The sequence below is a fragment of the Pseudophryne corroboree genome, chromosome 1, assembly GCF_028390025.1.
Source record: "Pseudophryne corroboree isolate aPseCor3 chromosome 1, aPseCor3.hap2, whole genome shotgun sequence".
Classification (NCBI taxonomy): Eukaryota; Metazoa; Chordata; class Amphibia; order Anura; family Myobatrachidae; genus Pseudophryne; species Pseudophryne corroboree.
Genome location: NC_086444.1, coordinates 64,191,421 through 64,335,599, shown reverse-complemented (window position 1 = coordinate 64,335,599; position 144,179 = coordinate 64,191,421). Strand labels below are relative to the sequence as shown.

The window sequence follows — 144,179 nt, the reverse complement described above, 5'->3', positions numbered from 1 at the left end:
GATATAAGGTCTATGCCGACCGTAAAAGACGTGCGGTTCCCCATTTGAAACCGGGGGACAGGGTTTGGTTATCAACCCGCAACCTTCGTCTCAGGGTTCCATCCATGAAGTTCGCACCACGCTTCATTGGTCCTTACCCTATTGAGAGTGTCATCAACCCAGTGGCTTACAAGTTGAAATTACCACCTTCACTTCGTGTTCCTAATGCCTTTCACATTTCTCTCCTCAGACCTCTAGTCCTAAACCGCTTTCAGAATACTCTTCCAGCAGGTCCCAAGGTTCGAACTCAGCGGGGCGTGGAATTTGAGATCAACAAGATTCTGGACTCTCGTTGCCGGTATGGACGTCTCCAGTACCTGGTCGATTGGTTCGGTTATGGTCCAGAGGAGAGAAGCTGGGTGAATTCATCTGATGTCCATGCTCCTAGGTTGGTCCGTGTTTTCCACAGCACTCATCCCTCCAAACCACGTGGGTGTTCGGTGTCCACCCCTAAAGGAGGGGGTACTGTCAGGAATCGTCTTACCAGACTGGCATCCGTCCGCCGCTGCGGACTCCGTCCTGGCTCCCTGCGGTCACCTGTCACCTATGCCCCTGCCATGGGACATCATCTGGATCCTGGGGGCACTCCTGAACCAGCGGGCGTGTGCGCGCCGCGTCCCCGCTAGGCCGCGGCGTGGGCGCCGCCATGACAGTCTCCAAACAGCTAGTATGCTGCGGCCAATCCGGTGCGTGGCCGCACCCACTTTCCTTTTCTCCATCCAATCCCTGCACACCATGGGGTATATAGGAGGCACAGTTTCACCTCACAGGCATCCTGGACTTTGTGTCATTCTGACTACCTGCATGAAAGGATCAGCTCCTGTCTCTCCTGAGTTCCTGCTAAGAACTTATACTCCTGGTGATTCTGCTTGCTCCCGTGGAACTTCAAGGCTCAGCAATACCGGCAACCTGCATTGGGCTTCACACTCATCACAACCTTGTGTGCTTCAGCCTGCAGTTGAAGACTAAACTCCAGGTGTGTTCATTCCTCCACCTGTGACACAGCTTGCTGCTGCCAGTGCCTGATCACCTGCACTGTGAGTTGGTCTCCTGCTAATGCTCAGGTTTGCAATTTCCATCAACTGCCTTAGTTCTTGTTTTAAAACCCTGCTCTGGTTTCTAAACCAGTATCATTTCATTGACATTCATTCTGCTGTTTTATTTTCCGGATATGATTTCTCAAGTCACCTATCATTCATTGCCATAGACTATTTGTTACCATTTCAAGTATTTTCCATCTGCTATTATTTCTGCTGCATTTCTGTTATTATTTATCTGCTGAATAAATACCATTGCGCTCATGCGCAAGAACGTGATACAACCTCCTCGTCTCTTTCCTCCTACCTCCACTGACCCACTAGCGCCCCCTCCGGGGACACAGACCAAACACAATCTGACAGGGTGAATTTTAGGTTTTACTCTAAAAGTCTTATAGTCTTGAAACGATATTAAATTCACCTGCGTGCCAGTATCAAGCTTAAAGGGAATGACAATCTCATTCACAGTTAAAGGGACAATCCATTCTTTCTTATCTGCACTGCAAAGTTCAATGCAATCCACAAAGAATTCCTCTGTTTGTTTAACAGCATGCACATTGGTTGTTTCACTTTTCATTTTACAGCATTTGGCAAAGTGATTAAGTCTACCACATTTAATGCAGGTTTTACCATAAGCCGGGCACATTTTAGGATTGTGAGCATTTCCACATCTACTACACATTTCCTTATTAGACTGTGGCTTAGACTGCTTCATTCTTGAGAATGGAGGTTTGCTTGGCTCTGTTTTCTGCACTACATAGACAGCACCATCAGCGTCCTTGTGTAACTTTTTGGCTTGAAATCTAGTTATTTCTGCAGATCTACACATAGTCACTACCTTGTCTAGTGTTAGGTCTTGCCCTCTCAGCAGTCTCTCTCTGAGTCCATTATCAGATATTCCACAGACAATACGATCTCTAATCAGTGAATCCTTTAAATCAACAAACTCACAGGTTTTACTGAGTGATTGCAGCTCTGTAACATACTGATCAAATCCATCTACAGACTTCTGATCACATGTGAAAAACTTATATCTTTCATATGTCACATTTTTCCTTGGCACAAAGTAATCTTCAAACTTTTGCATTATAGAAGATAGCACCATATTCTGCCCCTCAGCAAACTGAAAACTATTATAAATGTCCAGCACATCCTCTCCTATCACATGGAGGAAAATGGATGCCTTCGTTTTGTCAGCCTCTGTATCAGCTCCACATGCAGCAAGATATATATTAAATCTTTGCTTAAATCTTTACCAGTTTTCAGACAAGTTACCAGACATCAGCATGCCGGTTGGAGGAGCCAGTTTATCCATGGTTACTCACTGTTTGAAGAGAGGAGCACACGGCAGGCTTTGCAGACACTGAGTATCACAGCCTTACAGACTTCTGCAAGATTCTTTCACACCCTGAGAGCACTAGCAGTCCAAGTTAAACTTCTTCTGACACCATGTTTTGTTCATATGTTTGTAAATCCAGTCATAAGGACACAGAGACATGTGAGTTCACTGCTGTGCTATTTTATTCCATCACCAACACTGCACACTGGACCACCCACTTCCCAGCATCCCCCTGGCCCCAGGGACCATCACTGAAGATTCAGGCTTACACATATTAGTAAGGGAATGTCTACAAATATTAAGCATTATAATACACTAACATCACAAGAATCCTGGAGTAACAGGTACTGGGCAGAGTATTTCTTATTGGAAGCTGCATTGAATTAAATAATTGTCCATCTGAGCACAGCTTTCGCTGACATCCAAAATAAAGACGGGTCCAACTGAATATGCTCAGAGTTAAGCATGCAATAATCATCACAAGCAACATCCAAGAAGGATTTAAATGTAGAGGAACGACACAGTCTGAAGGGGAATTTCCACAACTTGAATGAGCCCTGTTTATTGGGGAAATGAATAGTAGAGGAAACCAATGCGTGGTCAGAGAGAGAGAGAGATAGGGGCAATATTACAATCAGTGACTTGGGGGAACAGGGCTTGAGAGACAAAAAGGTAATCTATGCGGGAGAGACAGGTATAATCCCTATCAGTTGGGGGTTTAAAGCATGCCATAAAGCTACAACTTTTAGCGTTTTGGAAAAAAGGGGAATACCCACCTTGAGGAGGGAGGGAGGAGTTCCACGTATCATTGATTTATCTAATAACGGAGAAGAAACCAAATTGAGATCTCCCCCAATAATAAGGTTATCCACCATAGAAGGGGGTCAAAAGAGTAATCTGTTGTTGAAAAAAGGACCTAGAGTAAGGAGGGGGTGCATATTTATTAGCCAGTGTGAACCTCTTGCCCAGCATATCCACAGAAGCCACCACAAATCTACCAAGGTTGTCAGCATTCATGTGTAAAATTTGAAAAGGAAGGGGGCGTCTAACCAGAATGACTACGCCATGGGCTCTGGAATTGTAGGAAGAGGAAGCCAACACAGACCACCCAAACATCCCCAGCTTTGCCGTCTCAGGAATAGTTAAGTGTGTTTCCTGGAGAAATGCCACATCCATGCCGCTTTTCTGCAAATAGAGCAGAAGTTTCCTCCTCTGTGTCGGGGAATTGATTCCACCGACGTTCCACGTAGCGTAGTGTAGATCAGGCATTAATCAAGGAATTAGGAGAGAGAATAAAAAGGCTGCCGGTACATAAACCCAGTATAATATGTCATCCATCTAATATGCCTGTAAAGCAAAAAGTAGAGCATAAGGGGAGAAGAAGGGGTGGTGGGAGAATAGGAAAACAACAAGGGGGAAGTGGGAAACGGAGAGAGACACAGGTATGAAAGGGCAAACAAATACAAGCGTTTGATGCAAGACTTCCTAAGTACAAAAAGAGAAATAACAGAGCGATAATTACACGGGACAAGGGAATGCTAAAACATAGAAAATACATTTCATAATAACCAAAAGAATCAAGACATCAAGAAGGTAAACCACCAGGGGCGTGTGAGCAAAGAAGAATGCACAAAATGCGCCATAAACAATCACAGTCAGCAATGTAAGAAAGGCATTAGTAAATCAGTAAACCAGGAAAATATGCTGTATGGGGCAAGAGGTATCACTCTGCTGAGTCGGAGATGTCAGTGTCTTTGGCTTGGGAGAGCTCCTGGAGATAGGCCATGGCATCAGGTGGGTTGGAGAAATCTTTGAAGGAGGTTCCATCATATGTACGGAGCCTGGCGGGATACAGTAATCCAAATTTACGACCCTCAGCCATGAGACGGGAGCAAACAGGGGAAAAGGACTTCCTAGCCCTTGACAGCTCAGCGGAGTAGTCCTGAAAAATATACAGCTTGTGACCTTCCCATGATAAGGTTTTAGCCTTGCGAGAAGCCGACCAGATTTCCATTTTATGCAGATAGTTCAAGCAGCGGAACAGAGTAACATGTGGTCTCGGTCTGTTAGGAGTTGTTGTTGGACCCACCCTATGAACCCTCTCAATAACCATGTCTTGGCAAATTGCCCCTATGCCTAAGAGTGAGGGGAGGGTGTTGCGGACAAAATAGGCCAAAGCTGTCCCCTTGATAGATTCAGGCAGACCAACCAGCCTAATGCTATTGAGACGCAATTTATTCTCTAACTCGTCGATCTTGTTCCAAAGCTGATAATTTTCAGTAGTGAGGCGTTTTACAGAGTGCTGCAGATCACCAATATCATGGGAGACTACACCAAGCTGTTGTTCATTAACAGAGACCCGGTGACTCAATTGCTGCAACCGACCTGTGATGTCAGCTACGGCTTTAGAAAGGAGAGGGGACATAGTGGCTGTAATGGCTTCTACCACCTCTCTATAAGTGACAGGGGCGACAGAGCCAAGACTCACATGCCCTCCAGGAGATGATCCCTCAGCCGCAGGCTTCTTGTACAGAGGGAGAGCGCTCTCAGCAGTGCGCTTCTTCTCCTGGCGTGGAGGCTGCTGCGGCTGCTGGGCTGGTGGTGTGTGCGGCGTCTGGGGGACCAAAAAACGGTCAATCAGCGGTGCCAGTGGTGCCAGGGGCGTTGTGGAGGGATCCGAAGCTGAAAAGAGGCTGTTAAGCCTTGTAAAAGGTGAGTGCTGGGGAGCAGGGAACGGAGCTCAGAAACGGCGCTCCTCACTCCATCAAACCGGAACCGAAAGTCTATCCATCATTATTTAAGCATGCAGTTAGTACTTATATTCTGAAAAAGCTAAATAATTATTAAAACACTCTTTGAAATTACCATCCCAACTCTAGCTCTTTTTCCTGTACATTATATGTACTTAATATAATGCCCAGTATTCACATTATACTGCACATAGGGTGACATGTACTAAGCAGTGATAAAAGTGGAGAAGCGAGCCAGTGGAGAAGTTGTCTATGGCAACCAATCAGCATTGACATAACATTTAGAATTTGCATTCTACAAAAGTATACAGAGCAGCTGATTGGTTGTCAAGGGCAACTTCTCCATTGGCTCACTTCTCCACTTTTATCACTGCTTAGTACTTGTCCCCCATAGTTCTAAAAAAGTTAAATGACACACATTAGTGCCCCAATTCATATTATGCCATGCAGTAGTGCCCCCAATTCACATTGAGACATTTAGAAATGGTGCGTTCAATAAACGACATACTGTAGATAGCCAATGTGACTTTAGCAAAAACATGTCCTAGTACATTGCATGTTTTCTATATATCCTATTAACAGAATAGACTTTTATATTGTAGTCCTAATGTGATGGCTTCTTGGCGGGCTCAAGACGGCCCATCTCTCCTTAGCATACACCATGGGTGGTAGGGTGACAGGGGTGGTTGTAAGTCTGTGTGGTTCCTGCTGCCCAGCTTGTGTGGTGGGCTGGTGGTGGCATTGAGTGGAAGCCCCTCTGTCCTCCCTCCTATATGTGATTGGTGTGCACCTCCTAGGGCCATGAGTGCTAGGTGTGAGGCTTATCATGCCCACCATGTGGGGTCTGCTAATTATAAAAGTATTATGTTTTCCTTTTTATTGGGGGGAAGGGGAGGGGAGGAAGGCACACAGGACCTTCTATAGATCTATATGAATGTAATATTTACTTGGTACTTCAAGTGGTGGGATTACCCTAACTTGCCCATTCTTCTAGTAGTGTGTGGGCCTTTAAATGAAATGTTAGAGCACCTTTTTGATTATTACCTACTTGTCCAAATGGTCGACAAGTATCAGGTAGACAGTTGGTAAGGCCAACAGGTTCAAAGGTCAACATCACAATGGGCGACACACAAATGGTCGACACAGGTTTCTATTCCCAATCATTGTCCACATGGATAGTAAATCAAGCAAATGTTGGGAAAACGTGTAAAAAAACAAAACAAAAAAAGTGTCAACCTTTTCATTGTTGACCGTCGTCCCACTGACCTTTTGAACCTGTTGACCTTTTCACCTGTCGACCTTAAGCAGTGTCGACCTTTCATATATCAGCCTTTTGTACCTGTTGACCTTTTGTTCCTCTCGGTCTGAAGACCTGGCACAGAGCGAGTCCTCAGTTGACAGCAGCATTGAGTAGAAGCAGCAGTGTCCTCTCTCCCCATGTTTGATCGGTGTGCAGCTCCAGGGGATTGGGTTGGGGTCGGGCATCCAGCCCTTTGTTTCTCACATTGCTTTATTCTCCATGGTGGCTCCCCAGTATGTCATCCTCTGGAGAAGTGCAGGGCACAGTCTAGCATGCCAAAAATGGACATGGTGCTACTCATCAATTATAAATCGGGCTAACCAATTACATCCCCTCTTACATAACTTTACATATGTTCTCTTTCTTCCCTTTCTCATAATCCTAACCCTTGGCCAGTATTCCTCTGTGGATCATACAACCCACCTTGAACCTCTGCAATCTGGCTGGACTATTATGCAATAGGTAGCATTTATCCTTGTGTATCTATGCAGATTGCCCTATAGATTGTAAGCTTTCTAATGACTGTTTTGTTCCCAATTGTAAAGCAGAATATGCTGGCGCTGCATAAGTAAATGTTAATAAATCAATCAAATAAAATGAACAAATATATACCTGTACAATATCACAGTGGTTAGTATTGCAGCCTCTCAGCATTTGGGTCATGAGTTCCATTCTCATGTTTGTATGTTCTCCACATGTCTGTGTGGGCTTCCTTCCAGGGCTCTGGTTTCCTGCCACACTCCCCAAAAAATCCCAGCAGAGTAATAATAACAATGATGGACAGATAAATAGATAGATCATAGATGAATGGGGGTAGTGTTTTTCATAAGTTCTTTTTTCCAAAAATTTTTAGTAGCTTTCATGCTCTGAAATAGGGTGCAGATGTTTATTTTATTAATTTTTGAAATAATTTTACTGGTTTATAGTTTTAAGTATTAAAAATTAGACAAAAAGAAAGGATAGCCGGTGATTTGGAGTCTGAGCCACTCCCTGAGTACAGCCACAATGAAAGCAGTGAATGTGAGGCACTGTAGATGGAAGGACAATACATAGATATGAGATTGATATCTTAGAATGGGAGAGCGCTACTGCGCCTATTCCAAAATGGCTCCTCCAGGGATGCTTCATTCCCTAACCAAGATGACCGCCGGCGTTACTATTGCGCATACGTGGTGCCATCTTGTTACTGTGTAGAGTGGCTCCAAGAGACTTGCTGATTTACCCCACATTACCCCTGTGCCAGCATCCTGCACCACTACCTATGTCCAGAAGACAGTCACCAGCTGGTGAATTGTCGCAACCCCGCACCGCTTCATGCCTGAACCAGTGTAATCACTGTGAGTATAGTTGTACCTTTACTTCTCAATAAACACCAAGGGCCGGATTAAAATCTTCTCCCCTGCTCCCTCCCGCAATCGGGCCTGCACGCAGCTATTCTAATGTTGCTGCGGACAAGCGCGTCAAGTTCATTACAGCTCGCTTCCCCCGGAGGTATCGAGTTGCGTGTAAAGACACCCGTTTGGCCAACCCAAACGGGTCTTTTCATAATCGTACCCACCAGTTTAGTGAGGTATGGTTTAGGTGTTTGCGCGCCTAAATCCGACTGTACTGGGCGCAATACGGGTGATAACGGGGACCATTTGAATATCACACCTCTATCTCTTATCACTTTAGACGGGAGATGGGGCTGCGTCAAGATTTGAATTCCCCCCTAAGAATACTGATAGTCAAAATCATTAAACTTTAATAAACTCTGCAAATTACCATGGAGTATACTGTAATTGAAGTCCTTAGCCCATGTTTTTCCATGAACGTGGGCCCATCCACCACGCCAAGGTGAACTTCAGCAGATGGATCCCTAATGCTAACACATTATAGCAATTTATCAAAATCTTACCTATAATAGAATCCATTTCAGTGAAAGAAATGCAAAGGTAGGGAGCAGGATGGGCATACCTATACTGGGTGGACACGGGCCCAGCAGTACCCACATTGCACACCCTTCACCCATGTTTAATACTCACCTCTTTGGAGTGCCACGCCGGCACTGCACAAATCACTGAGAAAATGGCACTGTACCAAATTTCCTGGCGATTTGCGCACAGTACAAAAATTACCATTAACTTGACGAGACCAGATCAAGTGCAGTAGACTCTGGCACAATGCCACCTGCAGTAGACTCTGGCACAATGCCACCCCTACTCACCCTGTGCTGCCTGCTAGAGAGGTGGGGGCCCACACACGGAGACTGCACACCACCCCTCTCCTCTCTTAATATGCTCTTTAGGGGACGGCACAATTGTTACCCCAATTCCACTGGTTTGCCGCTTGTGGGGTACCCAACGATGCATTCCGTTATATAGAAAGGCACATAACACTCCAGGTGCCCAGTTTCCTGCTCCTTATGCTTACACTGTGACATTATGTCTTGTCCACTAGGGGGAGACTGGAGGGTGCTCATTTCTAAGCATGGAACCGTTTAGAGCTATACACGAAGCAGAATAACAAAATAACAGTTCTGGGCAGTAGTCTCTTGTCCATCAAAGATTTAAAATATTTCTAAGAAAACCCTCATTTAGCTCTCCGCTCTGCTTAATTAGTACATTTTGCGTTAAAAAACGAAGATTAATTTGGATTATGTTAATTGGCATCTCAGCAATTAAAAATATCTGCCTCTTAAGGTAATCTCACCTGCATTCCCTGTGTTTGTTTTTACTGAAAGAGACGGAAGAAAGAGGTCGACTTACGTTACTTGTGCTTTATTTACCCAAATGATTATATTGAATGAAAAGTTTGAAAATTTTAATTCACAATAACAGATAGAAGTTTCTCAGCAGTTGGTGTCTTAATGTTTGTGGGAGTATTTTGGACACCAGAGAAATTAAAAGAATAATTTCTATTTTTTTACTGCTCATTATACAAGTGCACCAGCGTGGCGAAATAAAGCAGATGTTTCCATGGAGCCTGCGAATGACATGTGTAATGTAACATATTGCTTGTTTAGAGAAACACTTGTTAGCTGAAAACTGCCTGCTTTAAGCTATCCATGGATGCAGCCATTTTGTTGGATACATCGATATGTGTATGAGCTACATGCAGCTATTTCTGCCAAGAAACCTATCCGTCCTAACACTTAAGGATATCACTTTTGGAACCCATAGGTAGGTATATTTCAGAAAGTGATGGAGGTAATTTTTTGGTTTTCATGACAGAAAAATTCTTTCAGATTGTCACCTTGAGTCTGGTATCCAGTGTACAGCCTTGTAAATAGTCCAACATCATTTTTTAGAGAGTGTATTTGGTTTTTTTTTTTTTTTCAAAAACGTACAAAAAAAGTTGGAGGTTGGAGATGTAGGGAGCAGTGGAATTAGAGATGGCCTTGTATGTGAGGGTGAGGAGTTTGAAGAGGATTCTGTAGGGGAATGGGAGCCAGTGTAGATTTTGTTGAAGGGGAGTGGCAGATGTGGAGCGGCGGGAGAGGAAGATAAGCCTAGCTGCGGAGTTCAGGACAGATTGGAGGGGAGCAAGAGTGGAGCAAGCGAGGCCAGTGAGGAGAACATTGCAGTAGTCAGTCGTGAGATGACCAGTGAGTGGATGATAAGTTTAGTTGCACTCTGGGAGAGAAATGGCCTGATGCGAGCAATGTTGCGTAGCTGGAACTGACAGCTTGGATGTGGGGTGCAAAGGAGAGGGAAGAGTCAAGAGTGACGCCCAAGCAGCAGAGTTGGGGAACGAGGGAAATGATGGTGTTGTTAACATTGATGGAGATATTGGTAGGGGGGTTGCTCTGGATGGGGGAAAGATGATGAGTTCAGTTTAGTCCATGTTGAGCTTCAGAGAGCGCTTAGACATCCAGGAGGAGATTGCGGAGGGGCAGCTGGAAAACTGAGAGAGGACAGAGGGGGACAGATCAGGAGAGGAGAGGTAGAGTTGTGTGTCATCAGCATAGAGGTGGTATTGAAGGCCAAAGGAGTTAATGAGCGCTCCCAGGGAAGAGGTGTACAGGGAGAACAGAAGGGGGCCTAGGACAGAACCCTGAGGGACACCAACAGGAAGGTTGGAAGGGTGTGAGGTGGTGCCGGAGGCAGACACAGAGAAGGAGCGGTTAGTGAGGTAAGAGGAAAACCAGTCAAGGACAGTGCTAGAGAGGCCAACATTTTGGAGTTTGCGGAGGAGGAGAGGATGATCCATGGTGTCAGCAGAGAGGTCCAGAAGGATGAACAGAGAGAAGTGGCCCCTGGATTTGGCCGAAAGCAGGTTATTGGTGACTTTCACCAGGGCAGTCTCAGTGGAGTGGAGTGGGCGAAAGCCAGATTGTAGTATATCAAGGATGGAGTTGTCAGAGAGGTAGCTTGTGAGACAGCTGTAGACCAGTTGTTCAAGTAGTTTGGAGGCGAAAGGGAGAAGAGAGATGAGGCGGCAGCTAGTGAATGATGAAGGGTCGAGGTTAGTTTTTTTGAGAATAGGTGAGACCAGAGAATGTTTGAATGGTGAGGAGAAGATGTCGGTAGAGAGCGATAGGTTAAAGAGGTGAGCAAGGTGGGAGCAGGCAGTGGGTGAGAGGAAGCAGAGAATACGGGAGGGAAGGGGGTCCAGGGGGTAGGTGGAGGGGGGGATAGGAATACAGCAGAGTACAGTACAGCATACAGCAGTGTGCCTCCTATACACTGACTTTATACAGAGCACAGCCACTTGTAAGTCTGGCATCTGACACAGCACAACCAATACAGCAGAGCACAGCATACAGCAGCGTACCCCATATACACTGACTATATACAGAGCACAGCCACTTGTAAGTCTGGAATCTAACAAAGCACAGCCAATACAGCAGAGTACAGTGCAGCATACAGCAGCGTGCCCCCTATACACTGACTATATACAGAGCACAGTCACTTGATAGTCGGGAGTCTGGACAGTGGACACAGCACAGCCAATACAGCAGAGTACCATGCAGCATACATCAGCGTGCCTGAGAGTGAAATGGCATGAGTCCCGGCAGTGGCGCCTTATATAGAATCCAAAACCCCCAAGAATCTAACGCCAGGAGGATGACATTTTGCCTCTAAATGGAATCCGAGTCTGGCAGGAAAACCCGAGCCGCGGCTCGGGAAGACTCGGATCCCGGAAGTTCGAAGGAATCCGAACTGCTCGTCTCTTAGCTATAACATATCAAAAACACTTTTACAGCTTCATGTCGCCATTAAACACTAAAGTAGTTCATCTCACATGCGGCAATGATTTTCTCCTAGCTTTACAGCCAAGAAACTCACATGCACGAAACGTGAAATGATATATGTAAAATATTTTCAAATGAATGTTTATATTTCTATTATAATAGTTTTATGCGCAGTGTGATTTCTTTTCTTGTTTGCCGGTACAAAAAAATTAAATCAACAGCAAGTCCCAACTCTACTGAAGGATCCTTTCCCTGCTGTTGAAATCTAATTTCTTGTAATCTCAAGGGAAGGTCCTGTGTCATTGTAGATGTCCTTGAGAGCCTGATTCTACAGGTTTTGGAAAACATGAAAGTCTGTTTATCATTCCCCAATGTTAGCTGTTTTCCATCTCTACGCTGTTAATGAGCCTGTATAAGATACCTGTCTAATCCCCCACAAAACAGAAAATGTACAAAGGCTCTGAAGTTAGTTTTATTCATTAACTTTTTCTTGTAAAGTAAAGGTAATTTACCCATGTAAGAAACAACCTGTATTACAGTCATTTTCATACATTTCATGCAAATAGGGGCACACTTCTGTTACTCTTTACCTGCCTACAAAAGATTGTGGGGCTCAGTTGAATGTAAATTGGCGTCACATTTCGCGCATGGCTAAGTGCTATATTCCCATTGGGCACTAATAGTATGTATAGAAATCAGTATCAGATGGATAAATATAACTAAAAGAATAATGAATATGACATTATTATTTTTTAATACGCAAAATGTTTAAATCATATAAATTTAGATATATATCCAGGTCTTGACCATAAAAAATAACCTTACTCCATTATTATATGACAGCATGCTGATCATATGGTTATTATGTAATAAAATAAAATCTGGATAAAATTGACACTTACAGTATCTGTATTTTACTCTTTATCACAATCTGCATTTCAGACACGGATGTGCTGTGATAAATTCACCAGCGTTTGCATTATGATCTTTGAAAATATTGCACAAATGTGTTAAAAATCAAATACAGGGACAGAGCTTTTGAGACAGTCCTGTTGCAGCAACTCCCCACCCACCTCCTCCGCTGCCTCCCCTGCGCCAGGGATGTTTGTAGACAAGTTGGCTCCCGATGCAGCCACTAAAAAAATATGTCCCACCATAAACATTCTAAAATTGCCCCCCCCCCCCCTCCCCCCCACCATAGACATAAAAAAACAATGTTGTGCAGGCTGAAGGCACGTGCGCTCCCATCGAGGATGAGGGGCCTTGCTAAAATGGGTGTGGCCTCACAAAATGGGCGTGGCCTCACAGGAAAAGACTATCTTACACTACAGCTTTTGACCCTGCACCACAGGAAAGAAAAAAAATCCACCACATTAAGCCTCACACAGTAATGTCCCTTGCACTATGTTATGCCTCCTGCACCATATTATGACACACACCACAATGCCCGTGATACATTATGCCCTACAGTAAGGCTTTTAATTACTTTTAAATTACCTGCTTGTTGCCAGGGGATTTATGTTCTGGGTTCCATGCTCGTTGCCAGGGGTTTAATGCTCTGGGTTCCATGCTTGTTGCCAGGGGTTTCATGCTCTGGCTCTGGGTGTCATGCTCATTGCTCATTACCAGGGTGTATCCTTGTTGGTGCCAGGCCACCAGCAGTGCTATTCTGCTCCCCCTCCTCCCGCCCATAGTACTGCGCTCGGGGGGAGTAGTTTCATGAAATTACGTGGTTGCGTTGTGATGTCACGACACAAACGCGTAATTTTACGAAACTCTGCCCCCCATGCAGAGTACTATGGGAGAAAGGAGGAGCAGTATGGCTGGCAGCAGGTGTTGCTGCGGCGCCCCATGTGACTGCATGGCTCCCCCGCTGCTAGAAACGGGTCTGCCCTGTACCCCCTATTCCTGCTGTGCTCCTGGCCCCCTATAGCTGCCTGCACAGGTTAAGTGATTGCTGACCTCCTCTGTGATCTGGTCAGCTGATCTGTACAGTCAGGTGAAAGTGCCTGCAGGGACCTCAGCTGAACACACAGATCAGCCGAATGGGTCACAGAGGAGCTCACTAGTCATGGATTCCTGATTGGAGGTAAGATTATAATTTATTTTCCTTTATTAAAAATGTTATCTGTGATCAGTCTGTGGTCTATAGACACACAGGGTAAGCCTACTACGGGCTCTGCTCTATCTGTCAGCATGCAAGGAGAGCAGAGCAGGTGTATGGGAAATGGGGTACAGTCTGCATAATGACATCTAAAGACAGCATTATTATTGCAAGGCTCCTTTTTTTTTTTTTACAATTTACTTTTAATAAATCTGAAACAGATCACATTTCCCATTACAAGTATGAAAACTGCAATATGCTTACTAAAATAATGTGAATTTAAGACTTGGCTGGGTTTTTTTTTAACGAAAACTCCTCCAAAAGCCCTTTTCATACATTTAGATGATACTAAAATAATGTGAAAAGGGTGCGAAAACACCTGTTTTCACATAAGTTTAGTAAAAAGATAATAATGATAAATATACTTCCTGATATTAAAGAATGCTTACAATGCATTGCTATGTATTTAAAGCAAATAGAACTGTTTCTGGTAAAAAATAAGAATCTAACCAGTTGTTTATACCCAACCTCCTACTGTATGTCAGAGTGCAGAAGAGGTTAAAACCAGGCTTTGGGCGATGACGTCGCTAGTCTCCATTGAAGAACATTAACACAACCTTCACTATTAATTATGGGTCTTAATTTTACTGCTGCCTCATAATCAAATCTGCTTGATATATTTATAGATCTAAATAAGTATATTAGAACTATGTGTAGGAAAAGTTTTTTGCAATTAAAGGAATTAAAATACAGAAATTGCAATCTCTACCTACATTGCTTGACATCCATGATAATGAGAATTTAATGAGCCGATGTTAACTTGGGGAACAAAATGAATCTATTACCTAAAAAGAGAGATGATAATGTTCTGTTGCATGATATAAATGCATCCCTTGGCCAATAGGTAAATACACAAATTAATGTACAGCAAAGGGAAAACCCATATACACACCAGGGACGTGCGGTGAGGTAAATGACTGAGGAGGCACTGGCTAGTACCAGAGCCATATTTACACACAATATATGAGCCCAAGGGTACATGTGGGCATTATACACAAGTGCAGCAGTATATACTGCTGGAAATTTGGTGAGTTTTTATCAGAGATGTGCGGACACAGTAGGTTGCCATAGACTTTTTTCCTCCAGAGTTTTGACTATAAAATTGATTAGCATAATTCAAAAAAGTTATTTCTAATATATTCTTTGTATTTTTCATATACTGTATATAGTCAATACTCTGCTGCATACATTAATACCATACAGTAATATCACCTTACCACACACATCACCACCACCACCATTACCACGAGGACCGGCGGCTAAATATAATAGCTCTGAGTTCCAGAGGTGCTGGAATTTTGTGTGAGTGTGCCCAATTTCTTAAAGCAGCAATCATTTACAATGCAAAACCCGGTTGGTCCCTGGCCTCCATTGATGGCCGACTTACTTTGACACAAACAACATTCTCATCATCAACATCCTCATTAGCATCAGATCCGCCTTATCTTGTTGCACTTCCATACTGGCATCCTCAATTAATATGTCCCCATCTTTACAAGTACTACTCATTCCCACATTTGCAGAGGATGCAGAAATGGTGGAAGGAGCCTTCTCTACAAGTAAGATGTCAGAAATGTCAGACTCACACATAGCTAGCAATGACACTCCTAGAGTCTCCACAGGGATTTGTGAAGACACAGTTTGTTCTTCAGCCTTAGTGTTCTTCTTTTTTGGAGGGCCCTGATTTGTCTGTTTTAAAGGTGGCCCTCTACTAGACTCAGAGCGAGAAGGTGTTGCATCATCATATGAGGTTACAGAAGAAGATGCCTGACTGTGCCCAACTTCTGCAATAGGTATTCTTCTAGTGTATGAAATAACTGTAGCACTAGTAGAACCACCACTCACAAACAAAGGCCATGGCCTGGGCCTTTCATTGCCACTGTGTGTGGTATATGGCATGTTGGCAATTTTATGTTTTTTATCAGTAAACTTTCCCTTTATTATTAGAGGTGATGTTTTCTACAACATATTGTGAAATATTGTTTAGATTTCAGGTGACCTTTCTTAAACTTTGTGTCTCTTGGACCACTTATAGTAGATGGTGAAGTACTATCATGACTGGCAGCAACTGCAGCACTAGTACTGGGTTGCTGCTCCTTCTCTTTTATCTACTGATCCCTCTCCATGGTGGTAATTCAGAGTTGACCGCAGCAGCAAATTTGTTAGCAGTTGAGCAAAACCATGGCCCTCATTCCGAGTTGATCGCTAGCTGCTTTCGATCGCAGCGCTGCAATTAGGTGAAAAAGCGGCATTTCTGCGCATGCGTACGGCCCACAGTACGCACGTGCAAAGTATTTTCACACAAAACTATGCTTTTCTGTCGCTGTGTTGATCGGTGAGTGATTGACAGGAAGTGGGTGTTTCTGGGTGGTAACTGGCCGTTTTCAGGGAGTGTGCTAAAAAACGCAGGTGTGACAGGTAAAAATGCAGGCGTGCCTGGGGAAATGGGGGAGTGGCTGGCTGAACGCAGGGCGTGTTTGTGACGTCAAAGCAGGAACTTAACTGACTGAAGTGATCGCAAGGTAAGAGTAGGTTTTGAGCTGCTCAGAAACTGCATGAAAATTTTTTACGAGCAATTCTGTTAACCTTTCGTTCGCACTTCTGCTAAGCTAACATACACTCCCAGAGGGCGGCGGCCTAGCGTGTGCACTGCTGCTAAAAGCAGCTAGCGAGCGATCAACTCAGAATGAGGTCCCATGTGCACTGCAGGTGTGGCAGATATAACATTTGCAGAGAGAGTTAGATTTGGGTGGGTTATATTGTTTCTGTGCACAGTAAATACTGGCTGCTTTATTTTTACACTGCAATTTAGATTTCAGTTTGAACACACCCCACCCAAATTCAACTCTCTCTGCACATATTACATCTGCCCCCCCTGCGGTGCACATGGTTTTGCCTAGTGATGAGCGGGTTCGGTTCCTCGGAATCCGAACCCCCCTGAACTTCACCCATTTTACATGGTTCCGAGGCAGACTCGGATCCTCCCGCCTTGCTCGGTTAACCCGAGCGCGCCCGAACGTCATCATCCCGCTGTCGGATTCTCGCGAGATTAATATTCTATATAAGGAGCCGCGCGTCGCCGCCATTTTCACTCGTGCATTGGAGATGATAGGGAGAGGACGTGCAGCATTCTCTCAGTTGTCTTCAGTGTGCTGCAAATATCTGTGCTCAGTGTGCTGCAAATATCTGTGCTCAGTGTGCTTGCAAATATCTGTGCTCAGTGTGCTGAAAATATCTACGTTCTCTGCCTGAAAAATGCTCCATATCTGTGCTGCATTGTAGTATATAGTAGGAGGACAGTGCAGAATTTTGCTGACCAGTGACCACCAGTATTATATCAGTACGGTACAGTAGTTCACTGCTCTACCTACCTCTGTGTCGTCAAGTATACTATCCATCCATACCTGTGGTGCATTTTAGTTGTGCGCAGTATATATAGTAGGAGGACAGTGCATAATTTTGCTGACCACCAGTATATAATATAGAGCAGTACGGTACAGTAGTCCACTGCTCTACCTACCTCTGTGTCGTCAAGTATACTATCCATCCATACCTGTGGAGCATTTAAGTTGTGCGCAGTATATATAGTAGGAGGCAGTGCATAATTTTGCTGACCACCAGTATATAATATATAGCAGTACGGTACAGTAGTCCACTGCTCTACCTACATCTGTGTCATCAAGTATACTATCCATCCATACCTGTGGTGCATTTAAGTTGTGCGCAGTATATATAGTAGGAGGACAGTGCATAATTTTTCTGACCACCAGTTTATAATATATAGCAGTACGGTATAGTAGTCCACTGCTCTACCTACCTCCGTGTCGTCAAGTATACTATCCATCCATACCTGTGGTGCATTTAAGTTGTGCGCAGTATATATAGTAGGAGGACAGTGCATAATTGTGCTGACCACCAGTATATAATATATAGCAGTACGGTACAGTATTCCACTGCTCTACCTACCTCTGTGTCGTCAAGTATACTATCCATCCATACCTGTGGTGCATTTAAGTTGTGCGCAGTATATATAGTAGGTGGACAGTGCAGAATTTTGCTGACCACCAGTATATAATATATAGCAGTACGGTACAGTAGTCCACTGCTCTACCTACCTCTGTGTCGTCAAGTATACTATCCATCCATACCTGTGGTGCATTTAAGTTGTGCGCAGTATATATAGTAGGAGGACAGTGCATAATTGTGCTGACCACCAGTATATAATATATAGCAGTACGGTACAGTAGGCCATTGCTATTGATATATTACTGGCATATAATTCCACACATTAAAAAATGGAGAACAAAAATGTGGAGGATAAAATAGGGAAAGATCAAGATCCACTTCCACCTCGTCAAGTCAAGCGGAACGTGACCCGTCAACAGCTCCTCCTTCACATTCTCCCGCAACTGGGGCTGCGAGGAAAAGGCTAAGAATTCAGAGCCCACCCGCTGGCGGTGATGCAGGGCAGTCTGGAGCGAGTGCTGATATCTGGTCCGGACTGAAGGACCTGCCAACGATTACTGACATGTCGTCTACTGTCACTGCATATGATTCTGTCACCATTGAAAGAATGGTGGAGGATTATATGAGTGACTGCATCCAAGTAGGCACGTCAGACAGTCTGTACGTATACTGGCAGGAAAAAGAGGCAATTTGGAGGCCCTTGCACAAACTGGCTTTATTTTACCTAAGTTGCCCCCCCTCCAGTGTGTACTCCGAAAGAGTGTTTAGTGCAGCCTCTCACCTTGTCAGCAATTGGCGTATGAGGTTATTTCCAGAAAATGTGGAGAAGATGATGTTCATCAAAATGAATTATAATCAATTCCTCCGTGGAGACATTCACCAGCAATTGCCTCCAGAAAGTACACAGGGACCTGAGATGGTGGATTCCAGTGGGGACGAATTAATCATCTGTGAGGAGGGGGATGTACACAGTGAAAGGGGTGAGGAATCGGAGGATGAGCTGGAGGTGGACATCTTGCCTCTGTAGATCCAGTTTGTGCAAGGAGAGATTGATTGCTTCTTTTTTGGTGGGGGCCCAAACCAACCAGTCATTTCAGTCACAGTCGTGTGGCAGACCCTGTCGCTGAAATGATGGGTTTGTTAAAGTGTGCATGTCCTGTTTATACAACATAAGGGTGGGTGGAAGGGCCCAAGGACAACTCCATTTTGCACCTCTTTTTTCTTTCATTTTTCTTTGAATCATGTGCTGTTTGGGGACTATTTTTTGAAGTGCCATCCTGTCTGACACTGCAGTGCCACTCCTAGATGGGCCAGGTGTTTGTGTCGGCCACTTGGGTCGCTTAGCTTAGCCATCCAGCGACCTTGGTGCGCCTCTTTTTTTCTTTGCATCATGTGCTGTTTGGGGACTATTTTTTGAAGTGCCATCCTGTCTGACACTGCAGTGCCACTCCTAGATGGGCCAGGTGTATTTGTTGGCCACTTGGGTCGCTTAGCTTAGCCATCCAGCGACCTTGGTGCACCTCTTTTTTTCTTTGCATCATGTGCTGTTTGGGGACTATTTTTTAAATCTGCCATCCTGTCTGACATTGCAGTGCCACTCCTAGATGGGCCAGGTGTTTGTGTCGGCCACTTGGGTCGCTTAGCTTAGTCATCCAGCGACCTCGGTGCAAATTTTAGGACTAAAAATAATATTGTGAGGTGTTCAGAATAGACTGGAAATGAGTGGAAATTATGGTTATTGAGGTTAATAATACTATGGGATCAAAATGTCCCCCAAATTCTATGATTTAAGCTGTTTTTGAGGGTTTTTTGTAAAAAGCCCCCGAATCAAAAAAAAACCCCGAATCCAACAAAAAATTTTCAGGGAGGTTTTGCCAAAAGGCGTCCGAATCCAAAACACGGCCGCGGAACCGAATCCAAAACCAAAACACAAAACCCGAAAAATGTCCGGTGCACATAACTAGTTTTGCCCAACTGTTAACAAATTTGCTGCTGCGCTCAACTCTGAATTAGGCCCCATAATCCTTTTTTTTTTTTACACACTGCCACTTACAGCACTAGTAATGGTGACCCAGTGCCCATTTAAGTTATAATACATAGCTCCTTTGGTGTTTTTAATTTTATTTTTTTATGAGTGACACAGCGCTATTTCACTGCCTTAAGACAGCGCTCCTGTTCCAGTCCTGACTCCTAACTTTAATTATTTGAATTCCAGTATATGCCTCCCCTCCTCCATTTTATCAGTACTGACATATAAATAAATATAAAGTTTGAGTTTTTCTTTTGTAAACCAGACTTACTGCAGTCTACAGGTCCACACACACCTTAACGCTACGGTTTCCTGCAGCCCACAGCCCCATACACACCCTAACCCTTTGATGTCCTCAGTGAAATGGTGCCCAAATCACTGTGGGAGGGACTTTATGCAATTCAAAGCACGCAATATCAGATGTTGGGAGGATGAAGTTTTGCCTTGTATTAGGATCCGGGCCTGGTGCGGAAAACCGGAGCAGGATCTCGGATTCACTTAGGAACAGGAAGCTCAGGTAGGTTCAGTTTTCAGAAAACCGACCCACAACTGTATTGTTGGCTTCATTTAAAAAATATTTCATTAATAATTAGGACTATTGACTGTTTTTTTTTTTTTTGTACAAACCATGACCACAAACCTAGAATGCAAAGGCAGACAGTAACCTGCAAATGAAAGCCACATATTTAAATCCACGCCTGTAAATCTAAGTCTGTTGACGATTGTACAACAAATATGTTCATGACCATTGTACTGGTGAAAGTCAATCATATTTCAAACTGGTTTTACATTTTCGAGCATCTTTAGCTATCGGAATGCTTGCTTGTCATATCCTGTATTTCCCAGCCTGTATTTGTTGTTTGGTGCTAGACTCGACTTCATGGACAGTCGGTCACTAGTCAGCTGGCTGTGTCAGGTATCCTCCTAGAATAATGATTCAAAACACATTTCGGTGCTTTGTGCTAATAGGAAAGCTCTGCACCAACATAATGGCTTTAGCATTGGATGATGAAACACAGGTTTCTGTGATGGTCAGAAGATTAAGAGATTTACTGATAAACAGATCATGAATGAGACTAATTTGTTTCCCACTGAGCAGGTTGTTAAGCTTCCTATAAGGGAAAGAGAGAGAAGAGGGAAGGGAGGGTGAGGAGTTTATGATTGAGCGGAAAATAGCAGAGTGAGAATAAGACAGTGGGATGAGGTAGAGAAGTACAGTGGAGAATAGGTTGAAATCTTTGTAGGACGACTGTAGATGAATAAGATGGTAGTGATTTTAACAAGGAAAAAAAAGAAGATGCCCCTACCCCATCCCCACCCCCAGGATCATCACTGGCTACGTCAGTCTTTGGTGCAACTGTTGCTTGGGCCCCAAAGTTCTCCCCCTTGGAACATTAAATACCTCTAGGAGCATGGAGTCATTTCCCACAGCAATCCAGCTTAGCTGTGGTGGTAGGTAGGTTGAGGGTGTGTTGGCCCATCTACCTCCACCATTCTTATCACTTCCAGACCCACAAATCAATTCTGTCCTGGTAACTTTGAAAGATGAAACACATCAGTATAAGCATTCTATATCTTACATTGGCGTGTTGGTGGGAATTTACTTCATTCTGTTAAATTCTTGCCCCTTTAATAGCCTCAAGCCAGAGCAAGCCAACCTTCGCCCACCCCTCTCTTCCTTGCCAAAGGCCCGTGTGCAATTTCAGGATTATTGTTCTCCCTCTGCATTCCCATCCTTCTACGCCTATTATTATTAGTTTGTCAGTATATGCTTTTACATGTAAAGGTTTAACTTGAGATGGATACGCAAGTGAGCACAAAGTAAATCTCCTGATAACATTCTTATTCAATGCCTTCAGGCAGGTGAGTGCTAATTAAGCAGCTGATTGAAGGCACATAGTGTCTAGGTTTGTGGACAAATGTACAGCATTAAAGTTATCTTGCTTGGGCTGTGTTTAGTGTGCAGTGGTAAGCTGGGTACACACCAAGGGTATAACAGGCAAATGTAGGCGTAATAGACTGAGGTGTCTCTCCGACACAGTAGGACGGCTGATGGGACAAAAGAGGAAGTAATCCTGACACTTCCTGCCTCGGATCTTTCCAGCCTCATTCATCTGTATTTGTGCAGCTCCAGCCCCCCAGTGTCTCTCCACCCAGCCCCCTTCTGTCTCTAGAGCCCCTCTTCTGCCAGCAACCCTTTGTTTCAACAGCCAGCCATCCCCTCATGTCTCGCCATCCAGTCAGCCCCCTTTCTGTCTCAACAGCCTGCCTCCCCCCCCCCCCCCCCCCGGGCTCACCAGCCAGCCATCCCTTCTTCTGTCTCAACAGCCAGCCCCCTCTGTCTCACCAGCCAGCCCCCCTTCTGTTTCAACAGACAACCAGCTCTCTCATGTCTTGCCATCTAGCTAGCCCCCTTTCTGTCTTGCCAACCAGACAGCCCGCTTTCTATCTCGCCTGCCATCCACCCCTTCTCTGTCTCACCGGCCGACTCCCCCTTATGTTTCACCAGCCAGCAACCCCCCCCTTCTGTCTCACCAGCAAGTGACATCAGCTGCTCAGAAGCCACATATAGATCTATCTATAAGAAGTGGTTAAAGATAGATCTTTCCTTGCCCCTCTAACAGCTGGCGCCCTGTAGCCAATGCTTTCATGACCTCCTGGAGTTCCGTCACTGGTACACACTATATGATATATCATTCGTACAGCCGATGAACCATATATTGCTAAGTGCATTTGTCTGTGTGTACAGCCCTGAAGCATGACCAATGCCGAAATATCATGTAGATATTGGTACATTTGCCTTTATGTACGAGCATCCAACCGACTGCAATATATAGTGGCTGCAGAATCCATTGACTATGACATCACATGTGGGCTGGCATATTCAAATGGATATGAAAGTCAGCCATATCTGACTGATAAACCTTACCAATCACTAGATAGTTTGACAGGTCAGCAAATCGGCCAAGGGTGTACTCAGCTTTAGGCTATAGCTGATTGGCTGCCGTGCTTTCTTCAATATTAATTTTTATTATTTTGTAGTTGAACAAAAGTAAATGGGAATGGAGTACTGAATAGAAAAGGGGGGGGGGGGGGAAGGGGTGGGGGGTACACAAACAATTCAACAAGTACATAATTGTGTAGAGAATATTAAGAAAATCAACAAACAATAAGACCATGTGGAGCTGAATCCATCCAACAGCAGTTATGTGTCAGTTTGTCAAGCTAAGTTTCTATGTGTCGTGTATGACATCTGGCGGACGGCTATGTCAGTAGTTAGTCCACGAAAGCCAGCGAAGAAGAGGGCAAGATGAAGTGGAAGAATAAACAACCCCTGCGGTTTCAAATTCACAATGAGACCGTATAGCCTTTTCTATCGCAGTTATATGGGGGACCACGGGGGAACGCCACTGACGGGCAATTAGAAGTTTGGTGGTGATAAGTATGTGACCCAAGACATATCGATCGCCCAGCGATAAGTCGCCATAATAGAGGTGGAGAAGAGCTAGTCGTAGGTGTGGAGTTAAATGATGACCCAACACCAAACCTATAAGGTGAAAAACAGAGTTCCAAAGCTGGGCAAGCGCTGGGCATTCCCAGAAAATATGTAATAAAGTTCCGACATTACTACAGTTGCGCCAACAGAGATTAGATGTGGAAGGTTGCATCGCATGTATGCGGGAGGGGGTGAAATACAAACGATGGAGGAGTTTATAAAATAATGCCATATGTGAAATACATTTAGATATTTTAAAGCAAGTTTGAAAGATCGTCTCCCATTTCTCCTCCGAGATGGAGCATCTAAGGTCCGTCTCCCATTTCAATTGAAAAGGGGCTTTCTGTTAAGGGCTGGGGGTTGATAATATAGTTATACCATTTAGTGATGCCTCCCCTGCCCTCCCCAGTATCAAGGAAGTTCTGGATAAGCTTAGGCAATGGGAATATGGTGTGGGGGGAGCATGAAGCCCCGTGAAGCCAGTGTCTAAGTTGCAAATATTTATAAAATTCCTTCTGTGGCAATGAGAATCTTTCTTGTATTTGAGCAAAAGAAAACAGGGTGTTGTCTACCATTACATCATGTAGGGACAGGATTCCCCTGGATATCCTGGCATCAAATCTCAGATCGGGAATCAGGGAGGCTATGCCTGTCAGAGAGAGGGCAGAGGAGGGGAGGGTTATACCGTTCCCTCTAAGCACCACCTCCAACCAAGCCTTCCGAGTAGATTGGACGGTGAGAGATCTAGCGGTTAATAGTTTGCCTTCACTCGTTGGGAGCAGCAAAATATCTGTCAGGGGAAGTGGGGAAACAAGCCCTTGTTTGAGGTGAACCCATGTTTTATGTGCAGAGTGTGAGTACCAAGCTCCTATGTGGGCAAGTCGACACGCTAGTTGATAGGAGTGTATATCTGGGTAGGCCAAGCCCCCCTCTCGTTTGGGCCGGATCATCATTTTCCTGTCTAGTCTTGGTTTCCTACCTTTCCATACATAGGAGCTAAATATAGCATTAAATTTAGACAGAATATAGTTAGGTAGGAGAATGGGGATGTCTCGAAAGAGATACATAAGCCTGGGGAGAACCGTCATCTTCAGTGCAGCTATTCGCCCTAACCATGAAACATGTTGCATCATCCAGTCGGAGACCAGATTAGTAAATTTACGTAATAGTGGGGAATAGTTTGCAGAGATCAGATCGTCCATCTTCTGGGTAATATGTATCCTTAGATATTTGAGGCTTCTATCCTGCCAGGAATACAAATAAGCAGCTTTCAACGCGGATAAAAGGGGAGGTGGAAAGTTAATGGGGAGCGCTTCCGTTTTGGTATTATTAAGTTTATAATAAGATACCGCAGAATATTCATTCAAGAGTGTGTGTAAAGCTTGCAGGGAGATAGCGGGATCAGTAAGTGTCAAGAGGACATCGTCCGCGAAGAGACATATCTTATGTCATTGTCCTAAATAGTCTATGCCTTTAATCAAGGTCGTAGATCTGATTTTCTCAGCTAGAGGCTCTATTGCCAGAGCGAACACTAGCGGGGACAGGGGGCACCCTTGGCGCGTGCCATTCGTGATCCAAAAGGAAGGAGAGAGGAGTCCATTTACACACACTCTTGCCGAGGGATTAGAGTATAGGGCTAAAATGGAGGTGAGTACTCTGCCATTAAGTCCAAACTTACGTAGCACTGCCTGAAGATATCCCCAATGCAGGCGATCAAACGCCTTCTCCGCGTCCAGCGAAAGCAACAATAAGGGAGCATCTGAAGCAGTGAAGGCGTCCATCACTTTTATTACTCGTCTAGTGTTATCGGGGGATTGTCTACCGGGGACAAATCCCACCTGATCACGATGGACGAGGGAGGGGAGAAGAGGGTTGAGTCTGTTGGCTACTAGTTTTGCATACATTTTTAAATCAGTATTTAGTAGAGCTATGGGGCGATAGTTAGGCATCAGAGCGGGGTTCTTCCCTGGCTTGGGAAAGGCAACTACACGAGCCTCCAACATTTCTACCGGAAAGCTCCCGACAGATGAAGCATGGTTATAGACTGAGTCTAGAATAGGGGTGAGGGAGTCTTTGAAACATTTATAAAATGTATTAATGAACCCGTCAGGGCCTGGCGCTTTATCCAACGGGAGTGAGTCAATCACTTGATTAATTTCTGTACGGGACCAGGGCTGGTTTAGAGTTTGTAGGGTGTCGGGGTCAAGTGAGGGGAAATGTATATCTTTCAAAAAGGCCGCAATATTAGCTGGTGTGGGTTGTGGGATAGATGAGTCTTCTTTCAAGTTGTAGAGGGTGGAGTAGTATGTGGCAAAGGCGTCAGCAATGGCAGACGGGTCTGTTAATTTAATGTTATTTAAATCGATAATAGATTTCACCCTCTCCTTAGCGGTCTTCCCCCTCAGCTTGTGGGCAAGCATTCTACCAGCCCTATCCCCCTGCATGTAGAACTTTTGTCGCAATCAGAAAAGATTTTTGTGGACTTCAGTTAGGGCCAATTTATTTATCTCATCTCTGATACGAATTAGGTCACGATATATTTTCTTATTAGACAGGTTCTCCTTAAGTTGGTTTTCTAAATCTTTAAGGCGGGCTTCGAGCTCTATCTGTTGTTCACGGGAAGTTCTACGAATATAAGCAGCTGCTTGAATTGCAGCTCCCCTAACCACCGCTTTGAGGGCACACCAGTGCGTAAATATGGACGTGTCAGCTGGGATATTAGTTTCAATATATAGGGAGAGGGCCTGTGTTATAGATCGTTTAGCTTCCGCATTCGTGAGGAGATAGTCTCTGAGACGCCAGGGTAGGTGAAGTCCTAGTGCGTCGAAGGTTCCAATGGATAGAGAGGGCAGAATGATCAGACCATGATACTGGCTGGATAGAAGCCTTTGATACCTGTTGAAGGGTCCATTTTTCTGATACTGCTAGGTCGATCCTAGAGAAAGAACCATGTACCGGGGAGAAAAACGAGCAGTCCCTACAGGCCGGATTTTTGGCCCTCCATACATCGTAGAGGTCATACTCGTGTAAAATATTCCAGAAGGAGTGGGAATTATCTCGAAGCGGGCTTGCACTGGAGACAGAACGGGTCGAGGACCTATTCACCGTGGGGTCAGGGACCACGTTAAAATCCCCCAACAATAACAAAGCACCCGATTGGTGCATCTGAAGGGTCTTAAAGAATTTCCTAAAGAAGGGTATTTGTTTGGTGTTAGGTACATACAGTGTAGCTAAGGTGACTGGCTTGTCCTCCAGTTTACCAGTCAGGATGAGGTATCTACCTTCCTGGTCCGAAATTTGATGTTCTAGAGAAAAATCGCATGTATTAGAAAATAGAAAAGCTACTCCCGCTTTTTTCTTAGAACCGTTGGACATATAGCAGGTGGGGAATTTTTTGTCCATAAGGGAAGGTGGAGATATAGACATGAAGTGAGTCTCCTGTAGAGCCACTATGTGTGCCTTACATTTTGCAAAGTGGTTTAGGGCCAGTCGCGGCTTGTTGGGTGAATTCAGACCTTTCACGTTCAAGGAGAGAACTTTAACCATTAGGCATCTTAGGTGATAATGCTATATTCAATCTACAAACATGAACTGTATGACGAGATAAACGAGAATACATGTGTACCAAAACTTGGAAAGACAGGGAGAAGGGGAGAAATAGTAAAGGTAGAAAACATAGTAGGCACCACATGGATGCCAAACGGGGTTGCCTAAATAGGCAACGCATGGGGTCGAGGCGTGGGGAGATACCCTCCCTCACTCCTATAACAATCAGCATATAACAGCAATATCAAAGAGATATAAAATAAATGCAAATTCCCGGACAATGCATGGAGTCATCGTAGGGGTAAGTGAGCCCCGCACGCACCACCAGAAGACTGGGATCGCGCGCAAGACGCACCCACGACTAATAGCGGTGATAGTGTCAGAAGAGACAAGGATAAAAATACATGGACTTAGCTATCATGGGTGAGAGAACAAAAAATAAAAATTTACGAATCGTGAGTAGCGGCAGTACATACACCGGCGGCCCAACCCCCGAAGGGGGGGAACCGAGAGCGCAAGCCATCCACCGGTAGTAGAGTGCACCACATATAGAAAGTAAACGTGGGTAGGAAAAAAGGCAAGAACAGCCCGTAGGAGGTTGAGAGTAGAAGGTTAAAGGCATACACGGGTCAGTATGGTCATGGAAAAGTTAACACAGTGTGCACATCCTTAACAAAACTTATATCTCATGTATATATGTGGGAATACCTTGCTCAGTAACTACCAAAAGCATTGACCGGGAGAATAGAATAACAGCCTACAACAATGTAGATATGGATAAGTAAATCAAGTCCATCAAAGACATACGACCTGGTTGTAGCAGCGGTTCTTCAGGTTGAGCTACCGGCAATTGACCACTCTTGAGCCAATTTGAGGGTTTTAGGAGCCTCCGGTGTAGTTATTACATTTGTAGCGCCGTTAATTCTGACAAGTAGTTTGCCCGGGAATCCTCAGCGATAGGGAATATCAGCTCTCCTTAATGCCGCGGTCACCGGATAGAATTAGCGTCGCATAGCCAGAGTAGCAGCTGATAGGTCTCCGTATACTTGTAGATCTCCCAAGGTTGAGGCCGGCAGATCCGGTCGCATAGCTGCACGTAGGATTTGTATGGAAATAATGCATCATCATCAAAGTGTCTCTTGGAGCGTTCTTTGGGGCATTTTTTGCCTTCGGGAGACGGTGGATGCGATCAATGAGGAAATCATCGATGGAGTTGGTAGGGAGGAGGTTCATAAAGAGATCCGTCGCAAATTGTTTGAGGTCCGAGTTGGAGACCGTTTCTGGGATGCTGCGGAGTTTTATGTTGTTACGCCGTGACCTATCCTCAAGGTCACAGGTCTTCCGTCGTAGGTCCGCGACCTCAGACTGTAACTCTTCAAGTTGAGTAATCACCTCATTGTGGGATCTCACCACCTCCTCACACTTATTCTCGAGGTGATCTGTGCACTGGTCTATGGCATTGACTGTTTGTTGGCAGCACTGCAGCGCCGTCTTAACTTCCATCGTTATATCATCCTTGAAGGTAGCCAGAAGTTGCCGCATAGAGCCGAGTGTGAGAGGTGCATCGTCATCCAGTTGTGAGATTTTCGTCGGACCTACACGGGGAGTCGCAGACGGGTCATCACGCTCCGGGGAGTGCTTGGAGTGGGAGTCTGATATGTTAGACCCTTTCGGACTCTGGGATGCAGGAGATTGTTTGAAGAAAGCTACCGGGCGAACCGGGGTCTGGTCTTTCTGGTGTTTAGGCAGCATAATACTGGAAGGTATATCCAACCGAAGTAGGTGTTGACGAGACAAATTGGCAATAGGAGGACAGACACAATTATGCCGGCTTGATAATTGCTAGGAGTTGTATCACAGCATCAGGAGCAAGGGAGGGGTCGGAACATCACGAAGATGGTTACATCATCTCGGCCCGTAAAGGGGAGGGTCTCCCTGCGTCCCCCGCGCTCCTTCCAGTTGCATCGGTGGCAGTCACGGCAGTCACGGGTCCCCCCCGCACTGTATGTCAGCGGAGAATGGGGGACGGATGGAGAAGGCAGTGCCCGCCGCGGCCAGCCCAGAGGACACAGCCGTGCACTCTCCCGCTTCACGGAGCCACACAGCGGGCGCCGTGGCTAGCGGGTGGAATGCCACACAGGGCAGCCAGGCAAGAGACAGGTGAGGGAGCTTCAGGGGAGGCAGGAGAAGGCCCGCCGCTGTCCGCGGTCACGATCAAGGCCCCACCGCGTCACTTCCGGTCCGGGACAGCACCCGGCGCAAGTCCCCGGCTCCAACCAGGCAGGCAGGCCGCAACCCGCCAGGGTTGCACAGGGGGCACCCGCCGGCTCCGCAAACCTACCCACCTAGTGCAGGGGAGCCTTAGCAGTCGACTGGTGGGTCCCAATTAGTAGGTGGAAGGACTGGTGAGTGTTATATAACAGGTCTCATGCAGGAGTTCGGGCCCAGCACGTCTATCTCCTCTCACAGATAAGCCACGCCCTCCAGAAGCAGGGGACTTCCAATGGGGCTGCACAGCTAATCCAGGCCGCGGTTCCCGGTTCCAGGATAGGCCTCAAACTACAGGGGCGCCCAGGGAGGCAGCAAACCCCTCTATTCCTCCGCAGAGGGGGGCGGCTACGAGGTAGGAGGGCTCCGGGTAGCAGCCAGCATTCGTGTGAGCGGGATGCTGCGGCTGATGGGCAGGCCGGGTGGAGCAAGATGGCCGCTGCCGGGGGAGATGCAGGAGCTGGGAGGCCACAGCCGCGGCTCCGGAGGGCAGAGTATAAGAGCCCGATCCCCGCCGCCATTGCCGAGGGTCTAGAGCGGGCAAGGGGTGAGGAGAGAGCCGGCTCGGAGGTAAGGGGGAGCCGCCAGGGGTCCCGGCGCGGTCACAATCCGGTCCCGGAGCCCACGTCCGAGCAGGCCCCGAACTTTAGGTCCTGGCCGCAGAACGGGACGTAGGCCTCAATATGGAAAAAGCGGTGAAGGGCCCCTCACCAGCCTCACCGGGTCCCAGATTAGGCAGACAGCCGCTGGTAGCAAGAAGTAGAGAGGGATCCCGGAGGTATTATTTTTTTAAAAGCAGGTTCAGTAGGAGCTCACTGAAAGTACGTCTCTACAGCTCACTGGCTAGGCCACGCCCCCGGCTGCCGTGCTTTCTTGTCCATGCAGTACTTTGGGCTATAGGAGTCATTCCGAGTTGATCACTCGCTAGCAGTTTTTATCAGCCATGCAAACGCTATGCCGCCGCCAACTGGGAGTGTACTTTAGCTTAGCAGAAGTGTGAACGTTTTTATCGCAGAGCGCCTGCAAACATTTTTTGTGTAGTTTCAGAGTAGCTCAAAACCTACTCAGCACTTGCGATCACTTCAGACTATTCAGTTCCGGATTTGACGTCACACACCCACCCAGCGTTCGCCCAGCCACGCCTGCATTTTCCCTGGCATGCCTGCGTTTTTCCGAACATTCCCTGAAAATGGTCAGTTGCCACCCAGAAACGCCCACTTCATGTCAATCACTCTGCTGCAACCAGTGCGACTGAAATGCATTGCTAGACCCTGTGCAAAACTGCATCGCTTATTATGCCCATACGTCGCGCGTGTGCATTGCGCCACATACGCATACACAGAACTGCCATTTTTTTAGCCTGATCGCTGCGCTGCGAACAAATGCAGCTAGCGATCAACTCAGAATGACCCCCATAGTTTTTCAATAAATAAACCTATACCACCAAATACAGATGTGTCTGCTTACACTGTGGTTTCTGTGTCTTCTTCGCTGAAAATGTGCATAAAATGTGTGACACTTCATCTGTGTGTGAATGAGTCTGTATCTGTATACAAAGTGCTGCAATGCAGCAGCTGTACAAGTTCTGTTGTGCTTCTTCTGTGACTTTGTGTGCAGACAACTAATTCCTGTGCGATCAAAGTTGGAGCCCCGCATATGTTGTACACTGTGGGTGATGTTTCGCTGCCTCTGCGATGCATATAAAATGCCACATTTAAAGAAAAAGATGGTTCGCTACAGCTCTCGGAGCGTCTCAGTCACATGGACAAATCTGTACACTGAGCAATTCATTTAGCGGGAGAGAGGGACAGTGGGGATATGTTATGTGAAACAGTATAATGCTTGTTTGAGCCCATCAAGCAATGATTAATTCCTGGGTGCTAGAATGTAGGCATTGCTAAACGCTGGTCTCACAACACCAGTGATCACAAATGCCTGAAGCCATTGTGTGAGGACAGGAACACAAGTTGGCCTCTTTACCATGGTGGTCAAAACATCTCCTGCCACCTCTCAGTGTGCCTCACGAAAGGCTGATATGCTTTTATAACCGTTCTATCGGCAGATGTAAGATTGTACCCAAATGCAAGAATCACCTAATATGCTAACTGTGTCTATAATAATGACACAAACAACTATGCTATTTAAATCCAATCAAAAAATGATATGCGTATGGTGTCAGAAAGATAGAGCGGCCAGGGAATCAGTGACCAAACGTCTCATGTTAACAGATGACTAACAATTGCCCTTCTCAGCGGCATCTATTACCAGGACCCATCTCCCTGACCAATACACGAAAACAATACCCGCAAGGCAGCCATTGTTGGAATTAACTAATTTATCTGAACGACCATTTACAGTGTTTTGGAACAAATGGTCGATTGTTATTTGCTGTCATATACAGTAGTATATTACCAAATTTTCACTCCAACCAGCCAGATTGGGCAGATTAATGTAAAGTGTATGGTCAGTTTAACAGACAGTTTCTAATTTACATTTGTCTGTCATAGTGACATCAAGCAAAACCATGTGCAGTGCAGGTGGGGCAGATGTAACATGTGCAGAGAGAGTTAGATTTGGGTGGGGTGTGTTCAAACTGAAATCTAAATTGCAGTGTAAAAATAAAGCATCCAGTATTTACCCTGCACAGAAACAAAATAACCCACCCAAATATAACTCTCTCTGCACATGTTACATCTGCCCCACCTGCAGTGCACATGGGCCCTCATTCCGAGTTGGTCGCTGAGATTCATCGCATCGCAAATGTACGAAAACTAAGTGTCTGCGCATGCGCAAAAGCGTAAATACGCATGCGCGAGTACATACGTACGACATTAGTGCAAAAATGCCAAATTTAAACCAACACGTAACTGGCAAACGAAAACGAGGAGTGGCGGAGGCGTGGCGGAGGCGAGACTTCGCAATGTTCCGACATGGGCGTGAAAGTGGGCGTACAGTGTGGGAGTATGCAACTCGCAATGGGCGTGTTTTTCGCAATTATACCTTGTCGCTGTTAAATCTAACATAGGAAACCGTAGCAACCTTCACGCAGCAGCCGAGTAGGTCTGCAGTTACTCTACATTTGCGAAGTACTGTTACCAAGTGTGTATGCAGTAATTAGCTGTTAATTGGAGAGCACATTCATCTGATGGCCAATTACTAGCTAATTACTGCGCAGATGAAAGTTAGCAAATAGCAATTGTCTGAACCAACATTACATGTTTATTCTACTCACATATAAATCACACACACTGCCAAATAAGGTTGTTTTTAGTGTTAAAGTTGGTGTGTAAACATTTTTAATTTTTTCTTAATGTTTGTAAGAATAACAAATACAAACAAGTGAAATAAACATTTAAATTTAAAGCTGCAACATTTTTGCTAAAGAAACCGACACCCACATAATGCAGCATACACTTTCATTTTGTCAGAAATGTAACATTAATTTTTGTTTATAATATTTGACAATGTTTTAAATGATGTCCTGTTGATCAATAGATAAATCTAAAAAGTGTTGTGTCAGTTTACTTAATATGGACATTAAAGTGTGGTGCAAAGCATACCTGTATTTGTTGGATGATGCAATTTTGTGGGAGAAATTGCAGATTGGTCCACAAGTGTCTATATGCTGACCTAATTTTTCTGGAACTAAGATTTACCTAATGCATTACCTTGAATAAATTGCACAATTTTTTTTTTTTTTTTTTTATTACTGTAGTAAGATTTCACAACATGAAAACAACATGGCTAAACGTGAGTCTCACAGGCAGAGATGGACCAAGCAGCAAGCATATGGCACTGACACAAATGATATAGCAGAACTTAGTACTCTGCAAAATTCAGCTTCTGACTAAATTATAATTTGTAATCAAAAATAATACATATTACACACCCTGCCACACAAAAATTTTGCCACAACTGAGAAAGAATTAGGATCCACCACACAAACACAACAATACATAGCACACTAGTAAGAGGAAGATGGCTCTGTGTTTATACCCAAAAACTCACAGGCTACAATACCTCCAAACATAAATAATACATTTCACTAAGAGGGAGTTATCCATTCTGGCCACACAAGCCAACTCCAAAATAACATAGAGGCAACATGAAAAACATGGGTGCTGCCCATCTGGAGAGACATCACTTTCTTTTTTTTCTCCCCGCCTGAGGCTGTTCTTCTTGGCTTGGTCTGCGGAGCGACCTTCGTTGGGCCTGCCCAGTGGGCTGTTCTTCCTGGGCAGGGGCAGGGGAGGGAGCCGATGTGGATGAGGAGGCAAGTTGTTCTTGGCCCTGCCTGATCTCTGCCAGACCTTGGCAGAGTTGAGCAACACCTTGCTCAACACTGGTTCGGTGCTCAGTGAGCCGGACAGCTATCTGGCTTACCTCCCGGAGGATCCCGTCTTGAAACGCATTTAGGCTCTCACCATACCTAGCGATTTCAAGCAGGATCTCCGGGATAGCAGAGGGTTGGGTGGGGGGGCCAGTAGGAACCTGCAGAGGTGGGATTTGTGGCCCCACACTGGCAGACCCACTAGGTCCCTCCACCTCAGCCTCAGCCACATAACCCTCCTGTGACTCAAACTGATCATCCCCCTGTGCTGTGTTTTGTGGCAAGCAAATAGAAGAATGTGTGGGAAAAGAGTACAATAAAAAATTAGATTTAATTTTATAAATACAGTTTAAATTGCAGACAAATACATGTGTAAACTTACCTGGCAAGTCATGTCCCGTCAGGATCTCAGGCAGGTCCGTGTCCATATTTGACACCCCTTGGGCCTCCTCATAACTGATACAGGGCATCGCCATCTCCTCCAAGTCTGTAAACTCCACAGCGACAGATGGTCCTCCCCCTGTAGCCCTTGAGGCATTCCACTCCGCAGACCTCTTTGACTTCAGGCGGGATTTGAAGTCGGCCCACCTACATATGTATTGTGAAAGAGGGGCAAAGTAGAGTCTTATTATTTGTGTATGTAAATATCTAGGACACATGTTCTGCTTCTGTTTGCTATACATAACATCACATGTCACTACATTTTTAAGTCAACTTAGCACAGAAAAAGGACTGGCAAGATGCACTTACCGTCGTCTAACTTCCTGCGATGTTCTGACGACAGAGCCAACTTCATTCACAGAATGTGTGATGTCCCTCCAGATGCGATCTTTTGTAGCAGCACCCATGTTTTTGGGGCCTCTATGTACTTTGGACATGGCCTGCGTGACCAAGACACGCAACTCCCTCTTAGTGAATGCTGGCTGTCTTTTCTTACGTCTGGAGGTAGCCTGTGAGGTTTCTTCCTGCTGCTCCTCACCATCTTCCTCCTCACTAGCAGCTTCTGTCTGTTGTGTTTGTGTGGCTAATGCTGATTCCTCCTCAGTTTGTCCAGTATGTGTGTGTGGCAGGGTATCCCCACTCAATTGTTGGGGCTCAGAAGCTGACATTTGCAGAGTACTAGGTCCTGCCTGTTCAGAATCCGCAGAGGCGTATTCCAACATCCGTTTCAGGCACTCTAGGCGTTTTTTCGCCAATGCCATCTGCTGCTGTGCAATGCGGTCCATCTCTGCTGTTAATTCCTCACGAGAAGCCATGTTGGAGATGACGTGTGTACGCCCAGGTGTGTGCCTATTTATACCTACGTGCGACGCATTCAGTCACACAGGTGTACAGTATGGTAATCTTGCTATTGATTGCACTGCTTATTTAAGGGCCTACTTTGCACGCTGTGAGTGTTGGTAGTTTGGAGTTTGTCGTAGTTGCAGTTTGGATTGTTGGCCCGTGCGTGAAGGTGCTAAAGTACTTTTCTGAGTGAGTAATTGTCAAGCATACCTTTGTCCGTTTGTTCGCGTTTAGCATATAGACAGTATTGCATACTTTTTGCGAAATTCCGTTTGTGAGTATTCGTGCATTCGTCTTGTTCAATTTTCCTTTTTTTTTGCTTTTGGATTATTAAATGTTTAATTTTGTAAATCTATATTTTGATTGTACATTTTTAACACTAAACCTGTGCTTCAGTGTTGCTGTTGTGTGGACTAATGTTAAAATGTTGTTCTTACTGTCATTTTTGGTCTCTTGTAGGTGTCTTATTTGTGGTGACTTAAACCCGTTTTCTTTTAGTTCATTAGTGTGACCTCGAACACTAATTGGCATTTATTTTCTTTCTTTGGAGCAGGTAAGTCCCCTTTGCCTGTGTTGGTGCCTGTTTGTGTTAATGGTCTCTATGTTGTTCTTACTGTCATTTTTGGTCTCTTGTAGGTGTCTTATTTGTGGTGACTTAAACCCGTTTTCTTTTAGTTCATTAGTGTGACCTCGAACACTAATTGGCATTTATTTTCTTTCTTTGGAGCAGGTAAGTCCCCTTTGCCTGTGTTGGTGCCTGTTTGTGTTAATGGTCTCTATGTTGTTCTTAATGTCATTTTTGGTCTCTTGTAGGTGTCTTATTTGTGGTGACTTAAACCCATTTTCTTTTAGTTCATTAGTGTGACCTCGAACACTAATTGGCATTTATTTTCTTTCTTTGGAGCAGGTAAGTCCCCTTTGCCTGTGTTGGTGCCTGTTTGTGTTAATGGTCTCTATGTTGTTCTTACTGTCATTTTTGGTCTCTTGTAGGTGTCTTATTTGTGGTGACTTAAACCCGTTTTCTTTTAGTTCATTAGTGTGACCTCGAACACTAATTGGCATTTATTTTCTTTCTTTGGAGCAGGTAAGTCCCCTTTGCCTGTGTTGGTGCCTGTTTGTGTTAATGGTCTCTATGTTGTTCTTACTGTCATTTTTGGTCTCTTGTAGGTGTCTTATTTGTGGTGACTTAAACCCGTTTTCTTTTAGTTCATTAGTGTGACCTCGAACACTAATTGGCATTTATTTTCTTTCTTTGGAGCAGGTAAGTCCCCTTTGCCTGTGTTGGTGCCTGTTTGTGTTAATGGTCTCTATGTTGTTCTTACTGTCATTTTTGGTCTCTTGTAGGTGTCTTATTTGTGGTGACTTAAACCCGTTTTCTTTTAGTTCATTAGTGTGATCTCGAACACTAATTGGCATTTATTTTCTTTCTTTGGAGCAGGTAAGTCCCCTTTGCCTGTGTTGGTGCCTGTTTGTGTTAATGGTCTCTATGTTGTTCTTACTGTCATTTTTGGTCTCTTGTAGGTGTCTTATTTGTGGTGACTTAAACCCGTTTTCTTTTAGTTCATTAGTGTGACCTCGAACACTAATTGGCATTTATTTTCTTTCTTTGGAGCAGGTAAGTCCCCTTTGCCTGTGTTGGTGCCTGTTTGTGTTAATGGTCTCTATGTTGTTCTTACTGTCATTTTTGGTCTCTTGTAGGTGTCTTATTTGTGGTGACTTAAACCTGTTTTCTTTTAGTTCATTAGTGTGACCTCGAACACTAATTGGCATTTATTTTCTTTCTTTGGAGCAGGTAAGTCCCATTTGCCTGTGTTGGTGCCTGTTTGTGTTTGTTCAAAGTGTTTTGCTTATGTTTGTCAGCCATCTTTATAATAATTAATCATATTTTTCCCAGGATTGTTCTGCAAAGTAGTGCTGTTCTTGCCTGTACTAGCTACTAAAGGGCTAACTTTGTTTTTTAATTTTTTAGAGATGTCTAACCGATTTTTGTAAATTTATACTTAGGTGTTTGTGATGTCTTTGATGGTCTTATTATGTTTTTTTTTATTTTATTTTTTTATAAAAACAATATGTAGGTTTCACACTTTTAATTTGTGTTTATCCTTTTTTGTCTCAATTTCACATTTTCCCGGAATTGAACCCAGAAAAAATGTCTTATGCTCCTGCAGTAAGTTGACACCCCGTTTTATTTTTTAATTTTAAAAATTTAGTTTTTTGGCTTTGCATTTGTCTTATTCAACATATGTGTTAATCTTTTTTAAAGTGTGTGATGTCAGTGTTTGTGGCAGCAGAAGCCCTCCCACCCCAACCCACGGCAGCACTCCCACCCCAACCGCCAGCCCCACAACCACAACCGGCTCCTTATCAACCAAGGCAACGGAGGCGTGCTAGGCCACCAATTTTCCGAACCCGTGTCCTACTTTTTGGGATGCCAGATGATGTTGTTGTGCGTAGATACAGGCTGCCACCACATCTAATCCTAGACACTCTCTCCATAATAGAGAGTGATCTGGAGTCTTCAATTCGGTATCCTACAGCAATACCACCATTGACACAATTCCTTGCTGTGTTACATTTTTTGGCTACAGGGTCTTTTCAGCATGTAGTTGGAGACCTGGTTGGCATGTCACAGGGCCAGTTCAGTAAGGTCCTGCGGCGTGTCAGCCAGGCTTTCCTAAAGCGGGTTAAGCAATTTATTGCTATGCCTTTGGATGTTGGTGCCCTAGATGTGGTGAAGCGGCAATTTGAGGAAGGTGGTAGTCGCTTCCCACATGTTATTGGGGTTGTGGATGGCACACATGTAGCTATTCAGCCACCAAGACATAATGAAGAAATTTTTAGAAACAGGAAACTGTTTCATTCTCTGAATGTAATGGTTGTTTGTGGGCCATCCCTCCAGATCCTTTCCCTGAATGCCAAGTTTCCCGGAAACTCACATGATGCGTATGTCATTAGACAAACAGGGATATGGCACAGATTAAGATCAAGTCAACGAGCAGACATGTGGTTATTGGGTGAGTTGGCCAACATAATTTCCTGTCATTTTTACCAAATTATCGGAATATACTATTTCTAATTTTTACTTCTCATCAAACAGGAGACCGTGGATATCCTTGCACCCCCTGGCTCATGACTCCTTACCGTAATCCCAGGCCAGGACCACAGATGGCATTTAACTCCGCGCTTACTGCCACTAGACAGCTGGTGGAGCGCACAATTGGGGTCCTTAAAGGGCGGTTTCGTGTGCTCCACCGCACTGGTGGCGACATCATGTATTCGCCGGAGATGGCAAGTAAACTAGTGGTCCTGTGCGCTATACTACATAACATCGCGGTAAGGAGTAGCGTAGAGCTTCCTCAGACAGAGGAATTGCCTGATGAGGAGCCAGGGGTTGTCCGTCACTTCGGTGGGGGGAGTGTTACACGGAGGGGAAGCCAAGTCAGGGCAAGCATTGTTGCAGAATATTTCAGGTATAGTGTTTTTTTATTTACTTTTACAAAATATTAAAAACCACAGTATGCTTATGTTCATTTTGTAATGCTGAAATTTTGCTTACTATTGTAAGGTCATTGTGTAATGATTTGGGTGTGTGGGAATCTCTAATTATTTTTTTCAAAAATATCCGTCAACAGGTTAAGCTTACAATGTGTTCTTTGCAAATCTAATAATGTGATGTTGCTAAATAGTGTCCTTATTTGTTTTCTTTAATAAAATCCTGCTTTTTTAAAAAAACACACAAACAAATGAAACTGAATGTTGACCACTTTGTGACTGTCCAGCTGAATTATCACACAAACTGTGGTGAGTACACAGATATGTTTAGAAATTTTAACAAAAGTGTGTCTGTGTCTGTGTCTGTGTTTGTGTTGGTGTTTTAGTTGGTTGTGTTTTTATTTCTATTCCGCGACTGCGTATTTCCGCTCGTGCGAAATTACCACTCTGCTCTTCACAGCATTGCAAAGATCAATAAAGTTATTTGAAATGACAGCATAGATTTAGGACCAATCACATGCTAACACACACTATAAATATATGCCCAAATAAGGAAAACTCCATTGCCATGATGCGTGCTGCACCTTTCACCAGGCGGGAGCTCAGCGTCCTGGTTGCGGTGATGGACCGCCGCGTAGGCCGCGTTGGGCGCTTCATCCCAAATCGTGTTAAGCGCGAGGCCTACGCGGAGGTCCGCCACCTACTGCGGTCTCGCGTCCGAAGCAGGCGGACCATCATCCAACTGGAGAGGAGATGGAGTGATCTCCGCAGGAGGACTCCAGAACTGTTGGCGGAGATCCGCCAGCAAATCAGGGAACTGCGTGCACGCAGTAAGTTACATTACATAACAGAGATTTTTAGCATAAATTTTGCTAATTTACACTAAGTGGTAGTCTGTAATTGCAACACTGAGTGAACAAATTTAATAAATATGACAGTGTGTGTGGTTAGGGCAAACAGTACTGACTGTAGCAAAGTGTAACCAAACAAGTGCATGTTGTACAGAATTAATACCCAGGCTGGAAACTGTACCAAAATACTTGATCAGTGGTGTCTATATAATAAGGTGGCTTGAATAGTGATCTGGTGATGTTGCCTATACCAATCAATATGACTCAATGGAATAGATTCAGTAATGAGCATCCAAAAAATTTAGTGGAATCATTTTGGTTGCTGTGGCCAACATGAAGAGCTTTTAAAAATGATTTTTTTAAACAAAAAACAAGCCCTGTGTCTTTTACATGGGACAGAACAGTGTAATTGACAAATGTTTTTTAAGTAATTTAACATGCAAACTAAATTATAACACATATATCATTATAGGACGACCACAACGGCAACCACATGCAGGGAGGCCACATCAGGCACCTTCTCAGCCCCCCTCCCCTTCTCACTCCCCCTCCCCTTCTCGCTCCCCCTCCCCTTCCCAGTCCCCCTCCCCTTCCCACTCCCCCTCCCCTTCTCACTCCCCCTCCCCTTCCCAGTCCCGCTCCCCTTCCCAGTCCCCCTCAGCTTCCCAGTCCCCCTCAGCTTCCCAGTCCCCCTCAGCTTCCCAGTCCCCCTCAGCTTCCCAGGCCCACTCCCCTTTCCACTCCCCTTCTCAGCCCACCTCTCCTTCTCTTTCTGTGACCCCTTCTCCTCCTTCCCAGTCCCCTTCTCCTTCTACTTCCAACTCCCCTTCTCAGCCCCCCTCACCCTCTATTGGACTAACATTCTCTCCGCCCCCCTCGCCCTCTCAATCAGACCCACCCTCAGAAATTACATTCCCAATCCCTCCTCCTTCCCCCATCTCTCCTCCTTCCCCAAACCCTCCTCCTTCACCCATCCAGCCTCCTTCCCCCATCCCTCCTCCTTCCCCAATCCCTCCTCCTTCCCCCATCCAGCTGCCTTCACCACCCACAGAATGGGCAGAAGAAGCCCCTGATGGTGTCAGTGGTGACCATAATGTTGCTGAGGAAAGTAAGTGTTTTTACATTTCATTTAAAAATATGACCTACTTACACTTACAATGTAAAAACATGCACTGTTGTACTGTTGAAAATCAGCTAGCAAGGTAAACATTTTCAGTTATTATTGATGGTGTTCATGTTGCATTGTAATTTTTGTGAGTATCATTATATGTAGTGTTTATGTGTGCAATGTTTTGTGTGTCCACTCTAGGTCAACACTAATTAGTTTGACAGGGTTGCCAGGACTACATGGTTTAATATGTGCTCATTTTTCAGCCAAACATTTCTACCTGAGTGGAGTTTAGTATGTTGTTAGTCTTTTACACTTGTGCCTCTCTATTCATAATGTTTGCACTTTCAAATCACATGCTTCACTTTGTTAGCCAGCAGAACAACACAATGATTTGTGGTGTGAAAGTTACACTCACAAAATGCTAATTTTATTTTTCAAAACCTCTTTGACCTTATTTAGTAAACTGGTTTTTCATGGATTGTGGGCATGCTAGGATATGTAGTCCTTCTGAAGATGTTGATATGCAGTGTGATGATGCAGGACCAAACCTCCTTAAATTTAATTCTCTTCAGTACAGATGTGAATGAATGCCAACATGGTGTTACATTTACTAAGATGGTAGTTATCTTTAACATGGGATGTTGACCATAGCAACCAATAAGATTATAAATTAAATTGTTATGCCCACTTTTACAAGATAACATGTTTAATTTGATTGGTTGCTATGGTCTACTTCCCATCTTAAATTGAACTCCCGTAGTAGTAAATGTACCACATGGTGTGGTTCACTTTCTTGTTAAAAAAACAAAACATTGCTGAGCAGGCTTGTGTGTTATGCTACTGATTTAGCCTTAAAGCAGCCATGATGTAGTCACTTAGGCATTAAAGCAGGCCTGTCCAAACTGCGGCCCTCATGCTGGTGAAAAAATACACATCCCAGCATGCCCTGACACAGCTTTGGCATTCTCTGACCACAAAACTGTGAAAAGGCATGCTGGTATATGTAGTTTCACAACAGCTGCAGGCCAGCAGTTTTGACATGCCTGCATTTAAGTGTGCTTTGTGCCTTGCTTGGATAATAAGTAATGTAATTAAGTTATTAATGTTTCTGTTGCATCTTAATTTCAGATGTTGCAGTTGGAGATCCCACAAGTTTTGGTGGGATTATTGACACAATGCGCCAACACCTGCATGGATTAATGACTTGTCTCGATCAATTGCAAAAATTTGCATGAATTTGTTTATTTATAAAAAAAAGTAATGTTTTCTAAATGTTAAAAAATAAAAAAAAGTTGTTTCAAGTTAACCGGGTGTTGTGCTTATTAATGCAAAAAAGGATCAGCAGATTGGCAGGCAGAAATTGTTTTACTAAAACATTACTCACATGTAACGTAAGTTTTTAAAAAAAAAAAACAGTTAGGAGATTATAGTGTTAATAAACATGTAAACACCTTCATTCACAAACAACATCTTTAAAAAATAAAAAAAAACAATAAAAAAAAAAAAACAATTTTATTTTACACTTTTACATGTTGATGGCCAATTATGGCAACAAAGTGTTAATCTGTTTTTTTTGGCTGACTTAATTGTTTTGGAACATTATCAATCATTACACTAATTGGATTCGTAATTGACAAGGGCTTGTGGACTTTAAAATGAAAGGGCTAATTTCACTTAATCACAAAAAAAAACATTTTTGAGCGGTTTACCTTAAAAGTGTGCACTTTTATGGAAAAATTAGTAAATCTACTACAACTTAGTATTTTTACGATGAAGTATGTGTTTTTGCGAAGGTTTCGCAATGCTGCGATGGTTTCGCATTACTGCGAGGTCATTTGGCGTACGCCAACTTTGTGTAATACTGCGTACGAATGTGCAAAAACACGTTGGGGGCGGATGTTCGCAAATTTACTACACTAACGCAACTTTGCGAATATGTTGTGCGAACGAAAAACTTAGCGACCAACTCGGAATGAGGGCCATGGTTTTGCCCATTAGAGAAAGATTTTGCTTTTGCGATCAGGTCTGAATTAGGCCCAATATACGTTCCTAGATGTATTCTTTTCTTATTTGTTTTTCAACATTCTTGTACTCTAAAGCTTATTTGTGAGGTAGTACGGGGCAAAACAGACAAACGGGTATCTGGTCTATAGGTCGACACTAAAAAAGTCATCAGGCAATAGGTCGACCACTAATGATCGACATGCATTAGGTCGACATGTCAAAATATCGACATAGTCATTAGGGCAGCCTGTAGAAGGTTGACAGTGCTTACGGTCGACAGGTTCAAATGGTCGACATGGCAATGATTGACACATAACTTTTAAAGGTTTTTTTGCATTTTTTTTTCAACATTTTCATACTTTGCCATCCACGTGGACTACCACTGGGAATTGTAACCTGTGCAGGGCACAGCGATTGTAGAGCGAAACACCTTGCCTGCAGCTTGGCGAGTAAAGTGAGCCTTGCAATGGGACGTGGTACACTAATTGGGGTTCCCTATGCGTTGACAGCGAAAGCGACACAAACAAAACATAAAAAAGTTGCGTCAACCATTTTTGGGTCGACCATTTTCCAAGTTGACCTTATTATGTGTCGAACATTTGTACCGGTCAACATTTTCCATTGTATACCTTTTACTTGACGACATAATGACCCAGTCGACCTTGTCCACGTCGACCATATTATTGACTGTCAACCTAACTAGGATCGATCTAATGTAGCTATGTAATTATAACTTCATTTATATAACACCTGTGTGTAATGTGGATTCAATGTCCTAGCGTTCCCTATATCATTTCTAAAAGTAGGTTTGTCAACCAATACGCCACCTCAATTTTATAAACTGGTTTGGCTGAATAATTTACATAATCTGCTCTGAGGTTAGTTGAATCCAATTAGAAATGTGTAGATGAGAGGCTGGACAGTTTCATACAGAATGACGGTGTTCACATGAAAGATGCACAGTGTGTCAGTAGACATCTTATTTCTGAGACGGCAAGAATACATTTACTCCATAGCCTGGAGGTACATGTAATTATTTGATAGGAAGAAATGTTTTCTTGTAAATCTTTGTGTTGTATAATTTGTGATTTCTTTATGAAATGCAATTATGTTATTCTCCAGTCAATTCTGTGCCTTTCAATTTTTAAGTAATCAGTCTCACGGATAATAATATGCTAAATTGATGCGAGTAATGAATGTTGCAGATTAAATATATAAAAACCCCCAATCCCATTGATCCACGCACTAACTGCGTGCTAGCTATATATATGTAGCCTGCCCAAACAACGAACAACTCATTACAGTAATGTTAAGATTTGCAATATCGACTGTGATAATGCTGAGACCACAATGCCGACATGATGTTGAAATGTCGACATTGACCATGTCAGCACTTGCAGAATGTTGAAATGTTTACAGTGTTGACATGTGAGGGTTAGGTATGGCTGCAGGAGAGGAGGTTAAGGTTAGGCACTAGGAGGAGGGCTAGAGCTTAGCCATACTTTACCCCAAAAGTTGTGCAGGATCCGCTGGAAGTCATCAGGACATCACCGCTGGACGCAATGAATGCCAACAAAATATACCACACCCCTCTGAACATACTATGCTACCCCTACTATTGGAAGCGGAGTGCGCTACATCGCAAACGCCAGTCTTCCTGCCTTCCAGAGAGGTTCATGCCCTTTACCAAGATGGCCACTGAGATCTCTACTGAGCATGTGCAGAGGTCTTCTCTTACTGTGTGAGAGAGCATCACAGTGAAAGACACATGTCTCCAGAGAGACCTGAGAGTACATGTAATACACAATGATTGCAGTGTTCCTCCACCACTATTCAGTACCTACAAACACTCACTGGCTGGTGATATGTATAACACTCCACTGCGCTTAAGCTATGCTGCATCACCAGTGTACATGTAACAGTGAGTACGGCTGTAGCTGCTATCTATCAATAAAACCAACACTATTGGTTAGGTAACTGGGCTGTTCATAGTTCATAGTTTGAGTCACCTGCTGGTGTGTGTCTATATAACTCTGCAATATCAACACCTGCACACTCATCATTTCCATCAGGATATTGGCCAAAGTACACAAAGTTTAAGAACACAAGCCACTAGGCACCAAGAGCAGCATACAGATGCCATCTTATGCACATGTGTGATAGGCCCTACACACTGGGCGATATTACTGAAAGATATGAACGATCTCGTTCGTTAATGAAGGAGATACCGTTCATATCTTTCAGTGTGGAGGCACCAGCGATGAACGATGCACGGCCCCGCGCTCGTTCATCATTGGTGCCCCGTCGCTTGTGCATGCAAGTCAATATGGACGATCTCGTCCATATTTGCCTGCACTGCTATGGAGCCGGGTGATGGGGGGAGTGAAAAAACTTCACTCCCCCATCACTGCTCCCCCACCGCCGGGTTGCCCGTCGGCCGTATCCGTCGTCGGCAGCTCGGCGGCGGATAGCATAGTGTGTAGGGCCCTTAATACACACTGCTGTAGAGCAGGGAGTGAAGACAGCACAGAGAGTTTCCAGCGCAGTGTGTAAGCACTAGAGATGTGCGCCAACCCCTGTGCTTTGGTTTTGATTCTAATTCATCATCAGGTTTTGGTTTTGTCAAAACTGCCCATGTGTGTTGGTTTTAATTTTGGATTGATAAAATATTGTCCGAAGGCTACAGCGAGCTGGCTGGTTACTAAGCAACAGAGCAGTTTATAGCAGATCTATGGAACATTGGGGGTAATTCCAAGTTGATCGCAGCAGGAAATTTTTTAGCAGTTGGGCAAAACCATGTGCACTGCAGGGGGGGGGGGGGGCAGATATAACATGTGCAGAGAGAGATAGATTTGGGTGTGGTGAGTTCAATCTGCAATCTAAATTGCAGTGTAAAAATAAAGCAGCCAGTATTTACCCTGCACAGAAACAAAATACCCCACCCAAATCTAACTCTCTCTGCAAATGTTATATCTGCCCCCCCCCCCCCTGCAGTGCACATGGTTTTGCCCAACTGCTAAAAAATGTCCTGCTGCGATCAACTTGGAATTACCCCCATTGCCACAATGTTTATAGCACATCTATGAAACAGTGCCAGAAAAGACAAGTGGTGTAAGATGGAGTTGTCATCTGCCCCCCCCCCCCCCCACACTACCTTATGTTGAATATTAAAAAGGACATGCACAGTTTAACAAACCAAGCACTTCAGCAACAGAGACTGCCACTTTTGTGCTTAATTCAGGTCCCGCCTACGTTGTCTACATTGTATTGTGTCCTGAATCTTCTTCATTGCTGTCCACATCCACATGCTGCATACACCTAAACAGTACAGGAGCTTCTAGCGCGCACACTTTTGTATTGGGCCAAACTGTAAGCGTGAACCACACCCCCAGGATGATGTAACAAGGACCTTTTTTGGGGAAGTGACTGGATTTGGAGGTATCAAGGGGCTCAGAGACAAAATTCCATCTACCACAATCAATCAGAGATCACACATAGGGCCTGATTCAGAAATAGACACAGTAAGCACAGCAGCTGCGTCTACAGATGCAGCTGCTGTGCAAAAATATTCTAATATTTCAGGAGGTGTCTAGTGTTAATAGACGAGGTGTGAACATGCTTGTGTGAACATTGGCCATCAGAGCAACCCTTAGGATACTCAGGATGGCCGGGGAGTTCAGACTTCAGAGTCCAGTAAATCTGCCTCGGCACTCCCACAAAAATGTAGGAAACATGCCTCCATCTTGGGAATGCTTCCTGTGCCACCTCCCTACCCATCGATAAACAGTCGCAGCCTGTTAATCACGATCCAGTTTAAGAGGCAACGCATCTGATGACGCAGGACCCATTCAGCACATGTGCTGAATGGGTCCTGTGTAAGCGCAATACAGAAACCATCGGAGTTGTACGTAAACCATCGGCTAGCTTACATCTCTGAATCAGGCCAATAGACCATTTTCTGGGAACAAGATAATCTATATTTATATAAAAATGGATGTACAGTATGTGTGTATGTATGTTCCAGCATAACTCTTTTACACCAAAATTGGTACACATATGACTTACAATCTGGAGAAAAATACTGTGCTGGTGAGACACCCATAGCACCCCTAGGTGTGGGGGTGGGAAGGGGGTGACATTTAAAAATCCACAGTTGTCTGTGTAGCTGAGATAAATAGTGATACTCCCCATGCCGTTTCAGTCCAAGTTTAGCCCCCCATCAGCAAGGGGTGAAAAATAAAATGTCCCAGTGACCTTAAGGGTTGTGCAAAAATCTTTTACCTTTTTACCTCAAAGGAGGAGCCATAAGGAGAGCGAGAAGCTAAGCAAGGAGACCTTACATATTTTACATACAGCGGGCGGAGCTTGGCCTGTCGTTCTAGCATTTACAGAACTGAGCAGGGCAGCATCAGAGGCGGGACGGGGAAGAGAAGGAGGCGGATTATTCTCCTCAGTGCCAGCCTTTTGACAGATTGGCAGTGGCGGTCGGAGCATGTCCTGTTTAAGTCTAATTGCTGATCCTCTGTGATAAACTAACCAGTTAACTTTAGGTATATACCTTTGTGAAAATGAGACACAGAGACTACAGATTTTCTTACAATAAAATCTTTGTGATTAAACTTGAAATTCCGTAGCGAAGCACGGGTATTCAGCTAATAATAATAATAATAATAATAATAAAAAAAAAATAAGATAGTATAAACATTAATTTATTAAATGATCCTATGTATGGAAGCTTGCTATCATCAGTAAATGTCAGTCACATTTGCAATGGGGGTAAGCATATAATGACATTGTCTAAAACAATTAGCACTTATATTAGCATTACATTGTTAAAATGACAGTTACAGATAAAGGTGGTCATTCCGAGTTGTTCGCTCGCTAGCAGTTTTTAGCAGCCATGCAAACGCTATGCCGCCGCCCACTGGGAGTGTATCTTAGCTTAGCAGAAGTGCGAAGGGATCGCAGAACGGCTACAAAATAATTTTGTGCAGACCTACGCAGCGCTTGCGATCACTTCAGACCATTCAGTTCCTGATTTGACGTCACAAACATGCCCTGCGTTCGCCCAGCCATGCCTGCGTTTTTCCTGACATGCCTGCGTTTTTCCTGGCACGCCTGCGTTTTTCTGAACACTCCCTGAAAACAGTCAGTTGCCACCCAGAAACACCCTCTTCCTGTCAATCACTCTGCGGCTGCCTGTGTGACTGTAAAGCATCGCTAGACCCTGTGTAAAACTACATTGTTCATTGTAATAATACGCCGCGCGTGCGCATTGCGCCGCATGCGCAGAAGTGCCTTTTTTTGCCTCATCGCTGCACAGCGAACGAAATCTGCTAGCGATCAACTCGGAATGACCCCCAAATACTGTTTTTCAAACATAAATATTTTCTCAGAAAAGCAATGAATGATTTCTGTCTCGCTATCTAAGTAATAAAACAAAAATGGTCAATCAATAGATTCACGCTGGGCTGTTATACTACCAGCACTGAATTGTCTAATACGAGTGTATTGTATTTGGCAATATTCGATTTCCTGTTGCTGAAATTCTTTCCACTTTTTAGTGATTCCTCACATCGTCATTAAAACGCTGCGGCATATGCTTCAGTGATAGAATGAGCCAACCACCACTCAGGATTCAGTCCTATGGTCAGCGCACTTGTTGGGGTTATGCCTGATTCTGAGATAGATGGAATGCCAATGTTGGATGCATGTGCTGCAATGGTCCCACATCAGCGGTCACAGAGAGGATTTATGCATAGTGATTGACAGCCAGCATTTTATTTACACAGGGCTGTTTTTTTAACCCACTATTTGATGACACAGTTGTATTAACCCTGACCAGTGGTGCTGGGAGAGGGGGCAGCAGGTACTAATTACCCAGGCCAGCCTATTAATTACCCCCTGTCCCCTTCTTACCCGTTATCTGGCAGCAGTTGCTGTGTGCTGTGCCCAGGGAGGCTGTTACAGCTGAATGCAGCAGTCTCCTCTGCCTGCAGCGGGGAAGGGGGCGGGAGTAAATGCACTAATTGTGCCTCTGAATCTGTGCCGGGCTGAGAGGAGCGAGGCACCCTCCTGTGCTGGTCACAGCATCACTTTTTCATGTTTAGGCCACGCCTCCCTATATACCCAGGGCCCAGATGAGCTCTCTATAGACCTGACCCTGACCCAAACAAAGCTTCCTCCTTGTTCCATAACTCCTATGGAGGAGTTTCAGTTCTCAGGAGCATGCATGGGAGGGGATACAATTAAAATGCCGGCTGTCGGGATCCCGGAATTCAGGAGACCAACGCCGGAATCCCAACAGCCGGCATTTTACAGACGGATGGCAGGCCGACACCCACCTGGTATTTCCACGAGGTTGGGGGAATTCGGAACCAACCGAGTGGAAACAGAGCCTGTGGCGAACGAAGCGAGGGGACTCGCTGCCTCGATTCCGGCAGAGGGGATGTTGTTGTCACCTTTCTCTTTCTACCTTCTCACTTTTCTCTTTTCCCAGCACTTTCTCCCCACATTTCTTGTCTACTTCTTCACTGTCTCTTTTCAATAATTGCCCTTCGTTCTCTCCTGTGCATACCAACTGTCATAACATTCCAATGTGATGACATCATTTTTATCAGCAGTTGATTTTATTGTATAGATTATCTACAAATATTTAACCAAATTATTGCTTTCAGAATCGGAGGGTCACCATATAACCCTTCCTATTGTTTTTTTGGGGGTTCCTGAACTGTATTACTACCCTCCATGGGAGTCTTCTTGGAGTATGACACATCCATATTTAAGACTTAATGGAAACAATAACCAGTTAATGATAAATTCGGTCTATAAGGAAAGATTTGTTAAATCGCTCTGAAAAAATAGAATGGACATTGTGTGTAATCCAGAGGATTTGTTCTTCACAATCTTTTTCAATAGCTGAATGGGAACATTCCTTGCAGCAGAAACATGTAAGGATTATACCTGCTTCCTACCATGCCGTGATTGCAAATTTAATTGCATTATAAAAAATTAACCGTTATAGCAATATAATGAGAAATTATTTCTACAAGTTCTGGAGGATTTTAGTTGTTTCAACTGATTCTTTAATTTTTCTGTACTGAATCCATTTGAATAATTTATTACTCAGGCTTTTAAATACTTTAAAGAGAAACTCTCTTTGTTTCTATTTGCTTTTGTAATTAATAATGTTGACTTTTACAATTAATTAATTATAATTTTTTTTTAAAGTACAGACTTTCAATTGTCCTTACTAATTTTGTTGTTAAAACAAAGTAAAAAATAATAATAATCCAAGTGTGTTATAAAGAAAACATTAAATATAACTTAAAAAATGAATGATTTCTAATTAATTCAGTTGGAAGCATATTTAAAATTAAAATGACAACACAGTAAATGTGGGTTCTTATGTGTATGTAAATGAATCCTGACAAATAAAAGCAAACAAACAAATAATGTACATGATACATCATTACGGATTGTAGCTACTATATTGCATGGTAGAATCCTTAGCTCTGGTGCCACCTGAAAGGATGGCACTTGCCAAGATGTCAAACTGACCACAGGAGAATGGTGAGATTAAAGGGCAAATCTGGCTGAAGCCTACGGGCAATAATTACTAAGTGGTGGGTTTACTGGGGTTTTTTTACGGATTGATGGCAGATACTAATCCCAAAATTTAACATAAACAAATCAATGGTTTAACCTCCTACAAAGAGTCTGTTGATCTCCACTGGTTTCTGAAACCCTAACCAGATGCAAATTTTCTGCCAACACACTGCAAACCCTGATGCTTAGTAAATTTGCTCCCAAAATGTCATATTGAAGGTAAATGATGGAAGCCGGAACATGTAGCTTCCTCTGAAGCAGCCCGTACACTTACTGTGGCCATGTTGATGACTGTTCCTCCTTTTCCAATGGCCACTCTTTTGAGAATACAAGGTGGGCCCTTACCTATCCTGTTATCCCTGTTTGGGGCTTTCAGTTCCACTGTGAGATAAGAGAAAGCCACTACCGGTTCTATAAGAGTTGCTCAAAATTCAGGAGAAAGGATGGGTAGGGATTGGTACTGGGGTGTGATAAGATAAAGAAGAAGAACAAAAATATGATATTTTCAAGAATTCAAACTGTCCTCATTGCCTACATAGATTAGAGGCGACTGTCCTGTGGGTTCCATCACTTATATTATTATGATGTTGTGATTTGCGCACATACTCCTAAATTAGCATACTGTGTATAGTATTACCTTTTTTCTTTTCATTTTTACTATTGTGCTTTTTGAGATGTCTTTGGTTTTTTTTAATCCTCTACAGGAGATTTTTTTTTTTTTTTTTGTATGTGGCTTGGGCATCCCTGTGTACCTTTTCCTTTCTTCTATACTGCTGTACATTTTTGGTTGTGGATAATTGGGGCAGTATGGATGGTGTAATGCTTAGCATTACTGCCTCAGGTCACTAAGGTCATGGGTTTTATTCCCACCATAACCATATGTGGAGTTTGTGTAGTCTCCTCGAACTTTGGTGGGTTTCATCTGGGTATTCCAGTTTCCTCCCACAATCCAAAAATATACTTTTAGGTCAGTTGGCTCCCAACAAAAAATTAAGCCTAGTGTGTAAGTGTGTGCATGTACATGTGTTTAGAGCAGACTAGATGGGCCAAGTGGTTCAATTTCTATGTAATGTTGTGATGCGAGAGGGTGATTATCAGAAGTGTGTGTGCGGTCATCATGAGGTGGTGTTTGTTGAGTAAGTATGGGAAATAACATAAGTGTTTGCAGACTGTAGATGTTTTATGCTGGATCTCTGTAAAAGTGAAACAATTTATATAGGTGGGACGAATCAGAATTCATACCAACAGATATAACATGTGCAGAGAGAGTTAGATTTGGGTGGGGTGTGTTCAAACTGAAATCTAAATTGCAGTGTAAAAATAAAGCATCCAGTATTTACCCTGCATAGAAAAAATATAACCCACTCAAATCTAACTCTCTCTGCAAATGTTATATCTGCCTCATCTGCAGTGCACATGGTTTTGCCCATTAGCTAACAAATTTGCTGCTGCGATCAGATCTGAATTACCTCCCTTATGCCATTCCTCTGTACATAACAGCATCAACTCTGTTACATTGTTCAGTTTCCTTCCATGAACTGCTTGCTTCAGGTCTTTCCACAACATTTTGATTGAATTAAGGTCAGAACTTTGGCTTGGCCATTCCAAAACTTTACATTTATTCTTCTTTAATCATTCTTTGGTTGAATGATTTGTGTGCTTTAGGTTGTTGTCTTGCTGCAGAACCCACACTTTCTTGAGATACAGCTCATGGGCTGATGTCCTGGAATATCTGCTACAATTCAGAATTCATTGTCCCATCAATGATGGCAAGTCATCCTGGGCCACATGCAGCAAAACAGTCCCAAACCATGATACCCAAGGGCATAGCTACCATAGGTGCAGGCAGTGCAGCTGCTATGGGGCCCAGAGCTGAGAGGGGCCCGCCTTCCCTGTCAAAATTACATATATTGTACAGTATACATTTTTCACTATTGGTAGATGCATAGGGGCACTTACAAACTTTTACCTTGCTACAATATATCTAGTTATGGCCCTAGACCTGCTCTTTGTAATGTGGTATAAAATGAACTGGAGGGCATTATACTGTTACATCATATAAACTAAAGCACTGTAATGTGACACAATATAAAGTGGAGGCACTATAGTGTGGCATAATATGAACTGTATCATAATGTGATTTGTGGATATTGTGTTGCATAACATTAACTAAGTCACTACTATGGTTCAGAAAATGAACTAGGGCACTATTATGGGGCATAAAATTAACAACTTCTGTGGACAGGTATCTCTCTTGAAGCAGTGTGACAGGGGCCCTTCAAAATGTTGCTATGGGGCCCATTAGGTCCTGGCTACGCCCCTGATGATACCACCTAACCACCACCACCATATTTCACAGATGGTATGAGGTTTTTATGCTGGAATGCAGTGTTCACCTCCTTTCTCCAAACATAACACTTATGTTAAACCATTTAAACAAAAAATCTCTATTTTGGACTCATCTGTCCACAAAACATTGTTATAAAAGCCTTCTGGCTTGTCCAGGTGATTTTTTTTAGCAAACTGCAGACGGGCAGCAATGTTCTGCAAAGCAGCGGCTTTCTCCTTGCAATCCTGCCATGTACACCATTGTTGTTCAGTGGACTCATGAACATTAATATTAGCTAATGTGAGAAAGGCCTTCAGTTGCTTAGATGTTACCTTGGGTTCCTTTGTGGCCTTGATAACTATTAGATGTCTTGCTCTAATGGTCTGGAATTTCCTCCATTTGTACGCAATTTGTCTGACTGTTGATTGGTGGAGTTCAAACTCTTTAGAGATGGTTTTGTAACCTATTCTAGCCTGATGAGCAACTCTTCTTCTGAGGTCCTCAGAAATCTCCTATGTTTGTGGCATGATACACTTCCACAAACATGTATTGTGAACATCAGACTTTGATAGATCCCTGTTCTTTGAAAAACACAGGTTATCTACACAAAAAGACAGGATGTCCAGACATACCTGATTGTTATCCCATTAATTGAAAATACTTTCAAAATGTCTGCTAAGCCTAAAGGTGCACATACTTTGGCCACTCACAGAAATGTGATATTGGATAATTTTCCACAATAAAAAAAGAGCATGTCTAATTTTTGGTCTCATTTGTTTGACTTGGTTCTCTATCAACTTTTAGGACTTGTGTGAAAATCTGAGGTAGTTGTAGGCCAATTTTCAGCAGAAATATAGAACTTCTGGAGGGTTTAGAAACTTTCAAGCACCACTGTATTTGTGGATGTTATTAATTGCTTTTTCTATATAAGGCAGCCTGTATCTCATATGTAGTGTTTTAACATATATTTTTTTATAATGTGTGAGACTCACAGGTGTCAGAGCACTTCCAAAGTGCAAATGATTGCTCTGTTCTGTATACTGTTCAACATATGTATCTATCATCATAACCATCACCATCATAGCTATCATTATCACTGCCATAATTATCACCACCACCACCACCACCACCATATCCACCATCATCACTGCCATATACATCATCATAATCCTCATCATGACCATCACTTCCATCACCATTATAACCATCATTATCACTGCCGTAGTCATCATCACCACCATAACCACCATCATTACTGCCATATACTTCATCATTATCATAATCTTCATCATGACCACCACCTCCATCACCATCAGAACCATCATTATCATCATCATTATCATCATCATCATCATCATCATCCCCTCAGTCATTATCATCATCACCTCAATCATCTTCATTACTACCATCACCTCATAACCATCATTATCACTAACATAATAATTATTATCACCATTATTATCATCACCTCTATCATCATCACTATTATCATCAACTCTAATATCATCATCATCATCATCATCATCACTTCCACAACCTCCTCCTCCATCATCATCATCATCATCATCATCATCATCATCACCACTACTACCATCACCTATATCATTATTATCACAGCCATAACCATCATCATCAATAGTATTATCATCACCTCCACCACCACCATCATTGCCAGCATCACCTTCATCAGCATCATCACTAACATCATCATCACTACCATTATCATCATCATTACTATTATCATTGTCATCATTGCCATCATCACTACGTCACCTCCATCATCATCATCATCATCATCATCACTACCATCACATTCATCATCATCATCATCATCATCATCATACCATCACCTCCATCATTATCATCTTTATCATCGTCATCACCTCCATCATCATCATTAGCATCATCATCATTACTACATCATCCCCACCATTGTCTTCACCACCACCTCCACCATCATTACAGTCATCTCCACCACCATCATCATTACAATCATCTCCACAGACGCCATCACTACCACATCACCATCATCATTACCATCATCTCCACCATCACCACCCTATCATCATAATCATTACCATCATCATCTTCACCACCACCATCACTGTCATCATCATTACCATCATTTCCACCACCACCACCATCATCATCATTAACATTATCATCATCAGCCCCTTCATGTAAGGCATCACAAAATGCAGCTCTGCACAGTTGGTATAACAAATTATACACAATATATGTCATACATAAAAGCAGAACACGTACTCACAAGGTGCAAACTTGAGTCAGATGGTAGAAAGGGCCATAGCCATGAGAGCTCACAATCTAACAAACCTCTACTGGAAACGAAAGGTTACTGCTGTGGCAGGTATTGTAGCTCTTCATATACAGAGGTATTTTCTGTAAGGAAGGACAGAGCAGTAGAACAAATGGCTGGATTTAAGAGATAACTATAATTATGCTAAAAGAGAGCTGTGAGCCAGGCCTTGATTTGTAACAAGCCGGTGGAGCAAGCTGAGAAACACATTCAAATAGAGAAATGCAATGAGTAAAAACCTAACAATTTGGATGGATAAAGTGACACTGTGATTTGGAACACTTTAGCTTATTTGATGAAATCCGTTTACTTTTTACTGATTCTGTCGACACAAATTTAAGTGCCCTTAAGGGATATGCTACAAATTCAACAAATAGAAGAGTTGCGGGCTCTTAAATTAAAGGTAAAGAACAATTTTCTGTCAGGAAAGCCATGGTTATTTAATGCAATTGCTTTCTCCAGTGAAATAACATGCCTGGGGCCGGGGAAGTAGAAGCTCAAACTGTTTGTTTTAAGACTTGGAATCCAAAGGTTACTTTGTTATTTTGTCACTTTAAAATTATTACAGAAACAAATAGACCAACCCAAAGTCTGCCGTTACTGACCAACCACTGACCTTCAATGCGCAGGCTTAAATTAAGCACAAAACAAAATACATAAGAAAAATTAAAACAATCAAATTTTCATTTTGTCTAATTGAAACATTTTTGGCCATATTTTGCTTACTTTGTGGTACAATTTTTTGAGGTCTTCCTATTTGTGTATAAAGGAGAGGATTATGTTACTTGATGAAATGTTGACTGACATAAAATAAGGAGGGGGGTGGGTGGGATTCAACTACAGGTAATGTCCGCCAAGGGTCATCGTAATTCCGTCCCCACAAATATCAGTGATGAGATACCCCCATTGTCAGGGATATAGCAGCACATTCCAGAAAAATATCCTTATAACAGAAGCAGCAGCTGACTTGGGCAAAGGGCTGTGCATGTGGCTCATGCAATAAATGTTCTCAGCAATGGAATGGAATAATGAATGCTCATTTTAGCAGGTAATATAACGGTAATGCCTTTGCATTTCTTTAGCTGTTAAATACAGTTTATTTGTGGCTGTTTTCATAAAGAGAATGATCAAATGTGGTGGTCACTTACTGCAGCTGCAGGCTGATGTCATAGAGGACAATGGGCATCACTAGGTGCAAGCAAGGCTGTTGAGATCTCTGACGGGCCCGGGTACTGGGGGCGTGACCAAATGCCCCCTCATCCCCAAAAAATAACCAAATAAACAGGGGTGGGTCCAGAATGTTAGGGAACTACAGCACTATGTTGAGACCGCTAGAGCCAGTGAGAGGGTCTTCTGCCAATAACAGTTCCCTTAGAGCTGTATGCGCTCACCGGTACTTAAGATGCTGCCTGGACTTTACCCCTAGCAGTAGGGGCAAACAGAACAGGCTGCAGACCACAATGTAATAACCTGGAGTGTAGCAGCAGGATGACTCAGCAACACTGGGGTTAACAGCGAACAGACTTAGGCTAGGTAATGCAAACTAAGCTGATGTGACTAAAGACAGCAGGACTTGATGATAACTGGATACACGGCAAAAGAGGGGTTAATTGCAGGCAGACTTAGCAGGATATGCAGATTGAAGACTGCTGAACTAGAAGTGTACAGGATTCACAACAAGACAATGGTCACTGGAGGTGTAAGGAGTTATTTGCAGGTGAACAAAGCGATGGTTAACTGCTGGAAAAAACAGTTGATGGGTGTGTACTGTGATTGAAAGCATAGTGCTGACAGCATGAACCTAGTTGCAGAGAGAATAGCTGAATGAATAGTGTGACTAGGCTGCAGTCTGCAATAACAGACATGATGCAAACTTTGTGGCTAAACTGTGACTGGAATACAGGTTCAGATGTTTTGGAGATACAGTATTTTGCTGAAGACTTGTGACCATAGGCATGGCTGGAGTGGATCTACTCTGAACCAGAGCTGTCAAGATATAATCACAGGGGCTTGGCAGGAGCCTGGACTTGGATCAGGACCAAACACGAGAGTAACTGAAGGGCCATGGCAAGACAGTAACACAGAGCGGGTAAGGACACAGGTTGGAAGGGACAGACAGTCATTAGGTCAACACCATATGGTCGACAGTCAAAAGTCTGACAGGGTCAAAAGTCCATCAACAAAAGGTCTACAGAGGCAAAAGGTCAACACTGAAAAAATATTTTTTTGTGTTATTTTGTGTTTTTAAACATTTTTTTCCAAAATTGTTGTAAGTCGTCCCCTCGTGGGCTCACTTCACTCGCCATGCTTTGGACTCAGTGGCTCGCTCCGCTCTGCTTTGCTCACCACAAGGTTACTAGAGATAATAGTTTGTGACATGGATAATAAAAGAAAGTTGTAAAAGCATGAAAAAAAAACTAAAAAACATGTGTCGACCTTTTGACCATATAGGACTTTTGACTCTGTTGAACATTTGACCCTGTTGACCTTTTGACTGTTGACCTTTTGACCCTGTCTGACTTTTGACTGTCGACCGTATGGTGTCGACCTAATGACTGTCTATCTTTTAAATGTCTATCTATACAGGAGTCTGTATATTCTCCCTGTACTTGCATGGGTTTACTCCTGGTACTCCGTTTTCTTCAAACATTCTAAAAATATGCTGGTAGGTTATTTGGCTCCCAACAATAAAAAATAAGAACATGCGTGTACATGTGGTAGGGAACATAGATTGTAAGCTCTACTTGGGTAGAGACTGATTGGGCAAATATTCTCTGTAAAGTGCAGCGGAATATGTGTGCACTATATAAATAACTGAATAAAATAAAAAAATAAATCTATCAACTGCCTCCCCAACAGGTCATAGGTACAGGACTGGCATGGATAGCAAACAGAACACTGAGGTAGGATACAGGAATGCAGGTACACAAAGGCCAGGACACAGTAAAACAGACTGGGAATGTACAGTGTACAGCGACTGTTTGATGAGCTCACTAGATGCAGGAACTGGGGAATATCACTAGCAACAAGAACTGGCCAGAATCCCTAATGAAAGGGAGCCAGACCAATCAGAAGAGGGCCCACCAAGGTGCAAAAAAATGCATGAAATGCAAAAATTCAAAAATCCAACCCTGCAAAAATGTATAACAAGGCTCTGTCTGGAATACAAACTAGTTAGCAATTTATTAATACATTCAAAGAAGCTCATCAGCTCCCTTAATTACAATATTATAAAATAATATAAAGTATACATACTATCAGAGCCGGCCCTAACCAATATGATGCCCTAGGCAAGATTTTGGCTGGTGCCCCCTAGCACCACCGCTGGTTCCGCCTCTGACCTTGCACCTCTTTCCCAGCACCATCACTCTCACCCATAGCAGTCCTTATTTTGGTGTTTGTACCCCCTATAGTTTAATTAGGAACAGTTCGCACATTTGGCGCACAGCCCAAAAAGGGGTGTGTTTGCTGGTAAGGGGCATGGCCACACAATAGTAAACCCAATTCCAATTACGCCACACAGTACTGCAACTTTATTCACATTTGATCATGCGATAGTGTCCTTAATTCATATTACATCCCACAGCAGTATCACTTTACCTTATAAACATTACTCCTCACAGTAGAGCCCCTTATTCACATTACATCATACTGAATTGCTCCTTATTTATATTAGACGACACAGTAATGCCCTTTCTATACGCAACGCCACATAGTAGAGCACCTTATACACATAATGCCACACATTAGTAATGCATTTATACACATAATTCCACACAGTAATGCCCCTTACACATTATTAATGTCCTTATAAACATAATGCGCCTTACACATTATGACAACCTTTATTAATGCCCTTTTACACATAATGTCCCTTACATATATGCTGCACATTATTAATGCCCTTATACACATAACGACACACATAGTGCCCCTTACACATATGTTGCACATTATTAATGCATTTTTACATGACACATATAATGCTCCTTACTCATATTCCAAACTCTACTGCACAACCAACCCACTCACATGCACACAGCACTCACACTGCCACTATCACTGTGACCTCTGCCTCTGCTTGGATACAGATGTATCCTCATAAAGCTTGCCTCAATGCTAACGTCGGGGCACCTTTTTATGAAAATGCATCTTATTTGCATTGCTATGTGGCTAGGATGCACAAGCAGCTTCTGCTGATTAAAATGATATGCATGCAGCATGCCTATATTCTGTGTGAGACTGTGGCTGTATCTGCATAAGAAATGCTACACACAGAATATAGACATGCCGCATATCATTTTAACCAGCAGAAGTTGCTGATGCCCCTAGGCATGTCAAATGCCCTAGGCAATTGCCTAGTTTGCCTATGCCTATGGCCGGCTCTGCATACTATCAGCATAACAATTGGAGTTAATATAATTAAGAGTGAGGGGGGGCAAGTTACCATGTAGCATTATGGAAACACCACCAACAGCCTTCTCATCCCAGGCTCGTGGATGTTTGTAGACAGCCCTATGGGACTGCTAACAAAAACCTGCAATCCCGCCTGTACCGTAAATTAAGCAGCCAGTACTTATCCTGCACAGAAACAATGCATCCCACCCAAATCTAACTTTCTCTGCACATGTTACATCTGCCCCACCGGCAGTGCAACATGGTTTTGCCAAATTGCTAACTTTTCTGGTTTGCTAACAAACCTGAATAGCCCCCAATATCAGCTGTTCGTTTCATCACATGCCAGCTGGTGGTTGAAGGCAAAATAGCACTTGCAGCAATTTGAGTGACATGCGAAGATTATCTCCTTAAACTAATGTTTCTGAAATCCACTCCTGTTGCCAAAGTATTACTGTATGCTTAATATTAGTCACTAATATGCATCAGCTGGTGCATAAAAGTATTTGCACTTATAGCAGTGTTAGTCCTCTCAATGGTCTCCTCCTTGTGCCAGCATGTTACTGCAGTCCACTCCCCACTGCAGGAGCGTACCTGCAAGCAGGGCCGTAATTAGGGTAGTGCTGAGGGTACCTCATACACAGCGCAGGTGCCCTGTGGGCGTCACCAGCCTCTGCCGTGATCTGCAATTGCCCTGTTCTTTCTCTGCACTCCAGAGCTCCGGACACAGTGTCATATTGTGTGATGCCGTGTGGGGGTAGTGTCGGGTGTGTAGTTGCACTCCAGAGCCCCGGGGCACAGTGTCATATAGTAGTTGTGTATGTGTGTGTATTGCCGAGTGTGTGTGTTACTAATAGAACAGACAAGTGTACGGCATATTATTATTATTACAGTTTATTTATAAGGCGCCACAAGTGTTTCGCAGCGCCATACAAAGGACAGTACAGGGAGACAAAACTTAGCATTACAGTAAATAAATAACATAAATAGAGTACAGGTAACAAAGAGCAGCACAATTCTCAACACATAATGCAGCTAAGATGTAAGTAGCGATGGAGTAATCATCGTACTACTTGGGGCTGGCGGCCATAGATAGAGATGAGCCTTTACCAGCAGGAGAAAAAGCGGGTAAAGATGGTCGCTGAGTAGGAGAGAGCTGCGAGTGAAATATGTCGAGAAGAGGGCTTTGACAACAAGAGGAAAGAGGGACCTGCTCTGAAGAGTTAACAATCTAGTGGGAAGGGGCAACAGACAGATGACATGAGGTCCAAGCAAGCGGGAGGCAGCCTTATGGCAGTATGTAAGCAAAGCAGAGATGTTCAAGGCATGAGGCAGGGGGATGGAGGAGCAGCCTCAGGACTGGGTTATGCATCGGGAGGGTACGCTTTGATAAATAGGTGGGTTTTCAGTGCCCGTTTGAAGCTTTGCAAGGTCGGGGAGAGTCTAATGGAGCAGGGGAGTGCATTACACTGCATACTGCATTATTCTATTATGTATATATATATATATATATATATATACATACGTACATACAGTATACTGTATATATAGATAATGTGTTGTTTACATTGTAGAAATATCGATCCTTGCTTTTTCTGTGATGTTGCAGCTCATCATTGCTATTATCTTTCCTTTCTAGAAGCTCTCACTTTTTGAACATGTAAATGGAGACTTTGACTTTAATGTCAGCCCTAATTATTAAGAGAATTTGCTTTTCTTTTTACCTTTGTGGTTCTACAAGGGTTCTTTGCGTTACCTGGATTCATTAATGTGCATCTAGTCTTCATACAGCCAGCTAACATATTTAAGAAAAAAGTGTACAGGGATTTATAGGCCTGTAATCATAATCAGTTGTGTGGCACAATGCCAATAAGCGGCTCTACTGTACTACGTAATGTGAATAAGGGACACTATTGTGCGGTATAACAGAAATAAGGTTGCAGCACTGTGTGGCATGATTTGAATTGGGGCTACTATTGTGTGGCTACGCCCCTTCCCTGCAAGATAACCCCCCCTTTTTTAGCTGCTCGCTATCCCTATTTAACATATGTGGGTGAGGTGAGGAGGGGGGTGGGCACCAATGCTCTTTCTGGCATAGGGGGGCAGATGTATTAAGCCTGGAGAAGTCATAAAGAAGTGATAAAGCGGTGATAAGTGCAAGGTGATAACACACCAGCCAATCAGCTCATAACTGTCAATTTACATATTGGAGCTGATTTGCTAGTGCATTATCACCTTGCACTTATCACCGCTTTATCACTTCTTTATGCCTTCTCTAATCTTAATACATCTGCCCCAGGGCATCAAAATGTCTAGTTACGGCTAGTTGCGTTCTGCCTAGTATGCCCTGCTCCCCTGTGCACTATGGCAATGAGACCAGACGTCACCCCATGACATCACCACGTCTTATTCCTGGCCTGCCATAGGATGGCAGAGGTGGGCCATGTCACTGTAGCGCCACCCACCTGCCACATATATTGATATAGGTGGCGTGGTGCACAGCCGGTAAGCAGCTTGCTACATCACCAGGCAGCCTCATGAGTGCTGCTCTGTACTGGTAAGCAACCTGCTGTTGTGCAATCTGCGGCAAGGTGGGCCTATCGGAAGCTTCCAACTGCAACTGACGGAACGCAGTTCCACCCAGTTCCGGCCCACTTTAACACCTGTATATATTTGCATGGTGTGTGCGGGTGTAAAGTTACTTGCCTTTTTGCTTTCCCAACTCAGAGTCAGAATCAATCCTTTTATTTACTGGGTTATGACGCAGACCGGGCTGGCTGTTAGTTTATGTGATTGGATGGGCCCCATGATGTGAGTAGTATCACTTTAATCAGTCCTGTCAGGTTAGGGTTTGGAGCCATACGCTACTGTATGTGCTTAATAAATTGTTTGTTTGCTTGTTTATAAATAGAATAAAAATATATGACGTCTTTCTGTTAGTGAGATTCCCAGACACCCTGTGGATATAGCGGCTTATTATGCTCTGTAAGACATAATGTATTGTACCTGGTCTGAGAGCTAAAATAATTTGGCTGAACCATTTGTGAAATGGATGGGAAAGCAGCACAATGCAGTCATATTACACAGCAAAGTGCATCTGTTAAGCTGAATTGGAGATATATATATGTTTCCTGTGACAAGAGAGAAGTGAATTGCAGAGGCTGTGAGAAAAACACAATGTTGTGGTAAAGCAGCCGCAGTCATAATTATTATTATTGTTGTTGATGTGTGCGATGTCACAGCGCTCTGAGGAAACTAAACATATATAAATAAGACTTGGTTGAACAACAATACATTCAGCTGTAAAACGAAGGGGAGAGATAGGGAACCAACAGGTCTAAATGTGGCCTTCTATTTACATATACAGTACTGCATACTAGAGATGAGCGCCTGAAATTTTTCGGGTTTTGTGTTTTGGTTTTGGGTTCGGTTCCGCGGCCGTGTTTTGGGTTCGAACGCGTTTTGGCAAAACCTCACCGAATTTTTTTTGTCGGATTCGGGTGTGTTTTGGATTCGGGTGTTTTTTTCAAAAAACACTAAAAAACAGCTTAAATCATAGAATTTGGGGGTCATTTTGATCCCAAAGTATTATTAACCTCAAAAACCATAATTTACACTCATTTTCAGTCTATTCTGAATACCTCACACCTCACAATATTATTTTTAGTCCTAAAATTTGCACCGAGGTCGCTGTGTGAGTAAGATAAGCGACCCTAGTGGCCGACACAAACACCGGGCCCATCTAGGAGTGGCACTGCAGTGTCACGCAGGATGTCCCTTCCAAAAAACCCTCCCCAAACAGCACATGACGCAAAGAAAAAAAGAGGCGCAATGAGGTAGCTGTGTGAGTAAGATTAGCGACCCTAGTGGCCGACACAAACACCGGGCCCATCTAGGAGTGGCACTGCAGTGTCACGCAGGATGGCCCTTCCAAAGAATGCACAGTTCTTTGCTGTGCTGCTTTTGCCAGCTTGAGTCTTTTCATTTTTCTAGCGAGAGGCTGAGTGCTTCCATCCTCATGTGAAGCTGAACCACTAGCCATGAACATAGGCCAGGGCCTCAGCCGTTCCTTGCCACTCTGTGTCGTAAATGGCATATTGGCAAGTTTACGCTTCTCCTCCGACAATTTTATTTTAGGTTTTGGAGTCCTTTTTTTTCTGATATTTGGTGTTTTGGATTTGACATGCTCTGTACTATGACATTGGGCATCGGCCTTGGCAGACGACGTTGCTGGCATTTCATCGTCTCGGCCATGACTAGTGGCAGCAGCTTCAGCACGAGGTGGAAGTGGATCTTGATCTTTCCCTAATTTTGGAACCTCAACATTTTTGTTCTCCATATTTTAATAGGCACAACTAAAAGGCACCTCAGGTAAACAATGGAGATGGATACTAGTATACAATTATGGACTGCCTGCCGAGTGCAGACACAGAGGTAGCCACAGCCGTGAACTACCGTACTGTACTGTGTCTGCTGCTAATATAGACTGGTTGATAAAGAGATGTCGTAGTAGTATGTATGTATAAAGAAGAAAAAAAAACCACGGTTAGGTGGTATACAATTATGGACGGACTGCCTGCCGAGTGCAGACACAGAGGTAGCCACAGCCGTGAACTACCGTACTGTGTCTGCTGCGACTGGATGATAAATGATATAAAAAATATATATATATCACTACTGCAGCCGGACAGGTATATATTATATATTATATAATGACGGACCTGCTGGACACTGTCTGTCAGCAGAATGAGTTTTATTTTTATAGAATAAAAAAAACAACAACACACAAGTGAAGTCACACGACGAGTGTTTAACTTTTTCAGGCAATCACAATATAAGTATACTACTAACTATACTGGTGGTCAGTGTGGTCAGGTCACTGGTCAGTCACACTGGCAGTGGCACTCCTGCAGCAAAAGTGTGCACTGTTTAATTTTAATATAATATTATGTACTCCTGGCTCCTGCTATAACCTATAACTGGCACTGCAGTGCTCCCCAGTCTCCCCCACAATTATAAGCTGTGTGAGCTGAGCAGTCAGACAGATATATAATATATATAGATGATGCAGCACACTGGGCTGAGCCTGAGCAGTGCACACAGATATGGTATGTGACTGAGTCACTGTGTGTATCGCTTTTTTCAGGCAGAGAACGGATATATTAAATAAACTGCACTGTCTGGTGGTCACTCACTATATAATATTATGTACTCCTGGCTCCTGCTATAACCTATAACTGGCACTGCAGTGCTCCCCAGTCTCCCCCACAATTATAAGCTGTGTGAGCTGAGCAGTCAGACAGATATATAATATATATAGATGATGCAGCACACTGGGCTGAGCCTGAGCAGTGCACACAGATATGGTATGTGACTGAGTCACTGTGTGTATCGCTTTTTTCAGGCAGAGAACGGATATATTAAATAAACTGCACTGTCTGGTGGTCACTCACTAGTAAACTCTCTGCACTCTCTACACTTCTACAGTACTCCTCCTAGTCCTAAGCTCCAGTAAATCTCTCTCTCTTATAATCTAAATGGAGAGGACGCCAGCCACGTCCTCTCCCTATCAATCTCAATGCACGTGTGAAAATGGCGGCGACGCGCGGCTCCTTATATAGAATCCGAGTCTCGCGAGAATCCGACAGCGTCATGATGACATTCGGGCGCGCTCGGGTTAACCGAGCAAGGCGGGAGGATCCGAGTCTGCTCGGACCCGTGAAAAAAACCATGAAGTTCGGGCGGGTTCGGATTCAGAGAAACCGAACCCGCTCATCTCTACTGCATACCTTCCGACTGTCCCGATTTTGGCAGGACAGTCCCGTTTTTTTAACAGTCTGTCCCACCCGCGGGTCGCAGTGTCCCGCGGCGGGGGGTGGGCAGTTGGGAGATCCCCCCCCTGTCACTCGCTGCTCTGAGTAGAGCAGCGGTGAATAGATGCTGTGCGCATGCGCACAGCGTCTATTCACGGCAGAGAGGGACAGGGGGCATGACCAGCAGATCTCTGAGTGCTGTTCATGCCCCCATAATGATGAAAATGGGGCGTGGCTTGTGATCGGGGCACTTGTTGTGAGGCCACGCCCCCTTTTTGATAGGTCACGCCCCCAATATCGGGTACACGCCTTCAGCGTGCGATAATGTCCCTCACTTGCCCGGACCAAAGTTGGGAGGTATGGTACTGCAATAAAACTCTAAGGGGCATATTCACTTAAACCAGCAGCTAATTATTTACGTTAATTGATCCAATCAGCGGGTTTACCCTGTGTGTTAGGGATCCGGTCTGAAGATCGACACTGTCTAGGTCAACCACTATAGGTCTACAGTCACTAGGTCAACAGGGTTGGAAGGTCGACAGGGTTTCTAGGTCGACATGTGTTAGGTCGACAGGTCAAAAGGTCGACATGAGTTTTTTTTTCTTTTTTTGAACTTTTTCATACTTAACGATCCACGTGGACTACGATTGGAACGGTAATCTGTGCTGATTGAAGTGGTAGTGGAGCGAGGCACCTTGCCCAAAGCATGGCGAGCAAAGCGAGCCTTGCGAGCGTACACGGCGCACTAATTAGGGTTCCCCGTCACAAAAAATTTAAATAATCATGTCGACCTTTTGACCCCTAGCACATGTCGACCTAGAAACCCTGTCGACCCTCCAACCGTGTTGACCTAGTGACTGTCGACCTATAGTGGTCGACCTAAACATTGTCGACCTAGACACTATTGATCTAATGATCCACACCCATGTGTTAAGCCCCAGCGTGTGTACTTTTCCTTGCAGCCTCAGGAGTCACAAGGTAAAGACCGGGTTTAAATCCACCCACTTGGATGTAATGTATCTGGAAACCCATACATTCCGCATTTGACGCAGAATGTAAGACTGCGTAAGGAATATAATATGACAGCAGCAGCATAAACACACCGTCCGTGCTTGCAGAGCGCTGCTCGGTGCATCACTTTGGCCTGCAAGGGGTTAATGTTTTTGTAGTGGGAGGAACGTAGAGGGAGGAACCAGGAGGCCATTGGCCGGAGTGTGGATAGGGGCTGTACAGCCTGGATATAGGTGGCTAATCCACCATTTCCTGCCTCTTTCAGTGTCTTCACGTGAGGCAGTGCAAGTATTATCCAGTCATTCAGTAATTTATACTTTTATTTTCCTTCTCTTTTTCCATATCTTATCTTTCCTGTCTTTCTACTTCTGCATTCATTCCTATTGCTAACTCTTTTATTCCTACTGTTTCTCCTCCTCTCTTAGAGGTTATATATCTCTTATTCTGCGAGTGACTCCTCAGCCCCCCCCCCCCCCCCTCTCCCTGGACCATGTCTCGTCCTGCACGCAGCGCTGGCCTCCCCGCCCGGCTTTTAGATTCCCCATATGTTCCGCCGGGTCGGGGAAGCCCTGCTGCTGCGGCTGCTGTTAGGGAGACGAGGGCTGTGCGCGGCCGAGCTCGGCCGCCCACCCGCGCTCCCCCACGTGCGTCCTCCCCGTCTCCTTCCCCGCTGCAGTCAGCGCCGGGGGACGGAGCGCCGGGGAGCATGAGAAGCCTCAGGCGGCTTGCCAGGGACGGTGTTTTGCCGTCCCTGGCCCCGCCGCTTCTTACAGCGGGTGGCCGCGCGGGTCACGTGGGGTGGGGGCGGAGCTCCCGCCCGGCGGCTCTCACCAGTCCCCAACACGGCTGCCTCTTTTAGTGGGCGGGTGGGGGGTCGCGCGGCAGCCGGACTGCTGCCTGCGCGTGCTGCAAACATGCCACACAGCAGGGGGCCCATATGAGGCTTACCCCCTCTGTGCCACTACCCCCTTACCTGTGCGGTCAGCGCCCTCCCGCGTTGGGGTGGGGCGTCGCCCCCGCACCGCGCCAGCGGGGGGGGCATTATCTGTTGCAGACAGTGCGGGGCCTGTCGTGCGGGGGCCTGCCCGCCCGACCGACCTCCCCTTTCGTGGTGGGGCCCGGGGCGTCGGGCCCTTCCAGGACGCCCGCCTTGGCGAGTAGTTCGGCCGCCGCTCGTGGCCGCGCGCCTCCTGGCAGACAGCGGCCGGGGTCGCGCCTGCCGGCTAATCACCCCACTAGGGGGCGGCGTGCGCAGGCGGCTCACGAACCAGCACCCCCTCCCCGCATCCAATTTTCTCCTGCCGACGCTTCTGCGGTCGGCTCTCAGTCCGACGTCGCGCTCCCCCCTTCTAGTGGTGACGACTCTCCGACTTCTCCTCCTGTGGCCGACGCTCGGGTCGGTAGACGGTCGAGGGGTCGGCGGTCTATACGCGGTCTGGCGCAGCCAGACGGTTGTGCCATGATTCCCGACAGTGAGGGATCCTCCGGATCCTTGCTCCCGACGGGAGGTTTGCGTACCTCACGTCGGGCGCGTGACTCGCGGAGGGGGTCCGTTCTTACTTCACTTACCCCTGCGGCTGCACCCTTGGTGGACGCCACCGTCTTGTCCGCCATTTGTGCCGCTGTGGTGTCAGCGGTGGCTCCCTTGTTATCCTCCGTACCCGGGGGACTGGGGCGGCCCACCGCTTCCTTGGCGGATAGCATCGCGCAATACCTTATCCCACTTCTGTCTCCTGGCGCGACTACCCCCCCTTCTGCCCCGCTCCCGGTGGCTGCGGGACCGGTGGTGGAGCAGGGGAACAATGTCTCTTTTGTCTCCCCAGCCACGGTAGTCGGGTCGGCAATGGAGTCCGCCGGTGTATCCACGAGTCGTTCGGTGGCCGGAGGCGCGGACGGTGTTCCCTCTCGAGCAGGTGAGTCTTCCTCGGACCCTGACTGGTCCAAGGGGAGCGCGGTGTCACACCATAGCGGCTTGGGTTCGGGTACTCGCTCCAGCGCCTCTAGCATAGGTAGCAGCGCGGGTAGGATTTCTGGCAAGCGCAGTAGGCGCAGGCGTCGGGGCACAGATTCCTCCCTTGCCTCTACTTCCTCGGAGGGTCTGTCCTCCTCAGATGGTGGCTTGCACAGGGTGAAGCGTCGCAGACGACGCGAGCGTCGGTATTCCACCTCGTCCGCGTCCCAAGTATCGGTGGAATCGGACACCGCGCACTGCGCCAATACGGCGGTACAACGTGGACTCAGGCCCCGGGTCCGGGACCGTATCCGTAAGGGCCAATATGTGAACATTTTTGCCCTTACCAGCGACGATCGCAAAGCCTTGCTTTCGGCTAAGAAAAAGGGGCAGGGTAGCGAGGACGCTTTGCGGTCCTACCAGAATTGGGTCCGCTGCATGTTGATCTTTGCGGCGTGTTACCTGGAGACGCGCCCGGATGAACATATGAACGTGGTGCGCTATCAATTTCTCATACACGTTCTGTACCATAAGTACAAAGGGTCTGCCTGGCGGCGCTACGACTAGGATTTCCGACGCAAACAACACGGCCGGCAGATCTATAACTTTGGTAAAAAAGACGTGGAACTGTGCTCTGAACTGACACAGGGTTCGGCCGCCACTGACGACGGCGGCACGGCAAGACGATGGGCAAAAAAACCTGCCTCTCGTTCTGCCGGCTTTCGCGGAGGCGCAGGGCGCGCGGGGCATGGGAAATGCTTAGCTTTTAATAATGCACAATGCGACTTGGGGGGGCGATGTCGTTTTCGCCACTCCTGTATCAGATGTGGCGGGGGCCACGGGATTAAGGATTGCCCCAGTCCTGGGACCGGGAGCGCTTTTGGCTCGCAGCCCCGACAGAGTCGCGCTCCCGCGGCCACCGGCGCTAGCCACAGCTCCCACCCCAATTAGACTTCGCGCGCTCATTCCCTGGCTGCGACGATACCCGCGGGCGGGGGACGCCCAATTTTTACACTTGGGTTTCGCGTCGGGTTTCCCCTTGCCTATACATGGACGGGTGGGTCCTGGGGCGGGTACTAACCTGCATTCGGCTCGGGAGTTTCCGGACATGCTCCGGCACAAGGTAGAGGCAGAGGTGGCCTTAGGGAGGATGATAGGCCCTTTCCGGGAACCCCCTTTGCCAGATTTGGTCTTGTCCTCCGTAGGCGTAGTGCCCAAAAAGACAGCGGGCAAATTTCGCCTCATCCAACACCTTTCCTGTCCTGTGGGGTCCTCGGTTAATGATGCTATCCCTGCTGACCAGTGTAGGGTCGTTTACCTGTCCTTTGATTCGGCCATTGACACCGTACGGTCTTTTGGCCCAGGGGCAGTTATGTGTAAGTTGGACATCCAGTCTGCGTTTCGTCTCCTTCCGCTGCACCCTTCCGCCTTCAGGTTTATGGGTTTTAAGCTGGACGATGGCTACTACATAGATCGGTGCCTCCCTATGGGTTGTTCTATCTCTTGCGCCTACTTTGAGAGATTCAGTTCCTTCCTCCACTGGTGTCTCCAGCAGGCAACGGGTGAACGGGGAATTTCCCACTACTTGGACGATTTTCTGTTTATCGGCCCCTCAGACTCCCCTCGCTGCGTCAACTTGCTGCAGGGGGCTCTGGCCCTCTTTGCACGCTTCGGGGTTCCGGTTGCACCAGAAAAGACGGAGGGACCCTCCGCCTCCTTGGTTTACCTCGGGATCCAGATTGATACGGTCGGTGGTCTCTGTAGGCTTCCTTCGGACAAGGTGTTGTGTTTATGTGACGGTATCATATATGCGCTGTCCGCGGGCAAGCTCACTCTCAAACAGGCCCAATCCCTATTGGGCCTGTTTAACTTTGCTTGCAAAGTGATCCCCATGGGCAGGGTTTTCTGTAGAAAATTGGAACGGGCTACCGTGGGGGTTAGACGCCCACATCATTTCCTCAGGTTGTCCCTCGAAATCCGTCGGGATCTAAGCATTTGGGACGAATTTCTTGTTCGTTTCAACGGCATCTGTATTTGGCAGGAGGCGATCGTGTCTAGCCCGACCCTGGAGCTTTTCACGGACGCCTCCGGTGCTTTCGGGTTCGGCGCTTACTTTGCGGGTCGTTGGGGTGCCTCTCCTTGGCCGCATGCCTGGCTTCGCAGGGGCCTCACTACGAACATGCTGTTGCTGGAAATTTTTCCTATTCTGGTCGCTTTGGAATTATGGCGCGATGCCCTGCGTAATAAACATGTTGTCTTCTGGTGCGACAATCTGGGCGTGGTTTTTGCCATCAACCGCCAAAAATCCACGTCCTTGCCGGTATTTCGGGTCATTGCGCAGATAGTCTTGTTATGTTTGGTCAACAACATTACGTTGCGAGCCAAACATGTCCCTGGCGTGCGTAACGAAATTGCAGATGCCCTGTCACGCGGCGATTTGCGGCGATTTAGGCGCTTGGCTCCTGCAGCTCTCCTCCATGGGGAATTATGTCCTGCTTCTGTGTGGCAGGTCATCCACCCGGATTGGAGGCGTTAGCCCACAGGTCATTGGCCCCTGCAACTTTTGCGGCCTATCGGGCCGCCTGGGAGCGGTGGTGTCGCTTCCTCCTGGAGAGAGGCCAGTGTGGTAAGACCTCTCATGATTTACTTTTAGATTACATCTGGGTTATGTACTCCGACGGGATTTCGCGGGCGTCTGTTAACAGGGTTCTGGCAGGTATATCTTACTTTCTGCAGCTGCGGGGGGAAGCGGATTTTACGAAGTCCTTTTTCCTCCGGCGGGTGTTGAAAGGTTGGGCTCGGGCCACCCCGCCCCTCCCGGATACTCGCCAGCCGATCACCGGTGCTTTGCTGAGGCGGATTTTGGGATCCCTACAGAGCATTTGCTTTTCGGGATACGAGGTTCGCCTCTTCCGGGCGGCCTTTACTATGGCCTTACACGGTGCGTTCAGGGTGGGTGAGCTGGTGTCCGTCTCTCGGGCTTCGGTCTCGCCCATGCTGGAGGCCCACGTCGTCATCCGCCCCGACGGTTTATGGTGCAGGATTCAGCGCTCCAAGACTGACGTAGCCGGCAGGGGGCAGTGGGTTCGAATGGGTCCGGCTCGTGCGCGGGGCATTTGTCCAGTTTCCGCGGCCCGGCCATATTCGTCCATACGGCCTCCAACGCCCACCGGGTGGCTCGTCCATAGTGACGGCTCCCCGTTGACCAGATATCAATTCCGGTCGGTTTTGGGGCGTTGTATTTTGTACCTGGGTCTATCTCCGGCCGACTATGGGACTCACTCTTTCCGCATCGGCGCTGCTTCAGCTGCCGCTGCGGCGGGTTGGTCCGAGGTCGAAGTCCGGGCACTGGGTAGGTGGAGGTCTGGTGCAGTCAGACGCTATATCAGGCCTTTTCCTCCCAGTGCGCCCCTTTGAGGACTAGCCGCTCGTCGCAGTTGCACTTTGTGATTGCGGGGGCCTTGAGGAATTTTTGTTTTATCGTTGGTTTTGATTTTGGCTTTTGCCGGCTAACGAAGTTTTGTTTTTGCCTCAAGTCAAATTGGGCGGCCCCCCCCCCACTCCCTCCCCGTTAGGGATGCAGTCAGGTTTCTCATTTACATACCTTATTTATTTCATTCCTAACCTTCGTCACACCTTCTTTTGTAGGGCGGCGGTTAGATCCGCACTTTCTATGGTTTGTCGGCCATTCCTACATCTATTGGCTATCCGTGTCGGCTCTGGCCTGCGACACCGCCCGGTTTCCGGAGCTGCAGGCTGTGCGCTGGTTGGGGCGTAGAGGCCTCCGCTGGGATGGCCTGCGGGACTGGCTTCGGGCGGCAGTTGGCCGATTTGGGTACCCCCTGATTTTGGTCTTGCATCTGGGGGGCAATGATCTGGTACGCCGCACTGGGCTCGACATTCGCATCGAGATCAGGCGCCAGCTACTGGAACTCATGGCTGACTGGCCGTTTTGCCTCATCCTCTGGTCGGACATCGTTCCCCGGCGGTCTTGGCGTGGACCCTTTAACCCCGGGGCGATTGACCTGGTTCGGAGGAGGGTCAATTCGGTCGTTGGTCGTGCTGTCCTCCAGCATGGCGGGCTGGTTGTGCCGCACGGTGGTATTTCCTACCGTGATCCGACACAATACCGGTCTGACGGGGTGCATTTGTCCCCGGCTGGCATGCTGATCTTCCTGGAGGACATTATTCACATTCTTAGGTCCCTTTAGATAGTTCTTTCCTTTAGATAGTTCATTTGGGTTTCTTTTGTGCTTTCTTAGGTCTCTCTAGTTAGTTTTTCTGTTTTTGTTGTGTGGGCTTTTTTTTTTTTTAGTTCGGTGGCGGTGGCAGGTTGGTAACCTTGCAGTTGGCCGGTTTTCTGAACGGTTACTTAAATTTAATGATGAGTTCACAGTTAGTCAGTTTGGGTGTATTTATAGGTAATTTATATCTTTTAGAATTAGTTTACGGGCATCATTTTGACAAGTGGGTCCATATAATTAGTATAAAACATATGTGGATGTCAGGGCCGGTGGCCCAACTTTTATCCCGTAGGGGCGGAGCGTACCTCCGTCCCTGCAACCGTTGGGGGACAGGGGTAGTGGCAGAAGGTCGACCCCTGTCCTTGGATTTTTGATTTTCCCGGAACATCTGGGGCAGGAGGCTCCCTCACACATATGTTTTTTACTGCTTGTTTTTATGTATTATAATGTTGATCACCCATGTTACATTTATTATGTTTAACCGTTCTTCTCCTCGCCACCTTTAGTTAGAGAGGGAAGTCTGCATTTTAGTTTTAGTATTTAATAGGCCTCCCTCTCAGTCAGAAAATAAAAGCTGACCCCTTTCACGCCAACTACAGTTGTGGTGTCTTTATTTCATAAGATAAGTGTGCTTGAGTGGCGCGTGGAAGCATCTGACAGTTGAGGTTTATGGGTTACCCCAGGGTTTACCGCTTGGGGAAAATAGCTGGGTATGAACCCCGGTGATTTTTCCTGCGCCTGATTGGCTATGCCCCTAACTAGGGCCGGACTAAGTCTTCTGTAGACCCCACCTCTCCAGCCCTCTCCTGGTGTCAGCACCACCCCCCACTAGTCACTTGGCCCACCACCATTTGTCAACCGGCACACACCTACTCATCATCTGAACTGCCCCCACTCATTGGGCCTAATTCAGAGTTGATCGCAGCATCAAATTTGTTAGCAGTTGGGCAAAACCATGGGGGTCATTCTGAGTTGATCGCTCGCTAGCAATTTTTAGCAGCCGTGCAAACACTATGCCGCCTCCCACTGGGAGTGTATTTTAGCTTAGCAGAAGTGCAAACGGTTGTATCGCAGAGCGCCTGCAAAAAATATTTGTGTAGTTTCAGAGTAGCTCAAAACCTACTCAGCGCTTGTGATCACTTCAGACCATTCAGTTCAGGATTTGACGTCACCCACCCACCCAGCGTTCGCCCAGCCACGCCTGCGTTTTCCCTGGCACGCCTGCATTTTTCCGAACACTCCCTGAAACCGGTCAGTTGCCACCCAGAAACGCCCTCTTCATGTCAATCACTCTGCGGCCAGCAGTGCGACTGAAATGCATCGCTAGGCCCTGTGCAAAACTGCATCGTTTGTTGTGCCCGTACGCCGCGCGTGCACATTGCGCCGCATACGCAGAATTGGCGATTTTTAGCCTGACCACCCATGTGCACTGCAGAGGGGACAGATATAACATGTGCAGAGAGAGGTAGATATGGGTGAGGTGTGTTCAAACTGAAATCTAACTTGCAGTGTAAAAATAAAGCAGCCAGTATTTACCCTGCACAGAAACAATATAACCAACCCAAATCTAACTCTCTCTGCATATGTTATATCTGCCCCCCCTACAGTGTACATAGGGGTAATTCAGACCTGATCGCTCGACAGGTTTTTTTTTGCAGTCCTGCGTTCACATAGTCGCCGCCCATAGGGAGTGTATTTTAGCTGTGCAAGTGTGTGATCGCATGTGCAACCGAGCGGTACAAAAAGATTTTGTGCAGTTTCTGAATAGCCCAGTACTTACTCAGCTGCAGTGGCGTAACTACTGCCCCCGCAGTCCTTGCGGTGGCTTGGGGGCGAGGGGCTGCGGGGGCGCCACTGACTTTGCACAGATTGACATGCGGACGAGCGTCCGCATGTCAATCTGCGGTCTCCCTCCCTGCTGTAAGGACTTGGAGGGACACGGAGCGCATAGCGCGTCTCTCCTGTGTCCCTCCTGGCTCTCCCCCGGCCGGTCTAAGTGCCGTTCGTGAGCTCTGATTGGCTCACGAACCGGCACTTCCTTTATTAGACTTGCCGGGGGGAGAGCCAGGAGGGACACAGGAGAGACGCGCTATGCGCTCATTGTCCCTCCAACACAAAGGTGCGGGGGGGGGGGGGGGGAGAGGAGAGCAGGCACTGGGCGCATATACCTGGCACTGGGGGCATATACCTGGCACTGTGGGGGAAGATCTGGCACTGGGGGGCATATACCTGGCACTGGGGGCATATACCTGGCACTGTGGGGGTAGATCTGGCACTGGGGGCATATACCTGGCACTGTTGGGGAAGATCTGGCACTGGGGGCATATACCTGGCACTGGGGGCATATACCTGACACTGTGGGGGTAGATCTGGCACTGGGGGCATATACCTGGCACTGGGGGCATATACCTGGCACTGTGGGGGAAGATCTTGCACTGGGGGCATATACCTGGCACTGGGGGAATATACCTGGCACTGTGGGGGAAGATCTGGCACTGGGGGCATATACCTGGCACTGGGGGCATATACCTGGCACTGTGGGGGTAGATCTGGCACTGGGGGCATATACCTGGCACTGTGGGCATATACTTGGCACTGTGGGCATATACCTGGCACTGTGGGGGAAGATCTGGCACTTGGGGCATATACCTGGCACTGGGGGCATATACCTGGCACTGTGGGGGTAGATCTGGCACTGGGGGCATATACCTGGCACTGGGGGCATATACCTGGCACTGTGGGGGAAGATCTGGCACTGGGGGCATATACCTGGCACTGTGGGGGTAGATCTGGCACTGGGGGCATATACCTGGCACTGGGGGCATATACCTGGCACTGTGGGGGAAGATCTGGCACTGGGGGCATATACCTGGCACTGGGGGCATATACCTGGCACTGTGGGGGAAGATCTGGCACTGGGGGCATATACCTGGCACTGGGGGCATATACCTGGCACTGTGGGGGTAGATCTGGCACTGGGGGCATATACCTGGCACTGGGGGCATATACCTGGCACTGTGGGCATATACCTGGCACTGGGGGCATATACCTGGCACTGTGGGGGAAGATCTGGCACTGGGGGCATATACCTGGCACTGGGGGCATATACCTGGCACTGTGGGGGAAGATCTGGCACTGGGGGCATATACCTGGCACTGTGGGGGAATATCTGGCACTGGGGGCATATACTTGGCACTGCGGGGGAATATCTGGCACTGGGGGCATATACCTGGCACTGTGGGGGAATATTTGGCACTGGGGGGAGCAGGCACTGAGGGGGCATATGTGGCACTGTGGGGGAAGATCTGGCACTGGGGGCATATACCTGGCACTGGGGGCATATACCTGGCACTGTGGGGGAAGATCTGGCACTGGGGGCATATACCTGGCACTGGGGGCATATACCTGGCACTGTGGGGGAAGATCTGGCACTGGGGGCATATACCTGGCACTGTGGGGGAGCAGGCACTGAGGGGGCATATGTGGCACTGTGGAGGAATATTTGGCACTGGGGGTAGCAGGCACTGAGCGGGCATATGTGGCACTGGGGGAGGGGTATATTTGGCACTGGGGGCATGTACCTGGCACTGGGGGCATATACCTGGCACTGTGGGCATATACCTGGCACTGGGGGCATATACCTGGCACTGTGGGGGAAGATCTGGCACTGGGGGCATATACCTGGCACTGGGGGAATATACCTGGCACTGTGGGGGAAGATCTGGCACTGGGGGCATATACCTGGCACTGTGGGGGAATATCTGGCACTGGGGGCATATACTTGGCACTGTGGGGGAATATCTGGCACTGGGGGCATATACCTGGCACTGTGGGGGAATATTTGGCACTGGGGGGAGCAGGCACTGAGGGGGCATATGTGGCACTGTGGGGGAAGATCTGGCACTGGGGGCATATACCTGGCACTGGGGGCATATACCTGGCACTGTGGGGGAAGATCTGGCACTGGGGGCATATACCTGGCACTGTGGGGGAAGATCTGGCACTGGGGGCATATACCTGGCACTGTGGGGGAGCAGGCACTGAGGGGGCATATGTGGCACTGTGGAGGAATATTTGGCACTGGGGGTAGCAGGCACTGAGGGGGCATATGTGGCACTGGGGGAGGGGTATATTTGGCACTGGGGGCATGTACCTGGCACTGGGGGCATATACCTGGCACTGTGGGGGAATATCTGGCACTGGGGGCATATGTGGCACTGGGAGCACGGCACTAGCAACAAGCACTACCCCCTAGCAACGAGCATGACACCCAGTGCATGAAACCCCTGGCAACGAGCATGACACCCAGTGCATGAAACCCCTGGCAACGAGCATGACACCCTGAGCATGAAAACCCCTGGCACCATGCATGGAACCAAGAGCATGAAACCCCTGGCAACGAGCAGGTAATTTAAAAGTAATTAGAAGCCTTACTGTAGAACTTAATGTGTAATGGGCATTACGGTGTGTGGCATAATGTATCACGGACATTGCGGTGTGTGTCATAACGTGTCGGGCATTACGGTGTGTTGTATACTATATCACGGGCATTGTGGTATGTGGTATAATGTCTCAGGATCATTGTGGTGTGTGTCATACTGTGTCACAGACATTGTATGTGCTATAATGTATCAGGGGCATTGCAGTGTGTAGCATAATGTATAATGGGCATTGCGATTCCTGTCATAATGTGTCACAGGCATTACGGTGTGTGGCATAATGTGTCGTGGGCATTACAGTGTGTGCATATTGTGTCATGTGCATTGTTGTGTGTGGCATAATGTCTAAGGGCCATTGCAGTGTGGAATAATGTATACTGGGCATTACTATAAGGAGGAAAAATGACAAATAATGTAAGAGGCATGAATCAGGATTATTTTTCTTTCCTGTGGTGGCTAACGTCTGGGCGTGCAGGTTGCAAAACTGGGGTATAAGGTAGTCTTTTCCTGCAATACCACGCCCCTTTACGCGAAGCCACGCCCATTTTAACAAAACCACACCCCCTTTTTGGCGGCGCGCACCTACGGCGCGCACATATTTGTCCCTTTGCTAATGCCAGTTATGGGGGGTATGGGGGGGGGGGGCGCCGAAGGATTTTTTGGCTTGGGGGAGGAAAATTTCTAGTTACGCCACTGCTCAGCTGCTGCAATCACTTCAGCCTGTCCGGGACCAGAATTGACGGCAGACACCTACCCTGCAAACGCTTGGGAACGCCTGCATTTTTCCAACCACTCCCAGAAAATGGTCAGTTGACACCCACAAACGCCTTCTTCCTGTCAATCACCTTGGATTCTTCACACAAACCCATCGTGGAGCAACGAAACGATTTGTACATGTGCGACGCGGCTGCACTTTGTGGTGCATACGCATGCGCAGTTCTGATCGCAGTGCTGCAAAAAAAGTTAGCGAGCGATCAGTTCTGAATTACCCCCACGGTTTTGCCCAACTGGTAACAAATTTGCTGCTGCGATCAACTCTGAATTACGCCCATTGTCCGGCTGGTTCCCACTCTCGTGACCCTTAGAAAATATATACGAGGCTGTACAGTGCAGGCAGGGAGTGGGACAACTTGCAAATGTCCACTTGTGGGTAGTGATGAGCGGGTTCGGTTCCTCGGAAACCGAACCCCCCCGAACTACACCCATTTTACACGGGTCCGAGGCATACTCGGATTCTCCCGTATGGCTCGGTTAACCCGAGCGCGGCCGAACGTCATCATCCCGCTGTCGGATTCTCGAGAGATTCGGATTCTATATAAGGAGCCACGCGTCGCCACCATTTTCACTCGTGCATTGGAAATGTTAGGGAGAGGACGTGGCTGGCGTCCTCTCCATTTATTAATGTTGCTGCAAATATTTGTGCTTATTGCTTAATTGTGGGGACTGGGGAGCAGCTGTATTATATAGGAGGAGTACAGTGCAGAGTTTTGCTGATCAGTGACCACCAGTTTTATCCGTTCTCTGCCTGAAAAACGCTCCATATCTGTGCTCAGTGTGCTGCATATATCTGTGCTCACACTGCTTTATTGTGGGGACTGGGGACCAGCAGTATTATATAGGAGGAGTACAGTGCAGAGTTTTGCTGACCAGGGACCACCAGTATTATACGTTGTCTGCCTGAAAAACGCTCCATATCTGTGCTCAGTGTGCTGCATATATCTGTGCTCACACTGCTTTATTGTGGGGACTGGGGACCAGCAGTATTATATAGGAGGAGTACAGTGCAGAGTTTTGCTGACAGTGACCACCAGTATATATAGCAGTACGGTACGGAAGGCCACTGCTCTACCTACCTCTGTGTCGTCAAGTATACTATCCATCTAGATTCTATACCTGTGGTGCATTTTAGTTTTGCAGTTTGCTGACAGTGACCACCAGTATATATAGCAGTACGGTACGGAAGGCCACTGCTCTACCTACTCTGTGTCGTCAAGTATACTATCCATCTAGATTCTATACCTGTGGTGCATTTTAGTTTTGCAGTTTGCTGACAGTCACCACCAGTATATATAGCAGTACGGTACGAAAGGCCACTGCTCTACCTACTCTGTGTCGTCAAGTATACTATCCATCTAGATTCTATACCTGTGGTGCATTTTAGTTTTGCAGTTTGCTGACAGTCACCACCAGTATATATAGCAGTACGGTACGAAAGGCCACTGCTCTACCTACCTCTGTGTCGTCAAGTATACTATCCATCTATATTCTATACCTGTGGTGCATTTTAGTTTTGCAGTTTGCTGACAGTGACCACCAGTATATATAGCAGTACGGTACGGAAGGCCACTGCTCTACCTACCTCTGTGTCGTCAAGTATACTATCCATCCATACCTGTGGTGCATTTCAGTTGTGTGCAGTATATATAGTAGTAGGCCATTGCTATTGATACTGGCATATAATTCCGCACATTAAAAAATGGAGAACAAAAATGTGGAGGTTAAAATAGGGAAAGATCAAGATCCACTTCCACCTCGTGCTGAAGCTGCTGCCACTAGTCATGGCCGAGACGATGAAATGCCATCAACGTCGTCTGCCAAGGCCGATGCCCAATGTCATAGTAGAGAGCATGTAAAATCCAAAAAACAAAAGTTCAGTTAAATGACCCAAAAATCAAAATTAAAAGCGTCTGATGAGAAGCGTAAACTTGCCAATATGCCATTTACGACACGGAGTGGCAAGGAACGGCTGAGGCCTTGGCCTATGTTCATGGCTAGTGATTGAGATTCACATGAGGATGGAAGCACTCATCCTCTCGCTAGAAAACTGCAGTGCCACTCCTAGATGGGCCAGGTGTTTGTGTCGGCCACTTGTGTCGCTTAGCTTAGTCACACAGCTACCTCATTGCACCTCTTTTTTTCTTTGCATCATGTGCTGTTTGGGGACTATTTTTTAAATCTGCCATCCTGTCTGACACTGCAGTGCCACTCCTAGATGGGCCAGGTGTTTGTGTCGGCCACTTGGGTCGCTTTGCTTAGTCATCCTGCGACCTCGGTGCAAATTTTAGGACTAAAAATAATATTGTGAGGTGTGAGGTGTTCAGAATAGACTGAAAATGAGTGTAAATTATGGTTATTGAGGTTAATAATACTATGGGATCAAAATGACCCCCAAATTCTATGATTTAAGCTGTTTTTGAGGGTTTTTTGTAAAAAAACACCCAAATCCAAAACACACCCGAATCCGACAAAAAATTTTCAGGGAGGTTTTGGCAAAACGCGTCCGAATCCAAAACACGGCAGCGGAACCGAATCCAAAACCAAAACACAAAACCTGAAAAATTTCCGGTGCACATCTCAACTTGTGGGGGAACCCCCGAGAGAGGGTCCTGTGCCCCCTCTGATCTCCTCTTAATCCAGCTCTGCCCCTAACGGTCTCTTTCTTCCTGCACATCTGTTAGCTGAGAATGACTTACACAACATGTGGACAAATGGTACAGTATACCCCCCTTTAGATCCCAGGATCCCATTCACACCTACTGCTTTCTTTCTTTTCTCCTCTGTAACTACCACATGATATCAGTGTGAGTGTTATGACCAATCAGAAGAGCACATGTGCTTTCATGCGTTTTGTAGCAGGTCCGTCTTAACAGTATTGCAGGCCCTGGGCAAAGCACTGCACTGGGGCCCCATTCCACCCATACACGGAAATAAAAAGAAATAATTTACCCTTCCTGTGGACCCGTGCCGCCTCTCCGCATGCTTTCATACAGTGAATGGCTGTCAGCACTCTGATTGGGTGCATGACTGTGTGGTATAAGAGGATTGGTGTCCATTCCATTTTTCCTGGAGTGTACTGCTGAAAGGTGTTCTATAAATATGTGTGTGCGTATATATATATATATATATACATATATATATATATATATATATACAGTATGTGTGTCATGTGGGTATGTGCATCATATCATAGCGTGTGCTTTCTCTGGAATCAATTTTTGTCATGCCACTTCCCCCATGAGTCCACATCCTTTTTTTGGGTGCATGCCTTATGTCCCTATTTGAAAAATGGGGTGGCACCAAAGCTCTTTCTGGGACAGGACACCGAAAACCCTATTTACACCTCTGCTTAGAGCAGCTGCAAGCAATTCTGAATTTAATGCATTCTAGTCGCTTCCCACAAGACGGCTGCAGGAGGCATTAATGGGCGGCAATAGGGCGCTTGCATGTAAGAAGAACACCTCATGGGCGGGTCATCAGCTTGTAACCACAGTTGCACATGTGGAATGTGAGCTCTGTTTTCAGTTGTATCTTATTCACCCAGGATGGGTTGGTGTCGGTGCCGTTACTAGTACTGACACTACCCTCGTAGCCATAGATGCATAACACTATAGGGCTAGATGCATCATCGCTTAGAGATACAATGGAAAGTGATAAAGTACCAGCCAACCAGCCCCTAACTGTCATTTTTCAAACAGGGCCTGTGACATGGCAGTTAGGAGCTGATTGGTTGGTACTTTATCTTTCTCCATGTTATCACTGTCCAAGCGATGATGCATCTAGCCCTATAAATACAGATAGTCGCATACAGTATGCATTACGATCCCTGTACAGTACCATAGTCCTCCACTGCATTACATGGAATCTGGCTCTTTGTGCTCTTGCGGTATATGGGTGGAATGCATTAAAGGGAACATGTGGTAAATAAAACATAACTATATATTAGCTGTGTATTGTATAAGACTTGTATTAGCTGTAGTCTTAATTATACATTTTAAGTGCATCTCTAATTAAATTTAGAAATGGTTATTTATCGTAGGTGTGAATTTAATGAAATATAATTATGGCTGTTTGTATAAGTTGTGTATTTAGAAATGGGTAAATGTATTATCTGCGTGTTGGCGAGGTATACAGATGGATACACATGTACTTATAACCATGTATTGGCAAGGTTTATGGGTGTTTTAGGGCTAATGCGGACTGTGAAGAAAAGGAAAGAAGACAGCAGTAGCTCACCATACAGTCCAGGAACCCGTTATTTACAGTACCTATTGGTAGCTAATTGGCCATTATGATTTTATAAAAGACACTCAGGAGCTCTGTTGGGACTTGCTTAGAATGCATCAATGCAATAAAGAATCTTCAAGTTAATATTTGTTCTTTTTTTAATATAAACATATAAATAAATGATAGACTCTACAACCAGTGCTACATTACAAATGTATTAATCTATGAATTAATTCTGTTTTTTTTTTTCATTCACTTGATCATTGATCTCATTCTTGCTCACTTGCATAAAGCTACAATCAAATCTCATAAGCAATTTACAAGGAAACCATCCAGGCAGAGGGCAGCACAGCAGGAAATCAATAATTACAGTATAATTTCCTCTATTTAATATTATATACCTACCACAAAGGAATAGTCAGTGATCTAACCAAAGAGATAAATCATAAGGTAGAACCACACAGTACAGGAGAATTGCATTGTGATAATGAATATTGTTTATTGCACTACGATGTGTTCAGAGTACGATTTGTAGTACGCCAGTTATTTTCTCATTTTAGGGCTGCTGGGTTTGTACCTGGAAATAGAGAGTGAGAGAGAAAGAGAGTGAGAAAGAGAGAGAGAGAGAGAGAGAGAGAGAGAGAGATAACAAGAACGAGAGAGCAAGAGAGAGAGAAAGGAGGAGCAGAAGACGAAATAGAGAGTAGGGGTGGAGGGAGAGAGGAGGAAAATGAGAGAGACGAGGAATTAGAAACAGAGAGACAGAGATAGGAGAACAAGAAAGAGAAAGATGAGGAAAGAGAGAGAGTAGGAGAATGAGAGAGAAGAAGAGAGAGAGAGAGAGTAGGAAAATGAGAGAGAGATGATTAGAGAGAGAGACAGAGAAAGAGAGACAGAGAAAGAGAAAGAGAGAGAAGTGCGGTTTTCCCAAAGCTCACTATGGCAGGTATTCAATGTTTGTTGGATCTTTTCTGACGGAAAGGATCCGACAATGCAGTATTCAATGTTCCCGACAATGCCAATCCGACTAACTTTAAAGTCGGATTGACATTGTCGGAACCGGGGCCAAAACCTGTCGGATTTGGCTGTGGAATCCGACAAAACACGTGGATCCGCGGCTAATCTGCCAATCCACGTGTTTTCTGTCAAGTTGGAATTGCTGACTTGTCGGAAAAAAGCAACCTTATTGAATAGATCGGAACAGTTTCAGACCTAAAAATGTCAGAAACTGCCATCTTTCCGACAAGACGGCAGTTTACGACTACAATTGAATACCCCCCCATACCTCTAATGACTGTGCAGGTTTGTTACACTAAGTTGAGGTGCAAATGCGTGGGGTTTCTTTGAGAAAGTTCCACTACTGGCTGTTTCTGTACCTGATATATCTTTGTTGGTAAGAAATTAAAATGGACCCCCTGTCCCAATACCTGGTTTCTCTGGAAACAGTTAACCATTGCATATTAGACACACCCCTGCACGCTAGTTCGTAGATTCTTAGTGTCACTCTTCCAAGGGTAATAAATACATTTGTTACAAACAGTTGTAACTTTGCTGTCACTAGTGGTGTGTGGCTGGGTTCACTGGAAATTCTAATCCATCCACATTTTGTGGATCCGAACTGAAACAAAACTCGGTCAAGATCTGCCGGGCAGATCCGTTCCGAAACTGTCCCAGCTTCGGATATTCCCATGGTTTGGAATTTGGATTTTAAATATGAATTTTCATTTTGGGATTACAAAAATGACATGATTTTAGCTGTTTTAATACGTTTTCAAGAAATCCAAAACCCAAGATTTAGATTAATCTCTCTCCATGGCTTAGTACATCTGCCCCTTTATATGAAAAATACAATTTGTACATTAACAATGCATTCATATTAACACAATATATTGCATTCTGCATCCCTTTTTATAGTGATACCTTGTCCTGATAGAGTATCACAGGAGGAGGAGAAGAAGAAGAGGAAAGAGAGAGTGGAGGTGGAGTGAGAGGAGGAGAATGAGAGAGAGAGAAGGAGAAAAGAGAGAGAGAGATTGAAATGAGTGAGAGAGAGGAGAAAGAGAGAGTGAGGAGTGAGAGAGAGGAGTTGTGAGAGGGGAAAGTGAGCAGAAGAGTGATATCCCTTTTCCGCTAGCTTTTAAAATACGGCTAAATGCGCGGGGGCGCGCATTTAGCCGTGTTTTTCCTAGTGGAAAAGGGTCCCCCTGCAAATTCCCGGATCAAGTTATCCGGGAATCCTACCCAGGTAGCTTGCCGGGTTGAACACGTGTTCAACCCAGTAAGCTGTGTAGTGTGAACGGGAGCCATGTCGAGGCGACGCGGCTCCCGTTCACAGTGTATGGGAGGGCGGCGCTGGGAGATCATGTGATCTCCCAGCGCCGCACCCGCCGCGTCACTAGCAGCGTCACCAACCCGGCAATATGCCGGGTTGGTGAGCGCTGTGGGAAAGGGGGCTGTAGCGCGGGTCGCAGCCGTGTCAGGCGACACGGCTACGACCCGTGCTACAGATGGAAAAGGGGTGTTAGAGAGAGAGTGAGAGCAGGAGATTGAGAGAGAGAAGGAGAGAGAGGAAGAGGAAAATGAGTGAAAGGAGAGAGGGGGAAGTTGAGAGAGAGAGAGAGAGAGAGAGAGAGAGAGAGAGAGAGAGGAGTGAGTGGAGAGAGAGAGAGAAGAGGAGGAGGAGGAGAAAGAGGAGGGGGAGGGGGAGAGAGAGAGCAGGAGAAGAATGAGTGAGATGTGAGGGAGAGAGTGGGAGAGGGAGAGAGAGAGAGAGAGAGAGAGAGAGAGGTTTGTAATATGGTTGCCTTGTTTATTCCCAGAAACACATATCACCGTGTTGCTAGCTCAGTTTCTCGCTGATGTACATTAGGTGCTGTACTGGTTGAGTGCATTGGTGCATTTAAAAAAAAAACCATCATAAATTGCAGAAAAGTATCCATGGGACATATTCATTCTCCAAGCTTCTCAAAACATGGCTCCCAGAAGACTATCAATGTGACATATTTTGCGTAAAGGAGCGATTTGCCTGCTAAGCCGAACACAATGTATTAAATTGAACTCCACAATAACTCCAACATTTATAGATAACTTTTGACACTTCCCTGAACTAAGAGTACAATATATTTTGACTTTCTAAAGCTTTAATTATTTTAGTGGATATTGAGAAAGTTTTTCTTTATCTTGTGTGTCTTCTTCCATTAAACTTGTTATTTTATATGAACTCACAGGCCGTAGTTCTCCAGGCAGGGGCATGCTTGTCTCTGAAAGAAGAAATTAGTTTCAATGTACAAAAATGTCCCCGGGAACGTAAGAGCTTGGTTGGCTCCAATGGGACTCATAGGGAAAAACTTTCACACCCTTTTAGAACATTTCGGAAGAAATGGTGTCCAAGTCTGGAAGGTAAAATATAATACAGAAATAAAGAAAGTGAAAAAAATAGACAAATATAAAAGTATTGCAAAAGTTATAGCACTGGAAAGATACAGAACTGTGTAACATGTAAATGAAAAAATATCAGAGTTATCCAATTTGATAGAATAATACAAAAGCCACGATCATCAAACTAGGGCTTATAACCAATCAATAAACATAATAAAAATAAGTCAGGTGGGGGGCGCGCCTAGGGGCCCCCTCACCTCTAAATCTGACCCTGTCTGTGCGTGCATCCTGGTCTCTGCATCATGTATGTGCATGCACAGCTGATTTCTTGAGATTTGAGAGAACCACAGCTGAAGATCTCCCACAATGCACAGAAAGCCTTAAAGAGTTACTTAGAAAATCTATAGCTACTTATCCCCTAAGGAAAAGTGTTGCTAAATGCACTGAATAGCACAAGGTGCATTCCAAAAAAGGAAAAACCTAGAAACTAACACACCGCCGGTAACAGAAGTGACGGGTATGTTGACACTGTCTAGCAGAAATGGCTTGTATTGTTTTACTGCAATATTTTACAAATAATTTATTGCCATTTGTAATACTAAGTAATAACATACAAACACATATGTAATAACACCATTGTAATGCTAATAACACACATGTAATAACGCCATTGTAATGCTTCTAACACACATGTAATAACACCATTGTAATGTTTCTAACACACATGTAATAACACCATTATAATGCTACTAACACACATGTAATAACACCATTGTAATGCTAATAACACACATGTAATAACACCATTGTGATTCTACTAACACATATGTAATAACACCATTGGAATGCTTCACATGTAATAACACCATTGTAATGCTACTAACACACATGCAATAACACCATTGTAATGATACTAACACACACATGTAATACCACCATTGTAATGCTACTAACACACGTAATAAAACCTTTGTAATGCTACTAACACACATGTAATAACACCATTGTAATGCTACTAACACACATGTAATAACACCATTGTAATGCTACTAAGTACTAACACACATGTAATAACACCATTGTAATGCTACTAAGTACTAACACACATGTAATAACAGTTGGGTTTGAGCTCTGACTTATTTTAAGATATTTATTTAAAACTAGATGCTCATATTGTTTTATCTATATTCTTTTTAGAGCCCTTTATTTGTCGTATTTTTTTAACCATTTATTTGGTTGATAATAATATCAAATTGGCGTATTGTTATTTATATGTATATATGTTTTAGATATACTGTACTTCTATTTATACATGATGAGATATGATTAAAATTCTGACACCAGTTCACAGTTAAAGTTTAAGAACAATCATGATCTCAAAATGTATGTGTCACATTATATAGACCTGCAGTAGGCATATCTAAGTTTAAATGAATGTATATATTTCATGGTCTACAGATGCGTCCTTTTATATCGTTGTGATTACAGCAAGGCAAGGATGCCGCGGGATAGAGGGCGCGTGTGATGAGCAGATGCTCTTGCTATGCTATAGAGTAGACTTGAATGGGAGCTGGTGTGCGCATGCGCCCTCCTCCCATTCACTTCAATGGGGCTCGGCAGCAATGCGGACGAGTGTGGCATGCTGCTCTGCGTCCGCACCGCGGTCCGCTACGGTAAGCTGCTATACACAACAACAACATAGCGGGAAACTTCTGTATTTGAAGATGACTGGTGTATCCAGTGGCCGCCTTCCCTTTAGGCATGTGAGGCAAGTGCCTAGGGGCCGCACTTGTCTGGGGGCGGATTGTGTTGGTACTGTCAGCCTAAAAGTACCAGTAACTGCAAAAAATGTCCACTGTACTGTCCCATATGCCATTGTGAATGGAAAGTATTACTCTGCTCTCCTTCCTATTTAGGGGGTCATTCCAACCCGATCGCTTGCTGCAGTTTCTCGCAGCGCAGCGATCGGGTCGGAACTGCACATGCACCGCCACCGCAGTGCGCCAGCGCATGCCAGCCGTCGTTGCCTAGCGATCGCCTCTGAGGCTGAGGCTTCCGCTGGGCGGGAGGGTGCTGGACGGTGGCGTTAAGCTGCCGTTTGAGGGGCGCGGTCTGGCCAACGCAGGCGTGGCCGGACCGTGGAGGTGCGGGGGGCGGTGGCTGCATGACGTCACACGCAGCCACTGCGGGCCGGGGAGCGACGAGTAGCTCCCGGCCAGCATGCTAAAGCTGCGCTGGTCGGGAGCTACTCTTGAAGTGCAGAGGCATCACCGCTGAGCGATGCCTTTGCACTTCTGCGGGGGGTGGGGGGTGGCACTGACATGCGGGGTGGACTAGCCCTGTGCTGGGCGTTCCCCCGCATGTCAGTGTGAATGATCGTAGCTGTGCTAAATTTAGCAGAGCTACATTCAACTCGGAATGACCCCCTTAGTCTATTATCCAAGTCTCCAGTTTGTACCAGTCCTACCCATGGTCCAAGTCCTAGATCCTAGTCCTGTTTCCCCCGTCAATTAAAGAACCTGACAGCTACTCCATTCACTGGCTGTTCTAGATTGAGACCAGTGTCTCCAAGCCCTGTGCCAGCCACCCTGCAGTGACTGGTCCATGGTGAGGGACCAGTGTGAATTAGCCGGCACCAACCAGGAGGTGTAACCGCACATTCCCAGAAGTAGTTGGTTCCTGGTGCCAGTGTAGGAGCCTGGTGGTGGCAGTGAGTTACCCGCCCACTGTGTAATGGGTGGAGTCAGTAACAGGCGGTTACTGACGGCAAGAGGGAATGCCTAATATTCCAAATCCAGTGAGGACAATAATCTGTGATCACCTGGTGGAGCGAGGTCATCTGGGCACAGCACTGTTGTGTACTGAACCGATGGTATCAGTAAAGTGATGGAGAAAGGGGAATTGAGGGGGAAAGGAGGAATTAAGAAGTCACAAGTTACCCTGTGGTTTTGCAGGACACTACAATGTTTAGTGACAGTAACACTGCAGAGACAATTCCTTTCTGTGTAATTGCATCATGTCTGTGTGTAGGCAAAATATTACATTTACAATTTCACTTGATCTCTGAGTTATTCTCTGTAATGCTTGGTTTTTTACTTTTCCATTATTATTATTATTATTATTATTATATTTTTTTATATACTGTAAGTAAACAGCTCATTCCGCCTAAGGAAAAATGAGAGCGCATTAAAAATAGAAACCCAGAAGAAAAATCCAATGTTTGCATTCAGTTTAAACACTTGCAATGCATGTTTAATTTCTGTTCCGTTGTCAGCTTCACTTTAGCTTGTTTGTGCTCCATTAAGCCCACTTATCCGTAGAGTAGCCTGTGGCACAAGTACACTGTATTACTGAGCGCAGTGTATTGCAGGAGTGAGGGGAAAGCAAAATGACCATATGCAGCTGCCAGGCTACCAGCTGAAATGCTACAGAAAATCTTTGCAATGAATCGTCCATTTGCGCCAATGGGACTGTCAAGGCATGCTGTGCCTTGTGGTTCCCTAGCAGCTTTTGTAGTCTGCTTTAACCCCTAATGATCAGGATTATTTCTAGCATTGGGATTAAAGCCATTTTAGCAATTTTGCTGTGTTTGTGAAACACAATGGGTGGGACGCTGAGTTGGACGTAACTGAACGCCTGTTTGCGGAGCGTGTATTGCAGGGTTTTCACACAGAACCAAGCGTCTGCATCTCCACTAGCAACTGAAGGAGTGTAACTGAGGTATTGGGGCATTATAGCACGTAGGCAAAGTAGAGGGTGTGCCGCTGAAAATGTGGGTGGTGCATAAGGTACAGGATGGGTAGGTGCAAGTACACTCTGGCAATGATAACAAATAGCATACAGATGGGGAGTGGGTGCACAGCAAAGATGCATACAAGAGTACATACAGGAAAATATTCACATTTAACTCCATGTATGAGATTTGGGGAGCAATTATGGCTGGGAGGTAGTCAGAATGGTGACAATCACAATTAGGGTTAGGGGTTAGGTTAACACTTAAGATGTATACACACAGAACGATTTGTCCAATGACCGGGGCGTTCCCGATCGATCGCACGACCAATTGTTCCATGTGTATGCACGATATCGTGCATGGTGCTCTCCCGTGGGGTTGTCCGTTGCTTCCCCTGATCTTACTGCATGTTGAAAAGATCTGGGGAAGTGGCTGCCAATCCCATGCAGCGCTATGTGGGGGTGGGGTGGGTGTGGTGCGTTATACCAGGCAGTCATGCACCAGATTGCTTAGGAGTGTCTGACGCATTGGTGGGTACACATCGTACCGTGTGTACCCACCTTTTTGGTTAGGTTAACATTATGGTTAGGGCTTAGCATTAGGGATAGCTTTCAGGTTAGGTTTATTACTAGGGTTTGTGTTAGGGGTTCATATGGGATGCTGTCAACATCCCGCCGGACGGAATCCCGGCGGTCGAAATACCGACACCGGAATCCCGACCGGCACAATCCCGACATATTCTCCCTCCGTGGGTGTCCACGACACCCATAGAGGGAGCATAAAATAGTGTGCCGAGCGTGGCAAGAGCAGCGAGCCTGCAAGGGGCTGCGTTCCGCTCACCACCCCTGTCGGGATTCTGCTGGTCGAGATTCCGGTGTCGGTATTTCGACCGCCGGGATCCCGTCCAACAAGATTTTGTACTGATCGCGTTAATATTATGGTAGGGTTACCGTTAGGGCTTAGGGTTAGCATTAGGGTCAGGGGTAAGCATTACTGGTAAGGTTTAGCATTAGGGTTAGGATTAGTATTTGGGGTTAGAGTTAGTGGTAGGATCAGTGGTGGAACTTGGGAGTTGTGGGCCCAGGTGCAAACATTTTATATGGGCCCCCCTCCTCCACCCCAACCCAAGTTCACAATATGCCACACGGCAATGGATGACAGGGAGAGGCAGCGGGTGAAGAGGTAAAAGTACAATGCTCTGCATGGTTTGGAGATTAGAGGGCATGTACCTTGGTGGGGGCAGGAATACAGTGACTTCTGCTCTGTCTGTGATAGGTGCCCCCACAGCTTGTGCTTTCTTCAGACCCTGACAGTGCCATTTACACGGGTGTGAGCTGCCTTAATTCACAGACAGAAGTGTATCAGAAAAAAATGTACAGCTGTCTGTTAATTAGAGGCAGTAAGTGGCTGTGATCATCAGTGCTGATAGGGGGCAGTCCTTCTCCATCAGTCCGGCACACACAAGGTCAGCCCTGCCTCCCTAAGGTAAGGGGTAGGGCCTTCATGCAGTGGTGCCCACCTTGCTCTCTGTACTGTGCCATTCATCCGGCATTGCTCAAAATGGTCTGCTTTGGAGTGAATAACTCATTGTTCGTCTTGGCAGTAGTGGGCCCCTTAGTCCTCAGGGGCCCCAGTGCAATGCGCCTGCTGCAACAATGACAGTTCCACCTCTGTCTAGGATTAGGTGTTTGAGTTATTGTAAGGGGATGTGTTAGCATTAGGGTTAGGATTGTGTTCTGTATACTGTGTTGTATGATCTTCTAATTCAGGCATTCCCAACCACGGTCCTCAAGGCACACCAACAGTCCTGGTTTTAGTGATATCCAGGCTTGAACACAGGTGACTTAATTAGTAGCTCAGTTATTTTGATTTAACCATCTGTGCTGCAGCCTGGATATCACTAAAACCTGCACTGTTGGTGTGCCTTGAGGACCGTGGTTGGGAATGCCTGTTCTAATTGATATAGGGGTATATGCTGTATAATGCATAGTGTGACATTTATTTGTGGGCCACGATTTTTCACTGCCCATCATGACAAAAGCTAGACTATGCCACTGAATTCTGAGTAGGAGACATCCAAAAGCGAATGCATTCAGAATCTGGCTGATCGTAATTAAACCCTTATAGGTGACTTGGAGCAAAGCTCCTTGAAGACATCTTTTATACATTCTGCTGTATTTTTTTATTTTAGTATTGACAGTTGATTGATTTACTGTATGTATATCCAGTTGGGATCGGGGGGGTGTGCCTGATTTTTTTATATAAGGTTATGCTTATGGTCAACTCCCCTCTTTTATTCTGGGAATCCTGCCTTCCCTCCCTGTTTTTTTTCTTTGCCATTTTGTTGTTTGTGTTTAGCATGTGTTGGTGGTGGTTTAGGATCTGTATGGTTTGAACTGATTATTAGTTATCAGGGGGTACACTCTCCTCATTTGTTGTGATGGCCAAGAATATGTCCCTACCGGGATTTAATACAATCCAGGTGTGTTATTTGTTTGGAGAGTTAAAGACCAACATTTGAGTAGCCTGAGTGTTTTTGTTGTCTTGTGTTTCGTCATCCGTTCCTTGTCCGCCACCATACTTACACCATACCATACTTACATCCCTTAGAATGTAAGCTCTCACAAGCAGGGCCCTCTTCCCTCATGTGCTTATCCTTTTCTTACTTTAATAATCCTCAACTGCCCAGATCCAGCAGTTTTTGGCCACCTGGAACTTATCTCTGTCATTTACTGGTGTAGTTATGCTTAGTTACCCTGTACTTGTCCTATATTGTCTTCAACTGTATTCCTGTTTTGATTATGTGTATATGTACTCTGTAATTGGGCGCTGCGGAACCCTTGTGGCGCCATATAAATAAAGGATAATAATAATAAATACTAACTATAACATTTCATGAAAAATCAATTGAAATAATTTTAATTTGATTTGTCTAAATAAATTTAACCTTAATTTGAATCACAACTCTGAGGTACGTGTGCTTATTATTAGATAGATAAGTAATTAACAGGCTATATGTTTTAAGAGGCTATGACCCTCATTCAGGGGCAGATGTATTAACCTGGAGAAGGCATAAGGAAGTGATAAACCAGTGATATGTGCAAGGTGATAAAGGCACCAGCCAATCAGATCCTAACTGTTAATTTACATATTGGAGCTGATTGGCTGGTGCCTTTATCACCTTGCACATATCACTGGTTTATCACTTCCTTATGCCTTCTCCAGGTTAATACATGTGCCCCTCAGAGGGGTCATGTGTGCCGCCTGCTGCATTTGCTACACATGAGCTATACAGGTTTGGCGCATGTGGAAAGTATGAAACATTGGTACTTTGTGGTGATATGCCCTGTAGATCCTCCTGGATCTGAATGAGGGCCAATCGTAAGAAAAGGACTCTGATTGGGAGTTTATGAGGATGGATGGATTACAAAATAAATTTTAATGTCACCAAAATGCCAGCTCCAGTTTCCTGCATTATCCTGCAGCAACCGGCTCCTGCCATGAGAAGGAGCAGGCATTGCAGACACAAGTCTCTGGGGGCAGCCCAGCATCTCCATGGATACTGGACACGCCCCCAAAGTGATGTAACTAGGGCCACATCCCTGACTACAGTGGGGGACTCCCGCAAGGCCACACCCTCTTTCGGCTGCAAAAGAGCACTATTGGCCACACCTGGACCCTCCTTCAGATGTGGTTGGAGTAGCTATTGCTGCTGCTTATATGGAAGCAGAAGCGATAGCTCTAATATGATAATGCAGCATAGAGAGATCTTGGCCTTTTCCCTCCCCTGCAACGACGGCAACACGCCTCAGTTTTGAGAAACTGAGGCCGCCGCTGCCCCCTCCCCGTACCCAAAGGGCCTCAGACTCATTTGTGCATGCGCAGAACGGGTCCTGAACGTGCACTCGGAACTTTGCTGCATGCAACCCTACTCCAACCACATCTGAATTATCCCCAGGGTGTCACCGACCCCTGGTGCCGCCACTGCAGTTGCCGTCTACATCTATGTATCGTCCCATTGTCACAGAGCCGGCCCTAGGTACAGGCAGTGTAGCCAAATTCCTAGGGGCATCTGGAAAAGTCTAGGGGCATCTGGGCAGGCTGGACATCTTAGCTCTGCTGAGCGGCCTCCAGATTTCAGATTTCTTATGCGCTGCTGCCTGTCTTATTATATGACAGGTAGGAGAGCAGCAGCAGAAAGTCTGTACTGCCCAGCACCAATCATACAGTTCCTGCAGCTTCCATCAGTGACACGTCAACATCATTCACAGCAGACTTGATGGCTGGAGACACAAGGGGGAGAGGTTTGATGGCTGGAGACAAGGGCACCCTCTGCCTCTCCAGTCACCCTCCCACCCACCAGACTATGCCCCCTTGTCATGGTCAAAAGGTCCCACATTGGGTGTATTTCACCAGCAAGAATCTTGCTTAAAGCATCAAATTGGTCAGTGCCCAGTCTGCATTGTCACCCGATAGCTACTGCCCTGGGAATGACTACCTTGGGGTGCTGCCCATGCCTAACTGCTAGCAGCATAGTGGATCCTCTCCCACAGTCTATGATACCATTTACTATGCTGGTGGCAGTCCAGCAGCGGCTACAGCAGTACATGCAGTCAGCTTCAGCTCCGTGAACTTATAGCAAACCGGACTTGTGGTGCTAAGGGAGACATGCAAATTTGTTGCCACTTTTTTAATTTTTCCAGTGTAAAAAAACATAGATGTCTTTCTCTGACGTCCTAGTGGATGCTGGGGACTCCGTCAGGACCATGCTGGGGACTCCGTCAGGACCATGGGGAATAGCGGCTCCGCAGGAGACAGGGCACAAAAGTAAAAGCTTTAGGATCAGGTGGTGTGCACTGGCTCCTCCCCCTATGACCCTCCTCCAAGCCTCAGTTAGATTTTTGTGCCCGGCCGAGAAGGGTGCAATCTAGGTGGCTCTCCTAAAGAGCTGCTTAGAGTAAAAGTTTTGTTAGGTTTTTTATTTTCAGTGAGTCCTGCTGGCAACAGGCTCACTGCATCGAGGGAATTAGGGGAGAGAAGTGAACTCACCTGCGTGCAGGATGGATTGGCTTCTTAGGCTACTGGACACCATTAGCTCCAGAGGGAGTCGGAACACAGGTCTCACCCTGGGGTTCGTCCCGGAGCCGCGCCGCCGACCCCCTTGCAGATGCCGAAAAGTGAAGAGGTCCAGAAACCGGCGGCAGAAGACTTTTCAGTCTTCATAAGGTAGCGCACAGCACTGCAGCTGTGCGCCATTGTTGTCAGCACACTTCATAGCAGCGGTCACTGAGGGTGCAGGGCGCTGGGGGGGGCGCCCTGGGCAGCAATGATAGTACCTTATTCTGGCTAAAAATACATCACATATAGCCCCTGGGGGCTATATGGATGTATTTAACCCCTGCCAGGTCTCAGAAAAACGGGAGAAGAAGCCCGCCGAAAAGGGGGCGGGGCCTATTCTCCTCAGCACACAGCGCCATTTTCCCTCACAGAAATGCTGGTGGGAAGGCTCCCAGGCTCTCCCCTGCACTGCACTACAGAAACAGGGTTAAAATAGAGAGGGGGGGCACTTATTTGGCGATATGACTATATATATTAAAATGCTATAAGGGAAAAACACTTATATAAAGGTTGTCCCTGTATAATTATAGCGTTTTTGGTGTGTGCTGGCAAACTCTCCCTCTGTCTCCCCAAAGGGCTAGTGGGGTCCTGTCCTCTATCAGAGCATTCCCTGTGTGTGTGCTGTGTGTCGGTACGTGTGTGTCGACATGTATGAGGACGATGTTGGTGAGGAGGCGGAGCAATTGCCTGTAATGGTGATGTCACTCTCTAGGGAGTCGACACCGGAATGGATGGCTTATTTAAGGAATTACGTGATAATGTCAACACGCTGCAAGGTCGGTTGACGACATGAGACGGCCGGCAAACCAATTAGTACCTGTCCAGGCGTCTCAAACACCGTCAGGGGCGTTAAAACGTCCTTTTACCTCAGTCGGTCGACACAGACACAGACACGGACTCTGACTCCAGTGTCGACGGTGAAGAAACAAACGTATTTTCCTTTAGGGCCACACGTTACTTGTTAAGGGCAATGAAGGAGGTGTTTCATATTTCTGATACTACAAGTACCACAAAAAAGGGTATTATGTGGAGTGTGAAAAAACTACCTGTAGTTTTTCCTGAATCAGATAAATTAAATGAAGTGTGTGATGATGCGTGGGTTTCCCCCGATAGAAAATATTGGCGGTATACCCTTTCCCGCCAGAAGTTAGGGCGCGTTGGGAAACACCCCTTAGGGTGGATAAGGCGCTCACACGCTTATCAAAACAAGTGGCGGTACCGTCTCCAGATAGGGCCGCCCTCAAGGAGCCAGCTGATAGGAGGCTGGAAAATATCCTAAAAAGTATATACACACATACTGGTGTTATACTGCGACCAGCGATCGCCTCAGCCTGGATGTGCAGCGCTGGGGTGGCTTGGTCAGATTCCCTGACTGAAAATATTGATACCCTTGACAGGGACAGTATTTTATTGACTATAGAGCATTTAAAGGATGCATTTCTATATATGCGAGATGCACAGAGGGATATTTGCACTCTGGCATCAAGAGTAAGTGCGATGTCCATATCTGCCAGAAGTTGTTTATGGACACGACAGTGGTCAGGTGATGCAGATTCCAAACGGCACATGGAAGTATTGCCGTATAAAGGAGAAAAAGACAACGTCTTTTCAGCCTCAGTCCTTTCGTCCCCATAAGGGCAAGCGGGCAAAAGGCCAGTCATATCTGCCATGGGATAGAGGAAAGGGAAGAAGACTGCAGCAGGCAGCCCATTCCCAGAAACAGAAGCCCTCCACCGCTTCTGCCAAGTCCTCAGCATGACGCTGGGGCCGTACAAGCGGACTCAGGTGCGGTGGGGGGGGTCGTCTCAAGAGTTTCAGCACGCAGTGGGCTCACTCGCAAGTGGACCCCTGGATCCTACAAGTAGTATCCCAGGGGTACAGATTGGAAATTCGAGACGTCTCCCCCTCGCAGGTTCCTGAAGTCTGCTTTACCAACGTCTCCCTCCGACAGGGAGGCAGTAGTGGAAACAATTCACAAGCTGTATTCCCAGCAGGTGATAATCAAAGTACCCCTCCTACAACAAGGAAAGGGGTATTATTCCACACTATATTGTGGTACTGAAGCCAGACGGCTCGGTGAGACCTATTCTAAATCTGAAATAGTTGAACACTTACATACAAAGGTTCAAATCAAGATGGAGTCACTCAGAGCAGTGATAGCGAACCAGGAAGAAGGGGACTATATGGTGTCCCGGGACATCAGGGATGCTTACCTCCATGTCCCAATTTGCCCTTCTCACCAAGGGTACCTCAGGTTCGTGGTACAGAACTGTCACTATCAGTTTCAGACGCTGCCGGTTGGATTGTCCACGGCACCCCGGGTCCTTACCAAGGTAATGGCCGAAATGATGATTCTTCTTCAAAGAAAATGGACGATCTCCTGATAGGGGCAAGGTCCAGAGAACAGTTGGAGGTCGGAGTAGCACTATCTCAAGTAGTTCTACGACAGCACGGGTGGATTCTAAATATTCCAAAACCGCAGCTGTTTCCGACGACACGTCTGCTGTTCCTAGGGATGATTCTGGACACAGTCCAGAAAAAGGTGTTTCTCCCGGAGAAGAAAGCCAGGGAGTTATCCGAGCTAGTCAGGAATCTCCTAAAACCAGGAAAAGTGTCAGTGCATCATTGCACAAGGGTCCTGGGAAAAATGGTGGCTTCTTACGAAGCGATTCCATTCGGTAGATTTCATGCAAGAACTTTTCAGTGGGATCTGCTGGAAAAATGGTCCGGATCGCATCTTCAGATGCATCAGCGGATAACCCTGTCTCCAAGGACAAGGGTGTTTCTTCTGCGGTGGCTGCAGAGTGCTCATCTACTAAAGGGCCGCAGATTCGGCATTCAGGACTGGGTCCTGGTGACCACGGATGCCAGCCTGAGAGGCTGGGGAGCAGTCACACAAGGGGAAAAAAAAAATTTTTTTCCAGGGAGTGTGATCAAGTCTGGAGACTTCTCTCCACATAAATATACTGGAGCTAAGGGCAATTTACAATGTTCTAAGCTTAGCAAGACCTCTGCTTCAAGGTCAGCCGGTATTGATCCAGTGGGACAACATCACGGCAGTCGCCCACGTAAACAGACAGGGCGGCACAAGAAGCAGGAGGGCAATGGCAGAAACTGCAAGGATTCTTCGCTGGGCGAAAAATCATGTGATAGCACTGTCAGCAGTGTTCATTCCGGGAGTGGACAACTGGGAAGCAGACTTCCTCAGCAGGCACGACCTCCACCCGGGAGAGTGGGGACTTCATCGGGAAGTATTCCACATGATTGTGAACCGTTGGGAAAGACCAAAGGTGGACATGATGGCGTCCCGCCTGAACAAAAAACTGGACAGGTATTGCGCCAGGTCAAGAGACCCTCAAGCAATATCTGTGGACGTTCTGGTAACACCGTGGGTGTACCAGTCGGTGTATGTGTTCCCTCCTCTGCTTCTCATAACCAAGGTACTGAGAATTATAAGACGTAGAGGAGTAAGAACTATACTCGTGGCTCCGGATTGGCCAAGAAGGACGTGGCACCCGGAACTTCAAGAAATGCTCACAGAGGACTCATGGCCTCTGCCGCTAAGAAGGGACTTGCTTCAGCAAGTACCAGGTCTGTTCCAAGACTTACCGCGGCTGCGTTTGACGGCATGGCGGTGGAACGCCAGATCCTAAGGGAAAAAGGCATTCCGGAAGAGGTCATTCCTACCCTGGTCAAAGCCAGGAAGGAGGTGACCGCAAAACATTATCACCACATGTGGCGAAAATATGTTGCGTGGTGTGAGGCCAGGAAGGCCCCACGAAGAAATTTCAACTCGGTCGATTCCTGCATTTCCTGCAAACAGGAGTGTCTATGGGCCTCAAATTGGGGTCCATTAAGGTTCAAATTTCGGCCCTGTCAATTTTCTTCCAGAAAGAATTGGCTTCAGTTCCTGAAGTCCAGAAGTTTGTCAAGGGAGTATTGCATATACAACCCCCTTTTTGTGCCTCCAGTGGCACTGTGGGATCTCAACGTAGTTCTGGGATTCCTCAAATCACATTTTAAACCGCTCAAATCTGTGGATTTGAAATATCTCACATGAAAAGTGACCATGCTGTTGGCCCTGGCCTCGGCCAGGCGAGTGTCAGAATTGGCGGCTTTGTCTCACAAAAGCCATATCTGATTGTCCATTCGGACAGGGCAAAGCTGCGGACTCGTCCCCAGTTTCTTCCTAAGGTGGTGTCAGCGTTTCACCTGAACCAGCTTATTGTGGTACCTGCGGCTACTAGGGACTTGGAGGACTCCAAGTTGCTAGATGTTATCAGGGCCCTGAAAATATAGGTTTCCAGGACGGCTGGAGTCAGGAAAACTGACTCGCTGTTATCCTGTATGCACCCAACAAACTGGGTGCTCTTGCTTCTAAGCAGACGATTGCTCGTTGGATTTGTAGCACATTTCAACTTGCACATTCTGTGGCAGGCATGCCACAGCCTAAATCTGTCAAGGCCCATTCCACAAGGAAGGTGGGCTCATCCTGGGCGGCTGCCCGAGGGGTCTCGGCATTACAACTCTGCCGAGCAGCTACGTGGTCGGGGGAGAACACGTTTGTAAAATTCTACAAATTTGATACCCTGGCTAAAGAGGACCTGGAGTTCTCTCATTCGGTGCTGCAGAGTCATCCGCACTCTCCCGCCCGTTTGGGAGCTTTGGTATAATCCCCATGGTCCTGACGGAGTCCCCAGCATCCACTAGGACGTCAGAGAAAATAAGATTTTACTTACCGATAAATCTATTTCTCGTAGTTCGTAGTGGATGCTGGGCGCCCATCCCAAGTGCGGATTGTCTGCAATACTTGTACATAGTTATTGTTACAAAAATCGGGTTATTATTGTTGTGAGCCATCTTTTCAGAGGCTCCGCTGTTATCATGCTGTTAACTGGGTTCAGATCACAGGTTGTACAGTGTGATTGGTGTGGCTGGTATGAGTCTTACCCGGGATTCAAAATCCTTCCTTATTGTGTACGCTCATCCGGGCACAGTATCCTAACTGAGGCTTGGAGGAGGGTCATAGGGGGAGGAGCCAGTGCACACCACCTGATCCTAAAGCTTTTACTTTTGTGCCCTGTCTCCTGCGGAGCCGCTATTCCCCATGGTCCTGACGGAGTCCCCAGCATGGTCCTGAAGGAGTCCCCAGCATCCACTACGGACTACGAGAAATAGATTTATCGGTAAGTAAAATCTTATTTTTGCTGCAGTTGCATCTGCATCCATATGCTCAGTGGCGTCAAGGGGGGGGGGGAGGGGGTACTCTTTACCCGGGCCTGTTGGAGAGACCTAGAGCCGCTGCCCACCTCCCCCTTCCTTGTTGCAGAGAGCCGGAAGTGAGAGAGAAAACTGACTTCCACTGCAGCGGCCTCTTTCCCCAGCACATGCTGCTCAGCGCTGGGTGCCTAGCTGGGGAGAGAGGCAACTGCAGTGGCATGGGTGGGATGCGAGCAATCGCATCTCGCATCCCGCGACACCCTGTGTGGAGGGCACGCCCACTTTGCGGCTGCATGGGTGTTATAGTTATTAGATTTCTCTAACGTCCTAGTGGATGCTGGGGACTCCGTAAGGACCATGGGGAATAGAGGGGCTCCGCAGGAGACAGGGCACTTTAAGAAAGAATTTGGATTCGGGTGTGTTCTGGCTCCTCCCTCTATGTCCCTCCTCCAGACCTCAGTTTGAATCTGTGCCCGGACGAGCTGGGTGCTACTTAGTGAGCTCTCCTGAGTTTGCTGTGAGAAAGTATTTGTTAGGTTTTTTATTTTCAGGGAGATCTGCTGGCAACAGACTCCCTGCATCATAGGACTGAGGGGAGAGAAGCAGCCCTACTCTCTGAAGATAGGTCCTGCTTCTTAGGCTACTGGACACCATTAGCTCCAGAGGGATCGTACACAGGATCTCACCCTTTGTCGTCCGATCCCGGAGCCGCGCCGCCGTCCCCCTCGCAGAGCCGGAAGACAGAAGCCGGGTGAAAGAAGCAAGAAGACTTCGAAATCGGCGGCAGAAGACTCCAGTCTTCAAACTGAGGTAGCGCACATCACTGCAGCTGTGCGCCATTGCTCCCACACTACACCCACATACTCCGGTCACTGTAGGGTGCAGGGTGCAGGGAGGGGGGGGGGGGGGCGCCCTGGGCAGCAATTAGGACCTCTTGGCAAAAGTGGGCATATATACAGTTGGGCACTGTATATATGCATGGGCCCCCGCCAAAAAATTGTACATGAAAGCGGGACAGAAGTCCATCGTCGAGGGGGCGGGGCTTCTTCCTCAGCACTCACCAGCGCCATGTTTTTTCTCCACATCACCGCTGAGAGGAAGCTCCCCAGCCTCTCCCCTGGAGTTACACGGTAGAAGAGGGTAAAAAGAGAGGGGGGGGGCACATAATTAGGCGCAAAAATCAATATAAACAGCAGCTACTGGGTTAACATTAAGTTACTGTGTTATTCCTGGGTTAATAACGCTGGGGTGTGTGCTGGCATACTCTCTCTCTGTCTCTCCAAAGGGCCTTATGGGGGAATTGTCTTCAGATGAGCATTCCCTGAGTGTGTGGTGTGTCGGTACGTGTGTGTCGACATGTCTGGGGTAAAAGGCTCCCCTAAGGAGGAGATGGAGCAAATATGTGTGTGAGAGGGTGTCTCCGTCGACAACGCTGACACCTGTTTGGATATGTGTAATTAAGTGCTAAGGTGAATTTATTGCACAAAAGATTAGAGAACAGACAGGGAATCTACCCATGTCTGTCCCTATGTCGCAGAGACCTTCAGAGTCTCTCAATGCACACTATCCAAAATAATAGACACTGATATCGACACGGAGTCTGACTCCAGTGTCGACTACGATAATGCAAAGTTACATCCAAAATGGCAGAAAAGTATTCAATGTATGACTATTGTAATAAAAGATGATTTGCATATCACTGATGACTCATCTGTCCCTGACACAAGGGTACACATGTTTAAGGGGAAGAAAGCTGAGGTAAATTTCCCTCCTCTCATGAGGAAAAAGTGTGTGAATCTCCAGACAAGAGACTGCAGTTTCCCACAAAGAATTCTCAGGCAGTATCCTTTCCCCACTAGGGCCAGGATACGATGGGAATCTTCCCCTAGGGTGTCACAAAAGGTAGCTCTGACGTAACAGCTATTCTCAGGGATCCTGCATATAGCGTGCGCATTCTGATACACTACTCAGACCGGCGATTGTGTCGGCATGGGTTTATAGCGCTGTGGCAGCGTGGACAGGTACCTTATCAGCAGAGATTGAGACCCTAGTATGTATATATATATATATATATATATATATATGTATATATAGAGATATATATATTAAAGATGCTGTCTTAAGAGATATATATATATAAAACATGCCCAAAGAGACATGAGTCTACTGGGTCCTAGAGACAAAGCTATGTCGATTTCTGCTTGACGTGTCCTGTAGAATATGCAATGGACAGATGATGCCGACTTAAGAGGCATATGGAAGGCTGAGGATTGTGTGGAGAAGGGTTCTCGGACCTGGTCTCCACAGCTATAGCTGGTAATTCTGATATTTTGCCTTATATTCCTGCACAGCCTAGGAAAGCACGACATTATTAAATGCAGCCTTTCGAATAAAGAAACAAGAAAGTCCGAGGTGCGTCCTTTCTTGCTAGAAGCGGGGGCAGAGGAAAGAAGCTGCACAACACAGCTAGTTCCCAGGAACAGAAGTTCTCCCCGGCCTCTACAAAATCCACCGCATGTCGCTGGGGCTCCACAGGCGGAGCAAGGCCCGGTGGGGGCACGCCTTCGTAAGTTCAGCCACAAGTGGGTTCACTCCCTGTTAGATCCCTGGGCAATAGATATTGTGTCTCAGGGATACAAGCTGGACTTTGAGGAGATGCCCCCTCACCGACGTCCCTGCCGGCTTCCCCCCACGAGAGGGAAACAGTGTTAACTGCAATTCACAAATTGTATCTTCAACAGGTGGTGGTCAAGGTTCCCCTCCTTCAACAAGAAGGGGGTTAGTATTCGACCATGTTGTAGTCCCGAAACCAGACGGTTCGGTCAGACCCATATTGAATTTAAAATCCCTGAACATATACCTGAAAAGGTTCAAGTTCAAGATGGAATCGCTAAGAGCGGTCATTGCAAGCCTGAACGGGGGACATTTTATGGTGACTCTGGACATAAAGGATGCATACCTTCATGTCCCCATTTATCCACCTCATCAGGCGTACCTCAGAATTGCGGTACGGGATTGTCATTACCAATTTCAGTCGTTGCCGTTTGGTCTCTCCACGGCCCCGAGAATATTCACCAAGGTAATGGCGGAAATTATGGTGATCCTGCGGAAGCAAGGTGTCACAATTATCATGTACTGGGACGATCTCCTCATAAAAGAGAGATCCAGAGAGCAGTTGCTGAACAGCGTATCACTTTCTCTGGAAGTGTAACGGAAACACGGCTGGAGTCTATATATTCCAAAGTTGCAGTTGGTTCCTACAGCTCATCTGCCTCTCCTAGGCATGATCCTAGACACAGACCAGAAAAGGGTTTATCTCCCGATAGAGAGAGCTCAGGAGCTCGTGACACTGGTCAGGAATCTATTAAAACCAAAACAGGTGTCAGTGCATCACTGCACTCGAGTCCTGGGAAGGATGGTGGCATCATACGAGGCCATTCCCTTTGGCAGGTTCCATGCGAGGACCTTCCAATGGGACTTACTGGACAAGTGGTCCGGATCACATCTTCAGATGCATCGGTTCATCACCCTATCCCCCAGGGCCAGGGTGTCTCTCCTGTGGTGGCTGCAGAGTGCTCACCTTCTCGAATGTCGCAGATTCGGCATTCAGGACTGGGTCCTGGTGACCACGGATGCAAGCCTCCGAGGGTGGGGGGCAGTCACACAGGGAAGAAATTTCCAAGGGCTGTGGTCAAGTCAGGAGACTTGCCTTCACATCAACATCCTGGAACTAAGGGCCATATACAACGCCCTACGTCAAGCGGATTCCCTGCTTCGCGACCAACCGGTTCTGATTCAGTCAGACAACATCACCGCAGTGGCTCATGTAAACCGCCAAGGCGGCACAAGGAGCAGGGTGGCGATGGTAAAAGCCACCAGAATTCTTCGCTGGGCGGAGAATCACGTAAGCGCACTGTCAGCAGTGTGCATTCCGGGATTGGACAACTGGGAAGCAGACTTCCTCAGTAGGCACGACCTCCACCCGGGAGAGTGGGGACTTCATCAAGAAGTCTTCATGCAGATTGCAAGTCGGTGGGAACTGCCACAGGTGGACATGATGGCATCCCGCCTCAACAAAAAGCTGTAGAGATATTGCGCCAGGCGATAACTGTGGACGCACTGGTGACACCGTGGGTGTTCCCGTCAGTCTATGTATTTCCTCCTCTTCCTCTCATACCCAAGGTGCTGAGAATCATAAGGAAACGAGGAGTGAGAACAATACTCATTGTTCCGGATTGGCCAAGAAGGACTTGGTATCCTGATCTGCAAGAAATGCTCACAGAGGACCCGTGGCCTCTGCCTCTAGGACAGGACTTGTGCAACAGGGGCCCTGTCTGTTCCAAGACTTACTGCGGCTGCGTTTGACGGCATGTCGGTTGAACACCGGTCCTAGCAGAAAAAGGCATTCCGGATGAGGTCATTCCTACGCTGATAAAGGCTAGGAAGGACGTGACGGCTCAACATTAACACCGTATATGGCGAAAATTTGTGGCTAGGTGTGAGGCCAGGAATGTCCCTAAGGAGGAATTCCAGCTGGGCCTTTTCCTTCACTTCCTACAGTTGGGAGTGACTTTGGGCCTTAAATTGGGTTTCATTAAGGTTCAGATTTCGGCCTTATCCATTTTCTTTCAAAAAGAACTGGCTTCTCTGCCTGAAGTTCAGATGTTTGTAAAGGGAGTGCTGCGTATTCAGCCCCCCTTTTGTGCCTCCAGTGGCACCTTGGGATCTTAACGTGGTGTTGAGTTTCCTGAAATCACACTGGTTTTAACCACTCAAAACGATGGAAGTAAATATCTCACGTGGAAGGTGGTCATGCTGTTAGCCTTGGCTTCGGCTAGGCGTGTGTCAAAATTGTCGACTTTGTCACATAAAAGCCCTTATCTGGTTTTTTATGCGGATAGAGCAGAATTGCGGACCGCCCACGATTTCTGCTGAAAAGTGGTTTCATCCTTTCATATAAACCAACCTATTGTGGTGCCTGTGGCTACTACTGACTTGGAGGATTCCGAGTCACTGGATGTAGTCGGGGCTTTGAAGGTTTATGTAGCCAGAACGGCTAAGGTCAGGAAAACAGAATCTTTGTTTATCCTGTATGCTTCCAACAAGCTTGGGGCGCCTGCTTCAAAGCAAACTATTGCTAACTGGATCGGTAACACGATTCAGCAGGCTCATTCTGCGGCTGGGTTGTCGCTGCCTAAATCCACAAGGAAGGTGGGCTCTTCTTGGGCGGCTGCCAGTGGGGTCTCGGCATTACAGCTTTGCCGAGCAGCTACTTGGTCAGGTTCAAACACCTTTGCAAAGTTCTACAAGTTTGATACCCTGGCTGAGGAGGACCTTGTGTTTGCTCATTCGGTGCTGCAGAGTCATCCGCACTCTCCCGCCCGTTTGGGAGCTTTGGTATAATCCCCATGGTCCTTACGGAGTCCCCAGCATCCACTAGGACGTTAGAGAAAATAAGATTTTACTTACCGGTAAATCTATTTCTCGTAGTCCGTAGTGGATGCTGGGCGCCCGTCCCAAGTGCGGACTTCTTCTGCAATACTTGTATATAGTTATTGCTTAAATAAGGGTTATGTTATGGTTGCATCAGGGTTGATCTGATGCTCCGTTGTTGTTCATACTGTTAACTGGGTATGTTTATCACAAGTTATACGGTGTGATTGGTGTGACTGGTATGAGTCTTGCCCTGGATTCCAAAATCCTTTCCTTGTACAGTCAGCTCTTCCGGGCACAGTTTCTCTAACTGAGGTCTGGAGGAGGGACATAGAGGGAGGAGCCAGAACACACCAGAATCCAAATTCTTTCTTAAAGTGCCCTGTCTACTGCGGAGCCCGTCTATTCCCCATGGTCCTTACGGAGTCCCCAGCATCCACTACGGACTACGAGAAATAGATTTACCGGTAAGTAAAATCTTATTTTTTTAATGGAGGTGGTCTGGCCACACCTCCTTCATTTGGCCACGCCCACTCCCTTGTATCGGGGCCCTCCAGAACTGTCGCTGCTCTGCTTATGCTAATTTGTCTTTCCCTGTATATATTTCTTTCCCTGGTATAGATTTGTGTGTCTAAATGTGCAAAGACTGAGATGAAGACTTTTAGCGTCTATGAGTGTTGTAACACTGATTGGTGCATCCTTAGAAGCCACAGTTGGTCGCAACATGGAAATGCGCACCAACCCTATGGCAGATGAATTTCTCCTTCCTTGCATGGTATCCTACAGTATGTGAGCGGTTCTATGTCTTTCTATAGAAACACTTTCCCTGACACGCCCATGACACACCTGCGACACACCCATAAGACACAATGGGGTAATTACGAGTTGATTGTATCCCTGCAGAATTTTGCAGGGCTACGATCATGACAATAGACATGCGGGGGGACGCCCAGCACAGGGCTATCCCGCCCCGCATGTCAGTGCCGCCCCCCCTACCCCCGCAGAAGTGCAAAAGCATCACACAGCAGCGATGCTTTTGCACTTTAGGAGTAGTTCTCGCAAGCACAGCATTAGCGTGCTGGCCGGGAGCTACTCGTCGCTCCTCGGCCTGCAGCGGCTGCATGTGACGTCACGCCTGCATTGGCTAGACTGCGCCCACAAAACGGCGGCCAAACTCTGGCGTTCCATCCCCCCACCCAGCGACCGCCTCTGCCTGTCAATCAGGCAGAGGCGATCGTAGCTCAGCGACGGCCTTCGGCCGCCGTTTCGGCATGCGCAGTTCTGACCTGATCGCTGCGCTGCGATAAACTGCAGCGTGCAATCGGGTCAGAATGACCCCCAATATCTCCATGCATCTTTTTAGCTACACCCTTATTACCTCCCAGTAGAGCCTACTGATTTCCACAGACTGGGCATCCAATTCAGTTCAACTTCTCTGAGTTATAATAACCATTGAGACGCAACTAGAATGCATATGCAGGCCTAAACCATTGGCCACTCACATCCAAAATCATTACTGCTTCCACCTCTGAACCAGGGGGTGTGGATTATTAGATCTACACTAAAAAGTTCTACAGTCAATAGGTCGACCACTTATGGTCGACATGGGGTACGTAGACAGTAGAAAATGTCAACATGGATATGGTCGACACAAAAAAGGTAGACACAATTTTTGTTGTTTTTTGCACAGGTTACTATTTCCAATCATAGTCCATGTGAATGGCAAAAGTATGAAAAAGTTTAAAGAAATAAAATAAATACTTGTGTCAACCACATGTGTGTCGACCATTGGCATGTCAACCATTTGACCCTGCCGACCTTTTGAACCCATCAACCTTTTCAACTGTCGACCGTTTACATGTCGACCTTTTGACCCTGTCAACCTAATGCATGTCGACCATTAGTGGTCGACCTAATGACTGTAGACCTTTTTAGTATAGTTCTATAGACCGGATATCGAATCAGAGGGGTCATTTAGATCTGATCGCTGAGAGGGCGATCAGACCTGAACTGCGCATGCATATGCACCACACTGTGCCGGCGCGTCGCACAGCTGCAACGGGGATCGCCGGTCAGCGACGGGATTGTGCGAAGAATTCATTCGCAAGGGCGTTCGCAAGGAGATTGACAGGAAGAGGGCATTTGTGGGTGGAAACTGACCATTTTCAGGGAGTGTCTGGAAAAACGCAGGCGTGTCCAACTGGTCCCGGACAGGCTGATGTGATCGCAGCGGCTGAGTAAGTCCTGGGCTGCGTAGAGACTGCACAAAATCAGTTTGTACAGTCTCTGCTGCACATGCGATCGCACAGGGATCCGGTCTGAAGATCGACAGTGTCTAGGTCGACAATGTTTAGGTCGACCACCATAGGTCGACAGGGTCAGAAGGTTGACATGTTCTAGGTCGACAGGTCAAAAGGTCGACATGAGTTTTTAAAAATTTTTTTACTTTTTCATACTTATCGATCCACGTGGACTACGATTGGAACGGTAATCTGTGCCGAAGCTCGCTCGCCATGCGAGGGGACACGGTGCACTAATTGGGGTTCCCGGTCACTCTACGAGGAAAAGGACACCCAAAAAAAACAAAAAGCTCATGTCGACCTTTTGACCTGTCGACCTAGAACATGTTGACCTTCTGACCCTGTCGACACTGTCGATCTAATGATCCACACCCGATCGCACACTTGCACAGCTAAAATACACTCCCCCTGTAGGCGGCGACTATCTGAATACAGGACTGCAAAATTCGCAATCAGATCTGAATAACCGCCCAGGACCGAAGTGTCAAAAAAATGGCAAGCATAATTATGTAATCTTTTAAAAGTTGCAAAAGTTTTTTTCTTTTCTTTTTAAATAATTAAATGTGTTGCTTTTAAAGGGAATCTACCTATAAAATCCCGTTTCAAAGAGAAGATGAGAAAATACTCCATTGCATTTTTTAATTTTAGCGGAACAGCAGGCAGAAGTCCAGATACAAGCTGAGCTGGACGTTTTATCTTGATGTTCTATTCAGTGCATGTAAGTTTCTGTTTGGATTGAGATGCACTTTAACTTTTATGAAAACTTTTATGAAATAAAAACTGCAAAAAAATATATATACTGCATCAGCGGCGCCTCTAGTGAGTTATAAAAGGCAGGAGAGAAAGATGTCTCGCCCGCACCACTTGTACTACTCTAGAAACAATGTTATAGACAACCATTATTTAGGCTTCAGCACTGGGCAGCAGATTCATACCGCAAACGTTTTGTAGGAATTTAACTGCCATAAATATTTTACAACTTTTTGAAGAAAATTGCTTATCGAGCTGCTCCTTAAACCCCCGCTTTCAAGTTTCTGCCAGTTCTCAATGGTCCATTAAGTATGTTTCTTTAATAAAAATCTAATTTACATTTCTTTAAATCCATGTTGTGATAAATATTTTTATGGCGACTAACGGCTCTTAAATGCGCAGTTTGTTAATCTGGGATCGTGCTGACATTTATTCAAAATACATTTTGTAAGATGGTGTAAGACCAGATTTCCCTGCAGGAAAAGCAGCTTGTGAAATTAGATAAATGCAATCGTAACATCCTGGTTTATAGAAAGACTTTCATAGGCTGGAGGGATGATCCTTCAAATTAATGGCTCAAGCTTTTCTTTCCTGCCACACGAAAGTTCATGCAGCACTATATGTTACAGAATTAAACATCTTAATTTACTAATCTAAGGGCGTAATTCCAAGTTGATCGCAGCAGGATTTTTGATAGCAATTGGGCAAAACCATGTGCACTGCAGGGGAGGCAGATATAACATGTGCAGAGAGAGTTAGATTTGGGTGGGTTATTTTGTTTCTGTGCAGGGTAAATACTGGCTGCTTTATTTTTACACTGCAAATTAGATTGCAGATTGAACACACCCCACCCAAATCTAACTCTCTGCACATGTTATATGTGCCTCCCCTGCAGTGCACATGGTTTTGCCCAATTACTATCAAAAATCCTGCTGCGATCAACTTGGAATTTCCCCCTAAGTTGTTTTTGGATGTTTCACACTGCCATACAGACCCAGCAGTTTTCCCCTCCGTACTGCAGGAATTTCTATACTGCAGTTTTGCAGGGCCAAAATCAAACGGTATCCGTTCACATGGTCGACCATTTTATGGTCGACAGTCATTAGGTCGACCACTATTGGTCGACATTGACATGGTCGACACATGAAATGGTCGACACATGAAAGGTCGACATATGAAAAGGTCGACATGAATTTTTTAACTTTTTTTTCTTTTGGGGAACTTTTCCATACTTTATGATCCCCATGGACTACGATTGGAACGGTAAAGTGTGCCGAGCGAAGCGGTAGCGGAGCGAAGGCACCATGCCCGAAGCATGGAGAGCGAAGCGAGCCATGCGAGGGGACGCGGTGCACTAATTGGGGTTCCCAGTCACTTTACGCAAAAAACGACACCAAAAAAAGTTAAAAAACTCATGTCAACCTTTTCATATGTTGACCTTTCATGTGTCGACCATGTGTCCATGTCGACCATGTCAATGTCGACCAATAGTGGTCGACCTGATGACTGTCGACCATAACATGGTCGACCATTCATACCGGAACCAATCAAACAATGGGGGTGTTTCAGACCTCATCACTGCTGTGCGTTTAGCGGGCAATCAGGTACTAACTGCACATGCGTATGCACCGCAAAACACACTCACGTCAGACAACAACAAAGGGCTTCCCCAATCAGAGACTGGATGGTGCGAAAAATCCGATTGCACGGGCGTTTGCAATGTGATTGACAGGAGGAAGCCATTTGTGGGTGGTAACTGACCGTTTATTGGGAGTGTCTGTAAAAATGCAGACGTGCCCAATCGTTTTCAGGGAGGGTGTCTGACGTCAGCTCCGGCCCCGATCAGCCTGTTGTGATCGCACTGTAGGAGTAAGACCTGGGCTGCGCAGAGACTGCACAAAGTGGATTTTTGCAGCTCGGCGTACACATAGCATCGCACACTTGCACGGCAAATTTACACTCCCCCTGGAGGCGGCGACTATCTGAACGCAGGACAGCAAAGGTAGCAGCCAAGCGATCAGGTCTGAATTACCCCCAATGTGTGGTGGTTCCAAAACTCCTAAACTGATGCAGTTTAACCCAAAGTGAATGTGGTTTAGTCGAGACTGCCATTTTTAATGTAAACACCCCACCCCTGCAGTAATGGACTGTGTTACTTAGCATTGGTGCCAGTCCTTTAAGGGGACTGAACTAAAGTGTCAAATGTATAGTATCACTAAACCAATGCCCACTCAGTGTAAAGTAGCCCAGTGCTTCTTCTGGTATCCCCTGCCAGTGTGTACCAGGGTAAGAAATAAAAAAAAATGCTTACTGTATTTCATAAATAAAAACAATATCCCTAGTTAGTTTTAATACTTTACTAGTAGCCCTATATGTTTTTAACAGTGACCATCATAACAGAGAGCATTCTGATGACCACCATATAACAGAAAGTGTCCTAGTGACCACTATATAACATAGAGCATCCTAGTGACCACCATATAACATAGAGCATCCTAGTGATCACCATATAACATAGAGCATCCTAGTGACCACCATATAACATAGAACATCCTAGTGACCACCATAAAACATAGAGAATCCTAGTGATCACCATATAACATAGAGCATCCTAGTGATCACCATATAACATAGAGCATCCTAGTGATCACCATATAACAGAGAATCCTAGTGACCACTATATAACATAGAGCATCCTGGTGATCACCATATAACATAGAGCATCCTAGTGATCAGTGATCACCATATAACATAGAGCATCCTAGTGATCACCATATAACAGAGCATCCTAGTGATCACCATATAACATAGAGCATCCTAGTGACCACCATATAACATAGAGCATCCTAGTGATCACCATATAACATAGAACATCCTAGTGATCACCATATAACATAGAGCATCCTAGTGATCACCATATAACATAGAGCATCCTAGTGATCACCATATAACATAGAGCATCCTAGTGATCACCATATAACAGAAAGTGTCCTAGTGATCACCATATAACATAGAGCATCCTAGTGATCACCATATAACATAGAGCATCCTAGTGATCACCATATAACATAGAGCATCCTAGTGGCCACCATATAACATAGAGCATCCTAGTGATCACCATATAACATAGAACATCCTAGTGATCACCATATAACAGAAAGTGTCCTAGTGACCACTATATAACATAGAGCATCCTAGTGATCACCATATAACATAGAGCATCCTAGTGATCACCATATAACATAGAGCATCCTAGTGATCACCATATAACATAGAGAAACCTAGTGATCACCATATAACATAGAGCATCCTAGTGATCACCATATAACATAAAGCATCCTAGTGATCACCATATAACATAGAGCATCCTAGTGATAACCATAAAACATAGAGCATCCTAGTGATCACCATATAACATAGAGAATCCTAATGACTAGAATATAATAGACAGCAGCTGAGTGACAGACATATAACAGAGAGCATTCTGATGACCACCATATAACAGAAAGTGTCCTAGTGATCACCATATAACATAGAGCATCCTAGTGATCACCATATAACATAGAGCATCCTAGTGATCACCATATAACAGAGCATCCTAGTGATCACCATATAACATGGAACATCCTAGTGATCACCATATAACAGAAAGTGTCCTAGTGACCACTATATAACATAGATCATCCTAGTGATCACCATATAACATAGAGCATCCTAGTGATCACCATATAACATAGAGCATCCTAGTGATCACCATATAACATAGAGAATCCTAGTGATCACCATATAACATAGAGCATCCTAGTGATCACCATATAACATAGAGCATCCTAGTGATCACCATATAACATAGAGCATCCTAGTGATCACCATATAACATAGAGCATCCTAGTGATCACCATATAACATAGAGAATCCTAATGACTAGAATATAATAGACAGCAGCTGAGTGACTGACATATAACAGAGAGCATTCTGATGACCACCATATAACAGAAAGTGTCCTAGTGATCACCATATAACATAGAGCATCCTAGTGATCACCATATAACATAAAGCATCCTAGTGATCACCATATAACATAGAGCATCCTAGTGACCACCATATAACATAGAGCATCCTAGTGATCACCATATAACATAGAACATCCTAGTGATCACCATATAACATAGAGCATCCTAGTGATCACCATATAACATAGAGCATCCTAGTGATCACCATATAACATAGAGCATCCTAGTGATCACCATATAACATAGAACATCCTAGTGATCACCATATAACAGAAAGTGTCCTAGTGACCACTATATAACATAGAGCATCCTAGTGATCACCATATAACATAGAGAATCCTAGTGATCACCATATAACATAAAGCATCCTAGTGATCACCATATAACATAGAACATCCTAGTGATCACCATATAACATAGAGCATCCTAGTGATCACCATATAACATAGAGCATCCTAGTGACCACCATATAACATAGAGCATCCTAGTGACCACCATATAACATAGAGAATCCTAGTGATCACCATATAACATAGAGCATCCTAGTGATCACCATCTAACATAGAGAATCCTAATGACTAGAATATAATAGACAGCAGCTGAGTGACTGACATAAAACAGAGATAATCCTAATTACTTCTAATATGATAGAAACCATTCTAGTGACCTACCATACAACATAGAGCATCCTAGTGACCACCATATAACATAGAACATCCTAGTGACCACCATATAACATAGAGCATCCTAGGACCACTATATAACATAGAACATCCTAGTGATCACCATATAACATAGAGCATCCTAGTGACCACCATATAACATAGAACATCCTAGTGATCACCATATAACATAGAGCATCCTAGTGATCACCATATAACATAGAACATCCTAGTGATCACCATATAACATAGAACATCCTAGTGATCACCATATAACATAGAGCATCCTAGTGACCACCATATAACATAGAACATCCTAGTGATCACCATATAACATAGAGCATCTTAGTGACCACCATATAACATAGAGCATCCTAGTGACCACCATATAACATAGAGCATCCTAGTGATCACCATATAACAAAGAGCATCCTAGTGATCACCATATAACATAGAGCATCCTAGTGACCACCATATAACATAGAGCATCCTAGTGACCACCATATAACATAGAGAATCCTAGTGATCACCATATAACATAGAGAATCCTAGTGACCACCATATAACATAGAGAATCCTAGTGATCACCATATAACATAGAGCATCCTAGTGATCACCATATAACATAGAACATCCTAGTGATCACCATATAATATAGATCATCCTAGTGATCACCATATAACATAGAGCATCCTAGTGACCACCATATAACATAGAGCATCCTAGTGACCACCATATAACATAGAGTATCCTAGTGACCACCATATAACATAGAACATCCTAGTGATCACCATATAACATAGAGCATCCTAGTGACCACCATATAACATAGAGCATCCTAGTGATCATCATATAACATAGAACATCCTAGTGATCACCATATAACATAGAGCATCCTAGTGACCACCATATAACATAGAGCATCCTAGTGATCATCATATAACATAGAGCATCCTAGTGACCACCATATAATATAGATCATCCTAGTGATCACCATATAACATAGAGCATCCTAGTGACCACCATATAACATAGAGCATCCTAGTGACCACCATATAACATAGAGCATCCTAGTGACCACCATATAACATAGAACATCCTAGTGATCACCATATAACATAGAGCATCCTAGTGATCACCATCTAACATAGAGAATCCTAATGACTAGAATATAATAGACAGCAGCTGAGTGACTGACATATAACAGAGATAATCCTAATTACTTCTAATATGATAGAAACCATACTAGTGACCTACCATACAACATAGAGCATCCTAGTGATCACCATATAACATAGAGCATCCTAGTGACCACCATATAACATAGAACATCCTAGTGATCACCATATAACATAGAGCATCCTAGTGACCACCATATAACATAGAGCATCCTAGTGACCACCATATAACAGAGAGCATTCTGATGACCACCATATAACAGAAAGTGTCCTAGTGATCACCATATAACATAGAGCATCCTAGTGATCACCATATAACATAAAGCATCCTAGTGATCACCATATAACATAGAGCATCCTAGTGACCACCATATAACATAGAGCATCCTAGTGATCACCATATAACATAGAACATCCTAGTGATCACCATATAACATAGAGCATCCTAGTGATCACCATATAACATAGAGCATCCTAGTGATCACCATTTAACATAGAGCATCCTAGTGATCACCATAACATAGAACATCCTAGTGATCACCATATAACAGAAAGTGTCCTAGTGACCACTATATAACATAGAGCATCCTAGTGATCACCATATAACATAGAGAATCCTAGTGATCACCATATAACATAAAGCATCCTAGTGATCACCATATAACATAGAACATCCTAGTGATCACCATATAACATAGAGCATCCTAGTGATCACCATATAACATAGAGCATCCTAGTGACCACCATATAACATAGAGCATCCTAGTGACCACCATATAACATAGAGAATCCTAGTGATCACCATATAACATAGAGCATCCTAGTGATCACCATCTAACATAGAGAATCCTAATGACTAGAATATAATAGACAGCAGCTGAGTGACTGACATATAACAGAGATAATCCTAATTACTTCTAATATGATAGAAACCATTCTAGTGACCTACCATACAACATAGAGCATCCTAGTGACCACCATATAACATAGAACATCCTAGTGACCACCATATAACATAGAGCATCCTAGGACCACTATATAACATAGAACATCCTAGTGATCACCATATAACATAGAGCATCCTAGTGACCACCATATAACATAGAACATCCTAGTGATCACCATATAACATAGAGCATCCTAGTGATCACCATATAACATAGAACATCCTAGTGATCACCATATAACATAGAGCATCCTAGTGATCACCATATAACATAGAACATCCTAGTGATCACCATATAACATAGAGCATCCTAGTGACCACCATATAACATAGAACATCCTAGTGATCACCATATAACATAGAGCATCCTAGTGACCACCATATAACATAGAGCATCCTAGTGACCACCATATAACATAGAGCAACCTAGTGATCACCATATAACATAGAGCATCCTAGTGATCACCATATAACATAGAGCATCCTAGTGACCACCATATAACATAGAGCATCCTAGTGACCACCATATAACATAGAGAATCCTAGTGATCACCATATAACATAGAGAATCCTAGTGACCACCATATAACATAGAGAATCCTAGTGATCACCATATAACATAGAGCATCCTAGTGATCACCATATAACATAGAACATCCTAGTGATCACCATATAATATAGATCATCCTAGTGATCACCATATAACATAGAGCATCCTAGTGACCACCATATAACATAGAGCATCCTAGTGACCACCATATAACATAGAACATCCTAGTGATCACCATATAACATAGAGCATCCTAGTGACCACCATATAACATAGAGCATCCTAGTGATCATCATATAACATAGAACATCCTAGTGATCACCATATAACATAGAGCATCCTAGTGACCACCATATAACATAGAGCATCCTAGTGATCATCATATAACATAGAGCATCCTAGTGACCACCATATAATATAGATCATCCTAGTGATCACCATATAACATAGAGCATCCTAGTGACCACCATATAACATAGAGCATCCTAGTGACCACCATATAACATAGAGCATCCTAGTGACCACCATATAACATAGAACATCCTAGTGATCACCATATAACATAGAGCATCCTAGTGACCACCATATAACATAGAGCATCCTAGTGACCACCATATAACATAGAGCATCCTAGTGATCATCATATAACATAGAACATCCTAGTGATCACCATATAACATAGAGCATCCTAGTGACCACCATATAACATAGAGCATACTAGTGACCACCATAGTACATAGAGCATCCTAGTGATCATCATATAACATAGAACATCCTAGTGATCACCATATAACATAGAGCATCCTAGTGACCACCATATAACATAGAGCATCCTAGTGATCATCATATAACATAGAGAATCCTAATGACCACCATATAACATAGAACATCCTAGTGACCACCATATAACATAGAACATCCTAGTGACCACCATATAACATAGAGCATCCTAGTGACCACCATATAACATAGAACATCCTAGTGATCACCATATAACATAGAGCATCCTAGTGACCACCATATAACATAGAGCATCCTAGTGATCATCATATAACATAGAGAATCCTAATGACTAGAATATAGTAGAAAGCATCTTAGTGTGTGACATGTAACAGAGAGAATAATAATGACTAGAATATATAGAAAAAGCAACCCCTTTGTAACTCCGTTACAATCTCTAGTTTCCTCATCCTCATTATTAGTTAATGCTCACAAAATAAATGAATTCAATTCAATTCATATTAATTAGTTCTCTAATTACCTTCTTTAGGGCCCTATTTATCACAGTCTGCAATTTTAATGTGGATGTGATACATTTTTTTCACCTAAGTTCACAGTGTGAAAATTAAAATTTTCATGGGAATTTATCACAGTCCAGCCATTTCCAAAAATATTTCTAGGATCAGATCCTTTTGCATCCTGGAGGCTACCAAGATCCTCATCCACTCACTGGTCATCTCCAGATTGGACTACTGTAATCTCCTCCACTGGCCTCCCTGATTACCACCTCTCTCCACTCCAATCTACCCTCAGTGCTGCTGCCCAGCTCATCTTCTTGTTCAAACGTACAGATGGGTCCTCTTTCATCTTACCTGCAGCAGCGGGTATTTGCGGCACATTTGACCCAAGTAGTGTGCCCAGTTGTGTGCAGGTGCACTGCGTATGCACTCACCATCCATAGGATCTCATGGTGCTCCAGCGAATGTTCTACTGCGGGTGCAAATACCACCCTCTCTTACAAACCCTACACTGGCTCCCCTTCCCATTCAAATCCAATTTAAGTTTCTCACACTCACAAAGCCCTCGCCCAATCCCATATACACCTCTGACCTAAACTTCCTTCACACTTCCACCCTCTTCTCGCCACAAATGCATGCAACCTCTTCTGCCAACTGATAACTTCCTCCCATGCGATATATCGAACGCCCGATATATATCGCGAGTTAGTCAGTGGGTGTGAGCAAGGGATATGTCTGTGAATGTCGTCCACAAACATATTGTGTTGACTGTGCAGCAAAGCTAATGGCCAATATATTTACAGATATATCGGTGCACAGGGGCGGATTGGGAACAAAAAGCGTCCCTGGAAACATTTGTACTAGTGGCCCCACATGGGCAGCACCAGAGGTGTAAGGTCTAGCCATGGGCCATGGCAGCAGCACCCTCCCCCCAAGACTTTCCAGATAGTGGGCATGTCCAGCATCAAGGGGGAAGTTAAAAAGAAATAAAATTAAATAGTCTGAGCACATTATATGATACACCTTCAGAATTTAGGAAACTATATCATTCTTTAGAAATATATATTTTCTTGCTTATTACACCAACCGTATCCCAATCACTATTCACTCAATCTTATATGTCAGCCAAGCAGGCAGACAGAGCATACACTAGATCATCTGCAATCACAGGCTAAGTGGCAAAGTAATTTTTATATATGCAAATTGTTTTGCATCTTATTCATTATGTCTATAAAAAGGACCACGTGTCCTCAAACAAAACAGGCCCCATGGGTGCGTCGGACAGTATCCGTTCACATGGTCGACCATGTTATGGTCGACAGTCATTAGGTCGACCATTATTGGTCGACATTGACATGGTCGACATGGACACGCGGTCGACACATGAAAATGGTCGACACATGAAAGGTCGACACATGAAAAGGTCGACATGATTTTTTTAACTTTTTTTTCTTTTGGGGACCTTTCCATACTTTACGATCCACGTGGACTACGATTGGAACGGTAATCTGTGCCGAGCGAAGCAGTAGCGGAGCGAAGGCACCATGCCCGAAGCATGGCGAGCGAAGCGAGCCATGCAAGGGGACGCGGTGCACTAATTGGGGTTCTCAGTCACTTTATGCAAAAAAACGACGCCCAAAAAAGTAAAAAAAAACTCATGTCGACCTTTTAATGTGTCGACCTTTCATGCGTCGACCATTTTCACGTGTCGACCATGTGTCCATGTCGACCATGTCAATGTCGACCAATAGTGGTCGACCTAATGACTGTCGACCATAACATGGTCGACCATTCATACCGGAACCGCGTCGGCCCACAGGGAATCTTCCCTGTAAGCCATATGGCCAATCCGCCTCTGTCGGTGCATCTGGGAGTGTGTACACTTGGGCCGGGATGTAATGGGAGCAGATAATGCAGTCCGGAAAATTATTGCACCACATCGGACATTGCATATGTGTGTCTATTTCCCAGGATTCAATCCCGGCCAATTTGAGTTGCTCTTACACACAGAATACAGGCATGCTGCATATCATTGTAAACAGCAGAAGCTGCCTGTTAGTCCTTTTCGCGGTGCTTCATTTTAGAAGCAAAACAATGCAAATAGGACGCACACAGCTCCTGTTGTTTAAAATGATATGCAGCAATGTATTCCAGCCATACACTGTAACATAATTAGGTATGCTGATACAGTCGTAATTACACACTGAATGTAGCTATGCCACATATTATATAAATTAGCAAATGCTGCTTGTGCATCCTAATACATCCATTTGTGTATCAAATGCATTTTCCTGTGCAAAAAATTACATGTACGCTACACAGACTATATTTACCGTATCAAAATGTATTGAAAAGTGTTTATTTATTGCAAGAACCGCCCACATAACTTTCATAAACCTTCCTATCAAATTGCATCCACTCTGCACAGTCCACACATATCCTCACATGTGTGCTCACTAGAGATGAGCGGGTTCGGTTTCTCTGAAACCGAACCCGCACGAACTTCATGTTTTTTTTACGGGTCCGAGCAGACTCGGATCCTCCCGCCTTGCTCGGTTAACCCGAGCGCGCCCGAACGTCATCATGACGCTGTCGGATTCTCGCGAGACTCGGATTCTATATAAGGAGCCGCGCGTCGCCGCCATTTTCACACGTGCATTGAGATTGATAGGGAGAGGACGTGGCTGGCGTCCTCTCCATTAGAAATTAGATTAGAAGAGAGAGAGAGATTGTGCAGAGTCAGACAGAGTTTACCACAGTGACCAGTGCAGTTGTTGTTAGTTAACTTTTATTTATTTTAATATAATATATCCGTTCTCTGCTATATCCGTTCTCTGCCTGAAAAAAAACGATACACAGCAGCAGCCAGTCACACAGTGTGACTCAGTCTGTGTGCACTCAGCTCAGCCCAGTGTGCTGCACATCAATGTATAAAAGGCAAAGCTTATAATAATTGTGGGGGAGACTGGGGAGCACTGCAGGTTGTTATAGCAGGAGCCCCCAGGAGTACATAATATTATATTAATTTAAAATTAAACAGTGCACACTTTTGCTGCAGGAGTGCCACTGCCAGTGTGACTAGTGGTGACCAGTGCCTGACCACCAGTATAGTAGTATATTGTTGTATGTATTGTATACTATCTCTTTATCAACCAGTCTATATTAGCAGCAGACACAGTACAGTGCGGTAGTTCACGGCTGTGGCTACCTCTGTGTCGGCAGTCGGAACTCGGCAGGCAGTCCGTCCATCCATAATTGTATTACAATATATACCACCTAACCGTGGTATTTTTTTTTCTTTCTTTATACCGTCGTCATAGTGTCATACTAGTTGTTACGAGTATACTACTATCTCTTTATCAACCAGTGTACAGTGCGGTAGTTCACGGCTGTGGCTACCTCTGTGTCGGCAGTCGGCAGGCAGTCCGTCCATCCATAATTGTATTATTATTATAATATATACCACCTAACCGTGGTTTTTTTTTCATTCTTTATACCGTCATAGTGTCATACTAGTTGTTACGAGTATACTACTATCTCTTTATCAACCAGTGTACAGTGCGGTAGTTCACGGCTGTGGCTACCTCTGTGTCGGCAGTCGGCAGGCAGTCCGTCCATCCATAATTGTATTATTATTATAATATATACCACCTAACCGTGGTTTTTTTTTCATTCTTTATACCGTCGTCATAGTGTCATACTAGTTGTTACGAGTATACTACTATCTCTTTATCAACCAGTGTACAGTGCGGTAGTTCACGGCTGTGGCTACCTCTGTGTCGGCAGTCGGCAGGCAGTCCGTCCATCCATAATTGTATTATTATTATAATATATACCACCTAACCGTGGTTTTTTTTTCATTCTTTATACCGTCGTCATAGTGTCATACTAGTTGTTACGAGTATACTACTATCTCTTTATCAACCAGTGTACAGTGCGGTAGTTCACGGCTGTGGCTACCTCTGTGTCGGCAGTCGGCAGGCAGTCCGTCCATCCATAATTGTATTATTATTATAATATATACCACCTAACTGTGGTATTTTTTTTTCTTTCTTTATACCGTCGTCATAGTGTCATACTAGTTGTTACGAGTATACTACTATCTCTTTATCAACCAGTGTACAGTGCGGTAGTTCACGGCTGTGGCTACCTCTGTGTCGGCAGTCGGCAGGCAGTCCGTCCATCCATAATTGTATTATTATTATAATATATACCACCTAACTGTGGTATTTTTTTTTCTTTCTTTATACCGTCGTCATAGTGTCATACTAGTTGTTACGAGTATACTACTATCTCTTTATCAACCAGTGTACAGTGCGGTAGTTCACGGCTGTGGCTACCTCTGTGTCGGCAGTCGGCAGGCAGTCCGTCCATCCATAATTGTATTATTATTATAATATATACCACCTAACCGTGGTTTTTTTTTCATTCTTTATACCGTCGTCATAGTGTCATACTAGTTGTTACGAGTATACTACTATCTCTTTATCAACCAGTGTACAGTGCGGTAGTTCACGGCTGTGGCTACCTCTGTGTCGGCAGTCGGCAGGCAGTCCGTCCATCCATAATTGTATTATTATTATAATATATACCACCTAACTGTGGTATTTTTTTTTCTTTCTTTATACCGTCGTCATAGTGTCATACTAGTTGTTACGAGTATACTACTATCTCTTTATCAACCAGTGTACAGTGCGGTAGTTCACGGCTGTGGCTACCTCTGTGTCGGCAGTCGGCAGGCAGTCCGTCCATCCATAATTGTATTATTATTATAATATATACCACCTAACCGTGGTTTTTTTTTCATTCTTTATACCGTCATAGTGTCATACTAGTTGTTACGAGTATACTACTATCTCTTTATCAACCAGTGTACAGTGCGGTAGTTCACGGCTGTGGCTACCTCTGTGTCGGCAGTCGGCAGGCAGTCCGTCCATCCATAATTGTATTATTATTATAATATATACCACCTAACTGTGGTATTTTTTTTTCTTTCTTTATACCGTCGTCATAGTGTCATACTAGTTGTTACGAGTATACTACTATCTCTTTATCAACCAGTGTACAGTGCGGTAGTTCACGGCTGTGGCTACCTCTGTGTCGGCAGTCGGCAGGCAGTCCGTCCATCCATAATTGTATTATTATTATAATATATACCACCTAACCGTGGTTTTTTTTTCATTCTTTATACCGTCATAGTGTCATACTAGTTGTTACGAGTATACTACTATCTCTTTATCAACCAGTGTACAGTGCGGTAGTTCACGGCTGTGGCTACCTCTGTGTCGGCACTCGGCAGGCAGTCCGTCCATCCATAATTGTATTATTATTATAATATATACCACCTAACCGTGGTTTTTTTTTCATTCTTTATACCGTCGTCATAGTGTCATACTAGTTGTTACGAGTATACTACTATCTCTTTATCAACCAGTGTACAGTGCGGTAGTTCACGGCTGTGGCTACCTCTGTGTCGGCAGTCGGCAGGCAGTCCGTCCATCCATAATTGTATTATTATTATAATATATACCACCTAACCGTGGTTTTTTTATACCACCTAACCGTGGCAGTCCGTCCATAATTGTATACTAGTATCCAATCCATCCATCTCCATTGTTTACCTGAGGTGCCTTTTAGTTCTGCCTATAAAATATGGAGAACAAAAAAGTTGAGGTTCCAAAATTAGGGAAAGATCAAGATCCACTTCCACCTCGTGCTGAAGCTGCTGCCACTAGTCATGGCCGAGACGATGAAATGCCAGCAACGTCGTCTGCCAAGGCCGATGCCCAATGTCATAGTACAGAGCATGTCAAATCCAAAACACCAAATATCAGAAAAAAAAGGACTCCAAAACCTAAAATAAAATTGTCGGAGGAGAAGCGTAAACTTGCCAATATGCCATTTACCACACGGAGTGGCAAGGAACGGCTGAGGCCCTGGCCTATGTTCATGGCTAGTGGTTCAGCTTCACATGAGGATGGAAGCACTCAGCCTCTCGCTAGAAAACTGAAAAGACTCAAGCTGGCAAAAGCACCGCAAAGAACTGTGCGTTCTTTGAAATCCCAAATCCACAAGGAGAGTCCAATTGTGTCGTTTGCGATGCCTGACCTTCCCAACACTGGACGTGAAGAGCATGCGCCTTCCACTATTTGCATGCCCCCTGCAAGTGCTGGAAGGAGCACCCGCAGTCCAGTTCCTGATAGTCAGATTGAAGATGTCAGTGTTGAAGTACACCAGGATGAGGAGGATATGGGTGTTGCTGGCGCTGGGGAGGAAATTGACCAGGAGGATTCTGATGGTGAGGTGGTTTGTTTAAGTCAGGCACCCGGGGAGACACCTGTTGTCCGTGGGAGGAATATGGCCGTTGACATGCCAGGTGAAAATACCAAAAAAATCAGCTCTTCGGTGTGGAGGTATTTCACCAGAAATGCGGACAACAGGTGTCAAGCCGTGTGTTCCCTTTGTCAAGCTGTAATAAGTAGGGGTAAGGACGTTAACCACCTCGGAACATCCTCCCTTATACGTCACCTGCAGCGCATTCATAATAAGTCAGTGACAAGTTCAAAAACTTTGGGTGACAGCGGAAGCAGTCCACTGACCAGTAAATCCCTTCCTCTTGTAACCAAGCTCACGCAAACCACCCCACCAACTCCCTCAGTGTCAATTTCCTCCTTCCCCAGGAATGCCAATAGTCCTGCAGGCCATGTCACTGGCAAGTCTGACGAGTCCTCTCCTGCCTGTGATTCCTCCGATGCATCCTTGCGTGTAACGCCTACTGCTGCTGGCGCTGCTGTTGTTGCCGCTGGGAGTCGATGGTCATCCCAGAGGGGAAGTCGTAAGCCCACTTGTACTACTTCCAGTAAGCAATTGACTGTTCAACAGTCCTTTGCGAGGAAGATGAAATATCACAGCAGTCATCCTACTGCAAAGCGGATAACTGAGTCCTTGACAACTATGTTGGTGTTAGACGTGCGTCCGGTATCCGCCGTTAGTTCACAGGGAACTAGACAATTTATTGAGGCAGTGTGCCCCCGTTACCAAATACCATCTAGGTTCCACTTCTCTAGGCAGGCGATACCGAGAATGTACACGGACGTCAGAAAAAGACTCACCAGTGTCCTAAAAAATGCAGTTGTACCCAATGTCCACTTAACCACGGACATGTGGACAAGTGGAGCAGGGCAGGGTCAGGACTATATGACTGTGACAGCCCACTGGGTAGATGTATGGACTCCCGCCGCAAGAACAGCAGCGGCGGCACCAGTAGCAGCATCTCGCAAACGCCAACTCTTTCCTAGGCAGGCTACGCTTTGTATCACCGCTTTCCAGAATACGCACACAGCTGAAAACCTCTTACGGCAACTGAGGAAGATCATCGCGGAATGGCTTACCCCAATTGGACTCTCCTGTGGATTTGTGGCATCGGACAACGCCAGCAATATTGTGTGTGCATTAAATATGGGCAAATTCCAGCACGTCCCATGTTTTGCACATACCTTGAATTTGGTGGTGCAGAATTTTTTAAAAAACGACAGGGGCGTGCAAGAGATGCTGTCGGTGGCCAGAAAAATTGCGGGACACTTTCGGCGTACAGGCACCACGTACAGAAGACTGGAGCACCACCAAAAACTACTGAACCTGCCCTGCCATCATCTGAAGCAAGAAGTGGTAACGAGGTGGAATTCAACCCTCTATATGCTTCAGAGGTTGGAGGAGCAGCAAAAGGCCATTCAAGCCTATACAATTGAGCACGATATAGGAGATGGAATGCACCTGTCTCAAGTGCAGTGGAGAATGATTTCAACGTTGTGCAAGGTTCTGATGCCCTTTGAACTTGCCACACGTGAAGTCAGTTCAGACACTGCCAGCCTGAGTCAGGTCATTCCCCTCATCAGGCTTTTGCAGAAGAAGCTGGAGGCATTGAAGAAGGAGCTAACACGGAGCGATTCCGCTAGGCATGTGGGACTTGTGGATGCAGCCCTTAATTCGCTTAACAAGGATTCACGGGTGGTCAATCTGTTGAAATCAGAGCACTACATTTTGGCCACCGTGCTCGATCCTAGATTTAAAGCCTACCTTGGATCTCTCTTTCCGGCAGACACAGGTCTGCTGGGGTTGAAAGACCTGCTGGTGACAAAATTGTCAAGTCAAGCGGAACGCGACCTGTCAACATCTCCTCCTTCACATTCTCCCGCAACTGGGGGTGCGAGGAAAAGGCTCAGAATTCCGAGCCCACCCGCTGGCGGTGATGCAGGGCAGTCTGGAGCGACTGCTGATGCTGACATCTGGTCCGGACTGAAGGACCTGACAACGATTACGGACATGTCGTCTACTGTCACTGCATATGATTCTCTCAACATTGATAGAATGGTGGAGGATTATATGAGTGACCGCATCCAAGTAGGCACGTCACACAGTCCGTACTTATACTGGCAGGAAAAAGAGGCAATTTGGAGGCCCTTGCACAAACTGGCTTTATTCTACCTAAGTTGCCCTCCCACAAGTGTGTACTCCGAAAGAGTGTTTAGTGCCGCCGCTCACCTTGTCAGCAATCGGCGTACGAGGTTACATCCAGAAAATGTGGAGAAGATGATGTTCATTAAAATGAATTATAATCAATTCCTCCGCGGAGACATTGACCAGCAGCAATTGCCTCCACAAAGTACACAGGGAGCTGAGATGGTGGATTCCAGTGGGGACGAATTGATAATCTGTGAGGAGGGGGATGTACACGGTGATATATCGGAGGGTGAAGATGAGGTGGACATCTTGCCTCTGTAGAGCCAGTTTGTGCAAGGAGAGATTAATTGCTTCTTTTTTGGGGGGGGTCCAAACCAACCCGTCATATCAGTCACAGTCGTGTGGCAGACCCTGTCACTGAAATGATGGGTTGGTTAAAGTGTGCATGTCCTGTTTTGTTTATACAACATAAGGGTGGGTGGGAGGGCCCAAGGATAATTCCATCTTGCACCTCTTTTTTCTTTTCTTTTTCTTTGCATCATGTGCTGATTGGGGAGGGTTTTTTGGAAGGGACATCCTGCGTGACACTGCAGTGCCACTCCTAGATGGGCCCGGTGTTTGTGTCGGCCACTAGGGTCGCTTATCTTTCTCACACAGTCAGCTACCTCATTGCGCCTCTTTTTTTCTTTGCGTCATGTGCTGTTTGGGGAGGGTTTTTTGGAAGGGACATCCTGCGTGACACTGCAGTGCCACTCCTAGATGGGCCCGGTGTTTGTGTCGGCCACTAGGGTCGCTTATCTTACTCACACAGCGACCTCGGTGCAAATTTTAGGACTAAAAATAATATTGTGAGGTGTGATGTGTTCAGAATAGGCTGAAAATGAGTGTAAATTATGTTTTTTGAGGTTAATAATACTTTGGGATCAAAATTACCCCCAAATTCTATGATTTAAGCTGTTTTTTAGGGTTTTTTGAAAAAAACACCCGAATCCAAAACACACCCGAATCCGACAAAAAAAATTCGGTGAGGTTTTGCCAAAACGCGGTCGAACCCAAAACACGGCCGCGGAACCGAACCCAAAACCAAAACACAAAACCCGAAAAATTTCAGGCGCTCATCTCTCACCCTTCCTCCCAACCCCGATTCATCATTGCTGTATGACCATATCATACAGCCCACCAAGAACCTTTGCAATCTGGTGGACAACTATGCAATAGATAGCACCTATCCTTGTGTACACATGCCTATTTCCCTATAGATTGTAAGCTTGCGAGCAGGGCCTTCCTACCTCTATGACTGTTTGTTATTACCCAGTTTTGTTATATCATTGATATTTCCAATTGTAAAGGGCAATGGAATTTGCTGCGCTATATAAGAAACTGTTAATAAATAATAAATAAATAAATGTTCTTGAAAAGTGTACTTATAATTGTTTTCCAACATTTTCAAAACCAACTCGCAAAAAAAAATAAAAATAAAAAATCACCTCTAAATTCTTTGAGAGTTTTAGAGTTGTTTTGTGTCCGACTTGCAATATCGGACTCCATTACATTGGCCAAGTTGTATACTTAACATGGGCAAAACATCTAGATCCGGCTTTTAATCGTGCTTTCTAGTTTAGAGCTGAAAATGGCCATAAAATCCGGTTTGCGGCCGCTAATGCATTAGCCGACTTTTCAAAGTGCCCAATGTTTGTGGCTCCCATTACATCCCGGCCTTGCTGCGGGAACTGAAGTAAAATCTCAGTGGGCATTTGAGTTCAACTGCCCGCCCAGCTGTGACATCAGGCCAACACATTGGGGCAGATGTATTAACCTGGAGAAGGCATAAGGAAGTGATAAACCAGTGATATGTGCAAGGTGATAAAGGCACCAGCCAATCAGATCCTAACTGTTAATTTACATATTGGAGCTGATTGGCTGGTGCCTTTATCACCTTGCACATATCACTGGTTTATCACTTCCTTATGCCTTCGCCAGGATAATACATCAACCCCATTATTTGGCCAATTGATAAGTGTATATGCGTACCTGGATCAGCCGCAATGTGCACAAGTTTTAATATGCTTTAAAAATCTCTTCTAATTGAATTGACCTCATCATTTGCTATTATTGTTGCACAGATTTTTGTATATCATATTAGTATACACATCAGTAATCTAGTGTGATAATAAAATATTCAACGTTCTGGTTTGTGGTCATTAATTATTTCAAATTAATGTGAACTAGTTTATGTGTAGCACTGAATATTTTATTTAATCAGTAGATATATAGATTTATATTTTTTGTATTGGATTAATAAAGCCCGGTCAGATAAAGCGGTAAGAGCCAACATTCGTTTTCTGTTTAATCACAGTCTAATTATTGTCATGGCTGAGGCTACATATGATTGAATGTTACAAATGTAAGATGTTTAGTTGCATGTTGCAACTTGTGTTAATGTCGTCAGCCTATCACTGTTGAACTTGCTCTGTGATCCCTTTCGATGCAGACAATCACTAATTAATGCAAATGAACATGAGTGAATTTATGTGTAATATCAAATCTTTTAGGTAATTATCATTTTTTTTAGATAGAATTAACAGATATTATTAGTTTAATGTATACAATATTAAATATTTGAAATTGATTATGCTCCTGTTGATTTTGTTTTGAGACATTTGTACCAGAGTCAACCAATAATCAGCATTTTATTTTACTCTGAAGAAGCCACCATATTAGAGTTGGGAAACGCGTCCGTATATATGTGAGCGCTTTGACAGAAATAAGAACTGACTTCAATATATACAGATGTGTCCTCATACATCTAGCCTCAATGCTCCACGCATTGTGAAGTGTCTGGTGTAAGTGAGCCGCCAGTTCCCGTGCTACTCTGCTAACGTTTGGCGTCTTTTTTTGCCAAAAATGTTTTAGTGGCAATGAGATGCAACTCCGACAGACCAGGAAACTGTGCTGAGTAATTTGACATATGACCATTGTATATTGAGACTGTGAGCCTAATTCAGACCTGATTGCAGAAGTAAATTCTTTCTCTAATGGGCAAAACCATGTGCGCTGCAGGTGGGGCAGATAAAACATGTGCAGAGAGAGTTAGATTCGGGTGGGTTATTTTGTTTCTGTTCAGGATAAATACTCGCTGCTTTATTTTTTACACTGCAATTTAGATTTCAGTTTGAACACACCCCACCCAAATTTTACTCTCTCTGCACATGTTACATATGCCCCACCTGCAGTGCACATGGTTTTGGCCATTAGAGAAAATTTTTGCTGCTGCGTTCAGGTCTGACTTAGGCCATGTATACGGAGCACAATGGAACTTGTATTGGAAAATGCTGCGCCTGCTACATTGTAGCACTACGTGTACAGATTCACAGACTCAGTCGCACACAGATATACAAGTGTCATACTGTATATCACATTAATCAGCACAGTCTGCATCAAAGATGCATTTTTGGCAAAATGACGCCTGATGTATGAGGACACATCTGTATAAATTGAGTAACATTACAGAATATATTTGTTATCATATATGCAGGGTTATGCTGCCAATAATTACAGCATCAACGATATAGCCATGCAGGATTATTTAAGCATTAATTTTTCTTGCCTGTACACTGTGATCGCAGAAGAAATGTGCTTTTACAGTATATTGGAACTGTGACCTCCAGTAATGTCCAGTGGGATTGTGTTTATATCTTACAGTTTCCATCTTAAACACGTTGGAGTATATACAGTATTTTGCAGAATGTTGACACCTGCTGTTCTTAGGATTGCTGAAGTGGAGTTATTTAGTTCCTGATCCTGAATATCCTCTAGCTTAGCACACAGGACCAAGCCAATGTGTAATTAGAGTATGATGCTTACCTAACAAGGATCGTAGGTTTATCCGGGACGTGCTTCTATATTGAAATATAATCATTTTGAAATTTGAATCATCTGTGTTTTCAATTTAGATATCAAATAAGTCTCACATTGAAACACTTTTGCATATTGTATATATTTTATATTTATTTTGATCAGTTGTATTACATGTATTTTCATCAGCATTGCGGAGTGTAAAGTTTATGGTACCTTAGACTGAGATGATCTAGGGGGTTATTCAGAGATAGACGCAGATCTTGCTTCCACGAACGCATCGGCTGCGTCAATCTCTAAATAGCCCCAATAGTTATTTATTCTGTTGAAGTGTAACAGGCTTTGTGTTACTTGAGAATCTATACGGTGACCATAGGTGGCGCTGTATCTTACATTGTCACCTTATAAACTCTTTTATTGTGAAAGTGTACTCTCTGCTGTCTTCTAGTTGCTTTTCCATGTTAGGAAAGATATGTAAGTAACTCAACACTGTGGGAATGATTCAAAGCTACACACAATCTGCACGCAATGCGATGTTCATGTAATTAAGCAGTATTTTGCAATTGAGCATTTGCAAAAATTTCTAAAAACTCACATGGTCAAGGTATTTATGCGGTTGGACAGCAGACAGAGGAGGGGGGAGTAGGTGTGTGTGGGGGGTGCTTCTCCTTCCCTTCCCCTTGGTATCCCCCAAGAACACTAAGCATTACCTGTAACCATACCTGAACCTATCTGGTAATAGAATTTCAGAGAAATTGGTCACATGCATTTGCAAAGACATGTTTAGCTTCTGGCCGCGTCAAGGCTTCTCCAATATCAGCAGTCCTAACACTACATAATGGCAGCGCTCACATGGGCCCTCATTCCGAGTTGATCACTCGCTAGCTACTTTTAGCAGCCGTGTAAACGCATAGTCGTCGCCCATGGGGTAGTGTATTTTCGCTTTGTAAGTGTGCGAATACGTGTGCAGCCGAGCAGGATGAAACAGTTTTTTGCAGTTTCTGAGTAGCTCTGGACTTACTCAGCCCTTGTGATCACTTCAGTCTTTTTGGTCCAATAATTGACGTCAGACACCTGCCCTGCAAACGCTTGGACACGCCTGCGTTTTTCCAAACACTCCCTGAAAACGATTAGTTGCCACCCACAAATGCCCTCTTCCTGTCAATCCCCTTGCGATCGGCTGTGCAAATGGATTCTTCGTTAAATCCATCGCCCAGCAACAATCCGCTTTGTACCCGTACGACGTGCCTGCGCATTGTGGTGCATACGCATGCGCAGTAGTAACCTGTTCGCTGCGCTGCGAAAAACAGTGAACGATCAACTCGCAATTGTCAGGCTCCGGAGCCTTACCTCCGGCGGGTGCTCCCGCAGGTTACCATCCCGCTGGTTGGTGCGGCTGCGGCGGCAGGGAGCTGCTGGCGGCGGGTCCTTCTGGACGGATGTGCGGCTGCCAAGGGCCGAGGGTCTGGAGTAGCTGGCTAAAACTGTGTGCTAACAGCTAAATATGTCTCCTGTGCTGGGGACAGCCATGTTGGAGACCAGAGTATTACCAATGAAGTTCCCAATCTGTGTCCAGCCAATTCTGCGTGTTCTCCCCTTAAAAAAGGGGGCTGGCTCAGAGGGAGAGTGCCAGTGCTTCATGTTACCTAGTTGTGAAAGGTTCTCCAGCTCTGTGCTCCCAGGTTACTTCTGGTTCCCTGGTCCTGGTTGCTCTCATCCATCAGTTACCTAAACGCTGCTGCAGTCCTGCTGTCTAAGTCCGTTGCCACTCGTGGAAGCGCTCACGGGGTCCCAGGTCGTAGAGGAGCTCCAGGTGCTAACGGCGGTTCCCGCAGACCTCTTCATTTCTTCAAAGTCCAAGTTCTTCAGCCTCGTCTTTCAATCACAAACCACAGTCCTCATTCCTTCAAAGTCCAAGTTCTTCAGCCTCGTCTTTCAATCACAAACCACAGTCCTCATTCCTTCAAAGTCCAAGTTCTTCAGCCTCGTCTTTTAATCACAAACCACAGTCCTCATTCCTTCAAAGTCCAAGTTCTTCAGCCTCGTCTTTCAATCACAAACCACAGTACTCAAGGCCCGTACACACTGGCTGATATATCGGCCGTTCTATTGAAAGGCTGATATATCGCGGGTCCGTCGGCCAGTGTGTATGGCCGATACGTCTGTGAACTCCGTCGTTCACAGACGTATCGTGTCGGCCCCGCAGCACAGCTGACGGGCAATATATCGGTAGATATATTGGCGCATCGCTGTGTGTGTACGGGCGGTCGGCCGACCGCCCGTACACATGCTGCGGCGGCCGGCGGTGACTGACAGCTGAAGTAGGCGGACGTGTTTACACGTCCGCCCAGTTCATGACGTCAGTCCCCGACGGATCGGGCAGTGTGTACTCTCAACACACTGCCCGATCCGTCCATAGATATATCTGCCGATCAATTGATCGGCAGATATATCTTCCAGTGTGTACCCACCTTCATTTCTTCAAAGTCCAAGTTCTTCAGCGTCGTCTTTCAATTACAAACCACAGTCTTCATTTCTTCAAAGTCCAAGTTCTTCAGCCTCGTCTTTTAATCATAAAACACAGTCTTCAGTTCTTCTTTACCGGATTTCTTCAGCTTCACTCTGCAAGTCATTTAACCATAGACTCTAGTTCTTCCAGTTTCTTCAATTGCTCCAATATTCGTGTACAGCCTGATTATTCATTAAAACTATAGGAACCCCAACTTACGTCGAGCGTGACAGGAATGACCTCCATAGAGCAATGTGACAGTAGTGTGCTGGGTGATACTGAGGAGGTAGGGGAAATGGGGGGAAGCACCCCCCCTCTCTGTCTGCTGTTTGTTTGTGACCACTGCCCTTTTCTAGCACCTGATATATAATTATCTCCAGGAATGATTGAGCAGCTACCACTGTTTGTCTACTATTGCAGTTGGGATCGATGGTAAGAGAAATGTTGCGGAAAAGTGATTCCTGGGCAGTAACTGGGAGGTACTACTACTGTGGACATTGAGTATAAAGGGAACTACTGTGTGCTGTAATGTGTATAAGGGGTACTACTGTGTAGTGTAACCTGATTAGGGGGACTACTGTTTGTTGTAACATGAACAAGGGACACTACTATTTTATGTGGTATAATATAAACGGGGCACTATGTGTGGTGTAAGGTGAATAAGAGTGTGTTGACCGGTATCAGGTAAAAACAGTAAGTGGCACAACTACTGTTAGCATTGAGTGTAATGGGCATTTGTACTGTGGCAGTATGTGTGTAAGCAACACAACTACTGTGGACATTGTGTGTGTAAGAGGCACTACTACTGTGGGCATTATGCATATAAGGGGCACTACTACTGTGGGCATTATGCATATAAGGGGCACTACTACTGTGGGCATTATGTTTTTAAGGGACTCTACTACTTTTGGCATTATGTGTATAATGGGCACTACTACTGTGGGCATTGTGTGTGTAAGTGGCACTACTACTGTGTTCATTATGCATATAAGGGGCACTACGACTGTGGGCATTATGTTTTTAAGGGACTCTGGGCCTAACTCAGAGTTGATTGCAGCAGCAAATTTGGTAGCAGTTGGGCAAAACCATGTGCACTGCAGGGGGGGGGGCAGATATAACATGTGCAGAGAAAGTTAGATTTGGGTGGGGTGTGTTCAACCTGAAATCTAGATTGCAGTGTAAAAATAAAGCAGCCAGTATCTACCCTGCACAGAAACAAAATAACCCACCCAAATCTATATCTGCCCCACCTGCAGTGCACATGGTTTTTCCCAACTGCTAACAAATTTGCTGCTGCGATCAGCTCTGAATTACCCATTCTACTACTGTAAGCATTATGCATATAAGGGGCACTACTACTGTGGGCATTATGTGTGTACTACTACTACTGTGGAATTGTGTATAAGGGGAACTACTGTGTGGTGTAATGTGTATAAGGGGTACTAAGATTGTGCTGACCGGGATCAGGTAAAAATGGTCCCGGAATCTTCTGCTGAGGAGCTGTCCAAGTGAGGGGGGGGGGGGGGAGGGGGCTGTCACTGGGTCCATAGGTGAAGGGGTGTCTGTGCAAGCTATCAGCAGGGGGGCGGCGGTTTGTGGGGTGGTTTGTCTGTTCAATTTTTCACCTGGTCTGGGGTGGAAGTGTCTGTGCAAGCTGTCATGGGGGCAGGGGAGGGGAATCGGGCATACACTGCCTGACTGGGGGGACTGTTTGAGAGAGGTGGGCTGCAAATCAGTGCCTTGCTTATGAGGTCTAAATCTGCATCTGCATACCTTCCTCCGTACACCTGAGAGTAATCACTGACTCCGCTACCGGCTCTCACACTGGGCACAGCTCTTCTCCTGCTCAGTGATCAACTGCCCAGGGCACCTCGATGATGGTGCCTCTCCGCGTTCCTAATTCCTCAGACTGTGTGTGGTCCAAGTGCGGCGGCCTTCTGATGGTGGGCGATTTCCAGGTTGCTCTGTAAATGCCAGATCCTGCTTCATCAGTGCATATAAACAGCTCTGATAGCAGCCTGGTCCAACTGGGACCCACCGGGCCCTAAGCAACCACATAGCGGTAAATATGCTATTGAATGTATGTATATAGAGCACAGTGTCTGGTAACCCCTTGTGTGCCGAGCTGCTGCTGGTGTATCTGCAGTCATGTGCAGGGGGTAGCAGAGAGGAGGGGTGTCGGGGCACTGAGCACCTGCACACTGTGTGTATGTGTATGCCACTACTAAATAGGTAATCTTACCCTGCTGCCTTTCTCTCTCCCAATCCCTACTGTATGCCCTTGCTGTCCCTCCCACTGTCACTCTCCCTGTCCCTATGTCCCTGCTGTTACTTTCCCTGTCCCTCTGTCAATCTCCCTGTCCTTATGTCCCTGCTGTCACTTTCCCTGTCCCTCTGTCACTCTCCCTGTCCCTATGTCCCTGCTGTCACTTTCCCTGTCCCTCTGTCACTCTCCCTGTCCCTATGTCCCTGCTGTCACTTTCCCTGTCCCTCTGTCACTCTCCCTGTCCCTATGTCCCTGCTGTCACTTTCCCTGTCCCTCTCCCGATGTCCCTGCTGTCACTCTCCCTGAATTTTGTCTCATTCCATGTGGCATAATGTGAATTTCGGCTCATACTGTGTGCTATAATGTGAATTTCGGCTCATACCGTGTGCTATAATGTGAATTTCGGCTCATACCATGTGCTATAATGTGAATTTCAGCTCATACCGTGTGCTGTAATGTGAATTTCGGCTCATACCGTGTGCTATAATGTGAATTTCGGCTCATACCGTGTGCTATAATGTGAATTTCGGCTCATACCGTGTGCTATAATGTGAATATCAGCTCATACCGTGTGCTGTAATGTGAATTTCGGCTCATACCGTGTGCTGTAATGTGAATTTCGGCTCATACTGTGTGCTATAATGTGAATTTCGGCTCATACCGTGTGCTATAATGTGAATTTCAGCTCATACCGTGTGCTGTAATGTGAATTTCGGCTCATACCGTGTGCTATAATGTGAATTTCAGCTCATACCGTGTGCTGTAATGTGAATTTCGGCTCATACCGTGTGCTGTAATGTGAATTTCGGCTCATACTGAGTGCTATAATGTGAATTTCGGCTCATACCGTGTTCTATAATGTGAATTTCAGCTCATACCGTGTGCTGTAATGTGAATTTCGGCTCATACCGTGTGCTATAATGTGAATTTCGGCTCATACCGTGTGCTGTAATGTGAATTTCGTCTCATTCTGTGTGCTGTAATGTGAATTTCGGCTCATACCGTGTGCTGTAATGTGGGCATTTAGGGGTACATTTACTAAGCAGTGATAAGAGCGGAGAAGTGAGCCAGTGGAGAAGTTGCCCATGGCAACCAATCAACACTGAAGTAACATCTATAATTTGCATACTATAAAATGATACAGAGCTGCTGATTGGTTGATGGGGAAATTTCTCCACTGGCTCACTTCTCCACTTTTATCACTGCTTAGTAAATGTTCCACTTAATAACAAAAAAAAAAAAAAAAGAAGCTAGTTACAGTAAGTGGTTAAAAGCCCCAGACAACACAATACACATTTGGGTGTCATATGTGTACTCTAAACACCTTATGAATATGATCAGTCTATTCATGAAGCAGTGAAAAGTGTGGAGAAGTGAGCCAGTGGAGAAGTTGCCCATGGCAACCAATCAGCTGCTCTGTATAATATTATAGTATGTAAATTATAAATGTTACTTCAATCCTGATTGGTTGCCATGGTCAACTTCTGGCTCACTTCTCCACACTTTTCACTGCTTCATAAATAGCCCCTTTAAATCTGTTGACCGTTCCATGAGTAGAGCAATTATACATTTGTGTGCACTGTATTTGTAAATGTTGTTTTAGTACAGCTGACCATTGGACTGATTACATTACTATTACAATAGGCAGAGTCTGGGCTAGGTCCAATCCAGCAATTCTATCATTTACATTAGATGTAATAAGGTATAAGTTGTTATATTGGTAGAACAGTCTTCTGTTGCAGTTTCTATTATCTCATTATTGATTTTTTGTTTGCGTTTTAAAACAGAGATGTTGTAAATGATTTGCAGGCGGCAGAGACCCGGAGGCCCACGTTTATTAGCCGCTCTCTGCAACTCCTGGGCCCGCTGAAATTACTGTTAACACACACAGGTTAAAGAATCGTAACCTGCATCTTTATTCTAGACTCACCAGAAGCCAAACATTCTATTTCAAGGTTCCAGAGTTCCCTTCCTGCATGGCTTCTCATCATTAATGTTATGTGAGAAAGGATGAAAAGCCTGAGGTCTCTCCCGCATGCCCCACTCAGCACAGAACGCCAGCTGCCACCAACGCCGCTGATAGATTATTCGAAACAAATTGTCTATTAGGGTAAGCTGTAAATGGAAAATCGCGATAGTGGATGTCACTCTCTATAATAGCAGCATCAATCAGACGGATTTCATTCAGCAGATCATTATTGCAAGCACTTGGTATATATAGGGCCTAATTCAGATCTGAACGTAGATGTGTTAAATTTAGCACATCTACGATCAGTTTCACTCTGAGGACATTGAAGTGTGGTGAGGTGATACATCGGTGGAATATGTTACTACTGGGGGAGTGTAGGGAAGGGGGGGGGGTGCCGAGAGGGAGGGGCGGGTACTAATTACACAGGCCTGGACCTGTTGGAGGGGCCTGGTGGGGGCCCTGATCTGCGCAACCCTTCTTCTCACCGGTCAGACTGTAGCACTGCAGACTCTCTTCCCAGACCAGCACATGCAGCTTTGTGCGCTGAAGCTGCAGCAGTCTCATCTGCCTGCAGGGTGGGGTTAGTGATTGCACTGATCGCTCTCCCCCTGAATCTGTCCCTGGCTGAGCAATGCACAGCCCCTCTCCCCTTCTCCCATGCAGGTCGGCACCACTCTGTGGCACCTATACAATACTGTTAAATGTGTGTGTGAAAGGGGGCGGGGCCACACCTCCTTGATTAGGCCACTCCTCCTGCATTATTGGGGCCCAGACAGGCTGTCCTAATCTACTGAGATTAGCGAGGTGGCGGATAATATTACAGTGCTGACCTATGGTCATGAAGTTGGGGTTGATGTCTCTGAGGGATCTGTTGCGACTGGGGTATGGGGCGTGATACCACCACTGGATCAGTTACCACTGGGGAAGTGTGGAGCAATACTACAATGGGGGATTTGTGGGCACGGGGGGAAGGGGGTGTTAGGGGGATTTTTTCTCTCTAAAGTATTTAAATATATTTTTGACTAAATTAAATAAGAAAAAAGTTTTTTTTTGGTCACTTTTTAAATAATAATCGTCAGTTAAGTGGTTGAACAGTATTAAGTAGAGATGTGCACTGGAAATTTTTCGGGTTTTGTGTTTTGGTTTTGGATTCGGTTCTGCGGCCGTGTTTTGGATTCGGACGCGTTTTGCCAAAACCTCCCTGAAATTTTTTTGTCGGATTCGGGTGTGTTTTGGATTCGGGTGTTTTTTTACAAAAAACCCTCAAAAACAGCTTAAATCATAGAATTTGGGGGTCATTTTGATCCCATAGTATTATTAACCTCAATAACCATAATTTCCACTCATTTTCAGTCTATTCTGAACACCTCACACCTCACAATATTATTTTTAGTCCTAAAATTTGCACCGAGGTCGCTGGATGGCTAAGCTAAGCGACACAAGTGGCCGACACAAACACCTGGCCCATCTAGGAGTGGCACTACAGTGTCAGGCAGGATGGCACTTCAAAAAAATAGTCCCCAAACAGCACATGATGCAAAGAAAAAAAGAGGCGCACCAAGGTCGCTGTGTGACTAAGCTAAGCGACACAAGTGGCCGACACAAACACCTGGCCCATCTAGGAGTGGCACTGCAGTGTCAGGCAGGATGGCACTTCAAAAAAATAGTCCCCAAACAGCACATGATGCAAAGAAAAAAAGAGGCGCACCAAGGTCGCTGTGTGACTAAGCTAAGCGACACAAGTGGCCGACACAAACACCTGGCCCATCTAGGAGTGGCACTGCAGTGTCAGACAGGATGGCACTTAAAAAAATAGTCCCCAAACAGCACATGATGCAAAGAAAAATGAAAGAAAAAAGAGGTGCAAGATGGAATTGTCCTTGGGCCCTCCCACCCACCCTTATGTTGTATAAACAGGACATGCACACTTTAACGAACCCATCATTTCAGCGACAGGGTCTGCCACATGACTGTGACTGAAATGACTGGTTGGTTTGGGCCCCCACCAAAAAAGAAGCAATCAATCTCTCCTTGCACAAACTGGCTCTACAGAGGCAAGATGTCCACCTCATCATCATTCTCCGATTCCTCACCCCTTTCACTGTGTACATCCCCCTCCTCACAGATTATTAATTCGTCCCCACTGGAATCCACCATCTCAGATCCCTGTGTACTTTCTGGAGGCAATTGCTGCTGGTGAATGTCTCCACGGAGGAATTGATTATAATTCATTTTGATGAACATCATCTTCTCCACATTCTCTGGAAGTAACCTCGTACGCCGATTGCTGACAAGGTGAGCGGCTGCACTAAACACTCTTTCGGAGTACACACTGGAGGGAGGGCAACTTAGGTAGAATAAAGCCAGTTTGTGCAAGGGCCTCCAAATTGCCTCTTTTTCCTGCCAGTATACGTACGGACTGTCTGACGTGCCTACTTGGATGCGGTCACTCATATAATCCTCCACCATTCTTTCAATGGTGAGAGAATCATATGCAGTGACAGTAGACGACATGTCAGTAATCGTTGGCAGGTCCTTCAGTCCGGACCAGATGTCAGCACTCGCTCCAGACAGCTCTGCATCACCGCCAGCGGGTGGGCTCAGAATTCTTAGCCTTTTCCTCGCACCCCCAGTTGCGGGAGAATGTGAAGGAGGAGCTGTTGACGGGTCACGTTCCGCTTGACTTGACAATTTTCTCACCAGCAGGCCTTTGAACCTCTGCAGACTTGTGTCTGCTGGAAAGAGAGATACAACGTAGGTTTTAAATCTAGGATCGAGCACGGTGGCCAAAATGTAGTGCTCTGATTTCAACAGATTGACCACCCGTGAATCCTGGTTAAGCGAATTAAGGGCTCCATCCACAAGTCCCACATGCCTAGCGGAATCGCTCTGTTTTAGCTCCTCCTTCAATCTCTCCAGCTTCTTCTGCAAAAGCCTGATGAGGGGAATGACCTGACTCAGGCTGGCAGTGTCTGAACTGACTTCACGTGTGGCAAGTTCAAAGGGTTGCAGAACCTTGCACAACGTTGAAATCATTCTCCACTGCGCTTGAGTCAGGTGGATTCCCCCTCCTTTGCCTATATCGTGGGCAGATGTATAGGCTTGAATGGCCTTTTGCTGCTCCTCCATCCTCTGAAGCAAATAGAGGGTTGAATTCCACCTCGTTACCACCTCTTGCTTCAGATGATGGCAGGGCAGGTTCAGGACTGTTTGCTGGTGCTCCAGTCTTCGGCACGCGGTGGCTGAATGCCGAAAGTGGCCCGCAATTCTTTGGGCCACCGACAGCATCTCTTGCAGGCCCCTGTCGTTTTTTAAATAATTCTGCACCACCAAATTCAATGTATGTGCAAAACATGGGACGTGCTGGAATTTGCCCAGATGTAATGCACGCACAATATTGCTGGCGTTGTCCGATGTCACAAATCCCCAGGAGAGTCCAATTGGGGTAAGCCATTCTGCGATGATGTTCCTCAGTTTCCGTAAGAGGTTGTCAGCTGTGTGCCTCTTCCGGAAAGCGGTGATACAAAGCGTAGCCTGCCTAGGAATAAGTTGGCGTTTGCGAGATGCTGCTACTGGTGCCACCGCTGCTGTTCTTGCTGCGGGAGGCAATACATCTACCCAGTGGGCTGTCACAGTCATATAGTCCGGAGTCTGCCCTGCACCACTTGTCCACATGTCCGTGGTTAAGTGGACATTGGGTACAACTGCATTTTTTAGGACACTGGTGACTCTTTTTCTGACGTCTGTGTACATTTTCGGTATCTCCTGCCTAGAGAAATGGAACCTAGATGGTATTTGGTAGCGGGGACACAGTACCTCAATCAAGTCTCTAGTTGCCTGTGAATTAACGGTGGATACCGGACACACGTTTCTCACCACCCAGGCTGACAAGACCTGAGTTATCCGCTTTGCAGCAGGATGACTGCTGTGATATTTCATCTTCCTCGCAAAGGACTGTTGGACAGTCAATTGCTTACTGGAAGTAGTACAAGTGGTCTTCCGACTTCCCCTCTGGGATGACGATCGACTCCCAGCAGCAACAACAGCAGCACCAGCAGCAGTAGGCATTACACTCAAGGATGCATTGGAGGAATCCCAGGCAGGAGAGGACTCGTCATACTTGCCAGTGACATGGCCTGCAGGACTATTGGCTTTCCTGTGTAAGGTGGAAATTGACACTGAGGGAGTTGGTGGTGTGGTTTGCAGGAGCTTGGTTACAAGAGGAAGGGATTTAGTGGTCAGTGGACTGCTTCCGCTGTCATCCAAAGTTTTTGAACTAGTCACTGACTTCTGATGAATGCGGACCAGGTGACGTATAAAGGAGGATGTTCCTAGGTGGTTAACGTCCTTACCCCTACTTATTACAGCTTGACAAAGGCAACACACGGCTTGACACCTGTTGTCCGCATTTGTGTTGAAATAATTCCACACCGAAGAGGTGATTTTTTTTGTATTTTGACCAGGCATGTCAATGGCCATATTCGTCCCACGGACAACAGGTGTCTCCCCGGGTGCCTGACTTAAACAAACCACCTCACCATCAGAATCCTCCTTGTCAATTTCCTCCCCAGCGCCAGCAACACCCATATCCTCATCCTGGTGTACTTCAACACTAACATCTTCAATTTGACTATCAGGAAATGGACTGCGGGTGCTCCTACCAGCACTTGCAGGGGGCATGCAAATGGTGGAAGGTGCAAGCTCTTCCCGTCCAGTGTTGGGAAGGTCAGGCATCGCAACCGACACAATTGGACTCTCCTTGGGGATTTGTGATTTAGAAGAACGCACAGTTCTTTGCTGTGCTTTTGCCAGCTTAAGTCTTTTCATTTTTCTAGCGAGAGGATGAGTGCTTCCATCCTCATGTGAATCTGAACCACTAGCCATGAACATAGGCCAGGGCCTCAGCCGTTCCTTGCCACTCCGTGTCGTAAATGGCATATTGGCAAGTTTACGCTTCTCATCAGACGCTTTCAATTTTGATTTTTGGGTCATTTTACTGAACTTTTGTTTTTTGGATTTTACATGCTCTCTACTATGACATAGGGCATCGGCCTAGGCAGACGACGTTGATGGCATTTCATCGTCTCGGCCATGACTAGTGGCAGCAGCTTCAGCACGAGGTGGAAGTGGATCTTGATCTTTCCCTATTTTAACCTCCACATTTTTGTTCTCCTTATTTTAATGTGTGGAATTATATGCCAGTATCAATAGCAATGGCCTACTACTATATATACTGCGCACAACTGAAATGCACCACAGGTATGGATGGATAGTATACTTGACGACACAGAGGTAGGTAGAGCAGTGGCCTTCCGAACCGTACTGCTATATATACTGGTGGTCACTGTCAGCAAACTGCAAAACTAAAATGCACCACAGGTATAGAATCTAGATGGATAGTATACTTGACGACACAGACGTAGGTAGAGCAGTGGCCTTCCGTACCGTACTGCTATATATACTTGTGGTCACTGTCAGCAAACTGCAAAACTAAAATGCACCACAGGTATAGAATCTAGATGGATAGTATACTTGACGACACAGAGGTAGGTAGAGCAGTGGCCTTCCGTACCGTACTGCTATATATACTGGTGGTCACTGTCAGCAAACTGCAAAACTAAAATGCACCACAGGTATTGAATCTAGATGGATAGTATACTTGACAACACAGAGGTAGGTAGAGCAGTGGCCTTCCGTACCGTACTGCTATATATACTGGTGGTCACTGTCAGCAAACTGCAAAACTAAAATGCACCACAGGTATAGAATCTAGATGGATAGTATACTTGACGACACAGAGGTAGGTAGAGCAGTGGCCTTCCGTACCATACTGCTATATATACTGGTGGTCACTGTCAGCAAACTGCAGAACTAAAATGCACCACAGGTATAGAATCTAGATGGATAGTATACTTGACGACACAGAGGTAGGTAGAGCAGTGGCCTTCCGTAACGTACTGCTATATATACTGGTGGTCACTGTCAGCAAACTGCAAAACTAAAATGCACCACAGGTATCGAATCTAGATGGATAGTATACTTGACGACACAGAGGTAGGTAGAGCAGTGGCCTTCCGTACCGTACTGCTATATATACTGGTGGTCACTGTCAGCAAACTGCAAAACTAAAATGCACCACAGGTATAGAATCTAGATGGATAGTATACCTGACAACACAGAGGTAGGTAGAGCAGTGGCCTTCCGTACCGTACTGCTATATATACTGGTGGTCACTGTCAGCAAACTGCAAAACTAAAATGCACCACAGGTATAGAATCTAGATGGATAGTATACTTGACGACACAGAGGTAGGTAGAGCAGTGGCCTTCCGTACCGTACTGCTATATATACTGGTGGTCACTGTCAGCAAACTGCAAAACTAAAATGCACCACAGGTATAGAATCTAGATGGATAGTATACTTGACGACACAGGTAGGTAGAGCAGTGGCCTTCCGTACCGTACTGCTATATATACTGGTGGTCACTGTCAGCAAACTGCAAAACTAAAATGCACCACAGGTATAGAATCTAGATGGATAGTATACTTGATGACACAGAGGTAGGTAGAGCAGTGGCCTTCCGTACCGTACTGCTATATATACTGGTGGTCACTGTCAGCAAACTGCAAAACTAAAATGCACCACAGGTATAGAATCTAGATGGATAGTATACTTGACGACACAGAGGTATGTAGAGCAGTGGCCTTCCGTACCATACTGCTATATATACTGGTGGTCACTGTCAGCAAACTGCAAAACTAAAATGCACCACAGGTATAAAATCTAGATGGATAGTATACTTGACGACACAGAGGTAGGTAGAGCAGTGGCCTTCCGTACCGTACTGCTATATATACTGGTGGTCACTGTCAGCAAACTGCAAAACTAAAATGCACCACAGGTATAGAATCTGGATGGATAGTATACTTGACGACACAGAGGTAGGTAGAGCAGTGGCCTTCCGTACCGTACTGCTATATATACTGGTGGTCACTGTCAGCAAACTGCAGAACTAAAATGCACCACAGGTATAGAATCTAGATGGATAGTATACTTGACGACACAGGTAGGTAGAGCAGTGGCCTTCCGTACCGTACTGCTATATATACTGGTGGTCACTGTCAGCAAACTGCAAAACTAAAATGCACCACAGGTATAGGATCTAGATGGATAGTATACTTGATGACACAGAGGTAGGTAGAGCAGTGGCCTTCCGTACCGTACTGCTATATATACTGGTGGTCACTGTCAGCAAACTGCAAAACTAAAATGCACCACAGGTATAGAATCTAGATGGATAGTATACTTGACAACACAGAGGTAGGTAGAGCAGTGGCCTTCCGTACCATACTGCTATATATACTGGTGGTCACTGTCAGCAAACTGCAAAACTAAAATGCACCACAGGTATAGAATCTAGATGGATAGTATACTTGACAACACAGAGGTAGGTAGAGCAGTGGCCTTCTGTACCGTACTACTATATATACTGGTGGTCACTGTCAGCAAACTGCAAAACTAAAATGCACCACAGGTATAGAATCTAGATGGATAGTATACTTGACGACACAGAGGTAGGTAGAGCAGTGGCCTTCCGTACCGTACTGCTATATATACTGGTGGTCACTGTCAGCAAACTGCAAAACTAAAATGCACCACAGGTATAGAATCTAGGTGGATAGTATACTTGACGACACAGAGGTAGGTAGAGCAGTGGCCTTCCGTACCGTACTGCTATATATAATGGTGGTCACTGTCAGCAAACTGCAAAACTAAAATGCACCACAGGTATAGAATCTAGATGGATAGTATACTTGACGACACAGGTAGGTAGAGCAGTGGCCTTCCGTACCGTACTGCTATATATACTGGTGGTCACTGTCAGCAAACTGCAAAACTAAAATGCACCACAGGTATAGAATCTAGATGGATAGTATACTTGACGACACAGAGGTAGGTAGAGCAGTGGCCTTCCGTACCATACTGCTATATATACTGGTGGTCACTGTCAGCAAACTGCAAAACTAAAATGCACCACAGGTATAAAATCTAGATGGATAGTATACTTGACGACACAGAGGTAGGTAGAGCAGTGGCCTTCCGTACCGTACTGCTATATATACTGGTGGTCACTGTCAGCAAACTGCAAAACTAAAATGCACCACAGGTATAGAATCAAGATGGATAGTATACTTGACGACACAGAGGTAGGTAGAGCAGTGGCCTTCCGTACCGTACTGCTATATATACTGGTGGTCACTGTCAGCAAACTGCAAAACTAAAATGCACCACAGGTATAGAATCTAGATGGATAGTATACTTGATGACACAGAGGTAGGTAGAGCAGTGGCCTTCCGTACCGTACTGCTATATATACTGGTGGTCACTGTCAGCAAACTGCAAACTAAAATGCATCACAGGTATAGAATCTAGATGGATAGTATACTTGACGACACAGAGGTAGGTAGAGCAGTGGCCTTCCGTACCGTACTGCTATATATACTGGTGGTCACTGTCAGCAAACTGCAAAACTAAAATGCACCACAGGTATAGAATCTAGATGGATAGTATACTTGACGACACAGAGGTAGGTAGAGCAGTGGCCTTCCGTACCGTACTGCTATATATACTGGTGGTCACTGGTCAGCAAAACTCTGCACTGTACTCCTCCTATATAATATACTGGTGGTCCCCAGTACCCACAATAAAGCAGTGTAAGCACAGATATATGCAGCACACTGAGCACAGATATGGAGCGTTTTTTAGGCAGAGAACGGATAAAACTGGTGGTCACTGATCAGCAAAACTCTGCACTGTACTCCTCCTATATAATACAGCTGCTCCCCAGTCCCCACAATTAAGCAATAAGCACAAATATTTGCAGCAACATTAATAAACGAATAGGACGCCAGCCACGTCCTCTCCCTAACATTTCCAATGCACGAGTGAAAATGGCGGCGACGCGCGGCTCCTTATATAGAATCCGAATCTCGTGAGAATCCGACAGCGGGATGATGACGTTCGGGCACGCTCGAGTTAACCGAGCCATACGGGAGAATCCGAGTATGCCTTGGACCCCTGTAAAATGGGTGAAGTTCGGGGGGGTTCGGTTTCCGAGGAACCGAACCCGCTCATCACTAGTATTAAGTGACCCAAAAATGGCATGTAATATAGGCTGACCATATTATCCCTTTTACCTGGGACCAGTGTCGGACTGGGGCATGAAGGGCCCACCAGGGGGATGCCGTAATAGGGGCCCATACTTAGGGGTGTGGCCAGCCTAAAAAGGGTGTGTGGCCAGCCTCTAC

The 144,179-nt window shown here is 45.5% G+C and overlaps 1 protein-coding gene across 1 annotated transcript; it reads right to left on the bottom strand.

Annotated features, from left to right (window-relative positions):
• Positions 1 to 53,163: 53,163 nt before the first annotated feature.
• Positions 53,164 to 54,130, bottom strand: LOC135056573 (prostatic spermine-binding protein-like). Its single transcript, XM_063961960.1, has 3 exons — positions 54,036 to 54,130; positions 53,588 to 53,883; positions 53,164 to 53,483 (listed from the first exon to the last, which is right to left on the bottom strand). The coding sequence occupies exons 1-3, from the start codon at positions 54,128 to 54,130 to the stop codon at positions 53,164 to 53,166; spliced, it is 711 nt and encodes a 236-aa protein (XP_063818030.1).
• Between the last annotated feature and the right edge of the window lie 90,049 nt (positions 54,131 to 144,179).

Bases quoted from the DNA above. Each gene is read 5' to 3' on its own strand.
- LOC135056573 (XM_063961960.1), bottom strand. From the start codon at position 54,130: ATGGCGTCTGTGGAGATGATTGTAATGATGATGGTGGTGGAGATGACT. The intron at 53,884-54,035 runs GTAATGATGATG...GAGGTGACGTAG, and splicing joins ACAATGGTGGGGATGATGTA to TGATGATGGCAATGATGACA. The intron at 53,484-53,587 runs GTGATGATAATA...ATAATGACTGAG, and splicing joins TAATAGTGATGATGATAGAG to GGGATGATGATGATGATGAT.